This window comes from Aotus nancymaae, unplaced genomic scaffold (genome assembly GCF_030222135.1).
Source record: "Aotus nancymaae isolate 86718 unplaced genomic scaffold, 86718_ANA_hifiasm-v0.15.2.pri h1tg000115l, whole genome shotgun sequence".
Lineage (NCBI taxonomy): Eukaryota > Metazoa > Chordata > Mammalia > Primates > Aotidae > Aotus > Aotus nancymaae.
The window spans coordinates 10,547,536-10,669,770 of NW_026988530.1; the positions used below are offsets into that span (position 1 = coordinate 10,547,536).

Below are 122,235 nucleotides of genomic sequence, written 5' to 3' on the forward strand. Positions count from 1 at the left end.
TACATACTAACGCCACAATACAGGCCCTCACCAGGATATTCCTTATCCCCTTTGGAGTTCGAGACATTAACGATGGTGAGAAAGGTGCATTTCATGTCTCAGAATATGTAACACTGGGTTCTTGAATAAAGCATTCAGTGGGACTTCCACCTTGCGTATGTATCGGTAGCAGTCACTTTAATTTAGGAGGCCTATTGGGCAATCCAAAGAGCTCTTATTAAAGTTACAAAGTGGCCAATAGATGTCCCGGTGGGTGTCACTTCTGCCATATGCATGCATTAATTAAAGTAAATTCACCACCCCTGGTAATGCGCACTCTCCATCCCAGTGACACAGGGATCCCTTAGTTGTTCTTATTGGTCACAATGGGGGCACCTCTAAATTTTATGTTCTTGATTTCCATGTCACTATTTGATCCGCTCCCTCCCAGTTGAGTAGCTGCTTTGCTTCCTAGGAAAGCCTTTCTGCTCCCAGAAAGCCTCAGACATCATCAAATTTTAAGTGGATGGAAGTATCATAAGGCCAAAAATTTCATGTGCTTGCTCCATGTGAAAGCTGAGGCTCCTCTGCATGTCCTGGGACCCCAAAGACCTAACCGATAGTTCTGGGCTCTCACCAGATATACTCTGCACCCACCTGGCTCTTTCTCTTTCAGCCCTCTCAGTTGCACTTAACTTTTGGATTTCACTGTCTTGTCAGCCAGCACAATTATTCCATCAAACAATCACACCCTCCTGTGGGAAACAGGGAGCTCCCCCATCCTCTGGTAATTCCAGAGCCTGCCTCCCATAGTCCCTCCTTTTTCACTTTGCTCCTGAGTCCCATCCCCGTGTGGCACTGTATGCTGCACAATTTCCTCCTCCCTGGGCTGGGAGGACGTGTGACTAATAAACTGCTGTCAATCTCATCAGTCCAGGGTCAAGTGCCATGGGTGTGGCCATCCTTAACTATAGGGTGGGAATCACTTCTTCACCGATGGAGAGAAGAGAAGGTGAATCAACTAGTTAGTGTGTTCTAAGAAGAGAAGAAACATTGATAAGAAAGTTTAAACCAGAAGCAATGAACCTACACTGAAGTGTTTTAACGGGGTCTTGGTGTATGCAGTTTTACATGCTAGAAAAATGCAGCAGAGTAGAAAATGAATTGGAGGGACAGACTGGAGATTGGGCAGAGTCAGAAAGTGATGAGATTGTTTCGATAATCCAGAGGAGAAGAGATGAAGCTTGCTCTAGCCTTTAGAAAAACGGGAGAGACAAGAGATTCAGGATTCCGTAAATGGAATTTACTGGGATTTGAGGGAGGTGGGGATGCAACAGTGGCTCCCAGGCTTCTTGAGCAATAGTTATGTGATGAATCCACTGATCCTTGCAGAGAAGGTGGGAAGAGAAATTGATTTGAAAGAGAAGATTGTAACTGAAATCAATGGGGAAGAGGCTCTTTGGAAGACAGGGATTTGTAAAATAACTGCCTTTCTAATGCGGAAGAGGGGTGAGTAAATCAAACACAGACTACACAAGTGTTGCTTGGATTTGTCAATTAGTGGATCCTCATTGGATCTCTTTGACAGAGCATTTCCAGATCAGACTTAGGCTGATGGATCTGAGACGTTTGAAGGGAGGTGAAAAAGTGTAGTCAATGAGTGAAGACCACTACAGGGCACCATGCTGAAAAGAGAAGGGTTGAAATAGAGCATGACATCGTTTTCGTGATTATTTTACAATGGAAGTGACTTGAACCTATTAGTGGGACGAACACTATGTTTTAGTCGACAAAGAAATGTTAAAATATACGACAAACTGAAGAATGACAGGCTAGGGTGCTTGAGGAGAGCTCCTACACCAGATCTAGAAGGCTAGTTAGGTTGTATATGAGTGGCATGCCGTGTGTTCCGCTTAAAATCCGTGTAAGACTGGAATATGGAGTTATCAGAAAGCTGGAGAGAATTCTTGAAAAAGAAAGATGTTTATTATTATTATTATTATTTGGTTTGCATCTACATTAAGCACACAGATGCTCTATCATTTAAAAGACGTGAGGAGAATCGTAAAGTGCTGAGTTTTACTGTCATCGTGAAACGTACAGAAGCCTGTGGGGAACAGAAAAAAAGGTATCAACTGTGTTATGAAACAGTGTATTTGATGAGACCGAAACTGGGTCATTCCCCTTGGTGGCCAGGTGTCAAAAAGAAAAGAAAACTTGAATGAATCAGGATTAACAAACTATATGCAAGTGTAGAGGAAAGTCAGTAGGTTCAGGCAGTTGAACGTGTTGATTAGAGGAGAGTGGAAGTGTTGGCTCATGGAGTTCACCCTGATAAGGCAAAGATTTGAGGGTCCTCAGTGGTTAAAGTGCAGGGCATAAAGGGAGGGGTCTGGAAAGTAAAAATAAAGTATGTGATCATCAAGCTTCAGAGCAAAGGCCAGGGTGTGGTCATGGGAGTAGGCTGTTGAAGTGAAAAAGAAAAAATAGTGTAAAGTCTCTGTGTGTTTACATAATTTGGGGTGGAAAATGGAAGAGGATGAGTCAAGGCTTTCTTGAGCTCTCACCTAATAAATCTGAAGTCACTGAAAGTCAAAACAACCATAGCACATCATATATTCTAAAAAACTTGATAATTGAAGCAAAATAAAATCATTTGTCCACTAGCTGAAACACTTTCAGTTGTAGAATCTGAAGCATTTGATGAAATTATGTAATAGAGAATATTGTAGATAGACCATTGTATTAGCCCAAGTTTTGAATCTTAGTACCATTTACTAGCTGTTTTATCCCTTTAAGCTTTATTTTTCTTATCTACAGAATGACAGAAATAATAGTACACACCTCATGAACTTGCTGTGATAATTGACATGATATTAGCATATTGCTTACCACATAGTAGCCTTCTGAATTAATTTTACCTCTTATAATAACACAATCCATTATTTCTGCTGTTGGCAAATATGTTATTCATTTCCCACAATATAGTTTGCAATACTGTGTTAGTTTTCTATGGCTGCTGTAACAAATTACCACAAATTTAGTGGCTTTAAGAGAACAATTTTGTTCTCTTATAGTTCTGAAGCTCAGAGGTTCAAAATCAGTCTCTCTGGATAATCCTGGGTAATAGGTCATCTCCTGTTCTAAAAATGATTAATTTAGTCTATTCCGCAAAGTTACTTTTGCTGTGGAAGTTACCATATTCACAGGTTCCAGGAATTAGTATGTTGGCCTCTTTTGGAGGGAGGAGTGCAGGGTTTTTATTCAGCCTACCACAGGTAGGTAGGTACATCAGAGATCACAGTGAACGGGACAGGAATGTTGGCTGATTTAAATCATGTGTCAAATTCTAGATTCTTTTATTTTCTTTCTTAATCTCATCACTTACAAACACATGAATTACTAAACTAATGAATAAATAAATAATTGCCTGATGGATGTGAGAAATGTCCTCCCTTCCCATATCCCCTTCTTTTAATAACTTGACTCTTTCACAAGACAATGTGTCTTTCGCTACTCTCTCTGTTCTGTGTTCCCAGTGAAGTGGTGCCTGGACCTTTGCTCTCTCCTTTCTTTCAGACAAAGCAGGCTGTGGCTTCTTGTCACCCTGATTATCTAAATTCACTGCTGTCCTTCCTCCACACTTTTGTACATTTCCAACATATTTCCACATTTATAGCGTTGAGGAAATTAAGCATAATAGGACATTGAAAAGAAACATGAGTATTGAAACCCACATTGCAAGTATCAACAGGCAAAAATTAAGAGAAAATTTCATCAATTAAGGCAGAAATAAATGTGACCCTACTGCATTTTTCAATTTAGTTTTTAATGGTGGTTCTTGTCCATGAACATACCAATTACAATTTATACAGAACAGTAATCATCAGCTTCTCATAACAGAAACTGAAAGTTCATGTATTGTTACACATTTTCTTTTTTCTTTTTGCATGCAAGTAGAAGCAGCAAGATCTCACATTTCATTGTGGGGTTTCAGATTCCATAGTGTCTTTTACATTTTATCTATTTCTAAATTCCAACTCTTCTTAATTTCATCTTGTTCAGATGTTACAGATTTTTTCCCCCTCAATTTACTCTACATTTATGCCCGAATTCCAAAGCCCATTTTTATTGCCTCTGTTCTCTCTGTTTTAAAGTTTTTTTTAAAAGTTTTATTTTATTTGTAACTGACTGATAATAATTGTACATATTTCTGGGGTACAATGTGACTTTTCAATACATGTATACATTGTGTGATGATCAAATCAGGATGATTAGCCAATCCATTACCTCAAAACTTCACTATTTCTTTGTGATGAGAACATTCAAAATTCTCTCTTGTAGCTATTTTAAAATATGCATTATTGTTAACCATACACACCCTACTGCACAATGGAATACCAGAACTGGTTCTTCTCAGCGATTGTAAATTCATGTCCTTTGACCAACCTCTCCCCATGCCCCCTTTTTAAGATTCTCATTCAAAGGAGGATGCTAAGCTTTCCCCAAACCTGCCTCACTAATTGGTGCCAAACTGAAGGAAGGATGTTAATCTTTCCCCCAAACCTGCCCGGCCTAATTGTGGAATTCTTCCTGAAGGGAAAGTGAAACCTAAGCGCTGCAGAGAGGAGAAAGGAAACCGAAACCCCCGCCCGCGGCATAAAGGGCCGTCCGCGCGGCAGGGAGCGCCAGTTCCAGCCCAGGTCCAGGAGGCTCGGGCTCCGCGCGGGTTCCCGGTTCCACTCCTCGCCGCGAGGGCGCAGCTCGCGGATCTTTGGCCGCCACGGGTCCGGCGTCCGCGGTGAGGAGCGGGGCTGCCCCTCGGGAGAAGCCCGGGGCGGAGCGTCCGGCGGGAGCTCCAGGTCTCCCTCCTCCCTCTGCGGCTCTCAGGGAGGAGGTGGTGGCCCGGGAGTGCTGGGAGCGGGACAGGAACCTGTGGAACCCCCTGCTGGCCCCGGGAGGTGCGGTGAGGGCGGGGAAAGGGGCGTCGCCATGAACACCACCAGAGAGAGGATTGCCTAGGTCTCGAAGGAGTCCTCCTCTGCCAAGGTGGGAGCTGGGTCTTGGAGGCTGAGGGGAGCTAAGGGGCATCAGATCTGAGCGCAGCCACTAAAACCTGGACATTGGCATCAGCAAGCAGCTCCCTTCTTCAATCCCTGTACGAGCAGAATCTGCATTTTGTTTTTTACATAGAGACGGGGGTTTCTCCATGTTGGTCAGGCTGGTCTCGAACTCGAGACCTCAGGTGATCTGCCCACCTCGGCATCCCAAAGTGCGGGGATTACAAGCGTGAGCCACCTACCGTGCTCATCCCAGCCCAGAATCCCTATTTTAATAAGATCCCTCAGGTAATTCCGATGCACCCTTAAATTTCAGTGGCTTAAGACAATAGAAGTGTATTTCTTACTCCAGTAACTTAAAGTAATTTATTCTAGGTCAAGGGACAGGTGTTAATTTGCTATTATTGCATAACAAATTATCACCAACTTAGTGGCTTACAAGTTTACTATTTTATGATTGCCGTGGATCAGAAGCCCAGGCATGGGTAAACTGAGTCCTCTGCTCAGCATCCCATCGAGCTAAAATCAAGGTGTCTGTCAGACTTGTGGTCAGAGCTGTGGTCTCATCTAGAAATAATAATGGGATGCTTTATTTCTAGAAATGAATCACTCCTGTGTCTACTCTTTGGTAATACAATGAGGCAGTACTTAGAAGAAAAACAGGATAGTTTCTTGATTCCACAAACCATTATTTTTCATATATTGTCTTCAGATGCTATTGCTGGACTTCCTGCTGTGAAAGATGAAGAACTTAGCATATGTATTTCTTTTTCTTTTAATTCATCCCTTTGTGAACTGTCAAGCTGGTTGATTATATTATTATTTTTATATTGTCAAGGTTTATCACATTTTACAGTATTTTGTGACTAATTCTTGTGACTTGTTTCTATGTTGAGTCGACAGTAAAAAAAAAGTGAACAGCAGTGGCAAAATTATGAGTATGTACACATTACTCGGTGTAGAAGCAATCTGCGAACTGCTAGGCTAAGGCATGTAGTTCTGTATCACTAAAACTACTGTTTGAAATAGACTTTTAAAATTCGAAGTACCATGGGTTCTCTTGTTTCATTATCTTTTGATTGTCTTCATTCTTGATGTTTTCCCCTCAATTTTCTGTATTATCTCTTTAAATAAAATTATCATTTAAGATATATAGTTGGCATTGTGGAAGACAGTGTGGCAGTTCCTCAAGGATCTAGAACCAGAAATACCATTTGACCCAGGAAACCCATTACTAGGAATATACCCAAAGGATTATGAATCACACATACACACTTAGGCTGATTACAGCACTATTTACAATAGCAAAGACTTGGAACCAAGCCAAATGCCCATCAATGATAGACTGGATAAAGAAACTGTGGCACATATACACCATGGAACACTTTGCTGCCATAAAAAAGAATGAGTTTATGTCCTTTGCTAAGACATGTAGTTCTATATCATTAAAAGGGACATAGATGAAGCTAGAAGTCATCATTCTCAGCAAACTAACACAGGAACAGAAAACCAAATACCATGTTTTCACTCATAAGTAGGAGTTGAACAATGAGAACACATGGACACAGGGAGGGGAACATCACACACTGGGGCCTGTTGAGGGGAGGGAGACTAGGGGAGGGAGAGCATTAGGATAAATACATGGGGGGCTTAAAACCTAAGTGACTGGTTGATGGGTGCAGCAAACCACCGTGGCACATGCCCACCTATGTAACAAACCTGCACATTCTGCACGTGTATTTGAGAACTTAAAGTACAATTTAAAAAAAGATATATGGTTGGTGAAATTTCTAACTTCTTAAAAGTCTAATTACATCTCTTTGCCTTCTTCATGAATTGAATCAGTATTTAGATGCAGAATTCTAGGTTCAAATTATTTTCTCTTTAGAAAAAACGTTTTATTTTATCAAAACATCCAGGAATGTTGCTTATTTTAATTAGTTCTGTGTGCCAGGTATTATTTTAATCAATTTGTATCCATCAGTTTATACATTTCAATAGGCTTGAAAACACAATCAGAGGTGAATAATATTATTGTTCCAATTTTATAGATGAGTAAATGGAAACTCAGAGAAGGTAAATAATTTGTCTAAGCTTATGGAACTGTAGTATGTTTCAGAACCAAGATTAAAATGCAAATAGTCTGCCAACAGTGTTCATGCCTTAAACCAGTTCACACATGGCTTGACTTCCATTTCTTTGTAGCTTATCTGTCTTTCTCTTTTTCTTGGAGCTCTGAATTTTAACAAGCTGTGCCTAGGTGTAGTTTTCTCTTTTGTCATTATTTCTACTCAGTAGTTGGAAAACATTTCAACCTAAATAGATTATGTTGTTCTTTAGTTCCGGTCTAATATTATTATATTACTTTAAATATATATCTTTGATCATTTTTATCTCCACTCATTTTGGAATCTTAGTTATGTCCTATTAGAATCACTAGTAGGTGGAGAAAGAGCTTATTCACTTACATTCATATTTTTTAGAATTTTTAGAAATTTTTCATCTCTTTGTCTTTTACTTCTATCCTTTATGAAATTGCCCGGACTTTAACCCCCCAGATCACTAACTTAAAATTCCACCATGCTCATTTTATTGTTCTGCACATGACTTTCTTCTTTGTAAAATTATGTTTGAAATTTGTATGAACACTTGCATGCTTTCACTTTCTCTAACAGCCTGTTATGATTTTATGAGAAATATTTTTAATTCTTTGCAAGCAGTAATTAGAAAATTCTGAAGATCTATTTGGTCTCTGAATCATGCTTATTCATCTGGTTTCTTATTTCTGCTTTTTTTGTGCCTCAAATGTCTACTGATACTAATTTGTGTATGTGTTTGTGTGTGAGTCTTCAATAATCAGTTGTTACAGGGGGCTGGATCTCTACCATGTCTCTCCCTTAAATGACAGAGAAGACATGGAGATAATGACAGTGAATTCTGCTTAAGTGTTAGGGTGTGCATGTGTTGGTGCAGAGGTTAATAGGGTAGCTCTAGTATAGGGTTTGTAAGAGGAAAGCCTAGGGTATGTAAGCCTAGTCTAGCATAGGGTATGTAAGAGGAAAGCCTATTAGGCTTTACATATCCTGTCTTACATACCCTGCCCTATGCTATGTAGAGAAACCTGTAGGATCTCAAACTTGCCATAGGCAGGCTATAGAATCCCTTGATTGTCAAATTAAGGAGGGATTACCTACTAAGGCAGTTTTATTTTGCCACCATAGCTATTGTTGAAAAGTTTCACAGTGTTTAACAGGCACCCACATCTCATTCGCAGTTATAATTAAATTTTAAAAACTGTATTATCCCTTTTAATGTATATCTATTATTTCTTAAAATAATTTTTAAATTGTCAGGACACAAAGAATTATTAATTTGTTTGTAGCTAACGACTTAATAAATGAAACAGTTAGGTATTGATTTTGTCCTAGGAGTGGCATAAAGAAATTCCTGAGACTCTAAGAGCATCATGAACACCTGGGAACCTGTAAATTAACTTATTTCATTTAATTTACAGGTAGATTCTGATGCTATCCTTTCTGAAGTTTTCTGTAATATACTTGGGGTCAGTTCGCTCTTTCCTGTTCAGTTCTCATTGACCCATTCTTTCCATTTGAGCTTGGTGCAATTTGGAGAGTTGAAGAAAGATAGTATGGCCAATGGGTGACTGAGAGTGTTTATGAAAATACCTAAGCTCCTTACCTGGGCACAAGACCCTTTATAGTCTGATTCTTACTTACCTTTCCGGTGTCATCTCCAACGAGTCACCCTGCGCTATGCCATGTAGAACAGCCCATAGCAGCTCAAACTGTAGTTTCACCACTTTATGCTGAGTTTGCTACCTGAAAAGTAATTCTCTATATTTCTCACTTTCCCCAACATGCTTTCATAAGTCTGCATCTTTTCAACCTGTCCTTGAAACCTCAGAACACAGGGCCCTGATTCCTTCATTCTGATTTAGGAATTCCCTCTCAATGCTCTGATGGCTTCCTGTGCCATTTCTGCTAGAACACAGCAAATTAGACTATACTGTGTGACTTCGTTATCTTCGTTATCTCCAGGTCACACAAGGAGAGAATCATGCTTCATGCATGTTTGCATATGTTTCAGCAAGTGGAATGTTTGGTAAAGTGTAGATACTCTATAATCTTTTTTTAATTGCATTTTAGGTTTTGGGGTACATGTGAAGAACATGCAAGATTGTTGCATAGGTGCATACGTGGCAGTGTGATTTGCTGCCTTCCTCCCCTTCACCTGTATGTAGCATTTCTCCCCATGCTATCTCCCCCTAACTCCCCACCCCTCTCTGTCCCTCCCCCATTTCCCCCCAACAGACCCCAGTGTGTAGTGCTCCCCTCCCTGTGTCCATGTGTTCTCATTGTACTCTATAATCTTTGAAATAAAACAGTAATGGGGTGAGTGAGAGAGACCATCCTTATGCTCCTGTCTGCATTAAGTGTCCCTGAACATCCCAGCCCACAGTAATTCCATTTTACTTTAAACTTATTTGTCATTACAGCCATATACTTCCTTGCATTATTATTGTAATATTTAATATCAGCATGTGATCACCATTGTGTGTTCCTTAATATCGTGGAATAGGAATCTTTCTTTCTTTTCTTTTCTTTTCCTTTTCTTTCTTTCTTTCCTTCTTTCTTTCTTTCTTCTTTCTTTCTTTCTTTCTTTCTTTCTTTCTTTCTTTCTTTCTTTCTTTCTCTCTCTCTTTCTTTCTTTCCCTCCCTTCCTTCCTTCCTCTCTTTCTTTCTTCCTTATCTATTGATCTATCTTTATATCTATGACCTATCAATAAATCATATATGTATCTACCTATCTGTTTACTGTTTCACAGCCCTAACATATTGAATGGCAAATGTCTCAATATTTGGTTTCCATGACAAAATGCTCAAGTGCATTTTCATCTACCTCTTTAGTATTTCTTTCTCTATTACCTTTGCAGATTCTTCCTCCTCTCTTGCCATATATTAAGTATTAGTATCGTTAATGCTCAGATGACTTACCTCTTCGAATCCAGCCCAGACTTTGTATTTGACCTCTAGACTTGTATATTTAACTACTTACATATCTTGACTTATGGGAAACCTTGAAAGCAAGTCAAATTCAGGTGACTCACAAATGTAGTGACATGTAGCCCTGTTCTAAGGTTCCCAGCCCAGGAATGGCCTAGCCATCCTTCCTGTTACTTGAGCTAGAATCTTGTGTCTTCCTTGACAACACCCTCTCCTCTCTTCATCCACATCCAATCCAATTCCAAAGTATGTCAAACTCATTTCCTAAATGTCCTTCAAGAAGATCTACATCTCTCCAGCTTTATTATCTCAACTCTCATCAAACTATATTACATCAAATTGTCATCATTACTCTCCTGCACGGTAACTTTCTCTCTGCTCTGCTAAGAAGTTTGCTCCCATCCTATTTATTCTCTATATTGTAGCTGGACTGATCTTTTCAAAATGCAAAGCCAATCACAATGCCACCTGCATAAAATCCATCAATGGCTAATTTTTGATTCCAGGACAAGAATAAAATTCTATAACATGACTTTGAAGGCTCTGCATGCGCTTATATCTCTCTAGTCCTCTCTAGTCTTTTCCTTAATAGTCTCTACTCTAGCCCTACTGGCTTCTTTCTGGAACGAATACCACCCACAATCCTTCGTGCCACTGAGCTTTACACAAGGTATTCTGGTATTCCCTCTGCCAGAAATGCTACTTTTTTTAAAAAATATTTTTTGCCTAATTAATTCTTGTTTATTTCTTAGAACTCAGCTCAGGCATTATTTCTTTTTTCTTTTCTTTTTTTTTTTTGAGACAGAGTTTCTCTCTTGTTACCCAGGCTGGAGTGCAATGGTGCGATCTCGGCTCACCGCAACCTCCGCCTCCTGGGTTCAGGCAATTCTCCTGCCTCAGCCTCCTGAGTAGCTGGGATTACAGGCATGCGCCACCGCGCCCAGCTAATTTTTTGTATTTTTAGTAGAGACGGGGTTTCACCATGTTGACCAGGATGGTCTCGATCTCATGACCTCGTGATCCACCTGCCGCGGCCTCCCAAAGTGCTGGGATTACAGGCGTGAGCCACCGCGCCCAGCCCAGGCATTATTTCTTTAGGGAAACTTCCTCTGACCTCTTGACTTTGTCCTTTTTGCAATGTTCTGTTATTTCTATGATTATCTGATTAATAATTATCTTTCCTGATAGATTTTAAGCTCTGTGAGAGCGTGTTGATTTGTTCCTTCTCGTATTCCTGCTGTCTAATATTTTGTTTTACATATAGTAGTCAGTCAATACATACTTGTTACGTAAAGACTCATTTTCTTTTCTTTTTTTTTTTTTTTTGTAGGACTGCCATTTTTATTATGAACTGCCACTTAGAGGTACCAAAGTAGAAGATATTTGCTACCGTTAATGCTTGCCACAGGTAGCAGCAAGAATGGGTAATTTTCCACTTAAAATATTTATAGATTATAAAACAATGATTCTGTAAACTACATAGATTTACTAGAATTAAAAAGGCACATTACTGCTTTACTTTCTTGAATAATAACTAAATGATAGCTGCTATGAAAAGGACCAATTGAAAAATAATCCATTCTTTTTCTCTCTCTTTTTTTTAACATTTAGAAGAAAATGTATTTACAAAATTTTCAAAGAAAATGTCCCGGTTAATTATGGATGAAATGCCAAAAGCTGAGTAAGTATTATCATACTAAGAAAGATAGGAAATCATCTATCATATTTCCTGTATGTCCATTTGGCCTTCTACTGATATATAGACAGTTGACCACTCAGCAATGTTGGGGCTGAGGGCCGTGAACTACCATACGGTTGAGAATCCATGTTTAACTATTTTTTATTATTGTTAATTAACTGATTAATTTTTCTATTTTTTTTCTAAGTTCATGCCAGACAGATAAAGAGATAACCTTATAACAAGGGTTGAGTAGGGTACATCCAACACATGCCCATGAAAACCCGATCATCACATTTATGAACTACAAAAGGATCATGTTTAAATTTTTACTCCTCCAAAACTCAACTGCAATAGCTTTCTCTCTGCTCCACCAAGTAGTTTGCACCCTTCCTATCTATTCTCTGTATCGTAGCTGGACTAGTCTTTTCAAAATGCAAAGCTCATCATAATGCCACCTACTTAAAATTCATCCATGGCTAATAGTTGATTCTAGGATGAAGAGAAAATTCTAAAACGTGCCCTCAAAGGCTCTGCCTGCTGTCTTATTTCTCTGGTCTTAGTATAAAAAATTAAGAATATCACAAGGAAGCAAAAATGTATTTATTAAGTGGGAGTGGATCGTAATAGTAGTGACATCTTCACTGGCGCAATCCTCCCAGACTTTCATGCTGCTCTCTCTGTCAGGGTTCTCTTCCATAGATTCCTTCTATAGATTACTGTGTGTAAATTTTGTTTGAGGGCAAGTAGACCACTTCAACATCTTTGGTGTTGAATTTATGTAGTTCCACGTGGCCAGGGACATTGTCCAATATCAAAAGAACTTTGAAAAGCAGTCCCTTACTGGCGAGGTACTTCCTGATTTCAGGGACGAAGATCAATTGAACTAATCCAGAAAATGTGTCCTTATCGCCCAGAACTTCTCATTGCACAACTCAAAGTCTGGCAGCTGGTGTTTATCTTTACCCTTCAAGTCTCAGGAGTTAGCAGCTTTATAGATAAAGGCAGGCCTGAAGACAAAACCAACTGCCTTTGCACGGTACAGAGTTAGCCTGTCCCTTCCTGCCCTAAATCCTGGTGCTCACTTTTCTTTCCTACTAATAAATATTCTTTGTGAGTTTTTTTTTTTTTTTTTTTTTTTTTCTGGAGTAGAACACTTTCATCTGCATTAAAAACCTACTCAAGGAGCTATCCTTTCCCCTCAGTGATTTTCTTCTGCCTCTTGGTTGGCTGAAGCTGCTTCTCTCGTTCTCTTCACATCTGTAAAGCCAAACATTACTAAAATGATCAAACCATACTGTGCAGGCATTAGAGTTTCCAGCTTTAGCTCTTTCGTCTTCCTTTTGCTTTGTTGGATAGTTACTTTGCTTTTTCTTGAATCATATTAGAGTTTGTCAGTTTGCCTTTTTAGACAATCCCCCACCCACATAAAAGCTCCATTTTCAATGTGAGATAGTTCAAAAAAAAAAAAAAAATGCAAGATTTTTGTGACTGCTGCAACAATGCCTTCACTAATTTCTTTAAAACATTTATCTTACAATGGTCCTTACCTTAGGTTCATTTATCTTGAAGTGGTGGGCAGCTATTTTTTTTTTTTTCAAATTAAAAAATCAAACATTAAAATAAAATGGTGGGGGATTTTGACGTGCTCTCGCGAGATTTGAGTCTTTTCCTAAGTCGGCGCTCACCAAGGAGAAAGACACGTTCAGTTCGAGCGCCAAGATCGTGAAGCCCAGTGGCAAGAAGCCAGACGAGTTCGAGTCCGGCATCTCCCAGGCTCTTCTGCAGCTGGAGATGAACTCGGACCTCAAGGCTCAGCTCAGGGAGCTGAATATTACGGCAGCCAAGGAAATTGAAGTTGGTGGTGGCCGAAAAGCTGTCATAATTTTTGTTCCTGTTCCTCAACTAAAATCTTTCCAGAAAATCCAAGTCCGGCTAGTACACGAATTGGAGAAAAAGTTTAGTGGGAAGCATGTTGTCTTTATCGCTCAGAGGAGAATTTTGCCTAATCCAACTCGAAAGCATCAATCCATGACACATTTCAAGCAATTCGACTTTTTCTTGTAATGTCATGACTGTCTGTGCTTTTCGGGAACACTTCTGGCATCACTAATGGCACTTCATATGGGTTCCATGGTTTTATTTAGGGTTTATGGTATTGCAATAAGCATGATGAAAAATACGCCGGAACCACGAGAGATCACTTTTTATTGTGATTGCAGAGCAGTTTACTGGAGAGGATCTGCTTGCTCACCACCATACAACAGGAGGTGGCTAGGAGGTTATTGCAGTAGTACCATATATACTGTAGTTAATTTTATGCAGTTATGATTTAATAGTGCAGCTTAACATTTATTTACATTTTTCTCAACTCTGAAAGGTGCCATATGTAGTCTGTAAGTGGGTGCATAAGGTTTGATAAATTCTAACTTTTATAATAGATGTGTGTATATTTTATGGTAGTAAATGCTAAAATAGACTACCTACGTATAGTTTATGTGTTTATGACATAGTTAATTATTTTTCATATTTGTAGGCTACACGTTTTGTCTGAGAGTTTTTTCAAATAGTAACACATTTTTTAAAATTTTTCTAATGTATTTATTGAAAAAGAAAATCCATGTATAAGTGGAGCTGTGCAGTTCAAGCCTGTGTTGTTCAAGGGTCAACAGTATATAGTATATATGTATCAGTGTGTATATATATACACACATATATATACATCAGTATTTATATCAATGTGTATCTATGTATAATATATATACATATAAAATATCTATCAGTATATATAGTAAAGAATATTATATATAACAATATATTTATAACTATGCACAGTATTATATATACGTATATATGATTGTTCAACACAGCACTTTTAGAGCTGATTGATAGTGAGTGGAAACAGTTACCTCTTGCTACATTTGTCAGTAGCCATCAGTGAATCCACATGTAAGGGAATGAGATGGATTAAGCAGAAAATAAATATAATTTAGGTCTACATGCAGGGTACAAGTACTAGATTCCTGATCCAATCAGGCTGTGCCATATGGCCTTGGATAATTTGCTCTCTCTCCCTGAGCCTAAGATGTGAATAATCCTGCCTTTTTTCTGTGAAGGATACTTGTGCATGTGGATATCTTTGAAAAGCCTTAGTGTAGACACTGCCATGAGACAATTAACTCAGCAAATTGAGCTATCGATGATAATGATAATGAGATAATAATGATGTTACTGCCTTTTTGGAACAGTATTTAATGCATATGTGATTTTTGTTTTAACTGTTTTTCATTTTAGATATTCCAGTTTATTCAATGACTTTGTTGAATCTGAATTTTTTTTGATTGATGGAGATTCATTACTTATCACATGTATCTGTGAGATATCATTTACGCCTGGGCAGAGCCTCCATTTCTTCTATCTGGTTGAACGCTACCTTGTGGATCTTATCAGCAAAGGAGGACAATTTACTGTAGTTTTCTTCAAGGTAACATGTCAGTTGAGTTCTTTTTTATAGTATGAGAACTAAAACTAAAATTTCCTAAATTATTTTATGTATTTTTCTTATTACAAAGTAGATTATAGCTATAAAAGTTCAGAAAATTTAAAGGAAAGAAGAGAAAAAATTACCCACGATCTCAGTATTCAGAAATCACCACACTTAGGATTATGTTTTATTTGAATGAAGAGAACTTTATTGTAAGGACACACGGGATCATGAGAGAGGATGAGAAAGCTCCTCAACAGTGGCCCAGTTGAACTCTGGATTCTAGTTCTCCTGCTCTGAGAACTACTTCTGTCTTCAAAACTCAGCAGGCGGTTTATATGAGCCCAGAGGAAAATATATCTGAGCCTAGGCAAAGTCATTAAGAATGCTTTGTTGGCTGGGCACAGTGGTGCATGTCTGTAATCCCAGCACTTTGGGAGGCTGAGCTGGGAGGATTACTTGAGCCCAGGAGTTCAACAATGCAGTGAGCCATGATTATGCCACTGCACTCCAGCCTGAATGACAGAGTGAGACCGAGTCATAATCATAACCAATGCTGAATGCTTGCCTGCAATGTTTTGAACAAAGAGCTAGGCTTCCAATCGAATGTGTGTAGTCTAGTTGGCTGCCCTAATTTTGGTATACTCAGACGATCTACATTGCTTCGGGAGGGTCGGAGAAGCCTGGAGCAATCTTCTAGAATACCGTGGTTCACCTCAGCTTCCTGATACAGATGATTTACATCCACCACTGGCTTTCTGTTCTTTTGCTTTCTGAAATGAGATTGGAGAAGAAAAGAATTAGACAGTGGAAGGGTAAGGATGACAAACTCTGGGTATTAAGTGCCTGCTTCAAGGAGACACATGCATTGAAATTCAAACTGTGATTTTTTTCTGGCAAATATTTGTGAGATGGCAGTCAAAGTTTAAGGGTCTATCTCCCGACAAGCAGACAGAACACAACTGTTGGATGTGTTAGCTAACTAAACGATTAAATGATAATTTTGAAATAAAATATGCTTTACCTCCTCCTCCACAGGATGCTGAGCATGCCTATTTCAACTTCCCTGAACTTCTTTCTTTGAGAACTGCTTTAATTCTTCATCTTCAGAATAATACCACTATTGATGTTCAAACAACATTTTCGGGATGCTTATCAGAAGAGTGGGAAAGTTTCCTGGAAGAGGGTTACCCATATTTCCTGATAGTTGCAGATGAAGGCCTGAACGATATACAAACACACCTTTTCAACTTTTTAATCATTCATTCTTGGGCAAGGAAGGTCAATGTCGTGCTTTCTTCAGGGCAAGAATCTGATGTTCTTCGACTTTATGCATACCTTCTTCCAAGCATGTACAGACACCAGATATTTCTCCAGACGGTAATTCATATCCAAAAGACAATTTCTTCTAGAAATTTACAAAATGTTCTAAGTTACTTGAGTCAGTTTTTTTTTTCTTCTCCTCTAGGAAATTACCAGAGATTTAATAGATAAGTAAAATAATGAATAATATTAAGTAAATAATAATGTAAATGCAGTCATTTATTAAACACTTACTGTTATAAAATTGTGCTTGGTATTTCTCATAAATAATTTTTATTTAACCTTAAAATCAATCTTATAAGGTAGGCATTAGTATTGTCTGTATTTTACAGATGATAAAATAGATACTAGAATAAGTAATCTGTTCACCAAACGCACCAAATGAATAGTAGAACATGGATTTGAAAAGACACAGTCTGATTCAAGCCCGTCTGTCCTTAACCACTGTGTAAGATACCAACCTTAAGTTAATGAAGGCCAGAAATGCATGGAATTAGGCAAAACTTATGCCCTTGTTGCTGAGACATATCAACAAAATGCTATGAATATTATAGCCTTTGATAAGAAAACAATGGAAAGGTCAATAAAGGAGAATAACTGAATCTTATTATTAAGTAATCAATGGGAGAATTTTCAAAGTTCTTAGAGTTCTAATTTCATGATGTTATTATTTTGGTACATTAGTATATTTGACAATTACTGTATTGAAATTTTGGGAGTAAATATGCATACTGATTTATTTATAAATTACTATATTTATTTATAAAGTTGTAATAAGTAATAACATGATAGCTATAATGATATAACAATATATAATAGTAATAATTATAATAAATTTATTTATATAATAAATTATAAACAAATATAATACAATAACCTATCATAAATTAATAAAATTAGTAAATTAAATATATTTATAAATTGCAAAATTTATTTATAAAATTATAAATACATCTGCAGAAATAAGTTTCTGCTTATTTTTCACTACTGATGGTGAATTCTGAATATGAAGACCGTTCTTTAATTCATCAAGATCATTTTTGAGACAACATTTGTCACTCTGAGAATTTTGTCATCCTCCTCATGTATTTGGAAATTCCCACGTGGCTGCCATAAAATAAGATAGTTTGTATTGCTGTAGTTAGTACAGTCATGCATCACATGGACACATTCCAAGAAATGCATCACTAGATGATTCCACTGTTGTGCCAACATCATCAGTGTACATACACAGACCTGGACAGTGTAGTCTTTGACACCCTGGGGCTATCTGATATAGCCTCCTGTTCCTAGGCTAAACTTGTACAGCATGTTACTCTATTGAATACTGTAGGCAACTGTAACACAGTGATAATTATTTGTGTATCTAAGCATATCTAAACATGGAAAAGGTACATTCAAAGGCGGTATAAAAGATTAAAAATGATACACTTGTATAGGGTACTTACCATGAATGGAGCTTGCAGGACCAGCAGTTGCTCTGGGTGAGTCAGTGAGTGAGTGGCCAGTGAACGTGAAGGCTTAGGACATTACTGTACACTGCTGTAGATGTTATTAGTATATACAGTATTCACTTTGGTTACAGTAAATTTATTTTAAAAATGCTTTTACTCATTTAATAAATTAACCTGAGCTTACTGTAATTTTTTTGTTGTATAAAGTTTAATTTTCAAAAGTTTTTCAATGGTTATACAAACACATAGTACAACTGTACAAAAATATTTACCTTCTTTCTTTTTCTTGAAACAGAGTTTTACTCTGTCGCTCAGGCTGGAGTGCAGTGATGTGATCACAGCTCACTGCAACCTCCATGGCTCAGGCTCAAGTGATCCTGCTGCCTCAGCCTCCTGAATAGCTGGGATTACAGATGCACACTGCCATGCTCAGCTAATATTTGTATTTTTTGTAGAGACAAGGTTTTGCCATGTTGCCCAGGCTGGTCTCAAACTCTGGGGCTCAAGCAATCCACCTGCCTCATCCTCCCAAAGTGCTGAGATTACAAGTGTGAACCACTACGCCTGGCCTTTTTTCCTTATATCATTATTCTATCAGCTTCTTTTCTATTAAAATATATACTTTTTACTTTTTAAGATTTTTTTTTTTAAATAAGATGCAAACACACACATTAGCCTTGGCCTGCGCAGGGTCAGGATCATCAACATCAACTGTCTTCCACCTCCAAATCTTCTCCCACTGGACCATCTTCAGGGGCAGTAACACACAGGGAGCTGTCATCTCCTAGGATAACAATGCCTTCTTCTGGAGTACTTCCTGAAGGGCCTGCCTCAGGCTGTTTCGCAGCTAACTGTTTTTAAAATATAATTGAAAAGAGTATACTCTAAAATAATAATAAAAAATTAGTATAGTACAGAAAATTATAAATCAGTAATAGTCATTTTTATCATGATCAAGTATGATATCCTCTCTATAATAGTATATGCTGTCATTTTAGATGCCTGGCAGGATAGTAGGTTTGTTTATGCCAGCTTCACCATCAACACCTGAATAGTGCATTGTGCTGTGGCATTATGATGGTGATGATATCACCAGGCAATAGAAATTTTTCATCTCCATTATAATCATATGGGACCACCAACATATAAGTGGTCCGTGGCTGAGGGAAATGTCATTATGTGGCTCATGACTAGTATTAAACTATTTTCAACTCTGGTTGCCTACACTCAGCAGGAATAGCCCTGGGATTCATTTTCATATTATACTTCTGTTTATATAATAACAGAAGTACTGTTATTATCTCATTTTTCTCTGTTAGAGAAATTTCTAAATCTGAGTTTTAAGAGTATTTACACATATTCTGTCTAATCTTTCCTTAAGAATAATTTTTTAAATGAAGGATTTCATTTCTGGTAAAATAATCTATTTCCTAATTTTTTGAATAGTCACCTTAAAGAAGTTATGTTATTAGTCAATTTGAGGATTATGTGAAATACGATTAAAAATACAATGCATATTGGAAATGGCTGCTGCTGGGTGATAGGTACCTGTGAGGGGTTTTGTTATCTTTTATTCATGTGTATCTTTGAAATTTGTCAAAATATATTGCATTAAATAGGCATGATGATGTTTTGGTGGGTGCTGGAAGTGTTCTAAAATTCGATTGTGATATTGGCTCCAAAGTCTATAAATTTACTAACAGCCATTGAATTGTGACAAAATGAATGAATTTTATGTTAATTATACTTTTATGACACTATTAAAAAACAATACACTATATTCGTAGGCAAAAATTAACTTGCAAAGACATGATAGTGATGCTCATTGGGATTTAAAACTTACAATTAGGCCAGATGCGGTGGGCTCAGGCCTGTAATCCCAGCACTTTGGGAGGTTGAGACGGGTGAGGCAAAAGAATCTCTTAAACCCAGGGGGAAGAGGTTGCAATGAGCTGAGACTGCCCCATTTCACTCCAGCCTGGGCAACAAGAACAAAACTTGTCTCAAAACAACAACAACAAACAAACAAAAAACCACCTTACAATTACATTGGCATATATATATATATATATATATATATATATATATACACTTTTTTTTTTTACTTAGAACTATATCATAACATAATCATATCTAAAATATCTAATTTTCTATAGTTGGAAAATTATTGCCTATTTTATTTATAACAGTTTTTCTGATTTTCCTTTATTTTACAGAATAAACAGACGATTGAAGTTGCTTATATAACCCTGCTTAACCAATTGGAAAGATATAAGGTTTCAGCATTAGCGCCTCTTTTTGGAAGTTTAGAATGGAATAATATGATGGAAGAGGTAACAAAATATTTTAGAAAGCTTTGTATTTGAACTAATTTTTCAGTTATAGAAAGGTTACAAAAATAGCGTTCTTAGATACTTCTCACTCAGCTTCTCCTAATGTTAACATCTTAACCATGGGGCATTTATGAAAACCAGGAAATTAACATTGTGTCGATATTAAACTTTAGACCTTATTCAAATTCCTCTGACTTTTCCACTGGCGTCCTTTTGCAATTTCAGGATTTAGTCCAGGATACCACATCCATCTTCAGCTGTCAGTGGATGCTTTTGAGTGTTCTCCAGTCTTTAATAGTTTCTCAGTCTCTTGTTCTTCTTGAGCTTGACATTTTTGAAGATGACCAATCGTTTTTTTTTAATAACCTTCAGTTTGGGCTCGTTTGATGTTTACTCATAACTGGAATGAGGTTATTATACATCTTTGGCCAGAATGTCACGTAATTAATATTGTGCCCTCAGTGCTTCCTAACAATGAATCTGAGCATTGATTTCTTGGTGCCTGACAGTTTTCTCTACCATGAAGTTACCATCTGCCCTTTGTAGTTTATAAATCTTGAAGGACATGCTTTGTGACTGTGCAGATCCTGTTTCTTCTCAAACTTTAGTGGATTAATTTTAGTGTCGGCAGTGGATCTTGTGTGCAGCAATGATTATTGATGTTTTTTCCTAATGGTGATCCTTTATTTCACTCTTTCCTTCTGCATTGATTAGTTGGAACTCCACTGTAAGAGAGAATTGTCCTAGCACTGCCATTTATTGATTTATGTCAGTATGGACAAATATATTTATTTTATATTATACATTAAAATCCAACATTATAATTATGTGGAGCTCAAATTACCTCAGGTTTGAACATTAGAAGCCCCTTTAGGTTGGCGCCTGTGTTCTTTTACAAGCCCTCATCTTTCTGTACCTTACAACTTTTTGAAATCACAAGATGGTCCAGTCGCATCTTGTATTTTCCCTACCCCACCCCTGAAATTAACTACATCTCCAGAGAAGAAGGCAGTTAGAAGTTCAGATCTGAAAACTATCTTGGTGCACTGCTACTGGGGTGTCATTTCTACCAGGGCTTTTTAGCAAACGGAACTAGGAGTCAAATCCATAATAGTTCATTTTACCCCTCCCCTTACTTTTTTAAATTTCTTTCTTCAATCGTGAGAAATCCCACTTTCATTGTCTACAATATATTCACTTATTTGCTCAGTTTTAATATACACATAGTTATTTTATTTTATTTTTTATTTTGATTTGTATAGATTCAGGGCATACACGGGCAGGTTTGTTACATGAATATATCGCATAATGCTGAGGTTTGGTTCTCTACCGTACCCATCACCCAAATGTTGTACTCAGCAGGTAACTTTTCAACCATCACTCCCCTCTGACCCACCCCCATGTCTATTATTTCCCTCTGTATAGTAATTTTATAATTGCTAACCATACCCTGTGAGAAACAGAGTCGATGAGATTGTAAGATTCATGTGCAGTCCCTTTTTTAACTGTAGCCATAGAATATGTTAATATACTGTTTCCAAAGTTATTTAGGTTAGTGATTTTCTCACCCACCTCCTTTGGTGTGACTATGTTATCCTTTATTATTTAATACAGTTTGATTCATTGGTTAGTGTTTGTATTTCATCTTGGGTGCCTCCCACCTGTTTCCCGTTGATTTTTAATTATGTTTATCATGAAAGGTATGTGAAAGGTATAGGAAACATTACCACTATATATATGTGTGTGTGTATATACATTATATGTATATGTATACACACACACACACACACACACACACACACACACACACACAGATATTAAACACATAGCTCGTAGCTGCTGCTGCTTTTTTTTTTTCTTTGAGACAGAGTCTTGCTTTGTTGCCCCGGCTGGAGTGCAGTGCTGTGATCTTGGCTCACTGCCACCTCTATCTCCTGAGTTCAAGCAATTCTTCTGCCTCAGCCTCCCAAGTAGCTGTGACTACAGGTGCCTGCCACCATGACTGGCTAATTTTTGTATTTTTAGTAGAGACGAGGCTTTATCATGTTGACCAGGCTGGTCTTGAACTACTGACCTCATGATCCACCTGCCTTGGCCTCCCAAAGTGCTGGGATTACAGGCGTGAGCCACTGTGCCTGACTGTAGCTTCTATTTTCTTGAGCATTTTCATCATGAATGCATGAATGTTTATTAAAAGTGTGTATATAATTATATGATTTTTCCTCCTTAGTTTTATTAGTATTGTGTAGGGTATTAATGATTTTTCCCAGTATTGAAGCAACTCTGTATTCCTGGAATAAATCTAACTTAGTCATAGTGTATTACTTGTTAATATGGTGTTTGATTCTGTTTGATAACATTTTGTTTAGAAATTTTGCATCAGTATGCATGAATGATACTTTTCTGTAATTTGGTTTCTTTCAATTGCCTTTATCTGGTTAGATGTCAGTGTTATATGTGCTTCATAAAAGATTAGAATGTCTTTTCTTCTTTTTCAATATTGTGAAATAATGCATATATTATTGGGATTATCTAATCTTTGAAGATTTGATAGAAATCCCCTGTGAAGCCACATGGTCCTGGTGATTTTTTGTGAAATAGTTTCTTAATTTTCTGTATTTCTTCCGTGGATATTGACTTCTTTGGGCTTGTTAACTTGAATGGAGTCAAATTTAGTAATTTATTCTTCAGTGAAAATTATTTCACTTAAGTTTTCAAGTCTATTTGCATAGAACTTTGTGAAGTAGGCTTTTGTAATTTAATTTTTCTTCTGGTTCAATAATTACTTTCTCTTTTAATTTTATTTTGTATATTTGTGAGTTCTCTTGCTTTTATTTGTGATGAAGTTAACTAGTGGTTTGTCTGTTTTTAAGTTATTTAAAACCAAGAATTTTGATTTATTAATGAGATCTATTGATTTTTTAAAATTTATTAATTTGTGCTTTCTTTCATCTTTTACATTTTTGGTTTTTACTTTGTTGTTTCTTTACACATTTTTTAGGCATGATGGGAACTTTTCCATTTTAAAAATTATTTTATTTCTGTTATTAAACATATTTATTGAAATAAACTTTCCTCTGAATTGCTGCTTTATATATATCCCATAGATTATGCTGTAAATTTTTTGTCATTAAAAAAAATTCTGTAATTTCAGTTTGTATTTCCTTTCACCCAAGATCGACGTAATATAAATATTTTTAAGTTTCAGACTGAAGCACATTTGTGATTTTTAAAATTTCTTTCTGTTTTTTTTTCCACTACCTCTATTGTATTATGAAGATCTGTTTGTAATATTTCTATGTTATGGAAGTTACTGATGTTTTCTTTGTGAACTAATGTATTATTAATTTTTATGGACGTGCTGGGGTCATTTAAGACAAATGAAGGTTCCCCATCACCATGATGCAGTTTGATTCATAAGGTCTACTCTGTTGATTACATTGGTTTAAGTCTTTTATAGGTGTCTCTCTTGTGTATTAAAATGTGTTATTATACGTGTGATTCTCTATATAGTTCCTTTTGTCTTTTGTCATTTTTGTTTCACAAAGTTTGTTGCCGTGCTATATGTTGCATAATTTTTTATAAGGGATAACTTTTCATTATGGATTATGGCTTTTGGAATAAAAGACTGCTTCTCTTTTTCACATGTAGTACTTTCGAGCTTGAATACTGCTTAGCCCAATATCAAGATGCTAACCTTTGCTCTCTTTTAGTTTCCATTTACCTAGTGGAATTATGCCCATTCCTTTATTTTTAGTCTTTCTGAATCACTTTGTTTTAACTGTGTGTCTTGTATATGGAATGTGGTCCAAATTGAAATTGTTTTTCTATTTAGAGGTGAGTTAAGTCTCACATTTATCGTTATGACTGATATGTTTGGTCTTGATTCTATAATATGTTACAGGTATTTGTATTCTGGCGTGTTTGTTAAATTTCTTTAATGATGATCTGTGTATTCTTTGTTATTTTATTTAAATAATTTTAAAATTTGGAGTTTTACATGTTCTGTGATGGTAATTACCTTTGTGTTGTACGTTTTTTATAAAAAGAATAATCTTAATCCTCTGTTTTCTTATTTTACCTTTCACTATTTGGTTTCTGAGGTTTTAATTTTTTTCAGTACCCTCTAGCACTCATCTATTGCATATAGTGGTTTTTCTTGGATTATTATTTTTAAAATGTTAATTTTATTATTATTATTAAATTATTATTATTACTATTTTGTCTTGCTCTGTTGCTCAAGCTGGAGTTCAGTGGTGTGATCTCAGCAACCTTCCCACCTCCCTGGTTCAAGCAATTCTTCCACCTCAGCCTCCAAGTAGCTGGAACTACAGGCCTGCACCATCACACCTGGCTAATTTGTATACTTGTATTAGAAACGAGGTTTTGTCACATTGCCCAGTCTAGTCTTGAACTCTTGGCCTCAGCCTCCCAAAGTGCTGGGATTACAGGTGTGAGCCACTGTGCTTGGTCCAGTTTTGTTGTTGGTAAGATTTGTGATGATACAAATATTTTTCTTTCATTTCTACTATTTTTTTAAACATTTTTTTGGTTTTTATTTTATGTCATTTGGTTGTTTTCTTACCTTTCTTCATTAAATTTTATTTATATTATTCTCCTTTGGGCATCTTGTAACTTATTCTTTATTTCTGGATAGCTTTGCATTTTTCTAAGATTATTTCTCTGAATTAATTATTTATTGTCTTTCTTTTCAATTCTGTTTCTGGTTTATCAGTTGCTGAATAAAGATCATTTTTTCATATGATTGAATGCTTGTTTGAGCATATCCATATTTAGAGTGTAGATTTAGGGATTTCTTCTGCTTTATGGTTGCCATTATTATTATTACTTTTGGAGGTAATGGTGAGATTTTCACTCAATTTGTGTGGAATTTTTTTCTTGCTAATACTTTTTGCAGTAGCTCTCTTTCCTTTTATTTTAGTGATATTGAGGTTTGTTACAAGATATTTTAATTCAATTTAATCCAATCTAATTTAATTAATTAATGTAATGTTATCTTCTTCTGCTAGCCCGGCAGAGTCCAGGCATGTTATTGGGGTTTTTGTTAGTTTGTTCATTTACTTGTTTTGGTAGTGGGTGAGTGGTTTTGAGTCCTCAAATTATCTGCTTTTCTTCTAACTGGCAGAGTCCACAAATTCTTCTTTGAGTCCTTAAATAATCTGCTTTTCTTCTAACTGGTAGAGTCCACAAATTCTTCTTTTATCCTTTCACCACTTAATTGCCAAAGGATACTTCATCCTTTTTTTAAAAGCTTCCTTCTTTCCCAGAGCTCTTTTCAGAAAATTGTCCCCTTGGCCGGGTGTGGTGGCTCATGCCTGTAATCCTAGCACTTTGGGAGGCTAATGCAGGCAGATCATGTGGTCAAGAGATCGAGACCATATTGGCCAACATAGTGAAACCCCATCTCTACTAAAAATACAAAAATTAGCTGGGTGTGGTGGTGCATGCCTGTAATCCCAGCTACTCAGGAGGCGAGGCAGGAGAATCACTTGAACCCGGGAGTTGGAGGTAGCAGTGAGCTGAAATCATGCCACTGCACTCCAGCCTGGGTGACAGATCAAGACTCCATCTCAAAAAAAAAAGAAAAGAAAAGAAAAGAAAAGAAAAATTGTACTCTTAAGTAGTTCCTATCTTTTAAATAGTTTCTCTTCTTTTTTAAATTTCAAATTTAAAAAATTATTATTTTTGATTGACACATCATGACTGTATATTTGTGAAGTACAACATTTTGTTTTGATATGTGTATACAATGTGACATGATTACATGAAGCTAATTAACATATCCATCACCTTGCTTGCTCATCATTTTTTGTGGTGAGATATTTGAAATTTATGCACTTCTTTTGAAATATTTAATACATTATTATTGGTTGTAGTCATCCTGCTGTACAATAGATCTCAAAACTTTGTAGCCTTTGATTAGCAACTCTTCATTTTTCTCCTCACCACCTGAAAAGAAGAGTTTCTCTTCTCTATGAGTTCAACTTTATTAGATTCTACATGGAAGTAAGATGGTTTGGTGTCTCTTTGTCTTGGCTTATTTCACATAGCATAATGTCCTGCAGGTTCATCCATGTTGTTGAAAATGAGAGGATTTCCCCCCATTTTAAATGCTCAATGGTATCCATTGTGTATACATACCTCATTTTCACTGTCCGTTCACGTGTTGATAAACACTTAGATTGATCCAAGTCTTGGTTATTGTGAACTGTGTGTCAATGAACATGGGAGTGCAGATATCCCTTCAACATACTGTTTAAAGAGAAACTTCAGCCAAATTAAATTTAAAGGAGTTTAATTGAGCAGTGAATGATTCGCAAATTGGGTGGCCCCCAGAATCACAGCAGATTCAGAGAGACTCCAGGGGTGACTTGCGGTCAGAACAAACTTGTAGGCAAAAAAAGTAAATTGGTGTACAGGAATCAGGACTGAGGTACAGAAGAGCTGGATTAGTTACAACTCTGCATTTGCCTTATTTGAATGCTCAGCAGTGTATGAGTGATTGAAATATGGCTGCTGGGATTGGCCAAGACTCAGTGATTGTTACAGAAACATATTCCTAAACTAGATTTTCAATCTTGTCTACCTGTTAAGTTACATTGCAGTTCATCCACAAGGACTCAAATATAGAAGAGTGAAGTCCTTCTCAAGCCATATTTAGTTTGCTTTAGCCATACTAATTTCGGTTCCTTTGGACACATACCCAAACAAGGGATTACTGGGTGATATGGTAGTTCTAATTTTAGTTTTTTGAGGAAGCTTCATACCATTTTCCATAATGGCTTTACTAATTTAAATTCCTACCAACAGTGTATCAGAGTTCTCTTTTCTCTACTTCCTCTCTGACACTGTCATCTTTCATCTTTTTGATAAAAGCCATTCTGACAGATATGAGGTGATATCTCATTGTGGTTTTAATTTGCATTTGCCTAATGATTAGTGTAATTAGTAATGCTGAGCATATTTTTTTTATGTACCTATTGGCCATTTGGTTGGTTGGTTGTGTGTTTTTAGTAATGTCTGTCCAAGTCCTTTGTCTATTTTTAAATTGGATTATTTGTTTTCTGACTATTGAGTTTGAGTTGTTTCTATATTTTAGATCTCAACTCCTTATTAAAGGTATGGTTTGGCTAGGCACAGTGGCTCATGCCTGTAATTGCAGCACTTTGGGAGGTCTAGGTGGGAGGATCATTTGAGGTCAGGAGTTCGAGACCAACCTGGCCAACATGGTGAACTCCTGTCTCTACTAAAAATATAAAAATTAGCTGGGCGATAGTGGCAGGTGCCTGTAATCCCAGCTACTTGGGAGGCTGAGGCAGGAGAATCACTTGAGCCTGGGAGACAGAGGTTATGGTGAGCTGAGATTTGGCCACTGCACTCCAATCTGGGTGAGAGAATGAGACCCTGTCTCAGAAATTAAAAAAAAAAAAAGAATAAATAAATATGTGGTTTGCAAATTCTGTGGATAGTCTGTGCTTCTTTTGCTGTGCAGGAGATGTTTAGTTTGATGCCATCCCATTTGGCTATTTTTGCTTTTGTTGCCTGTGTTTTTGTGGTGGTATCCAAAACAATCATTGCTCAGACCAATGTTGTGGAGACTTCCTGCTATGTTTTCTTCTAGTTCTTTTACAGTTTCAGGTCTTATATTTGAGTCTTCAATCCGTTTTGAGTTGCTTTTTGTATATGGTATGAGGATGTAATTTCATTTATTCTCTTTGTATACAGTGAGCTCTTTTATTCTATGTACACAGGTTTCCTTTCATCTTAGAAAAGTCTTCTCATTTCTTTTTTTTTTTTTTTTAACTTTAAGTTCAGGGGCACATGTGTAGATTTTTAAACTTGTGTCATGGGATCTGTTTTGCAGATTATTTTGTCACACATCTATTAAGCCTAGTTGTGCCCACTGATAAGATCATTTATGAATAAAAATGTTTTTCTAAATAGATGACACGTTCTAATGTTTTTCTTTGACAGGCACATGAGACTATATCTCTGCTTACACAAATTTGGCCAGAAGGCTCTGACATTCGGCGTGTCTTTTGTGTTACTTCATGCTCATTGTCTTTGAGAATGTACCATCGCTTTTTAGAAAACAGAAATTCCAGGGGATTCCACCAAGATGGCCAAATAAGAACAGCTCCAGAGTGCAGCTCCAAGCAAGAAAGACACAGAAGGCGCGTGATCTCCACATCTCCAACCGAGGTACCAGGTTCATTTCAGTGGGACTGGTTAGACAGTGGGTGTAGCCCAAGGAGGGCAAACTGTGGCAGGGTGGGGCCCTGCCTCACCCAGGAAGTGCAACTGACCAGAGGATTGGGGACATCCCCCTCCACTGGCACTCTGGTTCAGATACTGTACTTCTCTCATGCCCTCTGCAACCCACAGACCAGGAAATCCCCATCAGGCTGAAAGTGCCATGAGTTACCAACAGAGATCTGAGTGGCAGCTCCGGCCGACGCCGTGGGTTGTCAGCACAGATCTGGGTGAACATGTTGACTAGCAACAAGAGCACCTGCAGGATGGAGCTACCCACTCCCCAGAAAGAGGGGGAACTGAAAGCAGGGACATAGATGATATGGCTTGGTAGGTCCCACCCCCAAAAGACCAGCAAACTGAAACCCTCTCGCTTGAGAGTTTTGCAGCCAGCACATCAGTTTGACCTCAACCTGGGATGATTGAGCCTGGTGGGGGGAAGGGCATCTGCCATTGCTGAGGGGGTCTAAACCTACCTGTATAAACAAAAGCTAGAGGAAGCTTACACAGCAGCTGAACTGAGTTCATGACAGCCCAGCAGCACCTCTGCAGGCAGACAAGGGACAGACTGCCTCCTCAAGTGGCTCCCTGACCCTTGTATAACCAAAAAGACATCTATACAGGAGAGCTCTGGCTGTCACCTGGCAGGTACTCTTCTGTGACAAAGCTACCAGAGGAAAGATCAGGCAGCAATACTTGCTGATCTGCAACCCCACAGGTGATTCCCAGGCAAGCAAGATCTAGTGTGGACCTCCAGCAGTCCTACAGCAGAGGGGCCTGACTTTTAGAAGGAAAGCTAAAAAAAAAAAAGAAATAGCTTCAACATCAACAAAAAGGACATCCACTTAGAGACCCCATCAGAAATCACCAACTTGAAAGATCAAAGGTAGATAAATCCATGAAGATGGGAAGAAACCAGCCCAAAAAGGATGAAATCATCAAAGACCAGAATGCTTCTCCTCCTCCAAGGGATCACAACTCCTCACCACCAAAGGAACAAAACAGGATGGAGAATGAGGTTGACGAATTGACAGAGGCAGATTTCAGAAGGCCGGTAATAACAAACTTCTCTGAACTAAAGGAACATGTTCTAACCCAATGCAAAGAAACTAAAAACCTTGAAAAAAGATTAGACAAAATGCTAACTAGAATAACCAGCTTAGAGAAGAACATAAACGACTTGATGGAGCTGAAAAATACAGCATGAGAACTTCGCAAAGCATATACAAGTATCAATAGCTGAACTGATCAAGTGGATATCAGAGATTGAAGATCAACTCAATGAAATAAAGTGAGAAGGCAAGATCAGAGAAAAAAAGAGTGAAAAGAAATGAGCAAAGCCTCCAAGATATATGGGATTATGTGAAAAGACCTAATCTCTGCTTGATCAGTATACCTGAACATGATGGGGAGAATGAATCCAAGCTGGAAAACGCTCTTCAGGATATTACCCAGGAGAACTTCCCCAACTTAGTGAGGCAGACCCACATTCAAATCCAGGAAATGCAGAGAACACCACAAAGATATTCCTCAAGAAGAGCAACCCCAAGGCACATAATCATCAGATTCACCAGGGTTGAAATGTAGGAAAAAATGCTAAGGGCAGCCAGAGAGAAAGTTCGGGTCACCCACAAAGGGAAGCCCATTAGACTCACAGTGGATCTCTCGGCAGAAACCCTACAAGCCAGAAGAGAATGGGGGGCCAATATGCAACATCCTTAAAGAAAAGAACTTTCAACCTAGAATCTCATATTCAGCCAAACTAAGCTTCATAAGAGAAGGAGAAATAAAATCCTTTATGGACAAGCAATTGCTGAGAGATTTTGTCACCACCAGACCTGCCTTACAAGAGCTTCTGAAGGAAACACTAAACATGGAAAGGAACAACCAGTACCAGCCACTGCAAAAATGTACCAAATGGTAAAGACCAATGATACAATGAAGGAACTATGTCAACTAATGGGCAAAACAACCAGCCAGTAACAAAATGGTGGGATCAAATTCACACATGACAATATTAACGTTAAATGTAAATGGTCTAAATGCCCTGATCAAAAGACATGGACTGGCAAACTGGATAAAAAGCCAAGACCCATCAGTATGCTGTATTCAGGAGACCCATCTCACATGCAAATACACACATAGACTCAAAATAAAGGAATAGAAGAAGATTTACCAAGCAAATGGAGAGAAGAGAGGAAAAAAAAAAAAGCAGGGGTTGCAATCTTAGTCTCTGATAAAATAGACTTTAAAGCAATGAAGATCAAAAGAGACAAAGAAGGGCATTACATAATGGTAAAAGGATCAATCCAACAAGAAGAGCTAACTATCCTAAATATATATGCACCAAATACAGGAGCACCCAGATACATAAAGCAAGTTCTTAATGACCTACAAAGAGACTTAGACTCCCACACAATAATTGTGAGAGACTTTAACACTCCATTGTCAACATTAGACAGATCAACAAGACAGAAAATCAACAAGGATATCCAGGACTTGAATGCAGAACTGGAACAAGCAGACCTAATAGATATCTACAGAGTTCTCCACCCCAAAGCCACAGAATATACATTCTTCTCAGCACCACATCGCACTTACTCTAAAATTGACCACATAATTGGTAGTAAATCACTCCTCAGCAAATGCAAAAAAATGGAAATCATAACAAAGAGTCTCTCAAACCACAGTGCAATCCAATTAGAACTCAAAATTAAACTCATCCAAAACCACTCAACTACATGGAAGCTGCACAACTTGCTCCTGAATGACGACTGGTTAAACACTGAAATGAAGGCAGAAATAAAGATTCTTTGAAAACAATGAGAACGAAAACACAGCATACCAGAATCTCTGGGACATATTTAAAGCAGTGTCTAGAGGGAAATTTGTAGCAATAAATGCCCACATGAGCAGTGAGGGAAGATCTAAAATCGACATCCTATCATTCAAATTGAAAGAGCTAGAGGAGCAAGATCAAAAAACTCAAAAACTAGCAGAAGACAAGAAATTACTAAGATCAGAGCAGAACTGAAGGAGATAGAGACACAAAAACCCTTCAAAAATCAATAAATTCATGAGCTGTTTTTTTGAAAAGATCAAGAAAATAGACAGACTGCTAGCCAGACTAATACAAAAGAAAAGAGAGAAGAATCGAATAGATGCAATAAAAAATGATAAAGGGGATATCACCATCAATTCAACAGTGGACACACCCTCCCAAGCCTAAACTAGGAAGAAGGTGAAACCATGAATAGACCAATAACAAGGACTGAAGTTGAGGCAGCAGTTAATAGCCTACCAACAAAAAAAAGTCCAGATCCAGACGGGTTTACAGCCAAATTCTACCAGATGTACAAAAAGGAGCTGATAACACTCCTTCTGAAACTCTTCCAAACAATACAAAAAGAGGGAATCCTCCCTAACTCATTTTATGAAACCAACATCATCCGATACCAAAACCTGGCAGAGACACAACTGAAAAAGAAAACTTCAGGCCAATATCCATAATGAACATCGACGCAAAAATCTTCAACAAAATATGGGCAAACCGAACGCAACAGCACATCAAAAAGCTTATCCATCACGATCAAGTAGGCTTCATCCCATGGATGCAAGGCTGGAGCAACATATGCAAATCTGTAAATGTAATCCATCACATAAAACGGAACCAAAGACAAAAGCCACATGATTATCTCAATAGATGCAGAGAAGGCCTTCAACAAAATTCAACAGCCCTTTATGCTAAAAACTCTCAATAAACTAGGTTTTGATGTGATGTATCTCAAAATAATAAAAGCTATGACAAACCCACAGCCAATATCATACTGAATGGGCAAAAGCTGGAAGCATTCCATTTGAAAACTGGCACTAGACAAGGATTCCCTCTCTCACCACTCCTATTCAATATAGTATTGGAAGTTCTAGCTAGAGCAATCAGGCAAGAAAAAGAAATAAAGCGTATTCAATTAGGAAAAGAGGAAGTCAAATTGTATGTATTTGCAGACAACATGATTGTATATTTAGAAGACCCCATTATCTCAGCCCAAAAGCTCATTAAGATGATAAGCAACTTCAGCAAAGTCTGGGGATACAAAATCAATGTACAGAAATCACAAGCATTCCTATAAACCAATAACAGACAAACAGAGAGCCAAATTATGAGTGAACTCCCACTCACAATTGTTACAAAGAGAATAAAATGCCTAGGAATACAACTAAAAAAGGATGTAAAGGACCTCTTCAAGGAGAACTACACACCACAGTTCAAGGAAATAAGAGAGGACACAAACAGATGGAAAAACATTCCATGCTCCTGATTATGAAGAATCAATGTCGTGAAAATGGCTGTACTGCCCAAAGTAATTTATAGATTCAACACTATCCTCATCAAGGTACCACTGACCTTCACAGAACTGGAAAAAACCACCTTAAACTTCTTTTTTTTTTTTTTTTTTTTTTTTTTTTGAGACGGAGTTTCGCTCTTGTTACCCAGGCTGGAGTGCAATGGCGCGATCTCGGCTCACCGCAACCTCCGCCTCCTGGGTTCAGGCAATTCTCCTGCCTCAGCCTCCTGAGTAGCTGGGATTACAGGCACGCGCCACCATGCCCAGCTAATTTTTTGTATTTTTAGTAGAGACGGGGTTTCACCGTGTTGACCAGGATGGTCTTGATCTCTTGACCTCGTGATCCACCCGCCTCGGCCTCCCAAAGTGCTGGGATTACAGGCTTGAGCCACCGCGCCCGGCCTAAACTTCTTATAGAACCAAAAGACAGCCTGCATAGCCAAGACAATCCTAAGCAAAAAGAACAAAGCTGGAGGCATCACACTATCTAACTTCAAACTATACACACAAGGCTACAGTATTAAGAACAGCATGGTGCTGGTACCAAAACAGAGATATAGACCAATGAAACAAAATAGAGGCCTCGGAAGTAATGCCACACATCCACAACCATCTATCTAATCTTTGACAAACCTGACAAAAACAAGCAATGGGGAAAGGATTCCCTGTTGAATAAATGGTGTTGGGAAAACTGACTAGCTATGTGCCTAAAGCTGAAACTGGATCCCTTCCTTACTTACACCTTACAGTAAAATTAACTTCAGATGGATTAAAGATTTAAACATAAGACCTAACACCATAAAAACTCTAGAAGAAAGCCTAAGCAAACCATTCAGGATATAGGCACAGGCAAGGACTTCATGACTAAAACACCAAAGGCAATGGCAACAAAAGCCAAAATAGACAAATGGGATCTAATTAAACTTAAGAATTTCTGCACAGCAAAAGAAACAATCATCAGAGTGAAATGGCAACCAACAGAATGGGAAAAAATTTTTGTAATCTAACCATCTGACAAAGGGCTAATATCCAGAATCTACAAAGAACTAAAGCAGATTTACAAGAAAAAAACAAACCCATCCAAAAGTGGGTGAAAGATCCCCTGGGGGATTCTTGGCTAAAGATTTCTGTTAAAGAGAAATGAAGTTTCTGAACATTTCAGAAATGTTCAGGGCTCATTATCTTTTACCTAGCATCCTTATAATTGTTTTTCCAATATCTGATTGAATATATTTTTAGTGAAACATTTCTTCATGACTAGACATTCTATTTTAAATCATTCTCACAAAAATGATGCCAAGTCAAATCTGTCTCTCTGGGACTTCTAATGATTAGACTCTATTTGGCCTTCTGGAGGTGCCTTGATGAAATCCTACACTTGCTTCTTTGACAGCTCTGTAAATGTTTGACGATAGCGATCACGTTCTTGTCCCACGGTGTCAGATGTGCCCACATCTTTACCCTTGTTCTCACGGGGCAGGTTTTCAGATCTGTTACCATCCTGGTGTCCTCGACCTGGTAATTTCAATATTATCCTAAAAATATGATGCCTTGGATGGAATAGAGCATTTAATATGTGGCTCCATCCATGCAGAGTCCTGTGAAATTATGACTTCGTTAGTTGCTTGATCAGCTCATGTAGAGTTTGGCTCAACTAAAAATCCGAAAATTGTCTTATTTTAACTAGTGTTAAGCCAGCAGCTTCCTGCTCCACTTATCTCACATCTGTATAAATGCAGTAGAGTTTATGTTATAAAGAAAAAGAAAGTCTTTACAAAATGTAGAATGAAAAATGTAATAATTTGGCTGGACACGGTGGCTCATGTCTGTAATCCTAACACTTTGGGAAGCTGAGGCGGGTGGATTACCTGAGTTCAGGGGTTCGAGACCAGCCTGGCCAACATGGTGAAACCCTGTCTCTACTAAAACTACAAAAGTTAGCTGGGACTGGTGGCAGGTACCTGTAATCCTGCCTACTCAAGAGGCTGAGGCAGGTGCATCGCTTGAACCTGGGGGTCAGAGGTTGCAGTGAGCCGAGATTGTGCCTCTTCACTCCAGCCTGGGTGAAAGAGTGAAACTCTGTCAAAAAAAAGGAAAAAAAAGAAAAGAAAAAGAAAAAAGTAATAATTCCTGATTCCTGTGCAGCAAAGGTGGCTGCCAGCTCTTGTGGTCCTATATGTTTATTATGCAGTGTCACATCCTCCTGTTCTCTGGCTTACCTTCTTTATTTTTTTCAGGTGAAAAGTAATTGCTTAACCCTGCAGGAGATGGAAGATTTGTGTAAACTGCATTGTCTCACTGTGGCTCTTCTACTCCATCTGCCTCTTTCTCAAAGAGCTTGTGCTAGATTCATCACTTCCCACTGGGCGGAGGACACGAAGTCTTTATTAAAAATGGTAAATGTACTCTTGATTAGTTTGCTATTTTTGTATTTTGAATGTTTGATAGATAAAAACTACAATAACTTTTAAAATTCACTTATGTGGGACTACTTTTAATGGCCTACATCAATCACTTTCTAATTTCAGCATCTGTGTTTAGGAGAACTAACACATAGCATAATATATATCTAACCTAAGGAAAAAGCCTCTCTATTTATCTGTCGTTAAATCTCTGCCAAAATCAGGTTTTTGTGTTATCAACTATAGTTGATTGTTGATGATCACTGTGGTCTGCTCTTAAGAGAAACTTAAGAAATCAATGTAATAGTTTATTACTTTCTGTTATAGACAATATTTAGAGGCAATTTGGAGACTTTAGGAAAACAGAAGCAAAAACAAAAGAAAAACTTCCCCAGAGGACTACCACTTAAATCATTCCGGATAACTATTAACATTTTGGAGTATTCTCTTTATTTTACATGCGTATGTTTTTCTGATGTTTTATTGTTTCTTATATTGGAACTCTCTCTATACATACACATATTATTTTCTTTTCATGTTTTTCTATTTTCTTTCACAATATTAGTTAGTATCATTTTTTAATGGCTACTAGTTATCTTTTAGTATCATGGTTTACTTACCCATCTCTCTATTATGAAATATTAAGAAGACTTTGATGGTTGTATTAGAGATGCTGTTATTCTCTTTGCGTATAAGCCTCTTCCTTTAATTTGGGGTTATTGATTTTGGCTTGAAAGTTAGAAATGGGATTGATGGATCAATTGGCATGAACTTTTTTTAAGGATCATGATACATATAGTGAAAATGTTCAAGGAAAGTATTTTATAACCAATCAACTAGGAAGCCAGTCCACAGACATTTAGTGCATTGTGCTTATCACTGGGATAGAGTGAGGAAAATAAAGACATATTTGCCCTTCCCACTCTAACCCCTTCATAGAGCTATATTTTCCAGAGAAGACAGATATTAAATTTTAAAAGTAATTATGAAGAAGGAACCATAGGATGCTTTATAATCTGGTAATAAAAGATCCAATGTAGTCTGAAAATGGTGGTTCTTCTTAAGAAATGAAGAGACCCAAGTCCTGAAGGAAGGGAGGGAGTTAGCAGGATGGAGAGAGGATGAAACTGGATTCCAGGGCATCAGTCAGCATGTGTGATTATCCTGAAGATGGCATCACCAAGGGACTGAGATACATCTATCATAGCAGGGGTAGGAAAATTGCAGGAAAGTGATGAAGCTGAAGAGGTGGGTAAGAGACAAGTCTCGTAGGATTCTGTATGCCCTGTGAAGAGAATGGAGATAGAACTTGAGAAAAGCACAATGAGGATCCACTGGATGGTTTCAAATGGGTGAGTGGCACTTGCATTGGAAAAAACTTTCCTTGGCTTGCAGTGCAGAGAGTGCATTTTGGGGGCAGAACAGGGGGGATTCATGGAAATTAGATGACTGTTACCTCAGTCATGTACATGTGGATGGTGTTGGGGACCAGCGAGGGGTAAGTAGAGATGAACAGCAGTGGGCAATTTTGAGAGCTATTTAAGGGGAACGCGAGAAAGGAAGGAGTCAAATAGCTCCCAGATCCCTGGCTTGAGCCTTTTGGGGATGCTGCCACTGGATGAAGGGCACGTTAGTGGGGAAGGAATGTGAGTTTCTTCTCTGGAAATATCGAGTTTAAAGTACCAATGAAATGTCCATATGGAGATATCTAGTAAACAATTTGAAACAATGGTTTGGACTTAGAAGGATGGAATGGGCTGGAGATAAAAGTTTAGGAATCGTTACCCTATGGATGTGAATTGATGCTATGCTAAGAGATGAAATTATTTTGGAAGAGACATAAGGTAAGAGAGCTGAGGACAGGGAGTTCAAATATTCCAATATTAAACACTTAACTATGTGTTGAGACATGCAAAAGACACTGAGAAGGAACTACTTAGATAAATAGGAATAAACTCAAGGAGAATGGGTTGTCCTGAAGGTCAAAGGAACTGGGCAGTTCAATAGGTGGCTGTGGTTAATAGTATCTGCTGCCATAGAGGATTGTAATAGGCAGAGGACTGAAAATACATCGGTTTTGATGACATGGAGCTCACTATTGATCATAATTAAGAGACTAATTAAGGTCTAGGTTGTACTTTTAGCTAATAGGAAACATTTGTCTTTAATTAGACATACAGCGATCCTCTTATGCCCTCATTTTGCAAAGGAAAAACTTGGCCTCAGCCTCATGGTCCATGAGCACAGCTAATGAATGATCAAATAAGATCTGGCTTCCCTCTGTCCAGCTTCCAAATATGTGCCCTATGGAGCAACAGCTGATTAGCCCATAGTCAGCCACTGTCCTGCCTTTCCCATATGCCACACCTCATTTTTGGTAACACCTGGTAGCTTGAAGTGTAATTCCAGATAGCCCCTAATATTTTCACTATAAAAGTATTTTTGAGACCTCTGGAGAAAGCAACTAAGCAAATCATAGAAGGGATCTTTCCATGAGGTTTACTCTGAATCTTGAAGATGGAGATCAGCCAGGTAGGTGGATGGGAATCTTAGAGTTTGAAGGATTCAGCATCTTCTAGGTCCCCGAACACTCAAATACATTATTAAAAAAATGCTCTTTTGACCTGAAAGTTAAATCTGAGCATATTAAAATCTAAATGAAGAACGAAAGCACATTTCAAAGCTGGAATATTTTTGTAACCTTGGGATTCTACCTGTGGGTAACTGTGAGAAAAATACTATTTTGAGAGTCAAGTATAGATTTCCCTGATTCAGGATAAAGCACTATATGGAATGCATTTTTTGAATCAGTTTTTATTTTATTTTATGCTTCAATTCCATAAGGTATAAAGCATTCACCATTCCCCAGCCTGAATGTGCTTACGTTAGTAAGATTTGGAACCATGCTATGCCTTGCCTTTCATTAATATGAAAATTGCCAATAACTTGGTTTTCTTTTCAATTTTCAGAAAAAGTGGTGTGAATATTTCATCTTAAGAAATATACATATTTTTGAATTTTGGAATCTGAATTTAATTCACCTTTCTGACTTAAGTGATGAGCTTTTGTTGAAGAATGTTGCTTTTTACTATGAAAATGAAAATGTAAAAGGTACCATCTCAGTATATTATAATAATTGTATTTGCATCCACAGACAAGCTTTATAAGGAATTTAAAACTACAAAATAATTTTTCTGTATTTTCAACATATAACATAGCAATTATATTCATTTCTTTTCATCTTTGTTCATATATGTATGTAATTTTTTTAGTTGCAATCAGAGGGAATGCTGTATTTTAAAATATTTCTTCAGTTAATATTACATTAAAAGTATTTCTGGAGAAAATATATGTTTGCACGTTCAGTATTTTCAGTTAATTTCAAAAGTTGAATTTTTCATTTAAATGCATGCATAATATTTCTTCATAAAATTTAATCATTTCACTGCCATTAAGATATTTAGGAAATTTAATTTTTTTCCAAAAGATAAGGCTGATTTATATATTTTATATGTAATTTGTTTTTCTTTCCTTAATATCTTTTCTTAAGATAAGGTTTCTGATGTTTCCTAATAGTTAAACAAAAAAAAAAGCAAAACAAAAACATATTTGGACAGAACTCTAACTGATTGAACATTATTGAAGTTTTGACCACTGTGATGTGGTTCCTTCATATTGTAATCACCGTAATAAATTGGCTGCATGTAAACTTAACAATCCTTTACAAATTTTGCTCGTCTCTCAAAAATTAAAGTTTTTGTTCAGTTTTATTGGTTGTAAAGTTATGTGTGGCATGGCGTTTTTATTACCTTAAAGAGTGGTTAAATGTTCATGATTTGATTTTGTTTTGTTTTGAAATGGAGTCTTGCTCTGTCGCCAGGCTGGAGTGCAGTGGTGCAATCTCGGCTCACAGCAACCTCCGCCTCCTGGGTTCAAGTGATTTTTCTGCTCTCCCGAGTAGCTGGGACCACAGGTCCATGCCACCACGCCCGGCTAATTTTTTTACTTTTAGCAGGGACAGGGTTTCACCGTGTTGGCCAGGATGGTCTCGATCTCTTGACCTTGTGATCTGCCCGCCTTGACCTCCCAAAGTGCTGAGATTACAGGCTGATTTGTTTCTTTAGTTAATATAGTTACAATTTTAGTTCTTAGTTATTAAAAAGAAAAACAAGATAAACTTTACAATCTGTATCTCTTTGTCAACACTAGTGACTGTTTTCATTTATGTCCAATGTGGAACTCACTAAAAATTTCACTGTATGGAAAGTATTTCAGAATTCCATGAATTTACTCAAAATATGGCTAATGATTCCTTTGTGCGGGTGTGAATAGCTTCCAGTATTTAGTGTTTTTAATTGTTATGTAGGCCTACATTTGAATTTGGGAGATACCATTATGAAAGATTATGAATATCTCTGGAATACCATATCAAAGTTGGTCAGAGACTTTGAGGTTGGACAGCCATTTCCTCTGAGAACAACAAAATTTTGTTTTCTTCAAAAGAAACCATCACCAATCAAAGGTAATAAATTTCTAATTTAATCTGAAATGAAAGTACCATTCCTCTGAAAATGTTTAGTAAACACCACTAATTCAGTGCTGCAAGAATAAATAATTTTCTGGCACTTGATTTTAACAGTAAAAATAAATTACCTTTATTCTATATCCTTGGAGTGGTATGCTATAATAATCAAGGTTGACATTTTGCTTATAATTAATACTGTTTCTTTTCTTTTCTTCCTTTTTTTTTTTTGAGGTGGAGTTTCGCTCTTGTTGCCCAGGCTGGAGTGCAATGGCGAGATCTCGGCTCACTGCAACCTCCGCCTCCTGGGTTCAGGCAATTCTCCTGCCTCAGCCTCCTGAGTAGCTGGGATTACAGGCACGCGCCACCATGCCCAGCTAATTTTTTATATTTTTAGTAGAGACGGGGTTTCACCATGTTGACCAGGATGGTCTCGATATCTTGACCTCGTGATCCACCCACCTCGGCCTCCCAAAGCGCTGGGATTACAGGCATGAGCCACCGTGCCCGGCTATAATTAATATTTTTTCAATTAAGAAACACAGCCAGGTATATGTGACTTCCATTTCCAGTAATATGGCGGTATAGGTCAACAGAAAAATCTCTTTGTGTAAAACACCTGAAATGCTGGATAAGAGACACCAAACATCTTTTCATATAATTGTAACTAGGCTCAAAACAATAGAAGGGGAATCCTGCGGGCTGAAAAATTTAGGGAAGGCCACATGGGCTCTCCGACTCTTTTAGGCAGCGAGTTGCAGGGGCTTAAATCAGAAAGGATCCGGACAAACACAGGCAGAGGGAGCGCCAGGAGGAGCGCAGGCAGAGCAATGGCGGTTTACCTGGAATCATGGGCCAGACGTTCCATAGAAAGTCATCCATTCCTCCATTATCATCATCATGTACACGATATGTTTGTATATATGTGTGTATCTATCATCTATCTACATCTATCTATCTATCTATCTATCTATCTATCTATCTATCTATCTATCTATCTATCTATCTGTCTGTCTGTCTGTCTATCATCTATTCCCTATCTATTAATCATCTATTATCTATCAATCATCTATCATCTATCAACTACCTACCTATCTTCTATTAATCATCTATCTATCCATCTGTCTTTCTAATTTTTTTGTGTGTGTGTGTGTGTGTGTGTGTGTTTGTAAAATCAAGGAGGATCAAAGAGACTACTGCAATGGAATCAAATAATTTCACTATCATCTGTATTTTTCCCTACTTTATTGCATTTTCATTAATGTGTGCGTGTGTGTGTGTGTGTGTGTGTGTGTGTGTGGTGTGTGTATATATGGATCATTATATGATCTATCATCTATCTACCTATCTTTGATCTATCAATCATCTATTTATCATCTATCTATTCCCTATCTATTAAACATCTATCTATCATCTATCTACCTATCATCTATCTATCTACATGTCTATTATATATCTACCTATCTACATCTATCTATTATCAATGAATCAATCAATCTATCTATCATCTATCTGTCTATCTCATGTGTGTGTGTGTATGTGTATAAATTCAAGGAGGATCCAAGAGAATACTGTAATGGTATCAAATAATTTCACTACCATCTGTATTTTTCCCTACTTCATTTTTATTTCATTTTTATGAAAGTCTCTCTCTGTGTGTATATGTACATGTTTATAGATATAGATATATAATCTCTGAGATTTCCATCTTCAAACTCTTTGCTTGTAATAAAAAATAATAAAAGGAATTCACACTTGAAAATAAAAGGCATAGATATTTTTCCCTCCTCCCTCCCTCCCTCCCTCCTTCCCTCCCTCCCTTCCTTCCTCTTCTGCTGCTTTTTCTTCCCTCCCTCCCTTCCTTCCTTCCTTCCTTCCTTCCTCCCTTCCTCCTATCTGATTTATCCATCTATGATCTATCTACTTACCCATTCACCCATCTACCCATCCATCCATCCACCACCCACACATCCCCCATACATATCCACATATATGCCAAAATGCTGTCTAATTCTTTATACTCTGCCATATGCCAAAGTCTTTTACTGTGGGAAATAGCTTTCTAAGAAGGGCTTAACTTGATACTTATAAATAAGATTAATGTAAAATGTTTTTAATGTGAAATTTTAGAAAATAATATATAATATTCCTGTCTGAAAGTTTTACATTTGTCCTTGTCTCCATTTTTTGTTTACAGACAGCTCCAGTGAAACGGTGCCCAATTTGGGTTTTATTCCAATGTCATCTTCTCTGGTTGATCAATTCGCTGGAGATATTTTGAAAGATTTGCCTTTTCTAAAGAGGTATGAGGCTCAAAACTGTGCCTTAATAAATACTTGTATGGAATACATGAGTTATTCAACAAAGCTTATTTGAAATGCAGAAGACTGGAGTACATGACATGTAGCATGTGTTTGTAATACACAATGAATTTAAAATCAAAACTTTCAGTGCCCTTTGGCCATTACTATGTAAAAATCTATATAGCTTTTAATCTTAGAGTAAATCACTACAGCTGCATATTTTAAATTAATGAATTAGTTAATGAATATTAGTTGATATTGATGGGACTGTTACAGACAAGGAGTAGATTTTGATTTATTAAACCTCTAATAAACTGCTCTTTGGAGTCTATCACCCACATGATTTGCAGAAAGAAGAAGGATAGCTATGATTTTCAAAAATATCATAAAATAAAATGTGTGCTGTGTTATATTTGGAAGTGTGCAATTTAAAATATGCCTTTTTTTTGTCTCACAGTGATGATCCTATCGTTACCTCACTGGTTAAACAAAAGGAATTTGATGAGCTTGTGCACTGGCATTCTCATAAACCCCTGAGTGATGATTATGACAGGACCAAATGTCAGTTTGATGGTGAGCTCTGTGACTCTGGTGAAATAAACTTCAATCTACTTGACTCTCTACCTTTTACTTGATAGTGGAAAATTATCATATCATGAGACACAAATTAAAGTTTTTGAATATAGTCTATGAGATATTTAGATGTGCATTGGGAAAGACCGTAATGATAACTTCTCTTTTTCTTTACTGACAGTCATACATATGTAGATATGTAGGTGTTTAGGAGAAAGTGATAGAAGTTGTTTTAGGGAAAGATGGTTTGTAGTTTAAGCAATGTATGTATTCCTTGGAATCAGATATATTGAGACCATAGTCTTTCAAGTAGTTTTACCTGTTTACACACCATCCGACTGACTGCATGTAATGAGCACCAGCATTCTATCTGCCTTCATGCTCAGGGTGGCTGAAACTGAAAAAGGAGGCCCATGAAACCACTAACAGTGGATCACCAGAGACTGAATTAGGGGTCTAGTCTTCATCTCAACTTTCTGTATCCCTGTGCTTGACGCCACCCCACTTAGAGTTGAAAAGACTTACTCTGAGAGTAATCTAGGAGTAGGCATAGCAAGTATGCTCATATGAAGTACTTATTAGCTTAGTATGTAAATAATGACCAGTGTGTAGGGGGATGCTTTTGATGAACCGTCAACATGCTTCCGAGTGGTTTGGTTTGATGTATATAGTTACAGACATAGAAAAATTAATCATCTTAGTTATTGCATTTCCATGAATATTATCATTTTTTATGGAGGTAAGGGTGTAAGACATACCTTGACTATGATTGGGACTTCTTTTTTTTTTTTTTTGAGATGGAGTTTCACTCTGTCGCCCTGGCTAGAGTGCAGTGGTGTGATCTTGGCTCACTGCAACCTCTGGCCCCCAGGTTCAAGCGATTCTCCTGCCTCAGCCTCCCAAGTAGCTGGGATTACAGGTATTCACCACCATAACCAGCTAATTTTGTATTTTTAGTAGATACGGGGTTTCACCATGTTGGTCAGGCTGGTCTCAAACTCCTGATCTCAGATGATCCACCCACCTCCCAAAGTGCTGGGATTAGGTGCCAGCCACTGCACCTGCCATTTATTGGGATTTCTTATTAGATTTTGCCAGTTTAGATGCCATGCTCTGGCCTCTGGCTCTGTGGCTATGGTCTGGAGTAAGGATTTTTTCTAGGCAGTGATGCAAGAAGTCAGAATATTTTAGATGTTTGTCTTCTTGACTCTGCTTCTACTTTCTTCTTAAACTAATTCACAGGGCACAGGACATAGGTAACGCCTGGAATCTGTCGTTTTTTTTGTTGCACTCTGATACCTGAGTTAGGGGGTAGACCATTAAAGTATGTTTTGTCACTTTCACCTTTTAAATAAGAGAAGGAATTATTATACGCAGATAATCTGATTTGCATTCTCTCTTTAGGAAGCATAAAAAGATTCAATTACTTTTCCACTAATTTAACTACTGGATGTGGGATAATATGAAGAATTGATGAGAATGCTATTGAAAAACTACAATAATGTTACATTTTAAGTCTTTTCTTTTTCAGAAAAATCTAGAGATCCTCGTGCTCTTAAATCTCTGCAGAAGTATCATGTTTTCCAACGATTTTATGGGAATTCATTAGAAACGGTCTCTTCAAAAGTCATCGTGACTCAAACTATTAAGTCAAAGAAAGATTTTAGTGGGCCCAAGAGCAAAAAGGCACATGTAGGTCCTATAAATTCTATCAAATTTAAAAATTTTTCTTTTTCTTTCCTCAAGTTGATATTAGTTATCCCTTTGGTGGTTTCTTTTAATATAATGCTTTTTCTTTATATATATGCATGTATTTTTATACGTGATTACTTATTCTTTTAACTACTTGCTGAAGAAGCCTAACCTGCATAAAAAAGTTGTAATGGTATTCTATACATAATAACATATATATCTATTTGAAGAATAATTAAGTGACTAAAGTTTTCGGTTTAGAAATGTTGAAATAATATTAAAAATATAGGCCGGGCACGGTGGCTTACACCTGTAATCCCAGTGCTTTGGGAGGCTGAGACAGGCAAATCATGAGGTCAGGAGTTTGAGACCAGCCTGGATGACATGGTGAAACCCTGTCTGTACAAAAAATACAAAAAACATTAGCCAGGCGTGGTGGCAGGCACCTGTAGTCCCAGCTACTCGGGAGGCTGAGGCAGGAAAATCGCTTGAACTGGGGAGGTGGAGGTTGCAGCGAGCCAAGATGGTGCCACTGCACTACAGCCTGGGCAACAGTGTGAGACTCCATCTCAAAACATATGTATTTGTTTATTAGTTAATAGGAGTGAAAATCTTTTTCATATAGGTGGTAAAAATAGATATGAAATATTTATCTACTTTTTTCTAAATTTTAGAAAGATTGTTTACACTTTTCCAAAGTATTTAAACGACTGATTAATCCACCCTGTTTTTAGGGTGGAAGGTTAGAACTCTCCATTTCCTCTTTCTGTGTGGGTTGGACCCCTGTGACCTTTCCTTTTTCCTTCTTGGGATGTTGTTCTTCTACTCTTTTCCCAAGGGGCATAACTGGGGAATTATTATTCCAGAAATAGATTGTAACTTTCCTTAGTTACAGTGTAAATTGAGTAACTTTCCTTACTCAATTTACATTGGAGTAGATAAGGAAAGTTACAATCTATTTCTGGAATAATAATTCTAATAGCTTATGATCTGAAAATTCTCAGTTGATAATTCCTGATAACATTAATGTTTAAGTACAGAAATTTTTATTTTAAAACTGAATTTTCTGATTTTATGACTTTAGAGGAAGGTCATAAAGGTTTCCATTTTAAACAAATAGGAAACTCGTCAGGCTTTAGCATCTTTCTGTGGACCTCAAAGTTGGAGATTTGGGAATGGCATTTATTTTCACGAAAAGTTTCTCCCAGGATCAAAGTTTTAATATAAAGAGAAAGTACCAACTTAACAAAACCAATCATGAATAAAGGCGTTTGTCACGTGTCTGCCTTAACAGATTGAAATAAACATGGTGAAGTTATCAGAAATGAAACCTATAAAGACCTCAAAACGTGTTTTTATTCTCACTTCTGAATAATTACTTTTGTGAAATTTTTGGCAAGATCAGGAAAATGTACATTGCCTCGTCAGGTCTTCAATGGACGTTGCAGAACTCTTAGAGACAGATACTTCATCAGTTCAAGGACTTATCAAAAAAAAGCTCTTTTATTTTCTGCTCAAGATAACATCAAAAACTAATTACAAATTACTCTAAAAGGTTCTCAGACCTTCTGTGAACCCTCTATCCTGGAACTGCTTCAAAAGTTCATCCAGAAATTGGGCTGCCCCATCTTTTGTTTTCAGAGTCAAAGAGAAGCCTCTTCAAGCCCAACTACATGATCATTGTTTCTCTCCTCCTTTTCATTTTTGTAGCTGATTTTATTGTCAGTGAGACTATTCAATTAAATAATTATGGGTGATAGAAGCTGCTGCTTTTCAGTTTTTTTTGGACATACTCAGTAAGTTTTTATTATTTCCCATAGCTATGAAAAAGCAACACAAAGGCATTTTTCTTCTCAACAGAAGTGTTACTTTCTTTTAGGAATAGGTCTTTAGATGCTAGGAAATGGTCTTGTGGGTAAGCTTGCTCTCCTCCTCCTCTTGGGGAGCAGCTTTCTGTAATGTTTGCAGGGGCAGTCAAATTGGTGGAGGGATCATTTGTAGGTTGCCATGATCCATGCTTTGGATCACCTGTTGTTTGCCCATTTATATTACTAGATTGATGGTCATTTTCATTTTGTCAAATCTGAAACATCTGGGCCTTGATTAGTTGGAGTCTTTGATTTTCATTCATTTATTTTGAGAGATGTTATGAAATAGTAAATTTGCAGAAATTCTTGTCACATAATACAATGTGTGAAAATAGAAAAATCTACATGGCAAAGGGTCAAAGGTAACCCTTGTACTATTGAGACAGAATTGTGCTAAATTGGTCCAACACAGCAAATTAGGAAGACTAAACACTGGGAAAGCTCAGACATTATTGATTAGAATTATTTAAGTTTCTAATTTAGAGACTCATGACCTAAAATTGACTTCCTTAAAGGCAAGCATTTACATACTAATTTTGTGACTAACCAGGAAAGTGGAAGACATGTTGGAACCCTCTTGCTAATACAACAATTCTCTAATTTATCTTTGTAGATTAATGAGTCAGCTTGGTAAAAGCATTATAAAAGTGGGTCCATACCATGTTTAAGTCGATTGGAAATGCTTATTGAGGAAGAGCAAATCAGTTGTATTTGTGTTGTTCCTTCTATCCACTCCTTTTCTTCCTCTTTCCTTGTTCGCTCATCAAACATTATGGGCTAAATGCGTTGCACTTGAGACGTACAGACAGCAAAGGCACATTCCTGTCTCAAGGATCTCAGTCAAGAGAGGAGGAATGGCAAATGAAATGACAGCTACAGTTTGTGTTAATGAGTGCTCCAATAGGTGTCTGAGCACAGGAAGAATCCATGACTTAGACTTCGGAGAGTCAGGGAAAGCTTCATGGAGGAAATATCTTAAAGAACAGGTAGAGATGAGGGAGGTGACTTGGGAAGAACGGAAGAGGACAGGGATTCCAGAGAGAGCAGCAGGTATCATCGCATGGAAACATGAAAAGAATGGTGGCCTCTTGTCTCTGATTTTGCGATATTAACTCTTTTTCTTTCTCGTTTATTTATTCATGAGACGGGGTCTTGCTCCATTGCCCAGGCTGGAGAGCAGTGGCCCAATCTCAGCTCTCTGCAATCTCTGCCTCACGGGTTCCAGGGATTCTCGTGCCTCAGCCTCCCGAGCAGCTGGGACTACAGGCGAATGCCACCACGCTCTGCTAATTTGTGTATTTTTAGTAGAGAAGAGATTTCACCATGTTTGCCAGGCTAATCTCAAAACTCCTGGCGTCAGGTGATCCACCAGCCTCGGCCTCCCAAAGTGCTAGGATTACAAGCATGAGCCACCGTGCCCGATGACATTTACTCTTTTATTTATAAACCACACCACTCAGAAATCTAGAAATTATCTACAGAGAGACTTTATACTCCCTAAATCAAATTGTCATAAGTTATAAATTAACAGAGGCTTAATTTACAAAACAAAAAAAGAAATTTTCATGTCTTCTCAAAATGGGATGATGGTCAAAGTCATCAATATACACTTAATATTGTCTCACTCATGACCTGTTATCTTGGAATATTTCTAACTTGTTTTAAGAGATTTTTTTTTTCTTTGGGGCAGGAGACCAAGGCTGAAATAATTGCTAGAGAGAATAAGAAAAGATTATTTGCCAAGGAAGAACAAAAGGAAGAGCAAAAGTGGAATTCTTTGTCATTTTCTATTGAAGAGGAAATGAAAGCGAATTTACATTCTGGAATAAAGAAGCTGGAAGACTTTCTGAAATTCTGTAAAAGTAGCTCTGTGAAATTTCGGGTGGAAATGGTGGGGTTAACTGCCTGCCTGAAAGCCTGGAAAGAGCACTGCCGCAGTGAAGAAGGTATGTGATTCTGTGTTTTCTTGTTTCGGTGAGTTGGAGAATTAATACAAAAGTAATGATGATAGTTGCCATTTACTAACCGGAAGCCTTGTATTAGAAGACTGACATGCACTATCCCGTTTTATGGATTATTACCTCTACAGTAGTTTCCTGCTCTCTACAGGGGGTGTGTTCTAAGACCCACAGCGATTGCCTGAAACTACGGTTAGGACCAAATGCTGCATACACGCTGTTTTTTCCTATTCATACATACCTATGATAAAGTTTAATTTCTAAATTAGGTACAGTAAGAGATTAACAACAATAACTAATAATTATAACAACTGTAATAAAAGTTATATAAATATGGTCTCTCTTCCTCAAAATACCTTTTTGTACTGTACTCATCATTTTTCTTCTTGTGAGAATGTGAGATGATAGAATGGCTGCATGATGAGGTGAAGTGAGGTAAATGATGTAGGCTATTGTTGACCTTCTGGTGATACAAAAGGTGCAGGATCTTCTGCTTCAGGTGATCCTGCATCACTAAGCCATGATGGAGCAGATGATTGATGTTAGGAGCAGACGATATTGATGATTAGGGTCCTCCATAGTTGAAAGATTTCTGATGAAATCTTTTGGAAGAACAACATTATCAGTAACTGTTGTCCCTTTTTTTTTCTTTTTTTTGATGGAGTCTTGCTCTGTCACCCAGGCTGGAGTGCAGTGGTGTGATCTCAGCTGACTGCAACCTCTGCCTCCCGGGTTCAAGTGATTTTCTTGCCTCAGCCTCCCAAGTAACTGGGACTACAGGTGTGTGCCACCATGCTCAGCTAATTTTTGTATTTTTAGTAGAGATGGAGTTTCACCATATTGGCCAGGCTGGTCTCAAACTCCTGACCTCATGATCCACCCACCTCAGCCTCCCAAAGTGCTTAGATTACAGGCATGAGCCACCATGCCCCGCCACTGTTTCCATGAAGGTTGCAATTCTTTTGTGATTATATGGGTGACTTTAATGCTGTGTTCCATCTGAGAATTGTATTCCATAGTTTTTTCTTTTAATATCTGTGTAATTTGAAACACTTCAGCAAATTCATGTTCTGCTTCAGGTTCTTCTTCTTCATCTTCCTCTGTAGTTGACTCAATAAGTTCTTCCGTTTCCTCACTTATTAACATTCCTTAATGAACTTCATTATGTTGTTTCACTTCTTTATCAAGCACTTTGCCAAATCCTTCTCTATGAGTTAGTCTTGCTGCATGAATTATTTTCCTAACTTCCCCAGTGATCCTCAAGAAGCCTTGAAAATCACTCAGGGCTTCACTCCATAAATTCTTCCAGCAGGCATTTATAATTTTTGGGTTTAATTCATCCATCGCATCTTTGGTGATTGTTATTGCATCAGCAATGGTGAATAATTTCCAGCACGTTATTATATCCAGATTAGGGTCTGCATCAATTGCTGATGGAATGTAATCAAACACCAGGCAGTTGTATGTGGTTTGACAAAATGAATGATGCCATAGTGAAGGTGCTGGCAGGTGCAAAAAGAACAACTTTTAAAGTTGTGGGGATAGTTAAGGGAGCCAACAAAAATGGTGAGGCACCCTGGAAGAACCTGTCATTCACTTCTGAGACCAAAGAGTAAACATTTCCATTTTGGGTAACACTGTGTTCCTGCTTGCCTAGCATGCTGAGTCCTTTCAAAGCTGTTACGGAAACGATGTGCTCTGCTTTATAATTTCCATAGCAGGTAGTAAAAAAAGAAAAGAAGAGGCAGAAAGAGGAACATAAAGGTGAAATGGGACCACATCAGGATGTATAAATTCACAGCAAGTGAAATGATCTTGTTCCGTAATACCTCCAAAGCGACAGTTCTTCTGAGCAAACCTACTTTATCTGTCAGTTTTGAGCATGTCCACACTTGGATCCATTTAACACGTGACCTCCATGTTCTCTCCAACACCCTGACCCCGCCCCCACCTATTGTTTCTACTGCTTAATTGGGACTGATCAAGTGTTATTCATTGTTTTTCCAAGTGAACTGCTCACTTATAAAAGCAGTGCATAACACTTAATCAGTATGAATTGTATTGCATTTCCTTTGTGGCCTCTTACTGCATTCAGTAGGTGTTTGATAATATTGTTAAATAAGCGAAATATAGATTGATTAGAAGAAACCCTGACAAGTATGATATAATTAGCAGAGCAGAGGAACAAAAAAGGATATGTATAAATATAAAGCAATGGAGAGAGATTAGCAAAGTCTTGAATGTGACAGTTGGAATAGATGGATTGAATTGAAGGGCTGCAGTGATAACTCCAAATATTTACCTGTGGGCAACAGTAGGACCCAATACATGTTGCTAAGGTTTTAACCAGATGTTTAAAGTCATAAAGATGTTTTCTTTGAACATAGTAGAAGAAATATGAAAATAATAGTCAGAGAAAAGATTGGTTATGAGCTTATTTATATTATGAACTATAATTTTTCCCCAACACTGACGTAGCTACATCTCAGTAATCCACGGAGATGATGAAGTGTGGATAGTTGAACTTGAATTTTATTTTATTTGGTCCTTTCTACTCCAAAACCTCCACTAAAGCCAAGTAAGATAGTAAGGCCATGTGGATGACTAATCTTGGATAATCAACATGAATTATTTTTGATGGCCTTTATAACAATTTTATTTATTCTTTACCAAGGTAAAATCACAAAAGATTTAAGTGTAGCTGTTCAGATGATGAAAAGGATCCATTCCTTGATGGAAAAATACTCAGAACTTTTACAAGAAGATGATCGGCAACTCATAGCCAGATGCCTTAAGTATCTAGGATTTGATGAGTTGGCAAGTTCTTTACATCCAACCCAGGTAATATTATCAGAATAGCTCAATTTCAACAGGATCATTATTAGGTATACATAAAGTGTTTTGCAAATGTAGTCATCTCTTCCAGATTTTTGCTTTTTTACAGAAAATACTATTATTAGTAGTAACCCAACTGCCCAATCTTAAAGTAATGCATAATTAGAAAATTTGTACAAATGCTTACCTGGGCAAACAGATTCAATGTCAGATAATCTCTGCAGACCCTTAAAACTAACCCTATACTTAATTCTAGCAAAACATCTTAAAACTATAGTGTGATTATTCAATTGTCTTTAAATATATCAGGTTGCAGCTACAAATGTCATGATGTATATTTGAAAATCTTGATGTCTACTATTTTTTCACAGTTAAGACAATAATTAAAAAAAATTAAGTTTAAAAGGTGGTAAAATGCTTTTCATAGAAGGTTCTCGGTAATATATGTTTACTTATTTCAATGCTATTCTAATTCACTGTCATTTTCAAAATGGACTTTCAAAATAATACAGGATGCAGAAAATGATGTAAAAGCGAAGAAAAGGAATAAGTATTCAGTTGGCATGGGGCCAGCTCGGTTCCAACTGCAATACATGGGTCATTACTTGATACGAGATGAGAGAAAAGATCCGGATCCCAGGGTCCAGGATTTTATTCCCGACACATGGCAGGTAATACTGTAACTGAAACAAAAATTACTGTATTTTGGTGATGCAGAGGAAGGCAACAAACCACACTGCCATGTGTGTACCTGTGCAACAATCTTACATGTTCTTCATATGTACCCCAAAACCTAAAATGCAATAAAAAAAGGAAAACATATCAAAAATAAATAAATAAATTAGTTAATTTAAAAAGAAAAAAAAAAAATTACTGTAATTTCTTATTATGTGTGATCTCAGTGGTTTCCCAGTATTGTGGCTTTACATATTATATTTGGCATGAACTTCTTGATGTCATTTAAAGATACTTTGTTATTGAAAATGTCAAATGTGGACAATTTTTCCCCATTTAAAGAAGGTGAGATTTTCTTTTATTGTATAGACCATTTCCTTGGAGGTCCTTTAATGGATTCATATGTTTAGCTCTGATGGTGTCTCAATTATCCGGCTCTATTATTATGGAGCAGCCTCCAGGTTTTTTCTATGTCAATAGAATTTCATATGTAAATGTATAAATGTGCATAAAGAAATTTGGGTAGTTTAAATAGTAGGCACAGTTGTTTAGATATTTACATATTGCATCTGTCACCATAGTAGGTAGCTATTCTAAAAATGTAAATAAAATTAATACTCATGGATATAAAATTTAGAAGAAAAGGGTGCATTTCTACATACATTGAACCATACAAACTTGCTGATAAATAGAACATATTAACCTACAGCAATGCAATTTTATAACTTCAGTCTAGTAGACTGTCCCCTTCAGAATCTGACTTTACCTTTCTTAGGATGGTGAGGTATGTTAAAAAGTTCATGCCTGCTTTTCATGAGCAGGAAGACTGGTTCTTTACTTCAGTGCTGGACGGGAGGCAGTAATGCTCTCCATTATTTCCATTCACACGGTGACTCTTCTGATGCCTAATTCACTCTGAGGTGTGTCCAGGAGTGGACCAGTTGGGGTTTTGAGGTGTTTTCCCACCTTCTGTCTATTATAAAGGCTTATAACCATTCTTTGGCTAGTCAACATCTTGACGAATAAAAGCATAGACTGCAGGGATGGAGCTCTCTCATGCCTGGCATGCTTCTATGTAGAAAGTAGAAGGTAAGTAGTAAATTGAAGAATATTTGATGTTTCTTCTTCTCAGCTGTTGTTTTCACCATCAGTCATATACATAGTGTCTACTTCTTAGAACTTAGGTTCTCAACTGCACTTACCAAACAACAAATAATTACAAGACATCTTCTCAATAATAAGATATTTTGTTCAGACATCCTCTCCATTTTTCACACATAAAACACACCTTTGAGATGTTCAGAAGCATAAAATGACATGAGACCTTCAGATTTTCCTATAGATCCTTTGAGGTTCAGAAAATCCTATTGGAAGTCTATTAATAGATTGTCTTTGTTTTGATGACATGCTGTTCACTTTCTTGACACAATGGTCTGGCCTTGCAGCGAGAGCTCCTTGATGTCGTGGATAAGAATGAGTCAGCAGTGATTGTGGCCCCAACGTCCTCAGGCAAAACCTATGCTTCCTACTACTGCATGGAGAAAGTGCTGAGGGAGAGCAATGACGGGGTGGTCGTGTACGTTGCACCCACAAAGGTAGCACTCAATATTCTCTTTCATTCCTGAACCTACTCTTTAAGAATAATGAACATGGTCACATGGTAGATCCAGTTCACTTTATTTTGTTTTTATTTTTATATTTTTTTGAGATGGAGTCTTGCTCTGTTGCCCAGGCTGGGGTGCAGTGGCACTATCTCAGCTCGCTGCAACCTCCGGCCCCCGGGTTCAAGTGATTTTCCTGCCTCAGCCTCCGGAGTAGCTGGGACTACAGACACGTGCCACCACACCCAGCTAATTTTTTTGTGTGTTTTTAGTAGAGATAGGGTTTCACCATGTTGGTCAGGCTGGTCTTGAACTCCTGACCCCGTGATCCACCTGCCTCAGCCTCCCAAATTGCTGGGATTAGAGGCGTGAGCCACTGCACCTGGCCCACTTCATTTTTTAACCTGCATTTTCTTGTTCTGGTTTCTGAAGCTAAAATAACATATAAATACATATACATATATATACATACATATATATACACACACAAAGATATACATAAAATAACATATACGTATTCAAAGTTTAGACATTGGGGAAAACCACCAAATATAGGAGGCATAATTTTTTTCTGATGCATAGGCAACGTTCTCTGTTTTTTCTTCTTCCTTCTGATGAATACTTTTTAAATTTCATTTTACTTTAGTTTGAGGATTATCAGTGAGGTTTGCAGGCTGAGTCGACTGTCTCAAAGAACATGTTACTGTGTTTAGAGTAATGAGTTGATGAAAGGGGTTACTAAGCTTTCTGCACTGAAGGCGGGACACACTTTTAGACAGTTCTTCTTGTCCTCTGAGATTTCAACTCTCCTTATTATGTGACGAATGGATCTTTTCTTTGTCAACCAGGCCCTTGTTAATCAAGTGGCAGCAACTGTTCAGAATCGTTTTACGAAAAGTCTGCCAAGTGGTGAAGCTCTCTGTGGTGTTTTCACCAGGGAATATCGTCATGAGGCCTTCAACTGTCAGGTAGGGTATTTTAATTAATAAGTGTGTTATCAAATTATATAACTGCACTTATGTGTCTCTTTGACTAGAGTTTCAACATCTTCACAAGGCCTTGTGAAAACAGTTTCCTTCAATTTATGAAAGATAAAGTACTTTTAGAGAAAATGTAATATTACTACATTTCAAATAGTGAGAACTAGAACTCATCTTTTTTTAAGGACACTGACCTTTGGATTTCTGATTTCATTTATAGTTTATTGCATCATCTTGGTTTATAAATGGATTCAAAATGATCTAAAGAATGATAAGTTACGGGGCCGGGCACGGTGGCTCATGCCTGTAATCCCAGAACTTTGGGAAGCCGAGGCGGTTGGATCACCTGAGGTCAGGAGATTGAGAACATCCTGGCTAACATGGTTAAATCTGGTCTCTATGAAAAATACAAAAAATTAGCTGGGTGTGGTGGCACGCACCTGTTATCCCAGCCACTTGGGAGACTGAGGCAGGAGAATCACTTGAACTTGGGAGGTGGAGGCTGCAATGAGCCAAGATCGTGCCACTGCACTGCAGCCTTGGTGACAGAGCGAGACTCCATCTCAAAAAAAAAAAAAAAAGAATGCTATGTTATAAAAAATTAACAAACCTCAATTTTAAATCAATTACTTTTTCTTCATAAACATCTGTTAAGGATACTCATGATTTAGACAATGTTGAATTAGGGATAGTATACCTGGTGTTAAATTGTAGACAGTTTTCACCCTTATGAACTCACAGATCAACAATTAAGAGTAAGTAAGAGTGAACACATGATTATAGAAAACTGCATGGTAGACGTGGAGATGTTCTACCCAGATTGCCTTTCAAAGAAGGGCTTGATATGTGGAGTGTGGTTAAGACAGATGCCAGCTATCAGCTCCCCCAGTTCTACCTCCACAGTCTGTACCCTGCAACCGAGCTAAGTAGAGGTATAAACAGTGGGCCGAGCAATCCTCACTCCAGAGCGCTAAGCCAGGTTGGCTGAGGCTCCATCAGGCCTGCCTTACAGTGAGGCTTCTCCTGCTGCTCATTTCTGCTTCCCTGCTCTTTTCACACTAGTAGATTCTTAATAAACACCTTTCAGTCCAAACTCTATGTCAGGGTTAGGTTTTAAGGAACCAAACCTGTGACCATGAATAATTTCTATTTTTAAACTCTGAATGATCATAAACAAGGATATAAGCTTCAAATCTGATTTTCTACCATTTTTTGTCTATCAATCAATGTCAGTTTTATATGGTTCAAGTGACTATAGGACAGTTTTGATGAAACCCTGAATTATCAGAAGCAATGTTATATGCCAATTATCAGCAGGTATATTCAGGACTCATAAGTCTATCTTATATATTCTTGTAACTATGTTTACACATAGTAACTGCTCAAAATGTTACTTCCCACAATATAATTTTTTGTAGGTACTTATTACGGTGCCTGCCTGCTTTGAAATTCTGCTGCTTGCTCCTCATCGCCAAAACTGGGTGAAAAAGATCAGATATGTTATATTTGATGAGGTAGGTTTGGTGTTATTTCTCTGCTTAATTTCCTAGTGTGCATTTCCATAGTAATAAAGATATTTGGTGTTTCAGGACATTTATCCCCTTGGATGAAGTTCAGATTGAGAAGGCCCCCTTTTCCCCCCGCCGAGTGCTTATTTCTTTCTAGGAATTACAGTTTTTTGCTCTCTTTTCCTGTTGTGACTCAATAGGATATAATGGTACACCCTGCAGAGTTCTACAAGGGAGAGGAAACTTTCATTGACAACTATTTCAGAGGAAATAGAATTCAACCATCCTGGCACAAATTTCCTGAGACAGAGATTTCAATCTAATCTTTTACCTCTAAAGTGGAGAGCTTATAGCTTGCAGCGAACACCAAGAACGAAGTACTCAGACAGTTCCAGCTGAGCAGGGCTGGGGGGAAGCTCTTCCGAGAGAGTCTGCCCCAGCATTGGTCTGCCAAGTATTTATGAAAGGGCTTGTGTTAATTAAACATTCACTAGATGGTCATTTGAGGTGGGTTGCTGAGGCACCTGTGACCTTGTACACACTCAAACAGCATTTTCAGGAGGCTGTTTTCAGCGTTCGTTATCACACCACGCACTCCACTCCTTGGCCTATTTCAGGGTCAAAGAGTTTCATTCCCATGCGCAAATAACATACACACAGTGCCTCAATATTTTTCCTTGCCTGACCTCAAATGCCTTGTACATAAGCGTGAATATGTTGCCATGCGCCCCCACAGAAAGCAAGTAATTTTTGGCTCTAATGATGATGTCAATTACATAAGTTATTTATCAGTCATGATCCCAACAGATATTAAATGATACCCTTGAAATACAATTCAAGAAGGACATTTTTTTCAAAAGTGTGTGTGAGGGAATTCGTAAGGGTTAGTGAGTAATTTAGAGCTAGTAGTTTACCTCTAGGCGTGGAAGCATTATGGAAAGGCAAAAGGAAATTCCAATTGAGTTGGCCATAGCTGACTGAGTGAGGAGCATAGCTGATTCAAGGCAGCTTTGCAGGAAAGAAGCCAATGGAACAATGACCTCATCCTCATTCTCTCCACTTCTGATCTCTGGCCAATGACCTCCATGGGCCAAACCCAGTGGAACCAGAAATTATAAGAGCCCTTTTGAGGAAGTGCCTATAGATCAGTTTCCCTGGGAAGAGAGAGCAAAATAAAAAACAATGTAGATTTATAGCAATATATTGGGACAAAGGAAAGATACTTAGCAAAGTTAAATTGCAGCATTAGTAAGAATATCTATTGGTCATGCGCAGTGGCTCGCACCTGTAATCCCAGCACTTTGGGAGGCCAAAGTGTGTGCGTTCAACTTACAGAGTTAAACAGATGTGTGAATGCAGCAGTTCAGAAAACTTTAATGTGCAGAATGTAAAAACAGACATATCCAACAAAATACTAGGATATAAGAAATAGCAGTTAAGACTGCATCTAAAACACTGAAGAAACCTTTCTTTCAAACTGCTCTGCTGTGTGTTCATTCACCTAAGAGAATTGCATCTATGTTTAGATTCAGCGAGTTAGAAACATGTTTCTTCCAGGAGCTGCTACTGGATATTCCAGAGTGAATGGGATTATATGAGGTGGATTGTCTGAGGTCAGGAGCTCAAGACCAGCCTGGCCAACATGGTGAAACCCCATCTCTACTAAAAATACAAAAATTAGCCGGGCATGGTGGTGGGTGCCTGTAATCCCAGCTACTCGGGTGGCTGAGGCAGGAGAATCACTTGAACCCGGAAGGCAGAGGTTGCAGTGAGCGAAGATCGTGCCACTGCACTCCGGCCTGGGTAACAAAAGCAAAGCTCTGTCTCAAAGAAAAAAGGAATATTTATTAAAAGAGATTTAAAACACTATAGAAAGATATATTTTTTGACTCCATGGAATTTTCCATTCAAAGGGGAAAAGGTTAACAAATCTCTGTAACTTACTTTTCATTGCTGTAAACTTGGAGCTACCAAATAGGCTGTGCTTTGGATTTGTTTGATGCTGATTTATTATATTTATTTTTGGTTAATCTCATATTGCACCATGAAGGCCTTGAATATTCTTGTTTTAGAAAATCCAACAACTTTGTCTATGTAGTCTAGAACTTTGATTAAAATCTCATCTCAAAACTCAGAATTAATATGACTTCGGGTATTTCAGCTTTTCCAATTTTATATGAGGGATAAAACAGAAAGGTTTTAAGGGCTAACATCTATTCTGGCAGAATCAGGGAAAAGTGCTATCTAGTGCAAAGCATAAGGTCAATATTTGATGGAGTGGTATTTTATATGACCAGGACAAGCCCATATGGGCAGTGGGGATGCATATTCTAAATAGGTATATAATTTGGCTCTGATAGTAAGTCTTTTTCAGTTGATTGCCAGGTGTCATAATTTAATCTGTTTAATGAAGACCACATTTGAGACTCTTTTCTGAATCTGGTTTGATTTGCTCATCCATTTATTTACTCGGCAGATATTGAAGGAGTGCTTCCTCGGTGCAAGGCTTTGTGTCAGTGGCTAGGAATAGAATCTTCAGGACTAAGGTTACAGTTTACTTAATACCTTTTGTATTAGACACTGGAGCTGACAGCAGTTTACTCAAGAAAGAGGAAATAAACAAGTGAGCTCACAGATGATGGTGCCAGCTCACGTTGGTGCAAACCGTGAAGAGAGAGAGCAGATTGTTGAGACTGCAGTCATGGTAGGGTGGCAGGAGGAGGCAACTGTGGAAGAGGTGGTCAGAAAAGACTTTTTTTTTTTTTTTGAGATAGAGTCTTCCTCTGTTAACCAGGCTGGAGCACACTGGCGCGATCTCAGCTCACTGCAAACTCCGCCTCCCAGGTAGCTGGGACTACAGGTGCATGCCATCACACCAGGCTAATTTTTTGTAATTTTAGTAGAGACAGGGTTTCACCATGTTGGCCAGGATGCTCTCGATTTCCTGACCTCATGAACCACCTGACTCGGTCTCCCAAAGTGCTGGTATTACAGACATGAGCCACAGCACCTGACCCAGAAAAGTCTTTTTTATGGAGTGCCATTGAGCTGAAACTTACAGTTTGAATAAGAGATCGTAAGAGCATTGTAAGCAGAGGGAACAATATATGGGAGAGCTCTTAGGTAGGAAGGGTGTGTTCAAGAAACAAAGAAAAGGTAATTCTTTCTGGACCACAGGAAAGGTGGAGACAGTGGTTTGAGATAAAGCTAGAGAGGCAGCAGCGGCCAGATGATGCTAGCCATTAAACATCCCATTAAGGAGTTTATAATTTATTCCACATGCAAAGGGAAGATAGTAAAGCAATTTATTTGGTGACATGACTTGATATAATTTTTCTTTTCAACATTTTTCTTTTGGCTGTGATGTGAAGAAATTAAGGGCGAATAGGGACGCTGGTATAGTAGCTGAAGTAGCTCTGCTGAGATGTGACAGTAGCTTGGTTGGTGGTAGACATGAAGAGAAATCCATTGATTTGAAAGACATTTTTGAAAGTAAAGTAAAGCAGAATTGTTGGTGAATTGGTTGTGGGGATTTTTAATATTTCTTTAATATGTCTTTTTTTTTTTTTTTTTTTTTTTTTTTTTTTGATTGGTTGCCATTACACCATTTTCTTTTCTTTTTTTTTTTTTTTATTTATTTATTTATTTATTGCATTTTAGGTTTTGGGGTACATGTGAAAAACATGCAAGGTTGTTGCATAGGTGCATACGTGGCAGTGTGATTTGCTGCCTTCCTCCCCTTCACCCATATCTGGCATTTCTCCCCATGCTATCCCTCCCCAATTCCCCACCCCCCCCGCTGTCCCCCCCACTCCCCCACAACAGACCCCCATGTATAGTGCTCCCCTCCCTGTGTCCATATGTTCTCCTTGTTCAACACCCGCCTATGAGTGAGAACATGTGGTGTTTGATTTAATATGTCTTTAAACTTGGTCACTTAAAGGCAATGGGAAGGCATGCGTGACAATTTCAAGATTCCATGTCTTACTTTCAGTTGCTATTTTGAAATCAGCTTTTCAGTTGAGAATTTTTTTTTCTTTAATAGGTTCATTGTCTTGGTGGAGAAATTGGAGCAGAAATCTGGGAGCATCTCCTTGTCATGATCCGATGTCCCTTTTTGGCCCTTTCGGCTACCATAAGTAATCCTGAACATCTCACTGAGTAGGCATTTCGTTCCAACCTGGACAGAGTGTTTATCTGTTTTAATGTTTGAATTTCATAATTTCTCTCTGGGTTCTGAAGAGCTTCATAATTTTCTAGTGAATTTAATAGTTTATTTCTGGATCTTCAAGAAACTGCACCTCTCTACACCTCCTGGCCATTGCTGAGGAAAATCAAGGACTTTCCCACCGAAATCTGCAACTGAGTAGGAAATTTCCCTTATACCAAAAATGATTCATCAGAAAAGATATATTTATGTTCCTTTTTTTGTCCTTCACCAAGAAATAAAAAATAAAATGCTATAATAACACCCTCAGACATGGGTCTTGTGATCCATTTTCCTAGTTTGTAGAGATGTTTAGAAAGCTAGCAAATCCTTATTAGTTGAAAGCCCCATATCATGTTGTCATTGGGCTTGATTTTTGCCTACTAAAAACCATTTTTTTACTTTATAATATTTATTTACTAATAATGATCCTATAATCATATTTATTTATTAATAATGATCCTATAATACCTCCTGCATGCCTAGTACTGTTCTAAGTACTTTACATGTATTAATTTATTTTAAATGCCTGGCAACCCTTATGATTTATGCTTACTTCCATTACTACTATTAAATAGTCACACTTACAATATCACTACCGTATTTCCATTTTGAAATGTGAAAAACTAGGAACAGAAAGATGAAGTTATTCAATCAAGAGACACAGCGATTAGTAAGAAGGTTGGGATTTAAGTTCAGGTAGTCTGGCTTCTGAGTCTGTTCCCCTAAGTACAGTTTATAAGGAACATGAAATTTTCTTAAACTACTTAATTTCACAGGAAGTAGTTCCAGGTTCTGCTAAATAATATGTACATCTGTATTTTTTAAGGTGGCTACAATCAGTAAAATGGTACTGGAAAGCAGAAGACAAAAGAATTGAAAATACTGTTACTTCTAAGAGACATGTGGGTCGTCATCCCGGTTTTCCCAAAGACCACTTGCAAGTAAAACAATCATATAAAGTTAGACTTGGTAGGTTTGATATATTTATATAAAGTTTGCCTTTTACTTTTTGTTTTTAGTTTTAAATCTACCATTATCCCTTTTACTTTAAATGTATTTCGTTCATTATATTTCCATTGATGTGGATATTCTTGCTCTTCATTTTTAGTGCTCTATGGAGAGAGATACAATGATCTAGAGAAGCATGTATGTTCAGTAAAAGACAATGACATTCATTTTGATCATTTCCACCCATGTGCTGCATTAACAACAGACCATGTAAGTAATATTTTAGCCATATTTGTTCTGAGTCATTTAAAATATTTGTCTATATTATAAACAAAAGCTGCCTAATTGATACTTATCAGAATGATAGAACTACAGAGTGACAGAAACTGATACTTTAACCTTGATTTAAAAAATAACAAGAACATTCTTTCTAATTTTAATTGGTTCCTCAAGACTGTCTGAATAATGATTAAAAACTACTACAGATTTAACCTGAAGTTTTTGCTAATTTTGTTTATCCTTGGAGGTTATCTTTGCCAGTTTCTCTTCTCAAAACCCATGTCTGTCTGTCTACCTCTCTGACACTAGTTCTTCCCTCAGTGCAGCCATACAGTTTTTTGTGGACAATCCCTACTACATAAGATATTCTCCCTAACATAGCAATCATGACATGACTTTTGGGTGGTGAGCCAGTAAGGTGGGGACCTTAAGAAGATTTCAGCTGGGGGCCTGGGTGCAGTGTCTTATGCCTGTAATCCAGCACTTTGGGAGGCCAAGACAGGCAGATCACAGGTGAGGAGTTTGAGACCAGCCTGGCCAGTATGATGAAACCCCATCTCTATTAAAAATACAAAAAAATTAGCTGGGCATGGTGGTGGGCACCTGTAGTCCCAGCTACTCGGGAGGCTGAGGCAGGAGAATTGCTTAAAACTGGGAGGCGGAGGTTGCAGTGAGCCGAGATAGAGCCACTGCCCTCCAGCTGGGGTGATAGAACGAGGCCCCATCTCAAAAAAAAAAAAAAAAAAGAGATATCAGCTGGTACACTGGGGTGTGAGTGGGGAAAGATTTCTTAATTTTTCTCACATGTATCTCTTCCTCTCTTATTCTATTTCTCTTCCTCTCTCATCCTGTTCTCATAAATGACCCATTTAAATAAGCTTCCTGTGGCTTTCAAAGTGATGATTAGTTAATAGCTTTGTCTTCCTGCTAAAACCTGAAAATTTAAATATATTCTACATTCTGTCATGTAAAACATAATAGACCATCCATCATAAGAGTGCTGTGATGATTAAAAGAGATAAAATATGTAAAATTTTTAGAGCACAAAAGTAAACATAATTTGACATGAATATAATGAGATATAACTCTCGACTTTCCTTAAAGATCATTTTGATCTTTCCAAGTCTTTACTGGCCTTCTTTTGGAAAAAGCTAAATGCATAGCTCCTTAGCTTGACACCCAAGGTCTTCTATGACCTGGTCTCAGTGTCCTTTCATTCATCCACTGGGGTATCTTACGTGGCAGCCCTCATGCTGTACATTGCTCTTGGAATATTTCAACCCAGATGCCAAATACCAGCTGTTCAGATCCTGTTCATCTTCCATAATTCTCCTAAGGTGAAACCTTTTCAGAATTCTTCTCTGACTGTCTTAGCTAGATGTAATCTTTCTTCTCTCCGTGATACCTTGTCTGTGTATCTAACACAACACCAGTCCTGATGAGCTTACAGCTTAAGTCGTTTACATGCATATATTCCTTACTGGCTAGAATAACTCTTTGAAGACAAATTTTATCTTTCAGTTCCCAAAAAACTGCTATGTATATAAAAGGTACTTACTAAGTGTATGTTAAATAAGAACAGCCGACTTAAATTGAGCACTTACTTTGTGTTCTAAAAATTCTATGTTTTTAAACCTCTTTTAGCCACTACAGCAATCTTGTGATAGATGTCTTAACGCTATTCCCACTTTATGACGAGGAAGGTGAGGCATAGAGAACTTAACTGACTCAATGTTGCATCATTAAGTAAATGGTGGTGCCAGGATGCAACCTCAAACAGGCTGGCTTCTAAAAGCAAGCTGATTGGTAGTAGTTTTCTAATAGGATTTAGGTATGGAAGCTTCTCTCTTGTGTGACAATGGCCCAATCCAAATTCTAAATAAACTTAAAATATGAACAAAATTCCTGTGACCTAACTCATACCTGAAACCTAGAATATGGATGATAACCCACATATAGTAATAAAAGGCACCTTATTCTCTCTTTTTCTTTCCCTCCCCCTCCCTCCCTCCCTCCCCTCCCTTCCTTCCTTCCCTCCTTCCCTCCCTCCCTCCTCCCTCCCTTCCTCCCTTCCCTCCTTCTTTCTTTCCTTCCTTCTTTCCTTCCCTCCTTCCCTCCCTCCCTCCTCCCTCCCTTCCTCCCTTCCCTCCTTCTTTCTTTCCTTCCTTCCTTCTTTCCTTCCCTCCTTCCCTCTTTCCCACCTTCCTTCCCTCCTTCCCTCCTTCCTTCCCTCCTTCCCTCCCTTCTTTCCTTTCTGATATCCAGGAGTTATCTGACATTTTCATCATTATGTGGCATTTTAAAAATAGCATAGCATTAAAAATTATTCTGTGTAGGATGGTTCAAGGCAGGTTATCTTTAAACAGCAGTGAGTGTAGTGGTTTGGAGTACCTGCTGAAATTGTCATTTTGGTCCAAGTGCCTTTCCTCTATTTTCAGTAGCTATTAATGGAATAACTGGAAAGCAATAGAACCGCTACAGTGTGCTCTGACCCCAGATGACTTCTGCAAAGGTCATGCTGTTGTATGAGTCTTCATAAGAGGTCTAGACTTTTGTGGCAGGAGTGCAGGATGAACACAAAGGCTTAGGTATTAGTGAGTCCATTTTGACAGCTTTGTGTATAGCGTGTGTTTATATTGAACATATCCTAAAGTAGCAGTGATAAAAACCAAGGAGGCCTTTCAACTGAATAAATAATTCTGGTCTTATGTAGTAAATTTCAGATTAATATGAAAAAAGGGAGTGGCAAGGAAAAACATGATAAATTGTGGCAACATAAGAAGGGCCATCCACCTGGGTTCTTTCCTGTACAGTTGTAGCGTAAAAATGATTTCAGGAGTGGGGCAGGGTGAGTGAGCTGGTCTGAATCCAACCATGGTGAGGAATCGCCTTCAATCCATATATGGCTGGTTTCTGGCTAAGAACAGTGTCCTTTGGCCTTTGCTCCAATTTTCATGCCACACAGCAACAGCTGCTGACTCCTGGAGAGTTATCAGTCCTAGGAGGTCCTTGAAAGAGTGGCTATCTCTTTCTGCTAAGCATAGATCAGTGCTTACCATCACCTGTGACATAGGGACAATGTTTACAAAAACAGCATTGTGGTATAATACTATTGTGTTTATAAACAAAGAATGGTACAAATCTATGACCTTTTTTTTTTTTGAGATGAAGTCTTGCTCTGTCACCCAGGCTGGAGTGCAGTGGCACAATCACAGCTCACTGCAACCTCGGTCTCCTGGGGTCAAGCAGTTCTCTGCCTCAGCCTCCCAACTAGCTGCGATTACAGGTCCCACCACTACGCCTCATACTAATTTTTGTATTTTTAGTAGAGATGGGGTTTCACCATCTTGGCCAGGCTGGTCTTGAACTTCTGACCTCGTGATCCACCTGCCTCGGCCTCCCACGTGCTGGGATTACAGGTGTGAGCCACCACGCCCGGCCATCTATGACCTTTTATTTCTCTTCCTTCTCCGCCTAGGTTGGCTCAATGTTTTCAGGTTCACTAGTCACTGTGTAGTGGAGAACCACTGAATTGAATCCTTGGCATTTAGGCGTAGGACTGTTAAACTGATTTCAAAAATTAAGACCTATAAGGGATAATCAATCATATTGATGGCTGTGGCATTAATTATATGCCAGGCATTTTACTAGGTCTGTTAAGTATGTTATTTAATATAATTCTCCTGAAAAATCTATGTCACAGGCAGAATTATCCTTCATTTTAGAAATGAGGAAATTTGGGCCTCTCTAAAAGGCTAAGAGACTTAAGAAATCATAAGCATTCCAGCAACCAAAAAGAGAAAATTTATATTTTAAAATTATAGTAGATCTTGGACTTATTGTATGTTTTTACTTTAGTTAGGTGGAATAAGTTATACCTAACAAGAGAGCAAGGTGCCCACATTGCAAGATAATACTTGTTTTGTTCTATTTAGTACATTGGCGCAATGCAGTCCTTAGCATTTAACTATCTTTCAGTGCTCCCACTGAGATGTTAAATGATGATTCCAGGAATTGTTTTACATTCCACAGTGTTAAAGGTTCGAAGAACATATGGTGATACATTAATTTTGTTTACTGTCACTGCAGTCTTTAAGGTGGAAGCGTAAATATTGTATTTTCATTCCTATCTTATGGATGAGGAACTAGCGCTTACAGGTGTGATTAGAACCGGATCTTCTGATTCAAAGTCTTCTGCGCTTTCCATTCTACCAAACGTCATCTCCATGTTTCTTCAACTGTGTTGTGTTTGGAGTGGCTTTTTTAGCCCTGAATTTTGAAACCCGAATTTTAAAACCTTTTAATAGCTATTTACAAAAACAAGTGCAGTACTGTCAAATTATTTTGGATAAATTTGCATGCTGTATTTACTTCTTTGAGATTTAACATTTCTAGTGAGAAATCTCAAAGAATCCTATTTGATGCAATATATATCATTTCTCCCGACCTTTTCTTTTTTGAAGCATACTGTCTTAGTACATTCCACAGGCTTCTGTAACAAAAATACCACAAATTGAGAGGCTTTAGAAACAAATATTGATTTTTCAGAATTCTGGAGGGAAGTCCAAGGTCAAGGCACTGGGAGGTTTTGTGTCTGTGAAGGCCTGCTTTCTGGATCATAGATAGCTGACTTCTTCCTATGCCCTCCCACGGCAGGAGGGACAGGGGAGATCTTGCGGTCTCTTTTACAACAGCATGAATCCCATTCATGAGGGTTCCTTCTTCATGACCTAATCATCTCCCAAAGGATTTGCCTCCAGATACCATCCCATTGGGGATTTGGTTTCAACATACAAGTTTTGGGAGCAGACAAACATTCAGTCTGTATTACATTCCTATTAACATCTCAGAGAGTATGTTTTTGCATGCAAATGATTTTTAGCAGTAGTGATTGGAACCGGTAGGAAATACTACAATGAACCTTTTTGAGAACAGGAATTTTTTATTTCCACTTAAAAACACTTGTGGAAAAAATGAATGGCATACTTTATTCAGAAGCCTTAAAGCAGACCCTTCAGTGACCTTTGGGAGAAGTTTCTTGGAGTCTTGAAGGTGGTTTGAGAACCTTTATCTTGAAGTTGACCCAGTTCTTATCTTGTAACTCAAGCAAATAAGACTTTCTCTTTTTAGCCTGGCTTGGTATACATAAAAGTAAAGAATCACATTCTTAATTACATCACTTTTGGTGTTAGCTGTAAAGTAGAGGTTATGTCTTGTCTAAACTGAGTCCACAAATCTTTCAGCTTCCCAGAGCTCTGATTTCGATCATGAAGACAGTTCATAGAAAATTAGCACAGGGCAGGGCCGGGCGCGGTGGCTCACGCTTGTAATCCCAGCACTTTGGGAGGCCAAGGCGGGTGGATCACGAGGTCAAGAGATCTAGACCATCCTGGTCAACATGGTGAAACCCCGTCTCTACTAAAAATTACAAAAAATTAACTGGGCATGGTGACGCGTGCCTGTAATCCCTGCTACTCAGGAGGCTGAGGCAGGAGAATTGCCTGAACCCAGGAGGCGGAGGTTGCGGTGAGCTGAGATCGCACCATTGCACTCCAGCCTGGGTAACAAGAGCGAAACTCCATCTCAAAAAAAAAAAAAAAAAAGAAAAAGAAAGAAAATTAGCACAATGAAAAGATCTGAGGAAGTAATATTAAAGTTTTTTAGTGGGATTTTGGCTTTTTTTCCACTTTGGTGATTCAAAGACGCTTGTAGCTAGTATAAATGTTGGCGTTTAGCACCTATCAGCATTTGAACATTTTACTTTAATGCCTTTCAGTGTCTTTGGATTATGATAGTGACTAAGAGGCAAAGGATAAGGCATAAAGTAAAATAAATAGTAAACATTTTAACTTTATTTTAAACAGATTGAAAGGTATGGATTCCCTCCTGATCTTTCCCTTTCACCTCGAGAAAGCATCCAGCTATATGACACCATGTTTCAAATTTGGGAAAGTTGGCCCCGGGCCCAGGTAAATAATAATGATGTAATTAACACAACTGTAGGCGATGATAACATTGCTGTTCAGAAAGACAAACTCTCACCCTTTCTAATCACTTGCATCTGATCTTTTAAAATTATTAGTCGACTCTTCCTAAAATAAGATTGCTTCTTCTCGTATTTCTAACATTTTCTCTTTGTTTTTTTTTAATGGGTTTTAATTTGTATTTTATTTTGATTCCTGAAAATATTGCTTCTTTTTGTTTTCTTTTGAAATCTTTTCAACTTCTGGAACACTATTATATTTCCGTCTTCTTACACCTTGGATTCATATTTTCTGTTTATTATTACGCTTACTTCCCTTCTAAGTCCCAATTGCTCTTTGTTTTCATCTTCTGCTTTGTTTTTCTTTGTATTCTTTCTTTTGAAGAGTTCATTATCCTAGTGATGTTATGCTTTAGAAGCCATGCGGAGATAAAAAGCTTAACCATCCGTCCGCTCCAGAAACCTGTAATGCTGCTAATGAGTCATATAATCAAGAAATACTTTTGAATTTTCTTGCATGATTGTACTTAATTTTGTAACATTTGTTTTTAAGGAACTGTGTCCAGAAAATTTTATTCATTTTAACAATAAATTAGTCATTAAAAAGATGGATGTTAGAAAATATGAAGAGAGTCTAAAGGCAGAATTAACAAGTTGGATTAAAAATGGCAACATAGAGGAGGTAACTTTCACACATTTTTTGGTCAAACTATACTTTTATTGTTTTCTTGAGTTATATCATTCCGTTAATATAATTTTCTGAAATTTTTAATCCTCAATTTTTATTTTAGAATTTTAAGTTGAACACAAAGTCTAGTGATTTTGAAATAGATAGAATAAAAAGAGAGAAAGTAAATTGGTCTTTGTCTCATCCTCAGTGTCGAACCGTGTGCCAGAGGCTACTGGTTGCTTCTAAATGGTTTAGCAGATAAGAACAAAAGGTTCACTCTCCATAGAGATGATATTGTTGATATCTTGGCAGCAGAGAGACTGAACTCACAATAACAGACTCTGAGAAGAATGTTTTACTCCTCTTTCTTTATTGACTTGGAGTTTATTGTTCTTTTCATATTGTTATTTCAAGTCTTAGGAACTATTTGTGTATTAAAACTTCACCTGGAATTATATAAGTTATGCATGTTTGTTTTAATAAGTTGATGGTCTTCATGTTTTGAAATTTGATTTATTGGCACAGATTGAGAAATGACATATATTAGACTTTTCTCATTGGATATTTTTTGCCAATATACCTTAATCTCTTCCCATTCAGAAACATAATATAATTGACTTACATTTTCTTCTAGCTAATTTGTTACAAATCTTGGAGATGTATTTGGATGTGATTTTTCTACATAATGTAGAAAGTGATTCACACTTGCTCTCCTGTTATAGTGAAACCAGCATCATTTGCTGAAAAATGTTTCTCTTCCTGATTTGTATTGCCTGAAAAATTGCAGGCTAAATTGCGCATGTGTGTGTATATTACTGCCAAATTTTTGTTTTCTAGTGTATTGATTTGTATGTTTCTTTGATGGTTCTTCGCATAGTTTTATAATGTGCTTTCATAGGACTATTTAAAAAAAGCGTACATTAGACAGCTATGAAAATATTTTAGCAAAAAGTAGTAATTCCTTTCTTTCTTATGCAGAACTTAAAATTGTTTTGTATTCATTGCTACAGGCCAGAATGGTACTTAAGACTCTTAGTCCTAATGCAGATTTTAGTCCAGAAAACATGATCAGAATGTTTCCACTTCTAGTTGAAAAACTAAGGAAAATGGAGAAGTTGCCTGCACTGTTTTTTTTGTAAGTTATTTAATTTAATTTGGTTTTGCTTGTAATTGTATTAGACTCATTCCTTTAAGGCAAGGGTCCCCAGCCTCCGGACCACAGAGCAGTACAGGCCCAGCCCATGACCTGTTAGGAACTGGGCCACAGAGCAGGAGGTGAGTGGTGGGTCAGCCAGCATTACTGCCTGAGCCCTGCCTCCTGTCAGGTCAGTGGTGGGGTTAGATTCTCATAGGAGGCAAACCCTATTGTGAACTGCACATGTGAGGGGTATAGGTTGCATGCTCCTTATGAGAATCTAACGAATGCCTGGTGATCTGAGGTGGAGCAGTTTCATCCCCAAACCATCCCCCCTATTCTTGCGCACCCCTCTCCCCTGCCACCCACCACCAAACTGTCTTCTGTGAAATCAGTCCCTTGTGCCAAAAAGGTTGAGGACCGCTGCTTTAAAGTGAGGGAGTTATACAAACTTTCCTATCATAGTACAGTATTTATTCATTACTATTTCTGGGGCCCATTGGTTATTTGAATGTATATATTTTTTAAAAAATACAAGTTTCTAGTTCAATTCTTGTATTTGTATTTGTGCTATTATGAATTACCTTCTTCATTTAGTTTGCTACTCTATCTTTTGTATTCTTTCTACTGTAAACTATTAGTTTTTATTTAATCTTGTTAATTTTCAGTATATACTTAGGTTCTTTGGAAAACTCATTGAACTACACGTTCAATGCACCTGTTCAATGCACACATTCAATGCACACAAGTATCCCACATACAATTAAACTATCCTCACAATATACTGCTTATTGAAAGTTTATTTTATTATATTTAATTTATAGTAATGAGAACTGTGATCCAGATACACTGACATCTTGCTAAATTTTATATATTGTAGTATAATATAGCTTAAAATTGAACAAAATAGTGCAGTTTCAGTAACATGACATCAAAGTATAATTTATTAAATGGACAACATATTAGATACTAGATTAAACTTGATAACATAGTTTGGGACTAGAGCACAACACTACTAAATTTGGATAATTTCAAACTACATGTAAGTCATGGACGCTGAAGTAAATAAGTCCAGAGTCTTGCTAAGGATGAATCACTGGTGATATATTCCTAAAATAATGATGATGGGTGAATGTAAGACTGCGTTTGGAAATTTGGGGAATGGCAATAATATTACTCCTTTTATCTTTGTTGTTGGGATAAGGAAAATACATTTCTGCACTGCCAAGGATTTACAAAGTTCACCTACTTCACTTTCAAGTATGGCTATAGATTGTAATTAGAAACAAAAATAATTCTGTACCTCTGGGATATTTCTGAAATATAGCTGTTTGTAAAATGGAAACTGAAAAATAGCTGTTTATTATTCATACTTATGTACACATAAAGGGGAGGCAAAATTTTACCTCTGCCATCTTAGGATTTTTTTTTTTGGCCCTGAGAATTAAACTGATATAAGACAAATCAATGGAAAAGCATGCACATGCATGTAATATGTTTTATATGGTGCAGAAGGCTCCATAAGGAGATGAAGACACAAAGATGGAGTTAGAGTTGAACACTTGCATGGTGAATTAGACAAAGAGTAGTAAATTGTGAAAACATCACAAGGTAAAGGGGCTTGAGCTAGGGTAATCTGGGTGAAGATGTGACTAGAAAGGTAAGAGTTAGTTTAACAAGGTTTGTTAGTGTAGATTTTCCTTGGCTTCAACTTCCCATCTTTGAAGGTAGGAATGTTACTCTCCTTCTGGTACAAAAAACATTTTATGTGGGCATTTAATCTGCTACTTTTAAGAAAAAGAAAGATCAGCATGATCTTGACCCTGCTGTTTTTCCACATGCTTTCAACTCAAAACGGTGATATGCCAGCGTGGTATATTTTGGGAGTAGCATGTACCAAAGTCCGTCACATACTTAAAATATTTTAAAACTAAAATATTTCACAAAAACATCAAAAGTTTAATTCTACTTGAAGAATTGAAGCTTGGCCTGTTTATAGGACTCTTGGATTCTCTACAAAATAAACTGGGAACAGCCTTGGCCTTACCCAATTTGGTTTAGTGCTAAGTAGCCCCAGATCATCAAGAGAGCTGAGTATTTGTCTGGGCTCAAGTTTTACCACTAGGAGTTTTTCAAATAGTAGTGTACCCTTCAGCCTTCTGCAGTCTAGTCTCTGGGAAAAAAAAATGCGTGGAACGTATTCAGTGTTTGATGGCAATAGCAGTGTGTGCTTAGGGCACACACCTCATGTTCAGGCCTAAGCTTGGATCCCGCCTCTGCCCCCATGAGCTGTGTTATTTCTGGACAGGAACTTAATGACTTTGAGCCTTAATTTCCTTAATTGCAAAATGAGATGATCAAAATAATAATACATAGGACTGGAGTGAGAATTAAATAAAAATAAGTTATGAGAGCACTTAGCTCATTGCTACAAAAATGTTATTAATAAGGTACAAATCTCTAGGTCACATTGATTCTTGTGAAAGTTGCAGATACGATGATCACTTTTTGTCAGATTGAAACAGACTAGAGCTGAGAGAGCCTGAAGGCAGAGTATTCAGACTTGCATGGCTGAGATAAAGTCCTGTCTCAAGGACTTTCTAAAATCATCCCACAGGCAATTCTTTCTTCAGGACTGCAGCAATTCAGATAAGATGCCATTGAAAGAACGCCCAGCAATGGCGTCTCCACCGATAAACAGATGCCAGCTCTAGTTTTGTGTCTCTAAAACCAATAAACTGTGTTTCTAAGCAGCTTATATGAACCTCTCCTTTTGCCAATACGAGCTTCCTTTTATCCTCCTCAAATACTCCTGTACCTCTGGGATAGTTCTAACAGCCTCACTGCAAAACAAACACTGAAAAATAGGTGTTTATTATTCATACCTTCATACAAATATAGGGGAGGCAAAATTTTACGTCTACCACCTTGGGATTTTTTACTTGGACCTGAGAATTATCTTGATATAAGACAAATCGATAGAAAAGCATGCACATATACCTAATATGTTTTATATGGTGCAGAAGGCTCGAGCAGTTCTCCTGCCTCAGCCTCCCGGGCTGGGATTACAGATATCCCTTCAGATACATATGTGGTTTGCCATAGCTGTGCATCTTGGGTTATAATTCTCATTTCTAATTCCAAATGTAGTCAACACACTTGGAGATATTTTTTCTTTGATTTTGTTTTGGTTGACATAATAAATAGGTTATTGGAGAGATTTAAGATGCAACATTATTTTCAAGTGATCTCTGAACATTATTTCTAAGAGTTTTTGAAAAAATGATGTACTGTGATAAAAGTGACACCATTTTAAAAAGTAATATATTCCTAGACCCCAGTAACTTGCATTAATGTAAAAAGAGAATCAACATATGTCAGTTAAAAAGGGGAGTTGAGAACAGAGGCTTGCAGGCCAGACTCTGCCACATATAAGCTGTGGGCTCTGGAGCAGGTCACTTAATCTTTTTATGTCTCAATTTTTTCATCTGCAAAATAAGGATAATACGAGAGACATTAATAGCACCTTCTTCATAGGGTCATTGTGAGTACTAAATGAGTTAATATACTGAAATCACTGAGAATAATGCCTGGCAACTGTGTAAATTTTTTTTTTTTTTATTCCAAGTTGGGACAGAGCTTCACTCCATCTCCCAGCTGGAGTGCAGAGGCACTATCTCGGCTCACTGCAACCTCCACCTCCTGGGTTCAAGCAATTCTCCTGCCTCAGCCTCCCAAGTTGGGATTACAGGCATGGACCACCACACCCAGCTAATTTTTGTATTCTGTTTCACCATGTTAGCCAGGCTGGTCTCCAATTCCTGACTTCAGGTCCTCTGCCCGTCTTGACCTTCCACAGTGCTGGGATTATAGGTGTGAGCCACCACGCCTGGCCAACTGTGTAGAATATAAATGTTTTCTCTTACTATTATTTTATTGTCTACTATCTGAAATTTCTTGCCGTGTGGCATAGACTGTCACTTTTAAAATTCTTATTTCACCAGTGTGCCAGTTTATTTACTTGCTCACTAGCTAAACACATTTCCTTTTAATGATAGCTCTATAAAGACTTTAAAAAGGCCCTTTGCTTCACAACATAGATTTAAAAAACTTTATTGTACAAACCAAACCTTTGACTTGCTATAATAAGCTATGGTTAATATAGTGACAATCGCTACTGGCTACTTGCAGCCACAGCATTTTGCCACCGAGGTGCCGTGGGGAAGTAAGACCTCCCTGGGCTTCTCAGTGCTCAGGTGGAAAGCCTTAGCTTCCTGACACAGGAAATTCATGTGAAATAAACATAGGAAATGTTTGCCTTTACTCCTCTAGAAACAGTTTACTCTTCATATATCACGAGAATTTGATCTGTAGCCATCTGTCTATAAATGTCTGTAGCAATTTGTAGCTAACTGCTCAGCTGAGAAAGTCAGCTGACTACAAGCTAGACCAAATTGCTGGGTGAAGCCCCAAGGTACCAGAAAGTATGGGTCACTGCATTCCTAGGTATCTACATTTCAATGGTATAAAGCCCAGACCTCGAGACATTTCTGCATTGCAAAGTTCAGCAACACCTATGTTTATTCTTCTGGAAAGAATCATAGGTTCTTACCCTCTACCAAAAGAACAATTTTTTGTTGATTAATCTTTTTTTTCCATTTTCGCAGAAGGGTGGTGATGGGGATAGCTATCTTTCTTCTCTATAAAAATGGGGAAAGGCCGTTATTCTCTGTTCCTTGCTTATGGAATATTTGACTATTCTTAGAGGAAACATTTCCATGAGTTCTCATTGCATTGTCCCAGGAGTAATGTCCTCCCTAGGAGGGAGGACGGGCAACATTATTTACTATGAGGTTAATAAGGAGTCTGCTGATTCAGAAAACCTGGTGTGGACATTCTGGGTAACATTTTAAAGGTGGGTATTAAAAACCCAACAGGCAAACGTCAGGATGATAGCAGTAGATGGAAATATGAGTTTTTGAATTGTATTTATCATGTTATTTTCAAGACGCATTTTTTTTTTTAAATTTCCAGATTCAAGTTAGGAGCTGTAGAAAACACAGCTAAAAGTGTGAGTGCTTTCCTGGAGGAAAAGCAGGAGAAGAAAAGGCCTCCTAAAGCTGATAAAGAAGCCCACGTCATGGCTAACAAACTTCGAAAAGTTAAAAAATCCATAGAGAAACAAAAGATCATGTAAGTAGCTAACTAAACAAATTGATAAGTAGAGGGTTAAAATACTCCCTAAGTTACAGCAGGAAACAAACATTGAATATGTTCTATAAATAAGTTCTAGTTATTGCTTGGAATCTTTCTTTCTTCATTCTTTCATTTCTTTCTTTCTTTCTTTCTTTCTTTCTTTCTTTCTTTTTCTTTCTCTTTCTTTCTTTTCTCTTTCTCTCTCTTTCTTTCTTTCTCTTTCTCTCTCTCTTTCTTTCTTTCCTTTCTTTTTTGAGATGGAGTCTTGCTCTGTTGCCCAGGCTAGAGTGCAGTGGTGCAATCTTGGCTCACTGCAACCTCTGCCTCCCAGGTTCAAGTGATTCTCCTGCCTCAGCCTCCTGTGTAGCTGCACTTACAGGTGCCGGCCACTGCACCCAGCTAATTTTTGTATTTTTAGTAGAGATGGGGTTTCATCATCTTAGCCAGGCTGGTGTTGAAGTCCTGACCTTGTGATTTTTATTCACCTGCCTTGGCCTCCCAAAATGCTGTGATTACAAGTGTGAGCCACTGCGCCCAGCCTTGCTTGGACTTATTTCTAAATTGAGTACATTTAGATGAGAGAATGGGGTAAACATGAGTGATCATGCGTTCCTTAATTGCATTGATCAGTCTCATTTAGGTCTTGGGAGAGGAAGACCACAGCCTGTCAGCCTAGGTAGTTTTATACCCTGACATAATCAGCCTGCACAGTAAGCACATCTTTGACATATATGAACTCTGGCTGTTAGTTAGTCCTCAGAAGGTTGAAATATAGACTACACACTTTGTCTTTGGTGTAGTATACGTACCATCACAGTTTTATAAGTGATCATAAAATGAACTTGAGAATGGATGGAAATGCTGATTTGGTGCTTGGAAAGACTTAGCTAATGTGACTTTTCTTCCTTGCTCTCAATGTCTAATTCTGTCAACTCTAAAGCCAAAATGTTTATCCCCTCTCCCTGATCCTCTCCATCTTAAGTCACTTCCTGCTTTAGAAGCTCATCATGTCTTGCCTGGATGATCACAGAGGTCCTTTTTTTTTTTTTTTTAAACTTCAGAGCCTTGAGGTTCACCACTCTCCAATCTAGTCAACCAATGATCTTGCACACATTTGAATTGAATAAATTATCCCATTGTCAGTGTTCTTCCTTCACCCCTGCTTAGCTGATGGAGTCTAAACTTGTTGAGCATTATGCCAAAATTCTTTGGTATTTGCCTTAACTCTTTCCGTCTTGCTTCCTAGCACTTTCCTCTATCAATAGTCAACATTCATGGTTCTCCTCACATGACTTACTTTTCTACCTCTTTCTTTCCATGAACTGACCCATCTGCCTCAAGTGTCCTCCTTCCTCATTGGTCCCAAAACTCACACTGATAACTTTTGCTAGCTCATCTCCAAATCTTTCCTTGATTCCTGCAGTTAGACTTTCTACCCTTTCTCCCACGTTCTTGCTACACTTTCAATAGCTTGTAATCAATTATTGTAATGTGTTGTTGTTGTATGTATTTCTTTTTCCTAAATTTTAAGTTCCTTTACAACAGGAACCATGTATTTTTCTTTTTGTGTCTTCAGTGCTTAGCACATTACCTGGCAGGTAATATTATTCCATAAATATACTTGAATGAATGATAGATATTTCTCCCTAAGTTGAAACAACTTTTAGAGCATCTCTGATTTGGGTTTCCCAAATTCTAGAGCAAACTAGATTTTCTGCTGATCCTTCTGGTTATATTTCCTCTCCCTATTTTTCTGTTTCTTTGGAAGTGTAGGAGGGGAAAAACCCAGGGACAGCATAAGAGGTGTAATCCTTCTTAGTAACTGATCCTCAACGACGTTTCCTGAGGGCACCAGGAGCCACGTTTCAGGTTGGATTAGTGACCAACAATTCAAGTTATGACAAGAAAGCGTGTTTTAATGTGTTATTCATCACCACACTCAAAGCAAGGGGGCACTTTAGATAGTCACACTCTGGCCTCTTCCATCTGCATCTGTTCCTATAAAGCAAGGGGCAGCCTGCCCAGCACTCATTCTCACCCTTGAATTCCAGGTTATCATGGAGCTATATTTGTCAAGGTAGGAGGATAGAATTTATTTTATTTGACAGTTTATGACCTTGACTAAAATCTTACAGTGAGACAGTACTATGAGGAGCTCTGCTGCGTGCTCTGCAAATTTTAGGGCCAGGCTCTTCCATAGTCAGGACCTGTTCCCCTGAGTTAAGGGTAATGTTGGTTGGAGGTGAGAATACGTAATGATGAAATACAAATGAGCTCATCCCATATTTAGAATTGTCTTCAGTGCACAGTTAAAAGAAAATTTTAAAAATCAAAGTAAGGATAAGTGATTTGGGTGCATGTTACATTGAAGGGTGATGGATGGACAATACAGCATGATGATGGAAGGGTCTTAGCCAGGGTTTATGGAGGTATCTCCTAGGTTAGATTCCATAGTACCAAAACACTGAGATGAGGATATCTGTGGAAGGGAATTATTGAAGGTGTGTGCTCATGAGGGACCTATAAGAAAGTGAAGGAAGCAAGAAAGGGAAGGTGAAGGAAAGCAAGAATGTGGCTTCTGCTAGAATACAGCCTGATTCTCACCCTATTGGGAATGCTGGGGCACCAGATAATTGCCCTACCTTGAGTCAAGGGGGCTGATTTTTATACTTCATATCAGTCAGACATTGGCTATGGGCTACTTCCCATCCCCAGGAGAGGCTGTAACCATGCAGGCATTTCCAAGAGGCCCCTGTCAGTTTAGGGCAATTTTCCAGGGAATGGTGCAGCTGAGAGCCTTAGCAACCAAACTCAGAGCAGCTGTAGTGTCCACTACAAGGAGGGAAGGAGAATGACTGGAATGGCAATGTGGAGCAAGGAGAATGCCTACCTTACCTCCAAGTCTAGGGTCATGAAGGCCAAGGAAGAGAAAATGATCATCACTTTAGCAAGGAGAAACAGAGTCATCTGGGGAAAACTGGGTTTGGCAAGAAGGCTACAGCCAGAAGGAAAGGGAACATCACAGGAAAGATAAATATGTGATAGATTTTTCTCATGATGGATCATAACATCCAGAGGCTGAAGAGGAAGAAGACTGAGTTATTAAAGATGCACAGCAGGTCAGGTGCAGTCACTCATGCCTGGAATCCCAGCACTTTGGAAGGCCAAGGTGGGCAGATCACGAGGTCAGGAGTTTGAGACCATCCTGGCCAACATGGTGGAACCCCAACTCAACTAAAAATACAAAAATTAGCTGGGCGTAGTGGCAGGCACCTGTAATCCCAGCCACTTGGGAGGCTGAGGTAGGAGAATCACTTGAACCTGGGAGGTAGAGGTTGCAGTGAGCCAAGATCGCACCACTGCATGCCAGCCTGGGTGACAGAGCAAGACTCCATCTTGAAAAAAATAAAATAAAATAAAGACACACAGCAGTGGAAGACAAGGCAAGAAGAATGATTTGGAAAGTCTTGGGCATCCTATGGTGGCCAAGTTAATTAATTACTTCATTCATTACTTACAATTCTATTAATTAAAATTTTATTTTTATGAACAAGAGATGAAAAGAGCCAGAAAAAACCCAGAAATGTGGATCAAAGCCTAATCCATGAAGCTGAACATGATAATCTACTGAAGAGTCTTGAGAAGAACCTGGAAATCCCACAGGACTGCACATATGCTGATCGAAAAGCAGTGGACACTGAGGTCGGCACTTAAACAATGAGACCATTCTCCAGACTATTTCATTCATCAGCCATAGCTTCTTAGTTGTAGACAATGTTTAATAAGATATATGGATAATGTATTACATAATTAATACAATCCCAACCGAAAGAGAAATCTCCTCTAGCTGCAAATCACTCTTGAAGGCTCTGCAGAGTGTATCTAAAAAGGACATAAGAGTCTCATCCAGGGTTTGTGAAAGAGTCTCCTAGGTCCAATTCTCTAGGAGCACACACTGAGATGAGGATACCTGTGCAAGTGATTCAGGATTTGTGGATTATGTCTGGCTTGTTAACAGTTCACCTCTGAAAATGTCTGCCCTTTCAGTATTTCTTTCTATTACATTGTTTCCACAACCTGAATTCTAGACTTCAATTTCACATGCTTCATTTGAAAATTTGGGTTCCTGTGGCCCTATACACTTCAAATAATATTCACAGAATTTCTCAAAATCAGAAGCTTTTTACATTATAGCTAAAACACCAAAGAGGCACTGGAATATCTAAAACTGGTATGCAGAAACCTTTTAAAATGCAAATTACTCATTCTTATGGTGGACTAATTTGAAAATACAAATTAGTAGTAATAAAAGCAATGTCATCACTCACAAGTACTCACTCTCCTTCCAGACCAACCTTTCTTTTTATTTATTTTTTTCCTAAGGAGCTCCTTTAAGTCCACCAGACCAACTTTTTTTTTTTAGGCGGAGTTTGGCTCTTGTTACCCAGGCTGGAGTGCAATGGCGCGATCTCGGCTCACCGCAACCTCCGCCTCCTGGGTTCAGGCAATTCTCCTGCCTCAGCCTCCTGAGTAGCTGGGATTACAGGCACGTGCCACCATGCCCAGCTAATTTTTTTTTGTATTAGTAGAAACGGGGTTTCACCATGTTGACCAGGATGGTCTCGATCTCTTGACCTCGTGATCCACCCGCCTCGGCCTCCCAAAGTGCTGGGATTACAGGCGTGAGCCACCGCGCCCGGCCCAGACCAACCCTTTACCTCATTTTCCTGTGACTATATACATACACACTTACATACATTGTGTGTTTGTGTGTGTGTGCACACACATGTTCATTCTACTGTGTACCTTGTTTTGTAAGCTTCGTGGTGTCTTATTTTTATAACCATGAATTTACACCATCATTTTAATGAATCCTTGAGATTCTGTGGTATGAGTGAATGAAGTAACTACTAACCAGCCTTTGCTTTTGGATGGTTTTTTTGTCCCTCTCTCTTCATAAACAGTGTTTATCTTTGTCCATATAACTCTGGACACAACTGGATTTCCTCTTTAAGACCTGGATATTTTTAACGCCACTTGTGCTCAATTTCAATGGGAAGTAGGCATTCCCAGACCACGTAGGGTAAAGAACCTACTCTGCCTTCTTGGAGAAGTCTCTCTGTTGGGGAAAACTCCTAAGGCTCCAATAGCCAGTGACATCCCTCAGGCAAGAGTCATGCACTCACCACTGCTGGCTGTTTTATCTGCTATTTTGTTAAAATTTTCTGCCCCAGAAGTGGAGTAAGAGAGTTTGAGATAGTCTGTCCAAAGAATTGGGAAGATTTTTCTTGTAGTTACTGTTGCTGCCGTAAAGTGTTCTTTGTATTCATGTAGAGTCAATTTCAAATAGTTGCCTCATTTAGTTGTTATTACATAGTATGCATGTCGTTTTCATTTATACATTTTTATTATAATTAAAATTAAATCACAGTCCCTAAATGTCTTGCTCCTTTTAGACTTTGCAGAAGGTATTCGATCGAGTAAAATTTACAAGAAAAGGTGAAGAATTGAAAGCCTTGGCAGAAAGGGGTATTGGATATCATCACGGTGCTATGAATTTCAAAGAAAAACAATTAGTTGAAATCCTCTTTAGGAAAGGATTTCTTAGGGTAGGTGAATTTTTTTATTCTAAAAGTTGAAATTATGACTATTTCAAGCTGAATGTTCATGGAAAAAGTAAAGAACACAGCCACCACTTTTCTTCTTTTCTCATGTAATTGTCTTTTAAAAAAATAAGTCATGGTATGACTGCGTATCCTCTGTCTTATTTAATTGAAGGGGGGATTGAAGTGTACCAGTCAGTTTATCTCTTTTTCATGAGAACAGAAATAAATCCTAAACAGATACTTTTCCAAATATTTCTACAATGAAATGTATCCATGTTCTCTCTCTTATCAGTGATAACTGACAAAGGGAGGACTAACTTAAATAACTTTCAAACTAAACCCTTGTTATGTTTTGTTTAGTGTGTCCCATGAGAGTGCATGAGGATTTTCTGGATAAATACAAGAAGGGGCTTTATATAGTTTACCTGTAAATTTGGAACCTGAGTAATATTCACAAGTAGACTGACTTCTAAAAATTATGAAATTTTGTATGACATATGTAACATTCATGAGAGAGAGAGAGAGAGAAAGAAAAGTGATTGAGATTGTTTCTGCTACTCTAGGTAGTATCTTTTAATCTTAAATTAAATGTTAAGGAAAATCTGACACCATAGTTAACAATTCTATTGCCTGAAAAAAAAAATCCCAAGATGTAGCATTAACAACTTTGCTATGCTTTTCTCTTAACTAATAACAAATTGTGTATTTATTTTAAAGGCTGATAACCAGATACAATATTTTCTACATGATTATGAATTGTTAGAAGAGAGACACACCTATTTTGATCAGCATATTCTGTGTTTAAAGTAGTATCTGTTAAACAGTAGTGGCTCAATTACTGGTAGGATAATGAATGAATAATGAGATCACTACAGAAAAGGTACTATGGTAGTGATAGCTTTGTCATAGAGAACGTTTTTTAAAAAGGTATTTTTTCTAGTTATTTTCAAAATGTATTATTGTTTTCTATTTTTGTTCTTTTCAAAAAATTTTAGAGAAACAGGTAATAATGATGTGTTGCATTTTGACAGATATATAGATTTCAGTTACAGAATAATTAGAGAAATCACTCCATATACTTAAACTTTAATGCTAACCATGGCATCTATGACAATCAATATAAAAAGAAAAAGAAGATGATTAGAAATACTCAGCATTATATAAAAAGAGGATTATCTAAGTAAATAATTTATTTACTTACTTAGATTTAGTGGGGAAAACAACTTTTTAAAATTACTAAGGTATGTTATTTCTATAAATATAATCTCAACAAATTTTAGTAGACAAAATAGGTAATTGTCTGGAAATGGATTTGGAAAAGTATTATTTCCCTATCATAAAAAATTTCCTTTCTAGTTATTCATTTAAAAATATTTCCTGGGCTGGGCACAGTGGCTCATGCATGTAATCCCAGCATTTTGGGAGGCCGAGGCAGGTGGATCACCTGAGGTTGGGAGTTTGAGGCCAACCTAGCCAACATGGTGAAACCCCATCTCTACTAAAGACACAAATGTTAGCTGGGCATAGTGTTGGAAGCCTATAATCCCAGCTACTTGGGAGGCTGAGGCAGGAGAATCACCTGTATCTGGGAGGTGGAGGTTGCAGGTTGCAGTGAGCTGAGATGGTGCCATGCACCATTGCACTCCAGCTTGGGTGACAAGAGCAAAATTCCGTCTCAAAAAAAAAAAAAAAAATTACTGAACTCATATCAGTTGCCAGGTATTCTTATGGGTGCTGTGGATACAGTAATGAATCTTGTTTGGCATCTAGTATAAGAGCAGTGAACAAACAAGTAATGTTACGGAGGTAGTCATTAATGCTATGAAGATAAATCAGGTAAGATAGAGATAGATAATGATGATAGGGGTGGTTATTTTGGATGTGGTGGTCTACAGATGCCTCTGTGACATTTGGGCAGACGGCTGAAGAAGCCAGACAAATGAATATTTGGGGAAGAATATTCTGTGCAAAGCAAACAGCACATTTGGAAATGTACTTGTAGTGTTTGTGAAATAGCAAGAATACCAATGTGTCTCCTTTCTCTAGCTTTCCCATTGTGGCTAAATTGAAGCCCAAAGAGTTTTTCAGCAACTTTATAACAGGAAATACTTGCATTCTATTGAAATGCTATTTTATGAAGTAATTGTTTTATTCTCTTTCAAGGTGGTGACAGCTACTGGAACACTTGCTTTAGGTATCAACATGCCTTGTAGATCTGTGGTTTTTGCTCAAAACTCAGTCTATCTGGATGCTTTAAATTACAGACAGGTATTGCAATATGCATGAACTTGCTTATTGTATTGTTGAAATATGGCCATAGCATAGTAAAAAATGTGAACCTTTAGTTTACAAACATGCCCCAATTCACAGTAGCATCACTGGGCATTCATCCGTGCCTGGCTGTCAGTTATAGCTGTGATATAGTTGAAAGCACCTGCATTTGGGATTGTGTGATTAGTCAGATGTGTGATGTTGGATGAGGCATCTAAACTGACTGGTTCTCATTTTCTATCTCCACAATATGGGCAATAATTACTCTCCCACAGCATTTGCAAGAATTAAATAAGTGATTTGTAAGAAAGATAGACATTAAAGGTGCTTGATAAACATTTACTCACTCATTTGCTATGCGCAAGATTTTGCACTCTAGAATTATCTTTGATGCTCTACTCATCTTTACATCTGACAATCTATTACCAAGCCCACGTCATTACTTTCCTATAGTGGTATTTGATTTTTGCCTTGCAATTTCTGTATCCACAATCTTTCATCAGACGTTCCAGGCCTTGTATTATTAGTACAGTTTCCCCGACTCTCCATTCTCCTTATTCTACCATGTCCTGCAGATAGCACGGTTTATCTTCATATGACTTCCCTGCTCAGAGACATTTGATAACTATTTCTGCTAGCAGAATCAAATTTAGATATCTCACCCACATTTGGGTTCTTATCGATGTGCTTCCCTCCCTTTATTTCTAAAAACTTTTTATTCTCCTTTTACGCCTTGTTTCTACCCAACATCCTCATATGATTTCCTACCATGTTACCAACCCCCACTTTTTTTTTAAATTTCTACTGCTGCTGCCATACATATGCTGAATGAATTCTTCTGTCTCATTTTTGGGAGTCTTCTACTTCGGGCTCTGGAGCTAGGGTGTTTGATATTTGGGATGATGGACTTGGGAACTGACATGCCAGGATCTGAGTTCTGGATCTTCCACTCCGTGGTTGTTTCAGTATGGGCACGTTTCTTATATTCCCAGTGCCTCAGCATAGTCTAATCACTTAATAAAATCAGAGTTAATATAACCTCTGCAAAGAGTTTATTCTTAACTTGCTTTTTTTTTTACAAGCAGCATTTCTGAATTTTATTTCACTCATGTTTATTCTATTTGTGTACATATTTTATTTTGTGATTTGTAACTCAATACACTTCCATAAGTGCTTTTGACATCACTGTTTTGCCATTGTTTTTTGTTTCTTCAATAGATTATTTCTTGGATATATATTATACAATTATACAAATGCCTACTGATATTAATGGCATGCAACAGGTACATGATGATGACAGATTTTAGATCTGTCTCAGTCATGGCAAATTTCCTAAGCACTATATAGTTGCCTGTTAGGGTCCGTTCCTTAATGGTTAGACATACGTACAATTTCCATGCTCCAAAGCAGAGTAAAGGGCTCGTGCTTACATTATGGCAGTAGAAGTATTTGGGGAGGTTTTACATTGTAATTCGATTCTCTTTCCAGATGTCTGGTCGTGCTGGAAGAAGAGGTCAAGACCTGATGGGAGATGTGTATTTCTTTGATATTCCATTCCCCAAAATAGGAAAACTCATAAAATCCAATGTTCCTGAGCTGAGAGGACAGTTCCCTCTCAGCATAACCCTGGTCCTGCGACTCATGCTGCTGGCTTCCAAAGGAGATGACCCAGAGGATGCCAAGGCAAAGGTACTGTGCTAGACACTTCCCGAGGTTCAGTCTTCATCACTGGCCCAGCTGTAGGCAGGTCTGCTGCTCTTTTAGAAGTCTGTAGCAATAACCCTTGAGTTTCATCAGTCTTGATGTTTTTGTCATGTCTTGAATAGTATAGAATTGGGGCTAGCTAGGGAGAATAACAGTTTTGTTTGTTTCCGCTATCAGACATGGAATTTGTGGCTGGATGGGCACTGAAAATCACCCATGGGCACAGAGTTACTATGTTCAAGTGAAAGGTAGTGTCCTATAGTACTTAAGTGCTGGCTATGGATTTAAAAACTCCAGACAATTAATAGATTCCCTTCTACAATTTAGAAAGAAAAAAAGATATATACTTATGATTTTATAACAAGTCAATGTTTCATAAAGATGTAACTCAAACTTAAGAATATTTGGGAAATGTAGAATGTTGAAATAAGGAAAAAGTGCCCATATTCCACTCCCCAAAGACATTAACATTAGCATTTTTTTCCAGTCTTTTTTCTAGGCATGGGTATGCATTTCATTTTTAAACAATGATATGCATGTAACAGAACTTCAAAGTATGGTTGTAAACATTTCCTGATGTATGTTGCTCAGATAAAAATTTTGTACCAAGCCCTCAATGATGGATTTAAAATTCATAATTAAATAATTTGATTCTCATCTTTATGAAGATGCTTTGTTAATGATACCTATTCTTCCTGTTTTTGTATATTAATTAGTGTGCCCAGTAAAATCAGATACTGTTCTGAAGTGAGGATTTTTTTTTTGAGAGGAAGTCTTGCTCTGTCGCCAGGCTGGAGTGCAGTGGTGCAATCTTGGCTCACTACAACCTCTGCCTCCTGGGTTCAAGCGATTCCCCTGCCTTAGCCTCCTGAGTAGCTGGGACTACAGGCACGTGCCACCACATCCGGCTAATTTTTTGTATTGTAATAGAGACTGGGTTTCACCATTTGGCCAGGATGGTCTTGATCTCCTGACCTTGTGACCTGCCCACCTCAGCCTCCCAAAGTGTTGGGATTACATCTGTGAGCCACCGTGCCTGGCTCCTGAAATTCTTTACTGCTCCATTCATAACTCTTTCATATCATAATAAGGTATTTTTAAAATCTCAATTTATATTGTCTCTATACCATATGCCGTAGTGCCTTGTCTTGAAGAGGCCATATCATTTGGCATCCAATAAGGATGAAAATAATTTTTCCTTTTTTTCCATCTTCTTATTTTAAGTTCTGACGCACATGTGCAGGATGTGCAAGTTTGGTGTCTAAAGATGTGCCAGAGTGGTTTCCTGCACCTGTCAACCCATTACCAAGGTGTTAAGCCTAGCATGCATTAGCTATTTATCCTGATGCTCTCCCTCTCCCTTCCCCTACAGGCCCCAGTGTGTGTTATTCCCCTCCCTGTGTCCATGTGTTCGCATAGTTCACCTCCCACATATAAGTGAGAATATGTGGTGTTCGATTTTCTGTTCTGGCATTAGTTTGCTGAGGATGATGGCTTCCAACTCTGTCCATGTCCCAACAAAGGTTATGATCTCATTCTGTTTTATGGCTGCATTGTATTGCATGGTGTATATGTACCACATTTTAAAAATCCAGTCTATTGTTGATGGGCGTTTGGGGTGATTCCATGTCTTTGCTATTGTGAAGTGTTGCAGTGAACATATGCATGCATATATCTTTATCATTGAATGATTTATATTCCTTTGGCCATATACCCAGTAATGGGATTGCTGGGTCAAATGGTATTTCTACCTCTAGATCTTTGAGGAATCTCCACACTGTCTTCCACAATGTGGTTGAACTGATTTACACTCCCAGCAACAGTGTAAAAGCATTGCTATTTCTCTGCTACCTTACCAGCATCTGTTGTTTCTTGACTTTTTAATAATCGCCATTTTGATTAGTGCAAGATGGTATCTCATTGTGATTTTGATTTGCATTTCTCTAATTAGCAGTGATCGTGAGTTATTTATTTATTTGTTTATACTTTAAGTTCTAGGGCACATGTGCAGATCGTGCAGGTGTGTTACATAAGTATACATGTGCCATGGTGGTTTGCTGCATCCATCCCTCCATCATCTACATTAGGTATTTCTCCTAATGTTATCCCTCCCCAATCCCCCTACCTCCTGCTATCCCTCCCCCAGCTCCCCTTCCCCTGACAGGCCCTAGTGTGTGATGTTTCTCTCCCTGTGTCCATGTGTTCTCATTGTTCAACACCCACCTAAGAGTGAGAACATACAGTGTTTGGTTTTCAATTCTTGTGTCAGTTTGCTGAGAATGATGCTTTCCAGCTTCATCCATGTCCCTGCAAAGGACATGAACTCATCCTTTTTTATGGCTGCATAATATTCCATGGGGTATATTGCCACATTTTCTTTATCCAGCCTATCATTGAGGGGCATTTGGGTTGGTTCCAGGTCTTTGCTATTGTAAACAGTGCCACAATAAACATACGTATGCATGTCTTTATAATGGAATGTTTTATAATTCTTTGAGTATATATTCAGTAATGGGATTGCTGGGTCAAATGGTATTTCTATTTCTAGATCCTTGAGGAATCACCACACTGTCTTCCACAATGGTTGAACTAATTTGCACTCCCACCAACAGTGTAAAAGCATTCCTATTTCTCCACATCCTCTCCAGCATCTGTCTCCAGATTTTTTAATGATTGCCATTCTATCTGGCGTGAGATGGTATCTCAATGTGGTTTGGATTTGCATTTCTCTAATGACCAGTGATGATGAGCTTTTTTTCATGTTTGTTGGCTGCAAAAATGTCTACTTTTGAGAAGTGTCTGTTCTTATTCTTCACCCACTTTTTGATGGGGTTGTTTGTTTTTTTCTTGTAAATTTGTTTAAGTTCTCTGTAGATTCTGGTTATTAGCCATTTGTCAGATGGGTAGATTGCAACATTTTTTCCTATTCTGTTGGTTTCCCGTTCTATGTTGGCTGCATGTATGTCTTCTTTTTGAGAAGTGTCTGTTCCTGTCCTTTGCCCACTATTTAGTGGGGCTATTTGCTTTTTTCTTATAAATTTAAGTTCCTTGTAGATTCTGGATATTAGACCTTTGTTGGATGGATAATTTTCTTCCATTTTGTAGGTTGTCTGCTCTGACAGTTTCTTTTGCTGTGCAGAAGCTCTTGAATTTAATTAGATCCCATTTATCAAGTTTTGCTTTTGTTGCAATTGCTTTTGGCATTTTCATCATTGTATTCTTCCATGTTCATGCTGCTGATAAAGACATACCTAAGACTGGAAAATTTACAAAAGAAAGAGGCTTAATAGACTTACAGTTCCATGTGGTTGGGGAGGCCCCACAATCATGGCAGAAGACAAGGAGAAGCAAGTCACATCTTACAATGGAAAGCAGCAGGCAAAGAGAGAGAGAGAGCTTGTGCAAGGGAACTTGTCTTTTTAAAAGCATCATATCTCATAAAACTTATTCACTATCACAAGAACAACATGGAAAGACTCACCGCCATGATTCAATTACCTCCCACCAGTTTCATTCCACAACACATGGGAATTGTGAGAGTTATAATTCAAAATGTGATTTGGGTGAGGGCACAGCCAAATCATATAATTCCACCCCTGGTCCCTCCCAAATCTCATATTCTAATATTTCAAAACCAATCATGCCTTTCCAGCAATCCCCCAAAGTCTTAACTCATTTCAGCATTAACTTAAAACTCCACAGTCCTAAGTCTCATCTGAAACAAGGCAAGTCCTTTTTACCTATGAGCCAGTATCATCAAAAGGAAGTTAGTAACTTCCTAGATACAATGAGGGTACAGGCATTGGATACATACAGTCATTCCAAATGGGAGAAATTGACCAAATCCAAGGTGCTAAAGGCCCCATGCAAGTCCAGAATCCATCAGGGAAGTCAAATCTTAAGGCTCCAAAATGATCTCCTTTGACTCCATGTCTCATATCCAGGTCATACTGATGCAAGAGGCGGGATCCCATGGCCTTGGGCCGCTCCACTCCTGTGGCTTTGCAGGGTGTAGTGCCCCTCCTGGCTGCCTTCATGGGATGGTGTTGAGTGTCTGTGACTTTTCCAGGCACATGGCACAAGCTGTCGGTGGATCTGTCATTCTAGGGTCTGGAGGATGGTGGTCCTCTTCTCACAGCTCCACTAGGTGGTGCCCTAGCAGGGACTCTATGTGGGGTCTCCAACTTCATATTTCTCCTTTGCACTGCCTTAGCAGAGGTTCTCCATGAGGACCCCATCCCTGCAGCAAACTTCCCCCTGGACATGTAGGCATTTCCATACATCCTCTGAAATCTAGGCAGAGGTTCCCAAACCTCAATTCTTGATGTCTGTGTACACACAAGCTCAACATCACATGTAAGCTGCCAAGGCTTGGGGCTTCCACCCTCTGAAGCAAGAGCCTGAGCTGTACCTTAGTCCCTTTTAGCTGGATCAGCTAGGATGCAGGGAACCAGATCCCTAGACTTTACACAGCAGAAGGACCCAGGGCCTGGCCCACAAAACCATTTTTTCCTCCTATACCTCTGGGCCTGTGATGAAAGGAGCTGCCACAAAGATGTCTGACATGTCCTGAAGACATTTTCTCCACTATCTCGGTGATTAATGTTTGGATCCCTATTACTTAAGCAAATTTCTGCAGCCAGCTTGAATTTCTCCTCAGAAAAAGAGATTTTCTTTTCTATCGCATTGTCAGGCTGCAAATTTTCTGAACTTTTATACTCTGCTTCTTATAAAACTGAATGCCTTCAACAGCACCTATTTTACATTTTGAATGCTTTGCTGCTTAGGAATTTCTTCTTCCAGATACCTTAAGTCATTTCTCTTAAGTTCAAAGTTCCATAAATCTCTCAGGCAGAGGCAAAATGCTGCCAGTCTTTTAGCTAAAACATAACAAAAGTCACCCTTGCTCTTGTTCCTGAGAAGTTCCTCATCTCCATCTGAAACCACTTCAGCCTGGATTTTATTGTCCATATCATTATCAGCATTTTGGTCAAAGCCATTCAAGAAGTCTCTAGGGAGTTCCAAACTGTCCCACATTTTTCTGTGTTCTTCTGAGCCCACCAAACTGTTCCAATTTCTGCCTGTTACCCAGCTCTAAAGTCACTTTTACAGTTTTGGGTATCTTTTCACCAGTGCCCCTATTAGTCTGTTTTCACACTCCTGATAAAGACATAAACGATACTGGGAAATTTACAAAAGAAAGAATTTTAATGGACTTACAACTCCACATGGCTGAGGAAGCCTCACAATCATGATAGAATTCAAGGAGGAGCAAGTCACAGCTTACAATGAATGGCAGCAGGCAGAGAGAGAGAGAGAGAAAGAGAGAGAGAGAGAGCACTTGTGCAGAGGATCTACTCTTTTTTAAACCATCATATTTCATGAGACTTCTTCACTATCATGAGAACTTCATGGGCAAGATCCACCCCCATGATTCAATTACCTCCTGCTGGGTTCCTTCCGTGACATGAAGGAATTGTGGGAGTTACAATTCAAGATGCAATTTGGGTAATTACACATCCAGACCACATCAATCATGAAATCTTTGTCCGTGCCTATGTCCTGAATAGTATTGCCTAGGTTATCCTCTAGAATTTTTATAGTTTTTGGGTTTACCTTTAAGTTTTCAATTGATCTTGAGTTGATTTTTGTAGAAGATTTAGGAATAAGGTCTAGTTCAATTTTCTGCATATGGCTAGCCAGTTCTCCCATCCCCATTTATTAAATAGGGAATTCTTTCCCCATTGTTTCTTTTTGTCAGGTTCATTGATGATCAGATGATTGTCGATATATAGTCTTGTTTCTGAGTTCTATTGTTTTCCAGTGGTCTATGTGTCTGTTTTTGTACCTGTACCATGCTGTTTCAGTTACTGTAGCCTTGTATTAATGGTAGAAGCCAGGTAGTGTGATGCCTCCAGCTTTGTTCTTTTTTCTTAGAATTGTCTTGTCTCTATGGGCTCTTTTTTGGTTCCACTATGAATTTCAAAATAGTTTTTTTTCCAATTCTGTGGAGAATGTCAGTGGTAGTTTAATGGGAATAACACTGAATCTATAAATTACTTTGAGAAGTCAGGCCATTTTCACAATATTGATTCTTTCTATGCATGAGCATGAAATGTTTTTCCATTTGTTTGTGTCCTCTCTGATATCCTTGAGCAGTGGTTTTTAGTTCTCCTTGAAGAGGTCCTTCACTTCCCTTGTTAGCTGTATTCCTAGGTTTTATATTCTCTTTGTAGCAATTGTGAAGGGAAGTTCATTTGTGATTTGGCTCTCTGTTTGTCTGTTGTTGGTTTATAGTAAAATGCTTGTGATTTTTGCACATTGATTTTGTACCCCGAGATTTTGCTGAAGTTGCTTATCAGCTTAAGAAGCTTTTGGGTTGAGATATTGGAGTTTTCTAGATATAGGGTCATGTCATCTGCAAACAAGACAATTTTTTTACTTTGTCTCTTCTTCTTTCAATATCGTTTATTTCTTTCTCTTGACTGATTGACCTGGCCAGAAGTTTCATACTATGTTGAATAGGAGTGGTGAGAGAGGGCATGCAAATATTTTATCAAAATATCTTTTTTTTTTTCTGCATACAGAAAGCAGTTTTCATAGATCAAATCTTTTCTTTAGAGGAAAAGATGTTCTTGTCACAGTCTATGAGGTTCTGCAGAATCTGATCTCTTGTCAGATTGTAGAGCTCACTTCTTCCTCTTTCCTGCATGGCCTGCTACCCATTCCATGAACACTCCAGGCATATTCCTGTCTAAAGACCATAGCTCCTGCTGTTTCTTCTGCTTCTAAGATATTTCCTGTGACATATGCATCACCTCACTCCCTTACCACATTAAATTCTTTGCTCTATCATCACTTACTGAAGCCTACCCTCACCATGACTTCTAAATTGTAAACGTTTCTCCTGTCTGCTGCATTGACAATGTTCCTTATTCAGTTCAATAGAGTTCTCATCACTTACCATGTAACAACAAATCTATCTAACTATGTATCTATTTGCATTGACCTATCCTTCTTTATGTCTATCATCTATCTTTCTATCCATCTACCTACCTGCCTGTATCTATCTATCTATCATCTATGTATGTATGTATGTATGTATGTATCTATCTATCTTCTATCTACCTACCTTTCTATCTATCATGTATTTTTCTATCATCTGTCTTTCTATTCATCTATCTGTCCACATTTATCTACATCTGTCAATCATCTATCTACCTATCTATTATCTATCTTTCTATCTCTATCATGTTTTTATGTATTTTCTCTATATTTCCCATTAGAATGTAAGCACTTCAAGGCCAATACTTTGTCTGATTTTCTGATGTAGACATTCAGTAAATATTTGTAGCATGACAATAATTTTAGGAAGATGATCAATTTTTCTAAAGAAGAAGTGATCTGTTGTGGGTTTTTCTATTTTATGATTTTGGATGCATCTATCCAAATCTGATGGTTTGCCAAGCAATAGGATGTATGAAATTTCTTCTGGCTTCGCTCTATCCATCTAAATGCTAATCAAATACCCTTTTAAATCTGAGCTGGATGAATAGTTTTTGACCCAAACACTAGTGTTTAGCAGATCTACATCTATGTAGTTTCTGGACTGAAATGTCATGTTCTACTTTTGCCGTTCTTACTCACACATTGATATATGGATGACATTAATCACAATAAACTACAGTATGCAATGCCATCAGAATTCTTACCATCTTAGTATGACTTTACATATAAGGTCTGTATCTCTGTGGTTATAGTGAACCACCATGAAACCCTCACTCCTTACTACTCTGCTGTTTTCTGACTACTGCCATCTTGGACTCAATGTGGCACATGAGAGAGAAGAGGTTGTAAAAAAATGCCATATATGGTGCCCTCAAAAAGTATCATCCTACAGTAAGGAGATGGAAAGTGCACTCCCTTCTTCCACCCTTCCTCTTTCTCCTTTTCTCATTCCTTCCCTTTCTCCCTCTTCCCTTCCTTTTCCCTTCTCTTCTTTCCATCTCTCCTTTCCTACTTCCTTCATCCCTCCCTCCCTCCTTCCTTCCTTCTTTCCTTCCCTCCCTCCTTCCCTCCTTCCCTTCTTCCCTCCCCTCTCCCTCCCTCCCTCCCTCCCTTCCTTCCTTCTTCCTTCCCTCCCTCCCTCCCTCCCTCCCTTCCTTCCTTCCTTCTTCCTTCCCTCCCTGCCTCCCTCCCTCATTCCTTCCTTCCTCCTAGTCCACTAGTCTTATAATTATAAGTAGAGACTCTTTCTAGGTTCTATAACCCTCAGCCTTAAAGACAGCTCAGTTTCAATTTTGGTGATGCTGGGATTTTTTTTTTTTTTAATTTCATAGACATTTTAGTGAAAGTTGAAAGATACATGTACTTTGATGCAGTTTTACACTGGAAAACAAGCAATATTTTTGTCACATTGGTTGAAATCAACCTGGTTACATATTTTTGCAACAACACTGCTGAACATGGGATAACATATCTTTTTTCTTCTAGCACAATTTAAAAGCTATAAGCTCTAAAACTGGAAAGGCTTTTATAATCAGACTGTTTGGCAGTATTTTCATTTCTGACAATTCTGTATGTGTGCTCTGTTTTGTTAAAGAAAGGATATGCCATGTAACACTATAAAACAAATACATTGAATTTTATCTGATACATTTATAATATCTGTGTGGTATAAGAGACATTGATCTATCCTTTATTATCATTTTCAAATATATTTCATAACACTTAATGTTGTGTGTCTAAAACTACTCCTTTCTTTAAAGGTGCTATCAGTGCTAAAGCATTCATTGCTGTCCTTCAAGCAACCCAGAGCCATGGACATGTTAAAACTTTACTTCTTGTTTTCTTTGCAGTTCCTGGTGAAAGAGGTATGTATTAACTACACTTTTTTTGTGGGGAAATATCATTGCTACTATCTAGATTTCTTACCATGCTGAACTAATTGTAGCTTTTAGAAGGTTCTATCCAATGACTGATATTACTTATAAATGGTATAATTATAAAAGTAAAAGTTACAAATATTTCTTATATATTTGTATATAAGATATATATTTATATAATGTAATATATAAATATTAAATATTTATGTAATAGCCAGGGAAAAGTTACAAATATTTCTTATATTGGCATTAAATACTATTTTAAACTGGTACTTAATAAGTTACTTATTAATTATCTGTGAGTTATTATTGTGGTGAGTTGACTCAAACTAATAAATTGTTTTTTGTTCTTTAGGGCTATTTAGATCAAGGAGGTAATCCTATGGGGTTTGCTGGACTTGTATCACATTTGCATTATCATGAACCTTCTAATCTTGTTTTTGTCAGTTTTCTTGTAAGTGGCCTTTTCCATGATCTCTGTCAGCCAACCAGGAAAGGTAAGCTTCAGATTTTATATATCTACGTAGAGACAGAGTACAAAAATAGCAACAGATTTGCAGAAAGCCAAGACTTCAGGAATATTTTTCATAAAGAGAAAATAAAATTAATATGTAGATTATTTATAGATCTTCAATTGACAAAATAAATATCTACTCATACATATTATAGGATAGTCAGCTATATTTTACAACACATATTTAATGCCTCCAAAGTATTAGCTTCAGTGATTCCTTGCCTCCAAGTTTAACATACTAAATAACATAAACTTTTCAGAAAATATTTTCTTCTAATTAAATACAATATATAATCACCATAGTAAAAGGATATAGGAAAGAATTAAGTTAAAAATAAGAAAATTACTCATAATTACACTATCCACAGTTAATCACTGTTAATATTTGTGAATATTTTCTTCCAATCATATTTTCTTTAATGATTACTATATAGTATACCTAAATAGCAGATATTATATTAATAGTTCAATTTAGAATCATATCTTCCCCTAAAAATACCAAAATTTTACCCACATTAAGTAAATTTTAAAATACATTTTATTTAATACATTTTTTATTAAAATCTTTGATTTTTACGTTTAAACACTAGATCTATAAGGTATTCTTAAAATCACTAAGACTAAAGTGAGGAAAATCTAGGCAAGGAAATAAGGCAATTTGTGTGGGATGATTAGGATCCAAATTAGGGCATAGGTAACAAGAACGTAAAAGAAGGCACAGATAAAAACTGTTAGCAGCTAGGTAGTAACTCTTCAATTGCTGTATTTGTCATACATTTTTAGTTTCCATGAAATTAAATGTAATATGACATTTCATTTAAACATGAATAAACTAGAATTATACCCTTTTATATTTACAAAGAGATACTTTGTTTTCTATAGGCTCAAAACATTTTTCTCAAGACGTTATGGAAAAGCTAATGTTAGTATTGGCACATCTCTTTGGAAGAAGATATTTTCCACCAAAGTTCCAAGATGCTCAATACGACTTTTATCAATCAAAGGTAAAATGTATGATTCTGATAAAATTTAGTAATGTAAAATCACTAAATAGATCTTACCTAAAATGACTCAGCAGCAGTAAAATTGCAATTCAAAGGACAGTTCTTTCTGTAATCAGTGTGATATTTAATCTGTAATTCATGTCTCCCTCTGTAAAGCTACCAAAAAGTTCAAGCCTTTGTGAAAAAACACGATCAACATTTTACTCATGTTTTTCATCTGATTGTATCAAATTATAACATCAGGTGACTAAAAAAAATATTTTCTAATTATACATTTAAGTGAAACAACTATCTTTATCACCAAATATACTATTCTTTTAGGATCCTTTTACCTTAGGTAAGACTATGGAAGGGAAGTATATGTTGTGAATTATAATGTCTTCTCTGAGAAAATATTAGAATAGTTATCTAAGAAATCATTCCTTGACTCACAGAGACCAAAAAACAGAGAAGTACTTTTTAAATTTTATTTGTAATATGCAACATTTTCTTTGGTTATGATTCTCTACCATCAGATCGACATCAAATACTATTACTATTATAATTCCCTAGAATAAAATGGGATATGCTGGTTTATACTAGATAACCTTAGTGAGAAGGTGCTATGGAACAAAACAAAAAGAGTTACTATATATCTTCTAATCCCACAATGTTGGATTACAAATCTGTGCTCTCATAGAATGTCCTCTAGAGCAGTGAACACATGCTCTAACCTATCATCTTCACACTTTTCACCACCCTTACATTTTTGAAACAATTATTTAATTGTTCTGTTTAAACAAATTTATATTTAACTTAGAAAATTCAGTATCTCTATTTTGAAAATAAGATCATGATAAAAATACACTTTTCTGGGTAACAGACAGATCTGCATAAAATGTTGGAGTGCTACACCAAATGACTGAAAAATAGGCCAGACATGGTGACTCCTGCCTGCAATCCCAGCACTTTGGGTGTCAGAGATGGGAGGATTGCTTGAGCCTAGGAGTTTGAGGCCAACCTGGGAAACATAGGGAGACCCCATCTCTAAGAAAAAGAAAAAATTAGATAATAATTTCTAAAGTCCCATATATTAAATAAAAACTTACTAGAGAAAAGGATCTGGGTCTGCCTTCATGGATTGGTTTGTATCCCCTTCAAGACATTTTCAAAGCCATCTAGGACTGGAAAATTAAACAGCAGTTTAGGAAGTGTACAGGAAAGAGGTGGATCTTCAGTAGTGTTTTTATATTTGAGAAGACTAAGACCAATTAGCCTCGTTCTCAAAATCCCAAGAAAGTCATGACCTAGAAAGAATGACAAAGCAGATATAGAATGAGGCTTATTAAAACTGTAAAACAGTACCCACTGCAGTCTGCCCTTGAATTGAGGTGATCATACCTTCACTCTCTTGGCTAAATATGAAAATGGGGGCATTCACCCTGGTGAAAGATAACATCTAAAGCCTGTAAAGTCCTTTGAAAACAGTTTCTGGTGCAAAATCAAAACCAAAAATAAAACCTGAAAAGGTGAGTAAGCATGAACATATGACCAATAAGCAGGAAGAAAAGAGGTTGATGATTGTAGATCCATACATGATCCAGACATTAGTGTTAGCACATAAGGACTTTAAGTATGATTAATATGTTTAAGAAAATAGGAGGAGAGGCAAAACTTGGTAAAAGGATGGATATTTTTAGTAGATAATTAGAATGTGTAAAACTAAATGGACATTCTAGAACTGAAAATACAATATTTTCCTTTCAGAACATGCATTTCAGAAGTTATGATCTGTAAGTTGACAATTAGCATAATAGAAAGCATCCAAAGTATAGCACAGAGATAAAAGAAATTTAAAAAATCAGACAGCATAAGAAACATGAATCACACTGAAAAAGTTTAATGTATATATAATGGGAGTCGCAGAAAGAGAAGATGGAGAAAAATGGCCAAATATATTATCAAAAAGATAATAGCTGGGAATTTTCCAAAGCTGGTAAAAGATAGCTCACCATAGTTTTAAAACCCTAGTCAACTTCAGGAAGAATAAATATAGAAAAACACTAAGCTAAAACTGCTTAAAACACAAAGAGAAAATCATAAATCACCTAGGACAGAAATAAAGTGATGCATTTCCTTCTGAGAAGCAATAATGAGAATGATAGATCTCTTTTTAATCAAAATAATGGAAGCTAGTGGACAATGGCACAATATTTTGTTGTTGTTGATTCAGATATTTTATATGCAAATACACACATTCATCAGATATACACATATATAAACTCTCAGTTATACATAACTAGAATCATATTAAACATACTATTTGCTTTTTTATATTTATATCAAAGATACTTTTTCAGATGACCACATATGAATTTTTTGGGGGGATTTTAAAAAATTTCAATAGTTTTTTGGGAAGCAGTAAGCATGAACACATGACCAATAAGCAGGAAGAAAAGAGGTTGATAATTGTAGCTCCATAAATGATCCAGATGTTAGTGTTAACATATAAGGACTTTAAGTGTGATTAATACATTCAAGAAAATAGGAGGAGAGGCAAAATCGATAAAATGATTTTATCAATTTTGATAAAATTGGTTTGGTTATACGTGTAAATTCTTCAGTGGTGGTTTCTGAGATTTTGGTGCACCCATCATCTAAGCAGTGTACACTGCACCCAATGTGTAGTCTTTTATCCCTCACCCCCTCACACCTTTTCCCATGAGTCCCCAAAGTCTATTGTATGATTTTTATGCCTTTGTGTCCTCAGAGCTTAGCTCTCATTTATATAAGTGAGAACATACAATGTTTGGTTTTCCATTCCTGAGTTACTTCACTGAGAGTAATGGTCTCCAACTCCATATAGGTTGCTGTGAATGCCATTATTTTATTTCTATTTATGTCTGAGTAGTATTCTATAATATATATGTAAGAAATTTTCTTTATCCACTCGTTGATTGATGGGCAATTAGGCTGGCTCCATATTTTTGCAATTGCAAATTGTACTGCCATAAACATGCCTGTGCAAGTATCTTTTTTGTATAAAGACTTATTTTCCTCTGGGTGGGTACCCAGTAGTGGGATTGCTGGATCAAATGGTAGATCTACTTTTAGTTTGTTAAGGAAACTCCACACTGTTTTCCATGGTGGTTTTACCACTTTGCAATTTCACCAGCAGTATAAAAGCGTTTCCTTTTCACCACATCCATGCTGACATCTATTATTTTTTGAGTTTTTGATTATGGCCATTCTTGCAGAAGTAAGGTGGCATTGCATTGTGGTTTTGATTTGCATTTCCCTGATAATTAGTCATTTTAAGCATTTTTTCATATGTTTCTTGGCCATTTGTATATTTTCTTTTGAGAATTGCCTATTCATGTCCTTAGCTCACTTTTTGTTGGGATTGTTTTTTTGTTGCTGATTTGAGTTCCTTGTAGATTCTGTGTATTTAGTCCTTTGTTGGATGCATAGTTTGCAAAGATTTTCTCCCACTCTGTGGATTGTCTGTTTACTTTGCTGATTATTTCTTTTGCTGTGCAGAGGGTTTTAAATTTAATTAAGTCCTGTCTATTTATCTTTGTTTTGGTTACATTTTCTTTTGGGTTCTTGGTCATGAAGCCTTTGTCTAAGCCAATGTCTAGAAGGATTTTTCCAATGTTATCTTCTAGAATTTTTATGCTTTCGGGTCTTAGATTAAATCTTTGGTCCATCTTGTATTGATTTTTGTATAAGGTGAGAGATAAGGATTCAGTTTCATTCGGCTACCTGTGGCTTGCCCAACTATCCCAGCACCATTTGTTGAATAGGATGTCCTTTCCCCACTTTATGTTTTCGTTTGCTTTGTCAAAGATCAGTTGGTTGTGTTTGCCTTTATTTCTGTGTTTTTTATTCTGTTCCATTGGTCTATGTGTCTATTTTTCTGCCAGTACCTTGTGGTTTGGTGACTGTAATGGTATAGTATAGTTTGAAGTCAGGTAATGTGATGTCTCCAGATTTGTTCTTTTTGCTCAGTTTTGCTTTGGCTATGTGGGATTTTTTTGTTGTTGTTTTGTTCCATATGAATTTTAGAACTGTGTTTTCTAGTTCTATTAAGAATGATCATGGTAATTTGATGGGAATTGTGTTAAATTTGTAGAATGCTTTTGGCAGTATGGTCATTTTCACAATATTGATTTTACCCATACATGAGCATGTTTCAATTTGTTTGTGATGTCTGTTATTCTTTTCAGCAGTGTTTTGTAGTTTTCCTTGTAGAGGTCTTTCACCTCCTGGCTAGGTATATTTCTAAGTATTTTATTTTATTTTATTTTTTGTAGCTATTGTAAAAGCGGTTGAGTTTTTGATTTGATTCTCAGCTTGGTCACTGTTGGTATATGGCACAGCTGCTGATTTGTGTACATTAATATTGTATCCTGAAACTTAACTGTATTCATCAATCAGTTCTAGAAGCTTTTTGAATGAGTCTTTTCCAAAATGCTTTTGAAAGCATTTCCCCCGGGAATGTTTTCAACTTTTCCCTGTAAAGTATAATGTTGGCTGTGAGTTTGTTATAGATGACTTTTATTACCTTAAGTTATGTCCCTTCTATGTCAATTTTGCTGAGGGTTTTAATCTTAAAGAGATGCTGGATTTTGTCAAATACTTTCTCTGCATCTGTTTGGATGATCATGTGGTTTTTAATTCTGTTTATGTGGTGTATCACATTTATTGACTTGCATATGTTAAACCATCCCTGCATCCCTAGTATGAAACCCACTTGATCATGATGGGTTATCTTTCTGATATACTGTTGGATTCTGTTAGCTAATATTTTGTTGAGGATTTTTGCATTTATGTTCCTCAGAGATATTGGTCTGTAGTTTTCTTTTTGTTGTTGTTATTTCATTTCCTGGTTTGGATATTAAGATACTTCTCTTTCATGAATATGAGTGAAAAAAAAATTAACAAATTATTAGCAAAATGAATCCAGTGAGAGTTTTAAAAACCCTCATAACAAAGTGAGATTTATTCTAGGCATGCAAATGTACTTTGTCTCATTGCTTGCTATTCAAATGTGTCACTAAGAGTCTTTGAAATATTTATAAGTCTAATGCTATTTGAGGGCATGCTTCTATTTAAAAGTCGTTTTGATTCAGTATGTTAAAATATATTTTTAAGGATAAAGAGTAAGGTATTTGTTTTCATAATTGCAAATAGAAACAGAAGATGAATTTACCTGAATTTTACCAGTGAAAAATAAAACAATAACATTATTGAATAAATATTAATAGATAACTATAGAATTATATTGCCGTGTTTTTTACCTTTTTTCTTCCAAAGATTCAGTTTTGAAGGAAAGTAAATAGATCTCGCTGAAAATTATTTGGCTTCTAGGTGTTCCTTGATGATCTCCCTGAGGATTTCAGTGATGCTTTAGATGAATATAACAGGAAAATTATGGAGGACTTTTCCACTTTCCTACAAATTGTTTCCAAACTGGCTGATATGAATCAGGAGTATCAACTCCCATTGTCAAAAATCAGTAAGTATATTTTACCTCCATTGTGGAAAAAATTTGAAGAATAAATAATCTTGCCTAAGCATAATTTATTCTGGAAGAAGAGTGGAACCCCATTATCCTGCCTTCAAGTGAGGAGATTCCTTTTGCTTTCTAAAGAAAAAAATTGTGCTTATTAGACATTAAAAGGGCAAAAGAGACAGAAACTAAGTAGGGCCATTTATAACCATCTTGTTAAGTGTTGCTTCAGGGTCAAGCCTGGAAAATACAGAAAGTCATCTATGAGATGAAGAGAAACTAGAGACTAATTCTGTTACTCTGTCTTGAGAGGAACTATGCTTAGTGTTCATAAACATAGACTCTGAGCATCTTTCCTGGGTCCAAACTCTGGCTGTGACTTCTTAGCTGTGAGATCTTGAGTGAGAGACTCCACCCTCATGCTTTAGTTTTCTGAACAGACATATGAGAAAGGGAATACATTATCTACCTAGTTTTGATGAGTGTTAAATGATCAATTTATTATATATGAAGATTTTAAAATAATGTTTATCACATGGTTAACACTCTTAGCATTTGCTCTTCTTCTCATGAGCTAATAGATGGAAGCCTTCTAAGGGAAAATGGACACGAAAAAGTGAACATCACAGATGGGGTGAGATTGGAGTCTGTGAATATTTTGCCTCAATTACAAATTAGAGCCCAGTTTGAATGTCTGATCTATTTTACATTTATAAGAATATAAATGAAAAATATATTTATTCTCATGCACTACTTCCAAACTTACTAATAGTGGCTGCATGATTTCAAGAAAGATTCTGAAGCCAAATCTGAGTTCAGTAAGAAAAAGTACAAAGGTAATAACTATAATTCTCTGATAAGAGTACAATTTAAATTTAGTCTTTCATTTCTTATTGATTAAAGCAAATAAAATGTAATACAAAGTTTTATAATAGTGATACAAACATTAATAACCAACTTGCATTTAATGTATTCTGTGCCAAGCTGTGCTACTCACCGTATGTGATACAACTTACAAAACATTTCAGTCTTCATTACATGAAGCTGAATGGCTCCCATTGTAACATGGTCTAGAGAAAATATCTGAGGTTTGACAATTTGGCTGAGTTCAAAACTAATCTATTCCTAACTATTACGGTCAGAATTCACAGGTAAAGAATGTGAAGACTCCCAACTCGTATCTCATTTGATGAGCTGCAAGGAAGGAAGAGTAGCAATTTCACCATTTGTTTGTCTGTCTGGGAACTTTGATGGTGATTTGCTTCAACTGGGAACTCCAAACCATGTAAGTGAAGAATGGGTTTTATTAATAAAAGGTGTTTGAGAAAGAATGGATTTATATTGCTAGGCAGCTTAGAAAGAACTTCAAATTTCCCTGATTATAAAGGAAAAAAAAAAATCTGGGCGTATCAACAGATATTGGTGCTCTTGAAGCCAGTATGATTTCAGTTTCTCAGAACTGGCCTGAGGACACTACTCAGGAGTTTTGAGGCACCACTCCTTTTCTTCCATCTCTGAAGACTCTGCTAATATTGACACAGGTTTGCTATGGAAATAGCACATAAAACTGTCTTTAAGCTTTCTCAGTACTGCTATAAATGCTGTGAATATGACTTATAGTCCGCATCCGTGATGCCTAAAATGGAATGCAAAGAACTAGACACATTTGGAGGATCCTGGATAATTCATATGAATGTTGAAACTTGTTGAAATTTAATTTATATTTTAATACAAAATTTGAGAAAAAATGTTTTATTACATTTGATATTATGGATTGATATTGGTGTCTGAACTCTATTTTATTCCAAAATCATAGTCCTCTATAACTTAAAGTAATTTTGGAAATGATATACCCCTTGTGCATTTTAAATAAGCACATACATTTTTATCCTAAATTTAAATACTTTCTAATGATATAGTTTTTAGTTTCAAATAAACGTTGGTATGCTGAAACCAATGAATCATTCTTTTAATTGTATAAAATGGAGTATCAACAAGAAAGTGTTTTTACACCCATAGTCATTAAGTTAAAAACAAGTCAAGAAAAACTTTTTGTAGGGATTTATAAATTTGCAGTTATTTTTCTGTTGAACTCACATTTTTTTTCATATTCCCTCACATAATTTACCTTACCCAACTCACTTTATACAAATTTACTTCAGTAAGTTATAACCTCTTAAAATTGTTTTGCTTTTATTATTTATTATATTTTAATATAATGTTAAATATATATACAAATATGTACTTTTATAGCACACAGATACACTATAAAGCCTCGAACTAAATGGACACCATGTACTAAGGATGCATGTGCTCCTCCCATGTTTAATTTTCTTGTCTCCCTCTTCCCCCAGGCCATCAACCTTTCTAAACTTTGTGTTTTTCATTTTCCTTTTTAAAAACTACATATTAGGAAACACCTTTTTGTATTTATTTGCTTGAATTTTATGAAAAGTGAAGTAAGTTACTTCAGTCTCCTGGAAGTCGCTTTTATTTACATTCAATGCTATGCCTTAAAGTTTATCCCTGTTACAACATCAAACTCTCCTTTACTTTTACTACTTAATAATACTTTATAGTGTGAATATCAAAGAGCCTTTTGATCTATTCTCCGGTTTTGAATGGTTGTGCTTCATTCTAGTCTTTGCTATCACACAAAGGGTTGCTATGGATGTCTGGTGCATATATGCAATAGTTTCTCTTAGGTATTGATTTTCTGGGTTAAAATAACTTTCTGAGTCAGATAGGAATAAGAATATTCAACTATTAAACTTTTCAAGTGACTACCAACTCATTTAAAAAGTAGTTGTGCCAATTTACACTCATACTAACAGTATGCTAGAGTTCTGTTGATCCTGTACAGTATAGTTTGCAAAAAAAAAGAACAGACATGGAAAAACTGTTTGCCTTCTTGTTTTCACTTTCCTTCTTTTTGTCCCTCCTCCTTCTTCCTCCTTTTTTTTTAAATTTAGGTAATTGGGTTCCAAAGATTGTTAAAGTTCAGTTGAATTATTTTCTTGTTATGCATAAGCCTCTAACTGATTGATACTCTGTTTACAAGTAAATTTCCACCACCAATAAGGAGAATAAAATGATGTTAGGTTTTCTTTCCTAGTGAGTGTGTCTATAGTCTAGTGAGTGGTTGGTTGAAAGTGTTATCAGTGTTTTGTGGAGGCAATAATCTTTATGGGGTGGAGCTGAGCCTCTCTCCAGGCTTGCTTAGGATGGTGCTACTACAATGTGTGGGTAAGACGCCCTCTTCCTTCACAGCGAAGAATGGCTTTAAAAATCGTGACTAAAGGATGTAACTACAAAGCACCACATAAGAAATTATAAACCTTCTTTATACATGAATAATACATGAAGAAGAATCGTATTTTCTCAGGTTACTCTAGGCACAATCGGTGTCAATCGCTCTCAGGCTCCAGTGCTGTTGTCACAGAGATTTGATAACCGAGGAAGGAAAATGCCGCTTAATGCCTATGCCCTGGATTTCTACAAACATGGCTCCTTGCTAGGATTAGTCCAGGATAACAGGTATGTCCTCTCTGTCTATGTCTCTCTGTCCCCCCATCTCCGTCCCTAATGAATTAATTTAATGAATTTTAAGGAAGAATCATCATTACAGTTTCAAGTATAGTTTAAATCATGCTAAATATACTAGATTTTTTTTTTGGAGACTAATGGCAAGAGAGAATAACAAATTCAGTATTATTTTTGTTTGTGGTTTTCCAGCAAAATCTTGGCACTTAGGCCGGCTCACATGACATAATGCTGTACTCTAAAGGTATAAACATCTGCATATGCTCGTAGATATATTTTTATTTATTACTATCCTATTTATTCATTAATATAAATTTTAAAACTGTATAAATAGTAACAAATAATGCCTTGCTCTCCAACATTTGAGAAGAGTAGATATAGGACTGAGTACATGACAATTGTTTTAGTTCTGTGGCAGAAAAAACGTTTTCAAAAATAGTAACCAGGAGTAAACCCTCTTGGATTTACCTAGGATGAAGAAATTGACTTGGACCACACTTGTGAGGCGGGGGATTCTGTCACACCAAAGCAGGAAACCTATTTATTTTTTTTTGAGATGGAGTCTCACTCTGTCACCAGGCTGAAGTACAGTGGTGCGATCTTGGCTTACCGCATCCTCCGCCTCCCAGGTTCAAGTGATTCTCCTGCCTCAGACTCCCAAGTAACTGGGACTAACTGGGACTACAGGTGCACACCACCACACCCGGCTAAGTTTTGTATTTTTAGTAGAGTCGGAGTTTCACCATGTTGGCCAGGATGGTCTCAATCTCTGGACCTTGTGATCCACCCGCCTCAGCCTCCCACAGTGCTGAGATTCTAGGTGTGAGCTACCACACCCAGTCACCAATTTATTTTTTACATAAAATTTTGAGCAATCTTTACTGAATTAAGGTGTTAAGAAATTCTGACAATCTTCAAAGATGTTGAGCACTGTTTTGAAAAAAAGTGACTCGTGAATAAAGCAGCTATGACATTAGTAAATAATACATCTGTTTCTTTTGAGTCTCTAGTTCCAATTTACCCTCCTGAGTTTTACTTTTCTATTTTAGTTATCTCCTGAGATGTCCAGCCTCCTATTTTTATTGATTATCTATGGTTGTGAAATTTCACTTCTTGAATTCATAATCACCATTGCCATAGATTAAATCAATATCTGGGAGTCTGTGACAGAAATGATTATTGGAAATAGATCTTGACAGACAAAATAGCTTATCAATAAATCCAACATTTAAATATGAAATAAGATGTTCTTTAATATTTTGTGTTATTAATTTTCAAAATGTTGTTTTACTTAGGATGAATGCAGGAGATGCTTATGATTTGTTGAAGGATTTTGCACTCATCCTTAAATCTATCAGGTGTGTTGTGTATTTAAATACTGATTTTAGAGTTTTTAATAATTTATTTATAATTTGAAAAATGTTGCACTCTTACTATAAGCCATGTACATGAAAGTGCCTTTAAGGTTCTTATGTGCGATGCAGTTCAGCTCCCCAAAAGCTCTGCAGAAGGTCTCCTCAACACCTGTGGCGTTATTTCTATAATAGAATGAATTCCAATGTCTATCTGAGATGAAGTTTCATCCAGACTACAGTCTCAGCCCCAGGCATCATGCACTGACAGGCAGCAATAGTTTTGAATACTTCACTGACTCCTGGATCCTTGTATTCTCAATTGCCACAAGCAATGTGTGTCAAGGACATGATATTTCAGAGGGCTCCTTAAGGCTCCATCAGATCTCCGGTTTATATTCTGTTACATACTTTGACTTTCTTGTTTTCTCCAGTGTTTTCTCCAGGCTCCATCTGACTCTAATCTCTCATATTGGCCTTCTATTTTCATCTTTAACAAAACCTAGTGGGGTCCCAAGCAATACCAAACTTTATTTGGGTACCTCATTCTTAGGCTCCATTGACCATCTAATGTTGCTTAGTTAAATGTCCATCTTTCCGAAGCCTTCAATCTGCATGCATCTCAATAGTTTATGGGTGTTGCTTTGCCCTGTTACTTTTTAATTTGACACACATCTCTCCATTATTAGGTTCTTGCTAATCAAGTCTTGTTTTATATCTTGGATTTGAGCAGAATTAGACCTGTTTGGACTTTTCATACAGAGTGTAAAACTTTTGGGAGCAGAAGGAAACTGGTTTGTTCACTTGTATTATCTCTAGATAGGGTGTTCTTTGAGTGGCTTGTAGTTACTCAAGTTATAATCTCCAGAGCAGCCTAAGAAACTCCACAGACTTAGAAGCTGTCTCTAAGGCTTGGCTGAGGAAATCACTCATTTATGCATCATCTAAGAAGTATTGAAGCATTATTGGTATGAGACACACTTCTAAGCATGTGAGCTATAAAGGATCATCAAAAAACAATTTTTTTTTTTTTTGAGATGGAGTCTTCCTCTGTTGCGCAGGCTGGAGTGCAGTGGTGCCATCTTGGCTCACTGCAGCCTCTGCCTCCTTGGTTCAAGCGGTTCTCCTGCCTCAGCCTCCCAAGTAGCTGGGACTACAGGAGCCCATCACCACACCTGGAAAATTTTTTATATTTTTAGTAGAGACGGGGTTTCACCATGTTGCCCAGTCTTGTCTCAAAATTCCTGAACTCAGGCAATCTGCCCACCTTGGCCTCCTAAAATGCTAGGATTACAGGTATAAGCCACCATGCCCGGCCAAGGGATCATTAAATTGATATACCTGCTAAAAAAAAAAAAAAAAAAAAAAAAAAACTCTTAACAGTGTAGTGAAAGAAACTGACTTACAGACCTTCCAAACACAGCCAGGGCTGTGATGACAGATAAAGGAATGGCTAACTCTATTTGCATTCAAAGAAAGAGTCTCACATAAAGTAGTTTTTTGACTAAGCCTTTAATTATGGGGAAGAAGAAATAGTATTTTCAAAGTATAGCAATGAGAACGGGCCTGATGTGTCAGGGAAAGACTCCAAGCTTACTACATCGGCATGGAGAATATGAGGATTTGACAGAGATGGGGGAAGATGCCAGGTTGTTGTAAGAGACTTTAAATGGAATTTGGATCTATAGCAGGAAAGTCTATATATTCACATTAAGAAGTTTGGCCTTCATCTTCTGAGCAATGTGTGGACAGTGCATAAGCATGAGGGTGGCCTGAGCATTCAGACTGTATATGCGGCAGAAATGTGTAGGTGCAAAGACTGCAACAGTCGTGCAGGTAAAAATGAGTAAAGGTCTGAATTAAGGGAATTGAAATATGCAGAAGCGTGATCAAAAAAGTATTTAAGAGGTAAAATTCAAGAAATTGGTAAAAAAAAAATTTATGCAGTTGGTAAAGGTGACCAAAGTTTCTATTTTTTGTTAGGGGTGCATGGGAAACAAGGGTGAGCATGACATTTGAGGATGAGAATGAAAACTCATGAGTTAGAATTTATACTGCTCACATTACATCTGGGAGATATCAGTCAGGAGGAAGTGTTCAGTAGTCACAATTGTAAGTCTGTAACTCAGAAAGAAACTTGGTGTAACTCAGATCTGATCAATTTTTGTGGTCGGTTAGTGATGACACTAGAAAAAAACTGGAACTCTAGTGGAAACAAGTTAGGTGCAAATAATAAAACGCTGATAAGATGTCAGATCATGATAGCTTTCAGCCCTTGATCAGCCCAACTGTACTGTTCTTTTTGTATTTATTCTCTCCTTTTTTGTTACCTGTATATTAGTTTCTTAACGCTGCTGCAACAAATTACCACAAACATAGTAGTTTAAACCAACACAGATTTATTATTTTACAGTTCTGGAGGTCAGAAGTCCAAAATGTGTCTTAATGGGCTCAATCCAGTTGTCATCAGGGCTGCATTTCTTTCTAGAGACTCTTAAGGGACAATCTGCTTTTTTATTGCCTTTTCCAACTTTTAGAGGCTGCCAGCATTCCTTGGCTTGTGGCTCCCTTTCATCTCCAAAACCAGCAATGTTTGGTAGACTCACACTGCATCATTCTGACTCTCTCCTGCCTCACTCTTCCACTTATAGGGACCTTTGAAATTACACTGAACCTGCCCAGATAATCCAGGATTATTTTCCCATCTCAAGGTCAGCTGATTAGCAACTTTAATTCATTTAATTCCATAATTCATTCCCCTTTGCCGTATAACTTAACCTATTCATCAGTTTCTGGGGAATATGATGTGCACCTCTTTGGAGGTCCATTATTCTGCTTACCATATCTTGTTTTCCTTATCTTTTTACACATCTAGTTAAAGAAAGGAATATTTGTCTCATCATAGATGTAGCTGCCTGTGGGTTTCAGTATACAGTGACACAGTATCATAAATAACACACAATGATTCCACAAGAGATACATAGAGAAAAGAAAAGGAATTGGTGTTGTTGCACTATTGAAGGAAGAAGGGATCAAGTTATGTGGAATTTGATGGCCTCTCAGGCCCTCTTGGTGGTAGTCATGGAGAAAAAATGCATGGGGGTTGTTTTGTTATCTTTCAAAAAATTTTACACAAGATTTTTTAGGAGAAATATGTTTCTTATCATTATTCCTCATATTTGGCTAACATAATTTCATCATCTAATGGGATTTACTTACTTCTGCCTACCCAAGGAAGCCTTTCTTAAAATATTCAATCTCACTAAAATGGGTCTTATATTTTTTTCCCCATTTGCAGTGTTTCCTTGCGTGAGCTATGTGAAAATGAAGATGACAACGTTGTCTTAGCCTTTGAACAACTGAGTACAACTTTTTGGGAAAAGTTTAGCAATGTCTAAAACAAAGTCTATGCAAACCACTTAAAAATAATTCTGAAGTAGTTTTTCAGGTCATACTTTTGATTCTCATGGCTCTTGCCAGAAATACATTATGATGAAGTGGAAAAGAGGAAGCACTTTGCAATCAAACAGAGTTGCAATCAAACGTGCCGTGTTCTATCATGAATAGTCACAAATTGCTCAGTATACCTGAATCTTGGTTTCTGTTTATAACTGAGTAATAATGCTTATGTCTCAGGTAGTTTGAGGATTGACTAAGAAAATGCAAGAATCTCCTATGTGACTGAATAACAATTTTTAGACTGTGAAGCCAAAGTAAATATTATATTCTCATTATTTTTATCCCCAGCATCAATATTTATAAAATGTTTATTAAGGCTAGACAAAATGATTATAGTATCCTGAAGCTGAAATATATTCTCTCCAATTAACATAAATATGGTTACATAAGTTAGCTATACTGCTATTGAGATAGTATTTTCTAGTAAACTTAAACTAGTTTTTAAACATATAAATGGGAGTTTTGGTATATATTTTGTGATGATTTAACAAAAATATAGTGAATGATTTGCTTTATTGTAATTGTATATAAGTGACTGGAAAACCACAAAGAAATAAGATGGGTTTGATCTGTTTACCATTGTGTTAAATATATGCATCTATCAATACACTTGCACAATGTATTCATTATATACATTGTAATTTATATGTAATAATCTTGCCTCTTTACCATTAGCCTCAGGTCACAGTTCTAGAATCTATTTTATGTTGTAAACTAAAACATAAAACTTTTAATTCTCAGAGCAAAAAGTCTGCTATCTCCTACCACCCAGATGTCCTACTGAAAGATTATCTCTTGTATGCTATTTTTAATAAATAGATTACCTTGTCTTAGAATAACACCTGTTGTTCATTTTGTCTGGAGATACAAAAATATTCTGATTTCTTACTAAATCATCATTTCATGTACCATATTATAGGTCTAATCCAAAAAGGATGAGTTCATGTCCTTTGCAGGGACATGGATGAAGCGGGAAACCATTATTCTCAGCAAAGTATCACAGGAACAAAAAACCAAACACTGCATATTGTCACTTATAAGTGGGAGCTGAACAATGAGAACATATGGGCACAGGGAGGGGAACATCACACACCGGGGCTTGTTGGGGGGGTTGGGGACAAGGAGAGGGATAGCAGGGGCTGGGGGGGATAGGGGAGGGACAGCATTAGGAGAAATAACTAATGTAGATGATGGGGTGATGGATGCAGCAAACCACCATGGCATGTGTATACCTATGTAACAAACCTGCACATTCTGAACATGTACCCCAGAAGTTAAAAAGTATAATAATAAAAGAAAGAACTAAAATGTTTTTTATTGCCTGTTAATCTGTACTCAAAACAATGGTACACAATATTAATATATTGTCATGATGGTTTCCCCTCTTTGTAGTTTCATGAGTCTGATTGAGACATGAAGATTTTTTTTTCCATATTACTGAGCCAATCTGACTTCTTAATTTTTAGGAGGAAAATTAGATTTATTTTTTTACAACCTAGAATCTTCTAAAAAGAGGGTAGTTATACCTAACCACCTTGAGGTGGGTCCAATGGGCAACTTTCTTTTTGTTTTTTAGCAAAAACTTTAAGTAGTAACCTGTAACAATTTATGAAGAATGATTTTATACAGAAGCTCTAAAAGCATTTTATGTTTATTTGTGGCAATAAAATGTAATTTTTCTTTTTAAGAAACGTGCAGAGGCCTTGGTGAGATTTGCTGGAGAATAATTATGATGGCCACAGTTCCTTCCCATCCTTTTCCTGAGAGGGGAAAAATCGTATTGTCATTGGGCCTTACAAGATGTCCTGCAATAGCCAATTATTAAAATTATTTATTTTGAGAAATTTGCAGATATATGTAGTTATAAGAAGCAATACACAAGAGATCCTGTATACCCTTTGCCAGGTTTTTCAAGCGGTAACAGCTTGCATAATTATAGTGTAATATAATATCAGAACCAGGAACTTAACACTCAATGATCTATTATTTAATAGTGCAGTTTTACATGCACTCATTTATGTGAATTTAGTGCTATGCAGTTTTATTGCATGCATAGGTTTGTGTATCACCACAGTCGAGATACTGAAGAATTCCATCACCACAAGGATGCTTCTCCTTGCCCTTTTATAACCATCCCCACCTCCCTCTCACTCTCTTCCGTATACCCCTTGTGTCTTCCCATCTAACACATCCCCCTGTTTTTAACCTCTGGCAACCACTAGCTGTACTCTATTTCTGTAATTTTATTATCTCAAGACCTATGTAAATGGAGGCCACGCATGGTGGTGCATGACTGTAACAGCACTTTGGGAGGCCAAGGTGGGCAGATCACCTGAGGTCAGTAGTTCGAGACCAGCCTGGCAAACATGGTGAAACCCCACCTGTACAATAAATATAAATAAATTAGCCCGGCATGGTGACTCATGAATGTAATCTCAGCTACTCAGGAGGCTGAGGCAGGAGAATTGCTTGAATCCAGGATGTGGATGTTGCAGTGAGCGAATATTACACCACTGCACTCTAGCCTGGGTGACACAAGGAGACTCCATCTCAAAACAGCAACAACAAAAACCTATATAAATGGAATAAAATCATACAATATGTAACCTTTTGAGATACGCTTTTCTCACTTAGCATAATTCCCTTGAGACCATCCAAGCCATTGCTTATATCAATAGTTTGTTTCCTCTTTATTAATGAATAGCGCCATGGTATGGATGTACCATGGTTTGTTCACCATTCAACCCATTGAAGGACATTTAGCTTGTTTCTAGTTTTAGGTTACGCTACAAATATTTACATTTCTTCTATTTGTTATTCTCCTATTTCTCCTTTCTTGTATTCCTGTGAATTATCTGAACATTTTTAGGCATCCATCTTGATTTAATTATATTGTTTTTGAGTATATTACTGTGTATAGTATTCTTAGTGCTTGCTCCAGGTGTTGCAGTGTACATGTCTTTGTTTTCTGTCGCTATAATAGAATATTAGAGTATGGATAATTTATAAATAACAGAAGTTTATTTGGCTCCTGGCTTTGGAAGCTGAAAAGTCCAAGGGTGTGGTGCTGGCAACTGGTGAGGGCCTTCTTGCTGCTTTATAATGCCCCAGAGAGCATCATACAGTGAGAGGGCATGAGTATGTTGCCTGGGGTCTCTTTTTCTCTTCTTCTTCTTTTTTTTTTTCTTTTTGAGATAGAGTCTCACTCTGTTACCCAGGCTGGAGTGCAGTGGTGTGATCTCAATTCACTGCAGCCTCTGCCTTCCAAGTTCAAGTGATTCTTGTGCCTCAGCCTCCTGAGTACCTGAGATTACAGGCATGTGTCACTACATCTGGCTAATTTTTGTATTTTTAGTAGAGACAGGGTTTCACCATGTTGGCCAGACTTGAACGCCTGACCTCAGGTAATCCACCCTCCTTGGCCTCTCAAAGTGCTGGAACTATCTTTTTATCTTCTTATGGTCACCAGTCCCACCATAGGGATCTCACTCAGATATTTTAACCTGATCCTAATTATCTCCCAAAGGCCCTATCTCCAAATTTCATCAACATATGAATCTGGGCATTAAGTTTCCAAAACATGAAATTTGGGGCACACATGGAAATTGTACCAATGCACATGTAACTTATCACAGTATACTGGTATCAAAGTTTGTATTACCTTATTTTTATTTAGTTTTTTGTTTTACCCTCCATGCATTTAAAGAATAATTTTCTTAAAAATTTCCTCCATATACATTGAGCACCACATTAGATGATGTTAAAAATTCTGCTTCACCTATCAAATATGATTTAAAAAGCTCATGGGTGGAATATTCTATTATATTTAACCCTATTTCTTTTCTCTTTTGGTTTTCTTCTTTCCTTTTTGAAGTCCCATGCTCTCTTTAGTACTCATTTTCCTTCTGTTGAGAGAACTTCCTTTACCCACTCATTAAGAATAGGTATGCGAAGATGGCCAGTTAGGAAGAACTTGGGATTGCAGCTCCAAGAGAAAGTGCAGAGGGTGAGTAGACGCCGCATTTCCAGACGGATTTTTACTGCCCACAGACCAGGAGATTCACAGGCAGAGGAGCCCCATGGGTCACCAGCGCCGCTGGTTTGACCGGCGCGGCCGCTTGACCAGCGCCATGGGGCAGCAGCTCCCTGTGCAGAGTGAGTGAGACTGAGTCCCCTCTAAGCCAGCAAGGGGAGCTGAAACGGGGAGTCAAGCCAGGAGATTCCTGGGCAAAAACGCACCACGGGAAACACAACTGAACCCGGGACGGTCCAGCTCTGTGGAGGAGGGGCATCCTCCATTACAGAAACACCCTGCAGTTCCCAGGGCAATTTGCAGTAACCAAGGCAACCCGCCACTACAGAGACTCCGTCACTACAGGGGCGGGCCAACATAGTGGAAGCAGTTCTAACTACACCCATATAAACAGGACTGCAGGGAAGTTCACGCGGAAGCTGGGCGGAGCCCACAGCAGCTCCGCGAAGCCTCTGTAGGCTGAGTGTGACTAGGCTGCCACCTTCTGGGCAGGGAAAACGGCAGCAAGGCAGCGGAAAATCATAAAGCCCTAACTCCCTGGGACAGAACACCTGAGGGGAAGAAAAGGGGGTTTATGAGTTCTGCTGCTGCAGACTTAAAATTACCAAAATCAGAGAGACAGCAACTACAAAGTCAATAGGTGGATAAATCCGCAAAGATGGGAAGAAACTAGCGCAAAAAGGATGAAAACACCAGAAACTAGAACTCCTCTCCTCCCACAAGGGAGCACAACTCCTCACCAGCAAGGGAACAAGACTGGATGGAGAATGAGTGTGATGAAATGACAGAATCAGCTTTCAGAAAGTGGATAATAAGAAACTTCCGTGAGCTAAAAGAACATGTTCTAACCCAATGCAAAGAAACTAAGAACCTTGAAAAAAGACTTGACAAAATGCTAACGAGAATGGACAACTTAGAGAGGAATATGAGTGAATTGATGGAGCTGAAAAACACAACATGAGAACTTTGCGAAGCATGCACAAGTTTCAACAGCTGAATTGACCAAGCAGAAGAAAGGATATCAGAGGTCAAAGATCAACTCAATGAAATAAAATGAGAAGGCAAGATTAGAGAAAACAGGGCAAAAAGGAATGAACAAAGTCAACAAGAAATATGGGACTATGTGAAAAGACCTAATCTACATCGATAGGTGTACCTGTATGTGATGAAGAGAATGCATCCAAGCTGGAAAATACTCTTCAGGATATTATCCAGGAAAACTTCCCCAACCTAGCAAGGCAGGTCAATATTCAAGTCCAGGAAATACAGAGAACACCACAAAGATATTCCTCTAGAAGTGCAACCCCAAGGCACATAATCATCAGATTCACCAGGATTGAAATGAAGAAGAAAATACTAAGGGCAGCCAGAGAGAAAGGTCGGGTTACCCACAAAGGGAAGCCCATCAGACTCACAGCAGATTTCTCAGCAGAAACCCTACAGGCCAGAAGAGAGTGGGGGCCGATATTCAACATCTTTAAAAAAAAGAACTTTCAACCCAGAATTTCGTATCCAGCCAAACTAAGCTTCATAAGTGAAGGAAAAATAAAATCCTTTGTGAACAAGCAAGTACTCAGAGATTTCATCACCACCAGACCAGCTTTACAAGAGCTCCTGAAGGAGGCACTACACATAGAAAAGAACAACCAGTACCAGCCACTCCAAAAACACACGAAATGGTAAAGAGCATCAACACAATGAAGAATCTGCATCAACCAATGGGCAAAACAGCCAGCTAGCATCAAAATGACAGGATCAAATTCACACATAACAATATTAACCCTAAACGTAAATGGACTAAATGCCTCAATCAAAAGACACAGACTGGCAAACTGGATAAAAAGCCAAAACCCATCAGTGTGCTGTATCCAGGAAGCCCACCTCACATGCAAGGATACACAAAGGCTCAAAATAAAGGGATGGAGGAAGATTTACCAAGCAAATGGGGATCAAAAAAAAGCAGGAGTTGCAATTCTCATCTCTGATAAAATAAACTTTAAAGCAACAAAGATCAAAAGAGACAAAGAAGGACATTACATAATAGTAAAGGGATCAATGCAACAAGAAGAGCTAACGATCCTAAATATATATGCACCTAATACAGGAGCACCCAGGTACATAAGGCAAGTTCTTAAAGACTTACAAAGAGACCTAGACTCCCACACAATAATAGTGGGAGACTTCAATACATCATTGTCAATTTTAGACAGATCAACGAGACAGAAAATTAACAAGGATATCCAGGACTTGAACTCAGACCTGGAACAAGCAAACCTAATAGACATTTACAGAACTCTCCACTGCAAATCCACAGAATATATATTCTTCTCAGCACCACATCACACCTACTCTAAAATTGACCACATAATTGGAAGTAAATCACTCCTCAGCAAATGAAAAAGAAAGGATATCATAACAAACAGTCTCTCAGACCACAGTGCAATCAAATTAGAACCAGAAATCAGAAACAAATTCAGAACTGCACAGCTTCATGGAAAATGAACAACTTTCTCCTGAATGTTGACTGGATAAACAATGAAATGAAGGCAGAAATAAAGATGTTCTTCGAAACCAATGAGAATGAAGACACCACATACCAGAATCTCTGGGACACATTTAAAGCAGTCTCTAGAGGAAAATATATAGCAAGAAGTGCCCACATGAGAAGAAAGGAGAGATCTAAAATTGACACCCTATCATCTAAATTGAAAGAGCTAGAGGAGCAAGATCAAAAAAACTCAAAACCTAGCAGAAGACAAGAAATAACTAAGATCAAAGCAGAATTGAAGGAGATGGAGACACGAAAAACCCTACAAAAATCAATAAATCCAGGAGCTGGTTTTTTGAAAAGATCAACAAAATAGACAGACCACTAGCCAGACTAATAAAAAAGAAAAGAGAGAATAACCAAATAGATGCAATAAAAAAAGATAAAGGGGATATCACCACAGATGTCACAGAAATCCAAACCATTATCAGAGATTATTACAAACAACTCTATGCACATAAACTAGAAAACCTGGAAGAAATGGATAAATTCCTGGACAGTTGCCTCCTCCCAAGCCTAAACCAGGAAGAAGCCAAAACCCTGAATAGACCAATAACAAGGTCTGAAGTCGAGGCAGCAATTAAGAGCCTACCATCCAAAAAAAGCCCAGGTCCAGATGGGTTCACAGCCGAATTCTACCAGACATACAAAGAGGAACTGGTACCATTCCTACTGAAACTATTCCAAATAATCCAAAATGAGGGAATCCTTCCCAAATCATTTTATGAGGCCAACATCATCCTAATACCAAAACCCGGCAGACTCAACAAGAAAAGAAAACCACAGGCCAATATCCATGATGAACATAGATGCAAAAATCTTCAATAAAATACTGGCAAGCCAATTGCAACAGCACATCAAAAAGTTTATCCACCATGATCAAGTAGGATTCATCCCAGGGATGCAAGGCTGGTTCAATATACTCAAGTTTATAAATGTAATTCACCACATAAACAGAACCAAAGACAAAAACCACATGATTATCTCAATTGATGCAGAGAAGGCCTTCGACAAAATTCAACAGCCCTTTATGCTAAAAACTCTCAATAAACTAGGTATTGACGGAACGTATCTCAAAATAATGAAAGCTATTTACGACAAACCAACAGCCAATATCATACTGAATGGGCAAAAACTGGAAGCATTTCCTTTGAAATCTGGCACTAGGCAAGGATGCCCTCTCTCACCACTCCTATTCAATATAGTACTGGAAGTTCTAGCCAGAGCAATCGGACAAGAAAAAGAAATAAAGGGTATTCAATTAGGAAAGGAGGAAGTCAAATTGTCTCTATTTGCAGACGACATGATTGTATATCTAGAAGACCCCCTCATCTCAGCCCAAAATCCCCTGAAACTGATAAGCAACTTCAGCAAAGTCTCAGGATACAAAATCAATGTGCAAAAATCACAAGCATTCCTATACACCAATAACAGACTTAAAGAGAGTCAAATCAAGAATGAACTGCCATTCACAATTGCTACAAAGAGAATAAAATACCTAGGAATACAACTAACAAGGAACATAAAGGACCTCTTCAAGGAGAACTACAAATCACTGCTCAACGAAATAAGAGAGGACACAAACAGGTGGAGAAACATTCCATGTTCATGGTTAGGAAGAATTAATATCGTGAAAATGGCCATACTGCCCAAAGTAATTTCCAGATTCAATGCTATCCCCATCAAGCTACCAATGACATTCTTCACAGAACTGGAAAAAGCCACCTTAAACTTCATATGGAACCAAAAGAGAGTCCGCATAGCCAAGTCAATTCTAAGCAAAAAGAACAAAGCGGGAGGCATCACACTACCGGACATCAAAGTATACTACAAGACTACAGTAATCAAAACAGCATGGTACTGGTACCAAAACAGAGATATAGACCAATGGAACAGAACAGAGGCATCAGAGGCAACACAACATATCTACCACCATCCGATCTTGACAAACCTGATAAAAACAAGCAATGGGGAAAGGATTCCCTGTTCAATAAGTGGTGTTGGGAAAACTGGCTAGCCATATGCAGAAAGCAGAAACTCGACCCCTTCCTGACACCTTACACTAAAATTGACTCCAGATGGATTAAAGACTTAAACATAAGACCTAACACCATAAAAACCCTAGAAGAAAATCTAGGCAAAACCATTCAGGACATAGGTGTAGGCAAGGACTTCATGACCAAAACACCAAAAGCATTGGCAACAAAAGCCAAAATAGACAAATGGGACCTAATCAAACTCCACAGCTTCTGCACGGCAAAGGAAACAGTCAATAGAGTGAATTGGCAACCAACAGAATGGGAAAAAATTTTTGCAGCCTACCCTTCTGACAAAGGACTGATATCCAGAATTTACAATGAGCTAAAAGAGATTTACAAGAAAAAAACAAACAAGCCCATTCAAAAATGGGCGAAGGATATGAACAGATACTTTACAAAAGAAGAAATACATGAGGCCAACAAGCATATGAAAAAATGCTCATCATCACTGGTCATTAGAGAAATGCAAATCTAAACTACATTGAGATACCATCTCACGCCAGTTAGAATGGCGATCATTAAAAAATCTGGAGACAGCAGATGCTGGAGAGGATGTGGAGAAATAGGAACACTTTTACACTGTTGGTGGGAGTGTAAATTAGTTCAACCATTGTGGAAGACAGTGTAGCGATTCCTCAAGGACCTAGAAATAGAAATTCCATTTGACCCAGCAATCCCATTACTGGGCACATATCCAAAGGATTATAAATCGTTCTACTATAAGGACACATGCACACGAATGTTCATTGCAGCACAGTTTGCAATAGCAAAGACCTGGAACCAACCCAAATGCCCATCGATGATAGACTGGACAGGAAAAATGTGGCACATATACACCATGGAATATTATGCAGCCATCAAAAACGATGAGTTTGCGTCCTTTGTAGGGACATGGATGAACCTGGAAACCATCATTCTCAGCAAACTGACACAAGAACAGAAAATCAAACATTGCATGTTCTCACTCACAGATGGGTGTTGAACAAGGGGAACACATGGACACAGGGAGGGGAGCACTATACACTGGGGTCTGTTGGGGGGGAGTGGGGGGGACAGCGGGGCGGTGGGGAGTTGGGGAGAGATAGCATGGGGAGAAATGCCAGATATAGGTGAAGGGGAGGAAGGCAGCAAATCACACTGCCGCGTATGCACCTATGCAACAACGTTGCATGTTTTTCACACGTACCCCAAAACCTAAAATGCAATTAAAAAAAAAAAAAGAAAAAAGAATAGATATGCTTTGGTACTCAGAGCAAGATGGAGCTCAGAGTGGTTGGAGCTCAGAACAGAAGAAGCTAGCAAATATTGCTCCCAGTAAGATGTAGTTCCAAGCAGATGGTACTCAGAGCAAGCTGGAGCTCTAAGCAGATGGTACTCATAGTAAGATAGACCTAAATTTGATCAGAACTCTGAGAAAGATAATGCTCTGTGCAGATGGTTGTTAGAGCAAGATAGAGCTCAGAATGACTGGAGTTCTGAGCAAGATGAAGTACCTCCAAGTGAGACGGAGCTTCAAGCAGATGTTGCTTGGTGTAAGATGGAGCTCGAAGCAAGATAAAGCTTGGAGTGATTGGAACTGTGAACACTGCTCTGAGCAATTGGAACTCTGAGCAAGATGGATCTCTGAGCAAGAAGGAGCTCTAAGCAAGATGGAGTTTGGAGCAGATGTTGCTTGGTTTTAGTTGGAGCTCAGAGAAGATGGTGCTCAGAGCAAGATGGAGCTCAGCGTGATTACAGGTCCAAGTAAGATGGAGCTCAGAGAAGATGGACTTCAGAGTACATAGAACTCTGAACAAAAAGGAGCAATGAGCAAAATGGAACTTGGAGCAGATGTTGCTTGGTTAAGATGGAGCTCAGAGCAGATGATGCTCAGAGCAACATGGAGCTTGGAGTAACTGAAACATAAAACATTGCTCTGAGAGATTGTAGCTCTGAGCAGATGGTGCTCAGAGCAAGATGGAGCTCTTAGTTATTGGACCTTCAAACACAATGGGGCTTGGAACAAATGCAGTTCTGAGCAACATTTAGCTCAGAAAACATATTGCTTATAGTAAGATGGAGCTTGAGCAGATGGTGCTCAGAGCAAAACAAAGCTGGAAGTGATTGGTGCTGTTAGCAAGATGGAGCTTGGAGCAGATGGATTTCTGAGCAAGATGGAGGTTGAAGCAAATGAAGCTCTGAGAAAGAAGGAGCTGTAAGCAAGATGGAGCTTGGAGCAAATGTTGCTTGGTTTCAGATGGAGCTCAGAGCAAATGGTGCTCAGAGCAAGAGGGAGCTCAGAGAATATGCTGCTCATGGTAAGATGGCACTTCGAGCAGATGGTGCTCAGAGCAGAATGGGGCTGGAAGTGATTGGAGACCTCAGCAAGATGGAGCTAGGAGAAGTTGGAGCTCAGAGCAAGATGGAGCTTGGAGCAAATGGAGCTTCAAGCAGATGGTGCTCAGCGCAAGATGGAGCTTGAAATGATTGGAGCTCCAAACCAGATGGAGCTCGGGTCAGATAGACCTCTGAGCAAGAAGGAGCGCCAAGCAAGATGGAGCTTGTAGCAGATATTGCTGATATAAGATGGAGCTCCGAGAAGATGGTGCTCAGAGCAAGAGGGAGCTTGGAGTGATTGGCACTCTGAACATTGCTCTGAGCAATTGGAGATCAGAGTAAGATGAGCTCCGACCAGATGGTGCTCAGAGCAAAATGGAGCCTGAAGTGATTGGAGCTCCCAGCAAGATGGAGCTCAGAGTGATTGGAACTCCAAGCAAGATGGAGCTTGGAGTAGATGGATCTCTGACTAGATGGAGCTCTAAATAAGGTAAATGTCTATGCAGATGGTGCTTAGAGCAAGATAGTGCTTGGAGTGATTGGAGCTCCAAGTAAGTTGGAGCTTGGAGCAGATGAAACTCTGAGCAAGGAGTTTGGAGTAGATAGAGCTTGGAGCAAGAAGACTCTCTATTGCAGCAGATGTTGCTCGGTGTAAGATGGAGCTCAGAGAAGATGATGCTCACAGAAAGCTTGAGCTCAGAGTGATTGGCACTCCAAACATTGCTCTGAGCCATTGGAGCTCAAAGTAGATCATGCTCAGAGCAAGATGGGGCTCAGAGTGATGAGCTCAGAGCAAGCTGGAGCTAGTAACAGATGGAGCTTGGAAAAGATGTTGCTTAGAGTAGGATGGTGCTCAGAGCAGGTTGGAGCTCAGAGTGACTGGAGCTCCTAGAAAACTTGAGCTCAGAGCAGATGGACCTCTAAGCAAGACAGAACTGCTCACAGAAAGGTGGTGCTCTGTGCAGACAGCATTCAGGGCATAAACACTCAACATTTGTCCTTTGCAATCTTCACAGAAGGAAATTCTAGCAAATTTTAGTACCAAACTTCTAGTGAAGGAGCAGATCAGATCTTTATTGGCCACATATACTATGACGCCAGACCTAGAATCACCTTGCAATGGAAAGTTTAAAAAGCCTTTAGGTCTCAACAGAATGTAGAATCCAAGAGAAGACTTAAGGATTTCTACCTCAAGCTCATTGTCTTCAAATAGCAGAATGGAGAACTACTTGTGAAAGGACAACCAAGTCCCTAGATGTCTCATCTGACAACATGGGTCAGACCTTCCAAGAGAAAACAACAATCATTGAAAGACCCTCAATGGCGATGGCCCCTTTCAGCAGGAAGTAGATACAAAGAATGACCTCTGCCTCATCTACCAAAAGATTTCTGGGTCCCAACTCCTTGAGGTAGAAATGTAAGAGTAGACAGTCAGATATGAGCAGGTATGAGGGGGAGGTATCCATGTTGGAAAGAATCCCCTGGAACAAGTCTTAGGATGCCCAGTACTCACTCCATGGTTGAACTGTCAGAATGTTGTTGACTAGATCCTGATAAGGAAGGAAAAGGGCAAAAGGGGAATTCCTGAGAGCTGAGCAGGCACAATGGGTACAAAATTGACTGCTCTACCTTCCTGGGGTGGCAGTAAGAAGCAGTGCCACCATTAGGATTCGTATTGATCACTGATTTCCATGCATGTGTATTAAGCACAGTAAGGGAAGATCCCTCAAACTTTGGTGAGAACTGGGTAAATAACTGAGGCAACAGAAGATCACAATGCAGAATGTCATGGGGGTGTTTTCAGCACAATCAGCCCACTCCTCTCCTGGAGTGCACTTGTACTTCCCCAATAAAACTTTTGCTTGGTTTACAAAAAAAAGAAAAAAAGAAAAAAAAGAGTATGTATACTTGTGATAAGTTCTCTTCATTTTTTCTTCATGGGACAATGTTTTTATTTCCTTTTTATTCCTAAAAGATTTAAACAAGAGAGCAAACACCATAAAAACCCTAGAAGAAAACCTAGGCAATACCATTTAGGACATAGGCATAGGCAAGAACTTCATAACTAAAACACCAAAAGCAATGGCAACAAAAGCCAAAATAGACAAATGGGACCTAATTAAACTTCAGAGTTTCTGCACAGCAAAAGAAACAATCAGAGTGAACCAGCAGCCAACAGAATGGGAAAAAATTTTTGCAACCTACCCATCTGACAAAGGGCTGATATCCAGAATCTACAAAGAACTAAAGCAGATTTACAAGAAAAAAAAACAAACAAACCCATTCAAAAGTGGGTGAAGGATATGAACAGACACTTTACAAAAGAAGACATACATGAGGCCAACAAACATGAAAAAAATGCTAATCATCACTGGTCATTAGAGAAACGCAAATCAAAACCACATTGAGATACCATCTCAATCCAGTTAGAATGGCGATCATTAAAAAATCTGGAGACAACAGATGCTGGAGAGGGTGTGGAGAAATAGGAACACTTTTACACTTTTGGTGGGAGTGTAAATTAGTTCAACCATTGTGGAAGACAGTGTGGTGATTTCTCAAGAATCTAGAAATAGAAATTCCATTTGACCTAGCAATCCTATTACTGGGTATATACCCAAAGGATTATAAATCATTCTTTTATAAAGACACATGCCCAAGTATGTTCATTGTGGCACTGTTGATAATAGCAAAGACCTGGAACCAACCCAAATACCTATCAATGATAGACTGGACAAAGAAAATGTGGCACATATACACCATGGAATACTATGCAGCCATAAAATATGATGAGTTTATGTCCTTTGTAGGGACATGGATGATTCTGAAAGCCATCATTCTCAACAAACACACAAGAGCAGAAACCAAACACTGCATGTTCTCACTCATAGGCAGGTGTTGAACAACAGCACATGGGCACAGGGAGGGTAACATCACACACTGGGGTCTGTTGGGGGATGGGAGTTAGGGGAGGGAGAGTGGGGAGCGGGGAGCGGGGAGGTTGGGGAGGGATAACACTGGGAGAAATGCCTGATGTAGGTGACGGGGGGATGGAGACAGCAAACCACTATGGCATGTGTGTACCCTGCAGCAATCCTGCAAGATCTGCACATACACCCCAGAACTTAAAGTACAATAAGAAAACAACAAACAAACAAACAAAAAACAATTTAC

At 37.7% G+C, this 122,235-nt stretch overlaps 1 protein-coding gene and 1 non-coding gene across 4 annotated transcripts; one reads left to right on the forward strand and one right to left on the reverse strand.

Moving 5' to 3' along the window:
- Positions 1-4,711: 4,711 nt before the first annotated feature.
- Positions 4,712-109,194, forward strand: LOC105720595 (DExD/H-box helicase 60). Of its 3 annotated transcripts, none has more exons than XM_012457209.3 (38): positions 4,712-4,780; positions 11,394-11,487; positions 11,675-11,744; positions 15,036-15,225; positions 16,264-16,605; positions 20,219-20,335; positions 28,331-28,558; positions 35,193-35,351; positions 38,327-38,468; positions 39,724-39,879; positions 42,077-42,182; positions 42,640-42,755; positions 44,287-44,447; positions 48,006-48,261; positions 50,948-51,114; positions 51,621-51,779; positions 53,229-53,378; positions 54,233-54,352; positions 55,783-55,878; positions 59,918-60,033; positions 60,909-61,051; positions 61,191-61,300; positions 67,174-67,278; positions 67,846-67,974; positions 68,973-69,097; positions 74,132-74,290; positions 77,848-77,995; positions 79,750-79,902; positions 82,063-82,167; positions 83,659-83,859; positions 92,643-92,747; positions 93,115-93,256; positions 94,156-94,277; positions 99,630-99,777; positions 100,914-101,056; positions 103,157-103,308; positions 104,610-104,672; positions 107,965-109,194. In XM_012457209.3, exons 2-38 carry the CDS (start codon positions 11,484-11,486, stop codon positions 108,062-108,064), a joined length of 5,208 nt encoding a protein of 1,735 aa, XP_012312632.3. In that variant the 5' UTR covers positions 4,712-4,780; positions 11,394-11,483; the 3' UTR covers positions 108,065-109,194. The 3 variants fall into 3 exon arrangements, with proteins under 3 accessions (XP_012312632.3, XP_064227107.1, XP_064227106.1); XM_064371036.1 differs by lacking the exon at positions 4,712-4,780 and adding an exon at positions 9,234-9,292; XM_064371037.1 differs by lacking the exon at positions 107,965-109,194 and having other exon boundaries at positions 104,610-107,346.
- Positions 11,954-12,057, reverse strand: LOC135272600 (small nucleolar RNA U13). Its single transcript, XR_010340620.1, has one exon. It is a non-coding gene; the product is annotated as a small nucleolar RNA U13 (small nucleolar RNA).
- Positions 109,195-122,235: the final 13,041 nt, after the last annotated feature.

Coding starts and splice junctions, on each gene's coding strand:
- LOC105720595 (XM_012457209.3), top strand. Junction 38,469..39,723: donor TGAAAATGAAAATGTAAAAG/GTACCATCTCAG, acceptor ATTGTTATGTAG/GCCTACATTTGAATTTGGGA. Junction 103,309..104,609: donor GGATTAGTCCAGGATAACAG/GTATGTCCTCTC, acceptor TGTTTTACTTAG/GATGAATGCAGGAGATGCTT.